Raw genomic sequence first — 144,179 nt, 5'->3', positions numbered from 1 at the left:
TATGCACTAACACAGAGAGTTTTAAGTTAAGGAGCTACAGAATACACAAGTAAAGGTGTGCACGGCATCATCAGCCGGAGACATACAACACCATAAACAGTTCTGGGACTGGCATCTGGATCCACGGTTGGTGGCATTGTTCCTACATGACTCATATGCACATTTCACAAGACTCATATGCTCTACTGTCATGTTTTTGTGACATTGTTTTTCTTTACTTACCGAGTTGAGCAAAGATCTCTCCGCTCTCGTATCCTCCGATTATACCAAAGCCTCGGTTGTCCACCAGAGTGATGGCCTTTGTTAGGGGGTATGACCTCCTCTCCAGTGTGTGGCCTCCATCGGTATCCATAGAATATGCAAAGTTCTTGTACTCTTCATTCTCCCATACGTACACACAACTGTTAATGAAGGCCGATTTACCATGACCGGCAAAGCCAAAGAATTGGATGAGAATCCGGGTAAAGCCTTGACTGCCGTGAGTGCAATGATCGAAGCTAAAATGACTGATAGTGTGTCTTATTCTGTCAGAGTCTATGGCCATGACTGAAGACTCTTCCTTCAGAACGACACACATAGGAGGAGTACAAGGTCCTCTCGGGTAAGGAAGTAATTGACTTTATTGCCCCATCATTTGCATATTACTTGTAGAAGCCTCGGGTCCTTGGGTTATGGAGCAGAAAATACTGAGATTATAGTATGACTTGCAAGTCTCATCTGTGACCAGCAAACCTACAGGTACGGGCGGTGGAATACGGCGCCTCTACTGGGTGACCATGTGGCATAAGGCTGGTACCAATCCTGACCCTCAGCTCATGGCGGCAGTAGTTCATGCTGTGATCAGTCATTTCTTCCAAGGCTTTACTGCAAGTAGCATGTCTCTCTGCTGCAGGCACATAGTACGAGAGACCCTACGATCAGCCGACATCGCCCGGGAAGGCTGCATGGGAAATGTTGGCTCATAATTGATTGTGGGTCCAATAATTCTTGCTCATGCTGAGTTGACATTTCATCAATGTTGTTTTTTGTTTTGGCTAATAGAGGGGCTTCATAGCAAGGGTCCTTCCCAGCGATGTCCATGTGCCGCAATAGGGGCCGTGCTCTATGGTGCCATGATTGGATTGATGACAGATTGGATGGTATAAGTCAGAAACATACCCACTGTGGATATCTGAAAAAAGCTGCTGGATGGATGCAAAGCAAAAGTTATGTCTATAGATAACGGGGAACAGATCGAGGGGTCACACAGATACCCTGATAGGTCAGCATTGCTCCATTCTAGCAGATTACCATAAAACCTACTTGATTTGCCCCGTTGTATAACCTCTGCTCAAAGTGGAGACCCCGAAACGTTACAGAGCGGGGCCGAGTTCTGAGGAGCAGAGGGCAGAAGAGCCACCAAGGGAAATTTTAATGTTTCAGCACAAGACATTGTGGACAATTGAAGCTTCAGCTTTGTGAGAACAGTTTGGGGAAGACCCTTGTCTGCCCCCATGACTGTGCCCAGATCACGAGGGCCATACAGACATGGAGGGGAGAACATGAGCGGCCGCACAGACCAGGACATCGGCCCTATCTAACGTCTGTGGGATGAACCAAAATGGAGATCATGAGCCCAACATCTCCCCAACATCAGCATCTGACCTCACAAATGTTCTGAATGAAGGTGGAAACAATCCCACACATGCCTCCAAAATCTTATAAAACTCCTTCCTTGCCAGAAGAGAGGGAGCTGTAATATCTGTAGAGGAAATAAAGAGTAAATAAATAGGGGAGGTTCAGCTTGAAAAAGGCTGCCATGGAGGAACCCCGAAAAATTTTTGATTTTAAAATATAACTTTTAATTAATTGCAGTTAAAAGGGACAAACAACAAATACAGAAATAAACACCATACTAAAAAGTGCACACTGCGTTCACCCTATGAGTAGTCCCTGACCTGTACACCTGCCTACCTGCGGAGGTTGGCACCCCGAGCAGTCCCTGACCTGTAGACCTGCCTACCTGTGGAGGTTGGTGACTATGAGTAGTCCCTGACCTGTACAGCTGCCTACCTGCGGAGGTTGGTGACTATGAGCAGTCCCTGACCAGTAGACCTGCCTACCTGCGCAGGTTGGCACCCTATGAGTAGTCCCTGACCTGTACACCTGCCTACCTGCGGAGGTTGGCGCTCTATGAGCAGTCCCTGACCTGTACAGCTGCCTACCTGCGGAGGTTGGCGCTCTATGAGCAGTCCCTGACCTGTACAGCTGCCTACCTGCAGAGGTTGGCACCCTATGAGTAGTCCCTGACCTGTACACCTGCCTACCTGCGGAGGTTGGCACCCTATGAGTAGTCCCTGACCTGTACAGCTGCCTACCTACGGAGGTTGGCGCCCTATGAGTAGTCCCTGACCTGTACAGCTGCCTACCTGCGGAGGTTGGCGCTCTATGAGCAGTCCCTGACCTGTACACCTGCCTACCTGCGCAGGTTGGCGCCCTATGAGTAGTCCCTGACCTGCACACCTGCCTAGCTGCAGAGGTTGGCACCCTATGAGTAGTCCCTGACCTGTACACCTGCCTATCTGTGGAGGCTCACACCCTATGAGCAGTCCCTGACCTGTACACCTGCCTACCTGCGGAGGTTGGCACCCTATGAGTAGTCCCTGACCTGTACACCTGCCTACCTACGGAGGTTGGCGCCCTATGAGTAGTCCATGACCGGTACACCTGCCTAGCTGCGAAGGTTGGCGCCCTATGAGTAGTCCCTGACCTGCACACCTGCCTATCTGCGGAGGTTGACACCCTATGAGTAGTCCCTGACCTGTACACCTGCCTACCTGCAGAGATTGGCACCCTACGAGTAGTCCCTGACCTGTACACCTGCCTATCTGTGGAGGCTCACACCCTATGAGCAGTCCCTGACCTGTACACCTGCCTACTTGCGGAGGTTGGCACCCTATGAGTAGTCCCTGACCTGTACACCTGCCTACCTACGGAGGTTGGCGCCCTATGAGTAGTCCCTGACCTGTACAGCTGCCTACCTGCAGAGGCTGACACCCTATGAGCAGTCCCTGACCTGTTCCCCTGCCTACCTGCAGAGGTTGGCGCACTGAGTAGTCCCTGACCTGTAGACCTGCCTATCTGCGGAGGTTGGTGCCCTATGAGTAGTCCCTGACCTGTACAGCTGCCTACCTGCGGAGGTTGGCGCCCTATGAGCAGTCCCTGACCAGTAGACCTGCCTATCTGCGCAGGTTGGCGCCCTATGAGTAGTCCCTGACCTGTACAGCTGCCTACCTGCGGAGGTTGGCGCCCTATGAGCAGTCCCTGACCAGTAGACCTGCCTATCTGCGCAGGTTGGCGCCCTATGAGTAGTCCCTGACCTGTACAACTGCCTACCTGTGAAGGTTGGTGCCCTATGAGCAGTCCCTGACCTGTACACCTGCCTACCTGCGAAGGTTGGCACCCTATGAGTAGTCCCTGACCTGTACACCTGCATACCTGCAGAGGTTGGCACCCTATGAGTAGTCCCTGACCTGTACACCTGCCTATCTGCGGAGGCTCACACCCTATGAGCAGTCCCTGACCTGTTCCTCTGCCTACCTGCAGAGGTTGGCGCAATGAGTAGTCCCTGACCTGTAGACCTGCCTATCTGCGGAGGTTGGCGCCCTATTAGTAGTCCCTGACCTGTACAGCTGCCTATCTGCGGAGGTTGGCGCCCTATGAGCAGTCCCTGACCAGTACACCTGCCTACCTGCGAAGGTTGGCACCCTATGAGTAGTCCCTGACTTGTACACCTGTCTATCTGCGGAGGCTCAAACCCTATGAGCAGTCCCTGACCTGTAGACATGCCTACCTGTGGAGGTTGGCGCCCTATGAGCAGTCCTTGACCAGTAGACCTGCCTACCTGCACAGGCTGGCTCCCTATGAGTAGTCCCTGACCTGTACACCTGCCTACCTGCGAAGGTTGGCGCCCTATGAGTAGTCCCTGACTTGTACACCTGCCTATCTGTGGAGGCTCACACCCTATGAGTAGTCCCTGACCTGTACACCTGCCTACCTGCGAAGGGTATCGCCCTATGAGTAGTCCCTGACCTGTACACCTGTCTATCTGCGGAGGCTCACACCCTATGAGCAGTCCCTGACCTGTACACCTGCCTACCTGCGGAGGTTGGCGCCCTATGAGTAGTCCCTGACCTGTAGACCTGCCTATCTGCAGAGGTTGGCGCCCTATGAGTAGTCCCTGACCTGCACAGCTGCCTACCTGCGAAGGCTGACACCCTATGAGTAGTTCCTGACCTGTACAACTCCCTACCTGCGGAGGTTGGCGCCCTATGAGTAGTCCCTGACCTGTAGACCTGCCTACCTGCGGAGGTTGGCACTCTATGAGCAGTCTCTGACCTGTAGACCTGCCTACCTGTGGAGGTTGGCGACTATGAGCAGTCCCTGACCAGTAGACCTGCCTACCTGCGCAGGTTGGCGCCCTATGAGTAGTCCCTGACCTGTACACCTGCCTACCTGCGAAGGTTGGCGCACTGAGTAGTCCCTGACCTGTAGACCTGCCTATCTGCGGAGGTTGGTGCCCTATGAGTAGTCCCTGACCTGTTCCCCTGCCTACCTGCAGAGGTTGGCGCACTGAGTAGTCCCTGACCTGTAGACCTGCCTATCTGCGGAGGTTGGCGCCCTATGAGTAGTCCCTGACCTGTTCCCCTGCCTACCTGCAGAGGTTGGCGCACTGAGTAGTCCCTGACTTGTACACCTGTCTATCTGCGGAGGTTGGTGCCCTATGAGTAGTCCCTGACCTGTACAGCTGCCTACCTGCGGAAGTTGGCGCCCTATGAGCAGTCCCTGACCAGTAGACCTGCCTATCTGCGCAGGTTGGCGCCCTATGAGTAGTCCCTGACCTGTACAACTGCCTACCTGCGAAGGTTGGTGCCCTATGAGCAGTCCCTGACCTGTACACCTGCCTACCTGCGGAGGTTGACACCCTATGAGCAGTCCCTGACCTGTAGACATGCCTACCTGCGAAGGTTGGCACCCTATGAGTAGTCCCTGACCTGTACACCTGCATACCTGCAGAGGTTGGCACCCTATGAGTAGTCCCTGACCTGTACACCTGCCTATCTGCGGAGGCTCACACCCTAAGAACAGTCCCTGACCTGTTCCTCTGCCTACCTGCAGAGGTTGGCGCACTGAGTAGTCCCTGACCTGTAGACCTGCCTATCTGCGGAGGTTGGCGCCCTATGAGTAGTCCCTGACCTGTACAGCTGCCTATCTGCGGAGGTTGGCGCCCTATGAGCAGTCCCTGACCAGTAGACCTGCCTACCTGCGAAGGTTGGCACCCTATGAGTAGTCCCTGACTTGTACACCTGTCTATCTGCGGAGGCTCAAACCCTATGAGCAGTCCCTGACCTGTAGACATGCCTACCTGTGGAGGTTGGCGCCCTATGAGCAGTCCTTGACCAGTAGACCTGCCTACCTGCACAGGTTGGCGCCCTATGAGTAGTCCCTGACCTGTACACCTGCCTATCTGCAGAGGTTGGCGCCCTATGAGTAGTCCCTGACCTGTACACCTGCCTACCTGCGAAGGTTGGCGCCCTATGAGTAGTCCCTGACCTGTACACCTGCCTATCTGCAGAGGTTGGCGCCCTATGAGTAGTCCCTGACCTGTACACCTGCCTACCTGCGAAGGTTGGCGCCCTATGAGTAGTCCCTGACTTGTACACCTGCCTATCTGTGGAGGCTCACACCCTATGAGTAGTCCCTGACCTGTACACCTGCCTACCTGCGGAGGTTGGCGCCCTATGAGTAGTCCCTGACCTGTACACCTGCCTACCTGCGAAGGTTGGCGCACTGAGTAGTCCCTGACCTGTAGACCTGCCTATCTGCGGAGGTTGGTGCCCTATGAGTAGTCCCTGACCTGTTCCCCTGCCTACCTGCAGAGGTTGGCGCACTGAGTAGTCCCTGACCTGTAGACCTGCCTATCTGCGGAGGTTGGTGCCCTATGAGTAGTCCCTGACCTGTACAGCTGCCTACCTGCGGAGGTTGGCGCCCTATGAGCAGTCCCTGACCAGTAGACCTGCCTATCTGCGCAGGTTGGCGCCCTATGAGTAGTCCCTGACCTGTACAACTGCCTACCTGCAAAGGTTGGTGCCCTATGAGCAGTCCCTGACCTGTACACCTGCCTACCTGCGGAGGTTGACCCCCTATGAGCAGTCCCTGACCTGTAGACATGCCTACCTGCGAAGGTTGGCACCCTATGAGTAGTCCCTGACCTGTACACCTGCATACCTGCAGAGGTTGGCACCCTATGAGTAGTCCCTGACCTGTACACCTGCCTATGTGCGGAGGCTCACACTCTATGAGCAGTCCCTGACCTGTTCCTCTGCCTACCTGCAGAGGTTGGCGCACTGAGTAGTCCCTGACCTGTAGACCTGCCTATCTGCGGAGGTTGGCGCCCTATGAGTAGTCCCTGACCTGTACAGCTGCCTATCTGCGGAGGTTGGCGCCCTATGAGCAGTCCCTGACCAGTAGACCTGCCTACCTGTGAAGGTTGGCACCCTATGAGTAGTCCCTGACTTGTACACCTGTCTATCTGCGGCGGCTCAAACCCTATGAGCAGTCCCTGACCTGTAGACATGCCTACCTGTGGAGGTTGGCGCCCTATGAGCAGTCCTTGACCAGTAGACCTGCCTACCTGCACAGGTTGGCTCCCTATGAGTAGTCCCTGACCTGTACACCTGCCTACCTGCGAAGGTTGGCGCCCTATGAGTAGTCCCTGACCTGTACACCTGCCTATCTGCAGAGGTTGGCGCCCTATGAGTAGTCCCTGACCTGTACAGCTGCCTACCTGCGGAGGTTGGCACCCTATGAGCAGTCCCTGACCAGTACACCTGCCTACCTGCGCAGGTTGGCGCCCTATGAGTAGTCCCTGACCTGTACACCTGCCTACCTGCGAAGGTTGGCGCCCTATGAGTAGTCCCTGACTTGTACACCTGCCTATCTGTGGAGGCTCACACCCTATGAGTAGTCCCTGACCTGTACACCTGCCTACCTGCGAAGGGTGGCGCCCTATGAGTAGTCCCTGACCTGTACACCTGCCTACCTGCGGAGGTTGGCGCCCTATGAGTAGTCCCTGACTTGTACACCTGCCTACCTACTGAGGTTGGCGCCCTATGAGTAGTCCCTGACCTGTAGACCTGCCTATCTGCAGAGGTTGGCGCCATATGAGTAGTCCCTGACCTGCACAGCTGCCTACCTGCGAAGGCTGACACCCTATGAGTAGTTCCTGACCTGTACACCTCCCTACCTGCGGAGGTTGGCGCCCTATGAGTAGTCCCTGACCTGTAGACCTGCCTACCTGCGGAGGTTGGCGCCCTATGAGCAGTCCCTGACCTGTAGACATGCCTATCTGCGCAGGTTGGCGCCCTATGAGTAGTCCCTGACCTGTACACCTGCCTACATGCGAAGGTTGGTGCCCTATGAGTAGTCCCTGACCTGTACACCTGCCTACCTGTGAAGGTTGGCACCCTATGAGTAGTCCCTGACTTGTACACCTGTCTATCTGCGGAGGCTCAAACCCTATGAGAAGTCCCTGACCTGTACAGCTGCCTACCTGTGGAGGTTGGCGCCCTATGAGCAGTCCTTGACCAGTAGACCTGCCTACCTGCACAGGTTGGCTCCCTATGAGTAGTGCCTGACCTGTACACCTGCCTACCTGCGAAGGTTGGCGCCCTATGAGTAGTCCCTGACCTGTACACCTGCCTATCTGCAGAGGTTGGCGCCCTATGAGTAGTCCCTGACCTGTACAGCTGCCTACCTGCGGAGGTTGGCACCCTATGAGTAGTCCCTGACCTGTACACCTGCCTATCTGCAGAGGTTGGCGCCCTATGAGTAGTCCCTGACCTGTACAGCTGCCTACCTGCGCAGGTTGGCGCCCTATGAGTAGTCCCTGACCTGTACACCTGCCTACCTGCGGAGGTTGGCACCCTATGAGTAGTCCCTGACCTGTACACCTGCCTATCTGCAGAGGTTGGCGCCCTATGAGTAGTCCCTGACCTGTACAGCTGCCTACCTGCGCAGGTTGGCGCCCTATGAGTAGTCCCTGACTTGTACACCTGCCTATCTGTGGAGGCTCACACCCTATGAGTAGTCCCTGACCTGTACAACTGCCTACCTGCGAAGGGTGGCGCCCTATGAGTAGTCCCTGACCTGTACACCTGCCTATCTGCGGAGGCTCACACCCTATGAGCAGTCCCTGACCTGTACACCTGCCTATCTGCGGAGGCTCACACCCTATGAGCAGTCCCTGACCTGTACACCTGCCTACCTGCGGAGGTTGGCGCCCTATGAGTAGTCCCTGACTTGTACACCTGCCTACCTACTGAGGTTGGCGCCCTATGATTAGTCCCTGACCTGTACACCTGCCTACCTGCGGAGGTTGGCGCCCTATGAGTAGTCCCTGACCTGTACACCTGCCTACCTGCGAAGGGTGGCGCCCTATGAGTAGTCCCTGACCTGTACACCTGCCTATCTGCGGAGGCTCACACCCTATGAGCAGTCCCTGACCTGTAGACCTGCCTATCTGCAGAGGTTGGCGCCATATGAGTAGTCCCTGACCTGCACAGCTGCCTACCTGCGAAGGCTGACACCCTATGAGTAGTTCCTGACCTGTACACCTCCCTACCTGCGGAGGTTGGTGCTCTATGAGTAGTCCCTGACCTGTAGACCTGCCTACCTGCGGAGGTTGGCACTCTATGAGCAGTCTCTGACCTGTAGACCTGCCTACCTGTGGAGGTAGGCGACTATGAGCAGTCCCTGACCAGTAGACCTGCCTACCTGCGCAGGTTGGCGCCCTATGAGTAGTCCCTGAACTGTACACCTGCCTACCTGTGAAGGTTGGCGCTCTATGAGTAGTCCCTGACCTGTACACCTGTCTATCTGCGGAGGCTCACACCCTATGAGTAGTCCCTGACCTGTACACCTGCCTACCTACGGAGGTTGGCGCCTTATGAGTAGTCCCTGACCTGTACAGCTGCCTACCTGCGGAGGTTGGCGCTCTATGAGCAGTCCCTGACCTGTAGACATGCCTATCTGCGCAGGTTGGCGCCCTATGAGTAGTCCCTGACCTGTACACCTGCCTATCTGCGGAGGTTGGCACCCTATGAGTAGTCCCTGACCTGTACACCTGCCTACCTGCAGAGATTGGCACCCTATGAGTAGTCCCTGACCTGTACACCTGCCTATCTGCGGAGGCTCACAACCTATGAGCAGTCCCTGACCTGTACACCTGCCTACCTGCGGAGGTTGGTGCCTTATGAGTAGTCCCTGACCTGTACACCTGCCTACCTACGGAGGTTTGCGCCCTATTAGTAGTCCCTGACTTGTAGACCTGCCTACCTGCGCAGGTTGGCGCCCTATGAGTAGTCCCTGACCTGTACACCTGCCTACCTGCGAAGGTTGGCGCTCTATGAGTAGTCCCTGACCTGTACACCTGTCTATCTGCGGAGGCTCACACCCTATGAGTAGTCCCTGACCTCTACACCTGCCTACCTACGGAGGTTGGCGCCTTATGAGTAGTCCCTGACCTGTACAGCTGCCTACCTGCGGAGGTTGGCGCACTATGAGCAGTCCCTGACCTGTAGACATGCCTATCTGCGCAGGTTGGCGCCCTATGAGTAGTCCCTGACCTGTACACCTGCCTACCTGCGAAGGTTGGTGCCCTATGAGTAGTCCCTGACCTGTACACCTCCCTACCTGCAGAGATTGGCACCCTATGAGTAGTCCCTGACCTGTACACCTGCCTATCTGCGGAGGCTCACAACCTATGAGCAGTCCCTGACCTGTACACCTGCCTACCTGCGGAGGTTGGTGCCTTATGAGTAGTCCCTGACCTGTACACCTGCCTACCTACGGAGGTTTGCGCCCTATGAGTAGTCCCTGACTTGTAGACCTGCCTATATGCGGAGGTTGGCGCCCTATGAGTAGTCCCTGACCTGTACACCTGCCTACCTGCAGAGATTGGCACCCTATGAGTAGTCCCTGACCTGTACACCTGCCTATCTGCGGAGGTTGGCACCCTATGAGTAGTCCCTGACCTGTACACCTGCCTACCTGCAGAGATTGGCACCCTATGAGTAGTCCCTGACCTGTACACCTGCCTATCTGCGGAGGCTCACAACCTATGAGCAGTCCCTGACCTGTACACCTGCCTACCTGCGGAGGTTGGTGCCTTATGAGTAGTCCCTGACCTGTACACCTGCCTACCTACGGAGGTTTGCGCCCTATGAGTAGTCCCTGACTTGTAGACCTGCCTATATGCGGAGGTTGGCGCCCTATGAGTAGTCCCTGACCTGTACAGCTGCCTACCTGCGGAGGCTGACACCCTATGAGCAGTCCCTGACCAGTTCCCCTGCCTACCTGCAGAGGTTGGTGCACTGAGTAGGCCCTGACCTGTACACCTGCCTACCTGCAGAGATTGGCACCCTATGAGTAGTCCCTGACCTGTACACCTGCCTATCTGCAGAGGTTGGCGCCCTATGAGTAGTCCCTGACCTGTACACCTGCCTATCTGCAGAGGTTGGCGCCCTATGAGTAGTCCCTGACCTGTACAGCTGCCTACCTGCGCAGGTTGGCGCCCTATGAGTAGTCCCTGACCTGTACACCTGCCTACCTGCGGAGGTTGGCACCCTATGAGTAGTCCCTGACCTGTACACCTGCCTATCTGCAGAGGTTGGCGCCCTATGAGTAGTCCCTGACCTGTACAGCTGCCTACCTGCGCAGGTTGGCGCCCTATGAGTAGTCCCTGACTTGTACACCTGCCTATCTGTGGAGGCTCACACCCTATGAGTAGTCCCTGACCTGTACACCTGCCTACCTGCGAAGGGTGGCGCCCTATGAGTAGTCCCTGACCTGTACACCTGCCTATCTGCGGAGGCTCACACCCTATGAGCAGTCCCTGACCTGTACACCTGCCTACCTGCGGAGGTTGGCGCCCTATGAGTAGTCCCTGACTTGTACACCTGCCTACCTACTGAGGTTGGCGCCCTATGAGTAGTCCCTGACCTGTACACCTGCCTACCTGCGGAGGTTGGCGCCCTATGAGTAGTCCCTGACCTGTACACCTGCCTACCTGCGAAGGGTGGCGCCCTATGAGTAGTCCCTGACCTGTACACCTGCCTATCTGCGGAGGCTCACACCCTATGAGCAGTCCCTGACCTGTAGACCTGCCTATCTGCAGAGGTTGGCGCCATATGAGTAGTCCCTGACCTGCACAGCTGCCTACCTGCGAAGGCTGACACCCTATGAGTAGTTCCTGACCTGTACACCTCCCTACCTGCGGAGGTTGGTGCTCTATGAGTAGTCCCTGACCTGTAGACCTGCCTACCTGCGGAGGTTGGCACTCTATGAGCAGTCTCTGACCTGTAGACCTGCCTACCTGTGGAGGTAGGCGACTATGAGCAGTCCCTGACCAGTAGACCTGCCTACCTGCGCAGGTTGGCGCCCTATGAGTAGTCCCTGACCTGTACACCTGCCTACCTGCGAAGGTTGGCGCTCTATGAGTAGTCCCTGACCTGTACACCTGTCTATCTGCGGAGGCTCACACCCTATGAGTAGTCCCTGACCTGTACACCTGCCTACCTACGGAGGTTGGCGCCTTATGAGTAGTCCCTGACCTGTACAGCTGCCTACCTGCGGAGGTTGGCGCTCTATGAGCAGTCCCTGACCTGTAGACATGCCTATCTGCGCAGGTTGGCGCCCTATGAGTAGTCCCTGACCTGTACACCTGCCTACCTGCGAAGGTTGGTGCCCTATGAGTAGTCCCTGACCTGTACACCTGCCTATCTGCGGAGGTTGGCACCCTATGAGTAGTCCCTGACCTGTACACCTGCCTACCTGCAGAGATTGGCACCCTATGAGTAGTCCCTGACCTGTACACCTGCCTATCTGCGGAGGCTCACAACCTATGAGCAGTCCCTGACCTGTACACCTGCCTACCTGCGGAGGTTGGTGCCTTATGAGTAGTCCCTGACCTGTACACCTGCCTACCTACGGAGGTTTGCGCCCTATTAGTAGTCCCTGACTTGTAGACCTGCCTACCTGCGCAGGTTGGCGCCCTATGAGTAGTCCCTGACCTGTACACCTGCCTACCTGCGAAGGTTGGCGCTCTATGAGTAGTCCCTGACCTGTACACCTGTCTATCTGCGGAGGCTCACACCCTATGAGTAGTCCCTGACCTGTACACCTGCCTACCTACGGAGGTTGGCGCCTTATGAGTAGTCCCTGACCTGTACAGCTGCCTACCTGCGGAGGTTGGCGCACTATGAGCAGTCCCTGACCTGTAGACATGCCTATCTGCGCAGGTTGGCGCCCTATGAGTAGTCCCTGACCTGTACAGCTGCCTACCTGCGGAGGCTGACACCCTATGAGCAGTCCCTGACCAGTTCCCCTGCCTACCTGCAGAGGTTGGTGCACTGAGTAGGCCCTGACCTGTACACCTGCCTACCTGCAGAGATTGGCACCCTATGAGTAGTCCCTGACCTGTACACCTGCCTATCTGCGGAGGCTCACAACCTATGAGCAGTCCCTGACCTGTACACCTGCCTACCTGCGGAGGTTGGTGCCTTATGAGTAGTCCCTGACCTGTACACCTGCCTACCTACGGAGGTTTGCGCCCTATTAGTAGTCCCTGACTTGTAGACCTGCCTATCTGCGGAGGTTGGCGCCCTATGAGTAGTCCCTGACCTGTACAGCTGCCTACCTGCGGAGGCTGACACCCTATGAGCAGTCCCTGACCAGTTCCCCTGCCTACCTGCAGAGGTTGGTGCACTGAGTAGTCCCTGAGCTGTACACCTGCCTATCTGCGGAGGTTGACACCCTATGAGCAGTCCCTGACCTGTAGACATGCCTACCTGCGGAGGTTGGCACCCTATGAGCAGTCCTTGACCAGTAGACCTGCCTACCTGCACAGGTTGGCACCCTATGAGTAGTCCCTGACCTGTACACCTGCCTACCTGCGAAGGTTGGCACCCTATGAGTAGTCCTTGACCTGTACACCTGCCTATCTGCGGAGGCTCACACCCTATGAGCAGTCCCTGACCTGTACACCTGCCTACCTGCGGAGGTTGACACCCTATGAGCAGTCCCTGACCTGTACACCTGCCTATCTGCGGATGCTCACACCCTATGAGCAGTCCCTGACCTGTAGACATGCCTACCTTCGGAGGTTGGCGCCCTATGAGTAGTCCCTGACCTGTACACCTGCCTACCTACTGAGGTTGGCGCCCTATGAGTAGTCCTTGACCTGTACAGCTGCCTACCTGCGGAGGCTGACACCCTATGAGCAGTCCCTGACCTGTTCACCTGCCTACCTGCAGAGGTTGGCGCAGTATGAGTAGTCCCTGACCTGTAGACCTGCCTGAAGACAACGGTTTCCTCCCACCAGCCCAGGAACAGATTGACATTCAATGGGGCACAGGGACTCTCCATCACCGTGCCCCTGAGCTGGTGGAGGTACTTCCTGTCAAAAATGAAAAAGTTGTGAGTGAGTGTGAACTTGAGAAGGTGGTTATGATTCTCACATACGACTGATCTAGACCTAAGGAAATGTCTAACCACTTGAAGACCATGCTCATGTGGGATGTTACTATAAAGGGCTTCGACGTCTATAGAGGCCAAGAAACAACCCTCAACGACATGGATGCCCTCAAGTTTAGGAGGCCAGAGGTGTCTCTGATGTAAAAGAGGACAGCGAGCACAAAGGGGGGAAGAATCCTGTCAACATATACACCTCAATTCTGGATAAGGGAATCAGTTCCTGATATAATGGGGTGTCATTTTAAACGATTTAACCCCTTGTGCACTTTTGTCAGGGTATAAAATGTTGCCAACAACGGATGCATTGGAAACAAGAATCTGTACTCGTTCTTAGATATCCATGCACCCTCTCTTGGCCCATCTAAAGGACTCTTAAATAGATCTTTATACCCTTCTGTGGGGTCAGATTTTAGAATCTCATATGTGTCCCTATCTCGTAAAATAGCATAGCACATGTTCAGATAATTTTCCTCCTCCATAATGACAAGATTCCCGCCCTTGTCAGAGGACTTGCTGATCAGTCTGTCGTTCTTAGACATGTCATGTAGGGCCCGTTCCTCCCCTTGCGACGGATCGCAATCTGAGATAAATGGCATAGATGGATTTTTTTTGAAGGTCCCTTTCCATTAGCCTCAGGAAAGTATCCACACTGTTGGGTCCCCTCACGGTGGTCTTTTGGTACATTTATTACTGAGGTCAGTGAATGGCCCAGTGGTCCCATCCCTCTCATTTTCTTCCAGTAGTCCGACAAAGGCTCCCTCATGGGTTGGTTTGACTGTCCACCTCTGAACAATCCCTTATGTGCAAATCTTCCTCCACCTCTCCGTCCCTGTCAATGTCGTTTCCCCCTAGGTGAAAAGCCTGTATTGGAGCGTTCTGTGTGAGAAGTCTCAATATCTGGAGAAGAGGTGTCAGGTAGATTTGACTTCTGAAAATTGTAGGCCTGATTGTCCCCAAAGGCCTTTAAATCCCTCTGGGACGGAATGTGATTCCTTTCTTTAATAAGGGACTGATCCTTCTCCAACAGATTCTGTAACAGACCTTCCCGTCTACGGAAGTCTGGGTCGGCCTTATGTTTGAGAATGTTCTCAATTCATTTATTGAGTTGATTTGTTGATTTTTCAAATAATGTTTCCTCTTCCTTTAATAATAATTTCATAAATTATTATTTAATAATTCTGTTTCGTGTCATAACAATCACACATGAGCCCCGGGAACGCGAGTGCCGACACCTCTAGAACGGTGCCACCACTTGGGGTGAGTATAGGCTTTTCTATTTTATCGGGCCAAACATTTACATCGAAAAGGGAATGTCCTGGTAGTGGACAGCTGCTTTCATTTTCCCATCCAGACCCCTTCCAGTAACATATGTCCGTCCCCATCCTGAGCCCCTACCATAATGTCCCACATCTTGGACTCCTTTGTGGTCTAATGTATCCCATCCTGGGCTCCTTATAGTAATAATGTTACCCCATCCTGGTACCCTAATATGATATGATATAATGTACCTCATACCCGGCCCCTTCCTGGTATAATGTCCCCATACTAGGCCCAACTTGGTATATTTTCCCCATCCCTGGCCCCTTCCTAGTATAATGTTCCCCATCCTGGGCCCCATCCTGATATAATGTCCCCATACTAGGCCTAAACTAGGTATATTGTCCCCCAACCTAGGCCCCTTTCTGGTATAATATTCGCCATCCTGATATAATGTCCCCATACAAGGCCCCAGCTTGGTATATTGTCCCCTACCCTAGGCCCCTTTCTGGTATAATATTCCCCATCCTGGGCCCCATCCTGATATAATGTCCCCATACTAGGCCTCAGCTTGGTGTATTGTCCACATCCCTGGCCCCTTCCTGGTATAATATTCCCCGTCCTGGGCCCCATCCTGATATAATGTCCCCATACTAGGCCTGAACTTGATATATTGTCCCCCATCCTAGGCCACTTTCTGGTATAATATTCCCCATCCTGGGCCCCATCCTGATATAGTGTCCCCATACTAGGACTCAGCTTGGTATATTGTCCCCCATCCTGGGCCCCTTCCTGACATAACATTCCCCATCCTGGGCCCCATCCTGATATAGTGTCCACATACTAGGCCTCAGCTTGGTATATTGTCCCCTATCCTAGGCCCCTTCCTTGTATAATATTCCCCATCCTGAAATAATGTCCCCATACTAGGCCTCAGCTTGGTATATTGTCCTTTATCATAAGCCCCTTCCTGGTATAATATTCCCCATCCTGATATAATGTCCCCATACTAGGCCTCAGCTTGGTATGTTGTCCCCCATCCTGGGCCCCTTCCTGATATAATGTCCCCATACTAGGCCTCAGCTTGGTATATTGTCCTTTATCCTAAGCCCCTTCCTGGTATAATATTCCCCATCCTGATATAATGTCCCCATACTAGGCCTCAGCTTGGTATGTTGTCCCCCATCCTGGGCGCCTTCCTGATATAATGTCCCCATACTAGGCCTCAGCTTGGTATATTGTCCTTTATCCTAAGCCCCTTCCTGGTATAATATTGCCCATCCTGATATAATGTCCCCATACTAGGCCTCAGCTTGGTATATTGTCCCCATCCCTGGCTCCTTCCTGATATGATGTTCCCTGTTCTTCTCCAGCACCTTTATAATACCGGACCAATTCTTCTTACCTTCCCCCACCTCCGCGATGCGCAGCATCCTATCCTGTGATGAGCGTGGAGGCCTGCAGCTGACTTTGGCGTGCTGCTCTATGTCATCATCACTACATGACATCACTGCTATGCGCTTCCTGTGATTGGCAGATTGATATCAGCTGCCGGCCCCTGATTTACCACCGTCGCGCAGTATGGCGGGTGTCTGGTAGAGATGAGTGAACATCATCGGCTCCCTCCTTATCCGAATAGCGATAGCGCTTATGGAGGAAACGCGAATACCTGGAGCGTTCCCGACAATCAGGTGTCCGATGCCGCAGCTGCGGCTGTGTGACAACACACAGGATCTCCATGCATGTGCTGTGACTGTCACATGTGGCGAGTCTGGCGACACATGCAGCCGCGGAGTGGAACATCTGATGATCGGGAGCGCTCCAGGTATCCGTGTTCCCTCGGCAAGCGCTATAGCTCGCCGCATAAGGAGGGAGCTGACGATGTTCGCTCATCTCTAGTCTCTGGTCCTCAGTACATTTCTGCTGAATTGGTGGCTGATATCGGCAGGTTGCGATTCATCATTTACATCTTTTTTGTCTTTTTGTCTTGTAGCATTCATTGCCATTTTCTTTGGAAAATTTTAAAAAACTGCCAAACGTGGATTATTCCTCTTTTTTTGTGTTTCACCTTTTTACACCTTTTTAGAGCAAAAAGTTGCACGATGCTTTAGAACATTACACATTAGTTTCCATTGAATTGAGAACTAAATATTGCAACATTTCTAAAAATCACACATGATGAATTTGTCTAAAACATCTGAATAACCAAGCAAAACAACAACAACAACCGAACAAAACAAGAAAACCAACGAACGAACAAAACAACAAAAACAACAACGACAACCGAACATAACAACAAAAACAACAATGCCAACCAAACAAAACAACAGAAACAACAACGACAACCAAACATAACAATAAAAACCAACAACGACAACCGAACAAAACAAGAAAACCAACAAATGAACAAAACAACAAAACACAACAACTGAATAAAACAACAAAAACAACCAAATAAAACAACAAAAACAACTGAATAAAACAACAAAAACAACCAAATAAAACAACAACGACAACCGAACATAACAATAAAAACCAACAACAACAACCGAACAAAACAAGAAAACCAACAAACGAACAAAACAACAAAACAACAACTGAATAAAACAACAAAAATAACCAAATAAAACAACAAAAACAACTGAATAAAACAACAAAAACAACCAAATAAAACAACAACGACAACCGAACATAACAATAAAAACCAACAACAACAACCGAACAAAACAAGAAAACCAACAAACGAAGAAAAAAAAACAAACGAACAAAACAACAACAGCAACTGAACAAAGCAACAAAAACAACCAAATAAAACAACAAAAACAACCGAATAAAACAACAAAAACAACAACCGAATAAAACAAGAAAAACAACCAAATAAAACAACAAAAACAACCGAATAAAACAACAAAAACAACCAAATAAAACAACAACGACAACCGAACATAACAATAAAAACCAACAACAACAACCGAACAAAACAAGAAAACCAACAAACGAACAAAACAAAACAACAAACGAACAAAACAACAACAGCAACTGAACAAAGCAACAAAAACAACCAAATAAAACAGCAAAAACAACCGAATAAAACAACAAAAACAACAACAACTGAATAAAACAACAACTGAATAAAACAACAACAACAACAAACAAGTAACTTACAGATATGTGCAGATTAAATAATTGATAAAGTACAAATATAAAAGTTATTGTGCTGGACATGTAGCTTTATAGTGCTGATTTATTTGAGTCATACGAAATCCAAAGGTGAATTTGCTGAGTTTATGGCCAATAAAGCTGGAGCGCCGGCAACTTTACAGCCCCATTATTTACAAGGCGCGATTCCTTCATACACAGGGAGAGAGCGTCAAATCTCGGCTGCCGCCACCACACAAGACTGACGTGTCCGGCATTGCCCGACTACTGAACAACAGAGATCAGCAAATGGACTTGACAAATATTAGGCATTATGAACCAGAACAATATGTGACTCACCTAAAATCGTTGCCACCATTTTACATTTTCCAAAAGATTGTCACATCGGCCACATAGGTTGAGCTTCCCAATAATCACATCACATCTAATTCACAGCCTGTATGAAAGCCGAGGCACGGAATGCAGCAGCCAATGTGCAAGGAAGCTGGATCGAGAGAGAACGTCACAGAGATATAGAGAGAAAAAGCCAAGAAACACTGAAGGACACTGTACAGGCAGCGAGTGAAAGAGAAGAAAATGAGTCAAGAAATCTAGCTGATGTCACTATGACATTAATAAGACTGTTTGCATTTAAGACATGAAACGTTGCTGAACACAATCCTGGAGGCCTCAGAGAGACTGACACAAATGTTCGGGCAATTACCGGCTTTGTGGGACCTTTGACTCTTTACAAATTGATTCACTGCAAACTCAATTTTTTGGGAGAATTCAGCAAAGTTGGCAAACGGGAATATTTCCAAAACTTAGGTCACAGATTAATGCAGGAAGAGTTGAGATCTCGGCAGTTATCGGAGTAGTCAGGGCAGGTAAGGTCAGGGCCTAAGGGATATGAAGGGAAACGATAGATAGAGCTGATCGAAATGGATCTCATGTTTCTGGGAAAATATGTTTTAAACTGTTGGCCAAGGACCATGGCCCGAGACGAGACGAGTCCAGGGCCACCGCTCTTCCAAGAACTTCAGAGAATGATATACTTGGCTGCAATTCACACTGCGATTGGTTCATGTGACAGTTTCCCTTTAAGGGTTATGTTTACTTTAAGGAAATAGTAAGAGGAGCGCAGTTTACATCCCGTGTGGTAGAGCAGTTAGATACTTTATGAGTAAAACGTGAGAAATGCGTTGGCGGATGGACTGCGCTCCCATTTATTTATTTGCACAAGGATTTAAAAGAATATAAATGAATCTTGGTCCTGATCCATAGACTGGTGTACTGTATTCTGTAAGGGATCCTAGAATCAGACATGCGTGATGTGTGCGCCATAAGGTATCCTGGGGTCAGAGACGGGTCACGTGCGCCATAAGGGACCCTGGTGTAAGGCACGTGTCATGTACGCCGTAAGGGATCCTGGAGTCAGACTTGTATCATGTACACGGTAAAGGATTCTGGAGTCAAAGATGGGTCACGTGTGCCATAAGGGATCCTGGAGTCAGACTTGTGTCATGTATATGGTAAGGGATCCTGGAGTTAGACTGGTGTCATGTATGTGGTAATGGATCCTGGAGTCGAAGACGGGTCACGTGTGCCATAAGGGACCCTGGTGTAAGACACGTGTCATGTACATGGTAAGGGATCCTGGAGTCAGACGTGCGTCATGTATACGGTAAGGGATCCTGGAGTCAGACTGGTGTCATGTACACGGTAAAGGATCCTGGAGTCAAAGACGGGTCACGTGTGCCATAAGGGATCCTGGAATCAGACTTGTGTCATGTACACGGTAAAGGATCCTGGAGTCAAAGATGGGTCACGTGTGCCATAAGGGATCCTGGAGTCAGACTTGTGTCATGTATACGGTAAGGGATCCTGGACTCAGACTTGTGTCATGTACTTCGTAAGGGATCCTGGAGTCAGACTGGTGTCATGTATGTGGTAATGGATCCTGGAGTCGAAGACGGGTCACGTGTGCCATAAGGGACCCTGGTGTAAGACTTGTGTCATGTACATGGTAAGGGATCCTGGAGTCAGACGTGGGTCATGTATACGGTAAAGGATCCTGGAGTCAAAGATGGGTCACGTGTGCCATAAGGGATCCTGGAGTCAGACTTGTGTCATGTACACGGTAAGGTATCCTGGAGTCAGACTTGTGTCATGTACGTGGTAATGGATCCTGGAGTCAGACTTGTGTCATGTATACGGTAATGGATCCTGGAGTCAGACTTGTGTCATGTATACGGTAAGGGATCCTGGAGTCAGACTTGTGTCATGTACGTGGTAAGAAATCCTGGAGTCAGACTGGTGTCATGTACGTGGTAAGGGATCCTGGAGTCAGACTTGTGTCATGTACGTGGTAAGGGATCCTGGAGTCAGACTGGTGTCATGTAGGTGGTAAGAAATCCTGGAGTCAGACTTGTGTCATGTATACGGTAAGGGATCCTGGAGTCAGACTTGTGTCATGTACGTGGTAAGGGATCCTGGAGTCAGACTGGTGTCATGTACGTGGTAGGGGATCCTGGAGTCAGACTGGTGTCATGTACGTGGTAAGGGATCCTGGAGTCAGACTGGTGTCATGTACATGGTAAGGGATCCTGGAGTCAGACGTGTGTCATGGACGTGGTAAGAGATCCTGGAGTCAGTCTTGTGTCATGTACGTGGTAAGGGATCCTGGAGTCAGACTTGTGTCATGGACGTGGTAAGAGATCCTGGAGTCAGTCTTGTGTCATGTACGTGGTAAGGGATCCTGGAGTCAGACTTGTGTCATGGACGTGGTAAGGGATCCTGGAGTCAGACTTGTGTCATGTACGTGGTAAGGGATCCTGGAGTCAGACTGGTGTCATGTACGTGGTAAGGGATCCTGGAGTCAGACTGGTGTCATGTACGTGGTAAGGGATCCTGGAGTCAGACTGGTGTCATGTACGTGGTAAGGGATCCTGGAGTCAGACTGGTGTCATGTACGTGGTAAGGGATCCTGGAGTCAGACTTGTGTCATGTACGTGGTAAGGGATCCTGGAGTCAGACTGGTGTCATGTATACGGTAAGGGATCCTGGAGTCAGACGTTTGTCATGTATGTGGTAATGGATCCTGGAGTCAGACTTGTGTCATGTACGTGGTAAGGGATCCTGGAGTCAGACTTGTGTCATGTATGTGGTAAGAGATCCTGGAGTCAGACTGGTGTCATGTACGTGGTAAGGGATCCTGGAGTCAGACTTGTGTCATGTATACAGAAAGGGATCCTGGAGTCAGACGTTTGTCATGTACGTGGTAATGGATCCTGGAGTCAGACTTGTGTCATGTACGTGGTAATGGGTCCTGGAGTCAGACTTGTGTCATGTATGTGGTAAGAGATCCTGGAGTCAGACTTGTGTCATGTACGTGGTAAGGGATCCTGGAGTCAGACTTGTGTCATGTACGTGGTAAGGGATCCTGGAGTCAGACTGGTGTCATGTACGTGGTAAGAAATCCTGGAGTCAGACTTGTGTCATGTACGTGGTAAGAGATCCTGGAGTCAGACTTGTGTCATGTACGTGGTAAGGGATCCTGGAGTCAGACTTGTGTCATGTACGTGGTAAGGGATCCTGGAGTCAGACTTGTGTCATGTATGTGGTAAGAGATCCTGGAGTCAGACTGGTGTCATGTACGTGGTAAGGGATCCTGGAGTCAGTCTTGTGTCATGTACGTGGTAAGAAATCCTGGAGTCAGACTTGTGTCATGTACGTGGTAATGGATCCTGGAGTCAGACTGGTGTCATGTACGTGGTAAGAAATCCTGGAGTCAGACTTGTGTCATGTACGTGGTAAGAGATCCTGGAGTCAGTCTTGTGTCATGTACGTGGTAAGAAATCCTGGAGTCAGACTTGTGTCATGTACGTGGTAAGAGATCCTGGAGTCAGACTTGTGTCATGTACGTGGTAAAAGATCCTGGAGTCAGACTTGTGTCATGTATACGGTAATGGATCCTGGAGTCAGACTTGTGTGATGTACGTGGTAAGAAATCCTGGAGTCAGACTTGTGTCATGTATACGGTAAGAGATCCTGGAGTCAGACTTGTGTCATGTACGTGGTAAGGGATCCTGGAGTCAGACTTGTGTCATGTACGTGGTAAGAAATCCTGGAGTCAGACTTGTGTCATGTATACGGTAAGGGATCCTGGAGTCAGACTTGTGTCATGTATACGGTAAGGGATCCTGGAGTCAGACGTTTGTCATGTACGTGGTAAGGGATCCTGGAGTCAGACGTGTGTCATGTACGTGGTAATGGATCCTGGAGTCAGACTTGTGTCATGTACGTGGTAAGGGATCCTGGAGTCAGACTTGTGTCATGTATACGGTAATGGATCCTGGAGTCAGACTTGTGTCATGTATACGGTAAGGGATCCTGGAGTCAGACTTGTGTCATGTACGTGGTAAGGGATCCTGGAGTCAGACTTGTGTCATGTACGTGGTAAGGGATCCTGGAGTCAGACTTGTGTCATGTACGTGGTAAGGGATCCTGGAGTCAGACTTGTGTCATGTATACGGTAATGGATCCTGGAGTCAGACTTGTGTCATGTATACGGTAAGGGATCCTGGAGTCAGACTTGTGTCATGTACGTGGTAAGGGATCCTGGAGTCAGACTTGTGTCATGTACGTGGTAAGGGATCCTGGAGTCAGACTGGTGTCATGTACGTGGTAAGGGATCCTGGAGTCAGACTGGTGTCATGTACGTGGTAAGGGATCCTGGAGTCAGACTGGTGTCATGTACGTGGTAAGGGATCCTGGAGTCAGACTTGTGTCATGTACGTGGTAAGGGATCCTGGAGTCAGACTTGTGTCATGTACGTGGTAAGGGATCCTGGAGTCAGACTTGTGTCATGTACGTGGTAAGGGATCCTGGAGTCAGACTGGTGTCATGTACGTGGTAAGAGATCCTGGAGTCAGACTTGTGTCATGTATGTGGTAATGGATCCTGGAGTCAGACTTGTGTCATGTACGTGGTAAGGGATCCTGGAGTCAGACTGGTGTCATGTACGTGGTAAGAGATCCTGGAGTCAGTCTTGTGTCATGTACGTGGTAAGGGATCCTGGAGTCAGACTTGTGTCATGTACGTGGTAAGGGATCCTGGAGTCAGACTGGTGTCATGTACGTGGTAAGAGATCCTGGAGTCAGACTTGTGTCATGTACGTGGTAAGGGATCCTGGAGTCAGACTTGTGTCATGTACGTGGTAAGGGATCCTGGAGTCAGACTGGTGTCATGTACGTGGTAAGAGATCCTGGAGTCAGTCTTGTGTCATGTACGTGGTAAGGGATCCTGGAGTCAGACTTGTGTCATGTACGTGGTAAGGGATCCTGGAGTCAGACTGGTGTCATGTACGTGGTAAGAGATCCTGGAGTCAGACTTGTGTCATGGACGTGGTAAGAGATCCTGGAGTCAGTCTTGTGTCATGTACGTGGTAAGGGATCCTGGAGTCAGACTTGTGTCATGGACGTGGTAAGAGATCCTGGAGTCAGTCTTGTGTCATGTACGTGGTAAGGGATCCTGGAGTCAGACTTGTGTCATGTACGTGGTAAGGGATCCTGGAGTCAGACTTGTGTCATGTATACGGTAAGGGATCCTGGAGTCAGACTTGTGTCATGGACGTGGTAAGAGATCCTGGAGTCAGACTGGTGTCATGTACGTGGTAAGGGATCCTGGAGTCAGACTTGTGTCATGTATGCCATAAGGGATCTCGGATTTGTGGTGATTGAATCGGCCCATGGGGAGATCGCGGCTTTCTTTTTAAATAAAAAATCATAACATTTCACTGTGAAACAAGATACCACAAGGAGTAAATGCGGTGTAACCTGTGGACACCGTGTGTCATCACTGCATGAATGGCAACCACTGCTGTGCTTGGCCCTGTTTACACCAATGTCTTATGCAGTGTCTTTTAGTTTATGTTTTTCTTCATTCACACACAAAAAAAAGTCAATGTCTCTGAGCTCAAAGAAAAGGTCAAAGAGTTCTGCTGGGATCAATCAAAAATAAAAAAATGAAAGGAAGAGATGGAGTCTGGTGTCTGTGGTCAGAGCTTGATGAGAAGGTCACTAGTGGAATAGGCGACCATACCACTTCTTTTTCTTGTCTTTGCTCGCCCTCTGAGCCCTGATTTCCGCCTCTCGTCTGGCCTGGTCTACCAGATTCATCCGCTCCATCTCCTCCTGTTTCCTCCGCACTTCTTCCTCCATCTCCATCTCTTCCCTCTTCCTCAGCTTCTCCATTGTCTCCTCTTCTTTCCTTAGTTGGGTCACTTTGATGGCCTTCTCCTGCACCTTGTGTCTCTCCACCTTGTCCTCCTGCAGCTTCTTCTCTCGCTCATGCACATAATTTAGTACAAATTGCTTCCGCTCCTTCATTTCTCTCTCTGGATCCCGGGAATGGTCAATTTGGAATATCGCCTCCTCAATGACCTCCGATAAGAACTTCAGGACTTCTTCGTGCCTTCCCCTTGTCTTATCACAGTCTTCAAGGGTATAGTTTTCGAATGCAAATATCTTCTCGGCCCCCATGTCCCTGAATGCTGCGATGGTGTCAGTCAGGCTCCCGCTCGTCTTGTAGGTAAGAACGACAATTGGGTAAATCCCTGTGAAGGAAGCAGAGAGGAAAAACTCTGAAATCGGCATTGAGAATACGGTCATGGCTCTACCAGCTCCACCATCTTCTCGAAACATTTCTACTGGTTACTGAGTATTTGTAAGACAAGGATGCAACGGTCCAGATATGAGATGCTTGTTCCAAGTTGCATCAAGTAGGAAATACAAATTTAGAGTACATGTGACTATAAGGAATTTTGTAATATATCTTACCATCAGCTTACAAGTCACCTCTCCCCCCATCCTGCCCCATCCACGGAAAAAAACAGCTCAACCCCGTCTTGCTAAAGATGAGAAGGACTGTTCTTATTATACTGCATGAAGATGGATGAGGAGCAGAGGGAGAAAACAAGCAGAGACAGACACAGAAAGAACATGCTGAGCTTTCTAACAAGTATTTTTCCACTCTAGGTATGGATGCACATCTGCACCGCTCAGTACTACAGCATAATACTTTTCTATGTTTCTTCTGCTTCTGTCTGTGGGATAGGTAAGGAATAAAGAGCAGGAATTGATCATGTCTGTGCGCTACATATCGGAGACATGATAGCGGCTAGTCTCCACCCAACTCAGAGGCAATTGTATGTTAAAGGGATGCGGTCATGTCGTCTCTTGAGCGGCTAAGAGCCGTTCAGTTTCCTTACCTCATAGTTTCTAGTAGGATGGGTCCTCCTCCTTCAGTTGCAGATATAGTGAAGAGTACAACTACAGTATTAGTAGAACTATAAATCATATTGATAACGAGGCACACAGCTTCCAAGCAGAGGCCGTCTGAGAATGGACTGGTCTGTACATTTAATCACTTGGCATCTTAGGAAGCCCAAAGCGGTTAAAAGAAGTAACTTCTAACTCTTCATACGGCTTCTTCTGGGAAGCTGCCCACGCTCTGCGCCAAGAGTATAAGGTGAAAGACACCGACAGTGGAGCCGCTGCAAGAAAAACGCAATTGCCTCCTCAGGAAACCACCTGCCAGAGTTTTCAGGAAGAGTTTTCACCTGGTCAACCTCTGAGGCTGTGCTGGTGCCTATAAAACACTGTGTGCACATGTGCCAAGGCTGCAAAAAACACGTTAGCAGAAAGACCACCGACTTCTTCCAGAAGTGGCTTCATCTAGGAAAACCTCGGCTGGTCCGCTGGCATCTTAAAGATGACATGTGGACATATCCTTAAAGTGCTTCAAAAACTCTTCTAAAACCTCCACTCAAATGAAAAACTCCTCCAAAAACTCCGCAAGGAAGAAGCGTTTCCTGACATGGTGTGCATTGGAAAAGTCATCACTCAAAATAAAAGCTCTCTGCACACAGCCTAAGGATATGTTCACACTACGTCTGTTTCCAGGGTTCAAAACCGTCCATTATTCATGCAGAAGACGCTTCAGGGATCGTTCCTTCCCTTTGTGATCCTGAGTGTTTTTTAATCGTATTTTCAGTTGTTTTTGAAGCTGTTGTCAGTGTTCTTTTCCGCCTGCAAATTTTCGAGCATTTTGCCATCTTTTCATTTGTATTTCTGGATATTTTAGTAAATCTAGTAAGCAATGAAGAAACCGCAGAAAAAATGCTCAAAAAGACCGTGGGGAGTTTCCGCCATTTTTTAGCCCTTCCATCGACTTCTATTGTGTAGTGTGTCGTCTTATTGGAAATGGTCTGGTGTCTTCTCTTAGACGCTCGGCGGTTCTGAAAGCCTGAATCATGTAACAGACGCTCCACGGCCCGGAACACGGGCACAGAACAATGGGTTTTCATAGAAGTTAATTAATGGTCTATCGAGCGCTTATTAAACACTATTCTCTCTTTTCTCAGAGTGAATCTGCTCAAAAAACACTGGAAAAAGTCAGGTGTGAATATCCCTCGAGCCTTTGGCCGCTGTCACATGAACGTAGTAGCTGACTGGATTCTTACCAGTGAGTTTGGCCGCAGTATGTAGCAGATGTTTGATCTCGTCGGCCTCGGTGGGGTGGACGCCGGTCTTCACACTATGAATCAAGAAATCCGCCTGATCAATATCCGGGTGATAACCGGCGTCTGTAGATTGTTAGAGGGAACCTGTCACCAGGCTGATATGGGATATGGCCGGCACCTTTCAGTGCCAAAATACTATACAGGATTCTGTATATCTGCCCCCGATCCGGCCTGTAAGAGAAGAAAAATAACTTTCATTATACTCCCCTGCGGCGCGGTCTGGTCCGAGGGGTGCCGCTCTTTTTGGTCCAGCGCCTCCCATCTTCCTGTGATGCGTCCTCCTTCTTGCTTCCTGTGAATGACGCGTCCTACATCATCCACTCAGTCTCCCCGGCATCGCGCTCCTCTGCAGGCGGACTACTATGCCCTGTTGAGGGTAGAGCAAAGTACTGCAGTGCGCAGGTTCCGGGAAAGGTCAGAGATCCCCAACGCATGTGGTTTGTGGTACTGTACTCTGCCTTCGTCAGGGCAAAGAAGGACGCCTGCGCAGGAGCGCAATGCCGGGGAGACGGTGTGGAAGACGTAGGGATGCATCATCCACACTAAGCAAGAAGGAGGGCGGCAATTGTAAGATGATGACCAAAACCAGCAACCCCTCTGTGACCGGACCACCTCCCAGGGGAGTATAATAAAAGGGGCTTTTCTTCTCTTACAGGTCGGGTTATTTTTTAGTCCCCTTAGTGCATTTGAGGTCGTTTCATCACTTACACAAATCATGGCCACATATGTCACTGAGCATCATAGGAGAGCTAATAATGGCAGCTGCGGGTCCTCCTCATTGTGAGCCAGTGATCCCCCATAATCAGGTTACAGGGCCAATGGGAGCACGAGTAACCTATTCATATAATCACCACTGTTGGAGATTCACAGCAGCATCTAAATGGTTAACAGCAGCGATCAGCACTCAGCTCTGGCAGCTGTATAATGAAGCCACCGTCTTCCCTGTAAGGAGGGAGTTCAGCTCCTGAGCCCTCTCTACATGGTGATCTGCTCTGTGGACTTACTGGGGATGACTTCTTGGGGGCCATATTTTGCCACCGCCTGAACTTAAATGCTTCAAACTTTTTGATCATGGCCGACTGACCATTTTACCACATACTGGAAAACGGAAAAAAATCTAACTGCCGTGAAAGGATGAAATGAAAAACAAATCCACAATTCTGCCTTTTTTGGGGAAAGTTTGTTTACGTCGTCCAGTGTGTGGCCAAAATGACCTGGTAAAATGATTAATCTGGGTCAATATGATTGAGGCGATAGCAAATTTGTACAGTTAATTTTGTTTTGCTTTACTATTATTTAAGGGCTAAAAAAATAAATAATAATAATAATAATAATCTTTATTTTTATATAGCGCTAACATATTCCGCAGCGCTTTACATCACATTATCATCACTGTCCCCGATTGGGCTCACAATCTAGAATTCCTATCAGTATGTCTTTGGAATCATTAAAGAGGTTTCCACTCCTAGGACAGCCCCTTATGAAACTAAATATTATGCCCTGATAACATAATAAAGCTTATACTCCCCTCCGGTGCCGGCGTCGTTCCTGCGGTGTCAGCACTCGCGGTCCTGGGGCTTCGATGCGATGTTGTGACATGTGACTCCAGCGTCCAATCAGCTGTGGCGTCACTGTCTCCGCCTTCAGACAAATCGATCATGAAGAGGAAGTCAGCTGATCTCTGACTTCCTCTTCCTGTTCAGTTTGTCTGAAGGCGGAGACAGTGACGCTGACGCTGATTGGACGCTGGAGTCACATGTCACAACATCGCATCGAAGCCCCAGGGCCGTGAGTGCCGACACCACAGGAACGACGCCGGCACCGGAGGGGAGTGTAAGCTTTATTATTTTATGGGGGCTGAACATTTTGCTTAAGAAGCCGTTGTCCTACGAGTGTAAAACTACTTTAATTTGCAAAAATAAATTGTCATTTGTGTCACCATCTTCTGAGGCCCGCAACATTTATATTTTTCTGTCCATGACCTTTGTGGCGGTTTTGTTCAGCTGATGTTGTTACTGGGACCGTTTTCGGGTTCATGTAACATTATTTATGATCACTTTTTATTGCAATTTATATAGAAAATTCTGCTATAAAAAAAATTTAATTTTTCCTTTTTTTCCTGTTTTCTTTATGGAAAAAGCGGTGCAGGATAGAAGCAATTAAATGTTTAATCAAATATATCAATATTATTAGGTGACATTAAAAAACAGAAGAAACGCCAAACAAACGTATGGGAGACTGTCGGCTGAGCCTCAGAAAATGGCTGCAGCAAGGTCCTGAGAATGTCCCGTGGACCCTCAGCACTTTCCTGTGGACCCAATTTGATTTCTTCTTTGTGTTTTACGCTCAGACTTGCCCCTTTGGATCTGTTTCATGCTTTGGGTCATCGCCCTTCGCTTTGTCTTATAACTGTATATTTCTGTAGGTCGGACGCTGATGGGTGCAGCAATATCGAACATTCTTATTGATACATTTCTTTATTTTTGGATAGTGGAGGACTATTGTTTTTATTGCTATAATGACATTTTACGTTTTCGCCTCCCATCGCCGCTCCCGTAGAGGACTTGTCATACAGCGAGCCTTCAGTAAGGAGTGGGCTTCACAGCAAACACAAGATGGCATCAACGGGCCCCGGCTGCTATGGCAAACAATTGGCGCCTCGTGACAACATCAGGCAATGTGTTGGGGGCTTTCTGATAGGTCCCCCCTCCAGGCTCACGCCAATTACATGATGGGAGCGAGCGCTGACCCCAGCAGGCAGAGGCGGATGCTTTATAATACAGCCTGCACTCCGCGGAGCGAGCTCCTGATATAATAGTGTGTGATGGTTCGGGAAGGGGTTAAATGGTTATATCAGACCTACTGATGACTTATCATTAGGATAGGTGATCCAAAACGAGGTAATTGGGGAAAGTGGTCAGTTATACAACACCTCCATAGATACACTGTCATCAGCTGTGCTCTGTGTAGTGGCCAATCTCGGGACTGCAGCTTAGTTCCTATTGAAGTGGATGTTATTTGGGCAGTAAAATCATTCACTACACGGTGTATGGAGCTGTGAGGAGCTGCAGTACTGAGAACGGCCACTACATGGTGTACAGAGCTGTGAGGAGCTGCAGTACTGAGAACGGCCACTACACGGTGTACAGAGCTGCAGTACTGAGAACGGCCACTACACGGTGTATGGAGCTGTGAGGAGCTGCAGTACTGAGAACGGCCACTACACGGTGTACAGAGCTGCAGTACTGAGAACGGCCACTACACGGTGTACAGAGCTGTGAGGAGCTGCAGTACTGAGAACGGCCACTACACTGTGTATGGAGCTGTGAGGAGCTGCAGTGCTGAGAACGGCCACTACATGGTGTACAGAGCTGTGAGGAGCTGCAGTACTGAGAACGGCCACTACACGGTGTATGGAGCTGTGAGGAGCTGCAGTACTGAGAACGGCCACTACATGGTGTACAGAGCTGTGAGGAGCTGCAGTACTGAGAACGGCCACTACATGGTGTACGGAGCTGTGAGGAGCTGCAGTACTGAGAACGGCCACTACACGGTGTATGGAGCTGTGAGGAGCTGCAGTACTGAGAACGGCCACTACATGGTGTACAGAGCTATGAGGAGCTGCAGTACTGAGAACGGCCACTACATGGTGTACAGAGCTGTGAGGAGCTGCAGTACTGAGAACGGCCACTACATGGTGTACAGAGCTGTGAGGAGCTGCAGTACTGAGAACGGCCACTACACGGTGTACAGAGCTGTGAGGAGCTGCGGTACTGAGAAGGCCACTACACGGTGTACAGAGCTGTGAGGAGCTGCAGTACTGAGAACGGCCACTACACGGTGTATGGAGCTGTGAGGAGCTGCAGTACTGAGAACGGCCACTACATGGTGTACAGAGCTGTGAGGAGCTGCAGTACTGAGAACGGCCACTACATGGTGTACAGAGCAGTGAGGAGCTGCAGTACTGAGAACGGCCACTACACGGTGTACAGAGCTGTGAGGAGCTGCAGTACTGAGAACGGCCACTACATGGTGTACAGAGCTGTGAGGAGCTGCAGTACTGAGAACGGCCACTACACGGTGTACAGAGCTGTGAGGAGCTGCGGTACTGAGAACGGCCACTACACGGTGTACAGAGCTGTGAGGAGCTGCAGTACTGAGAACGGCCACTACACGGTGTATGGAGCTGTGAGGAGCTGCAGTACTGAGAACGGCCACTACATGGTGTACAGAGCTGTGAGGAGCTGCAGTACTGAGAACGGCCACTACATGGTGTACAGAGCTGTGAGGAGCTGCAGTACTGAGAACGGCCACTACATGGTGTATGGAGCTGTGAGGAGCTGCAGTACTGAGAACGGCCACTACACGGTGTATGGAGCTGTGAGGAGCTGCAGTACTGAGAACGGCCACTACATGGTGTACAGAGCAGTGAGGAGCTGCAGTACTGAGAACGGCCACTACACGGTGTACAGAGTTGCAGTACTGAGAACGGCCACTACACGGTGTACAGAGCTGTGAGGAGCTGCAGTACTGAGAACGGCCACTACATGGTGTACAGAGCTGTGAGGAGCTGCAGTACTGAGAACGGCCACTACACGGTGTACAGAGCTGTGAGGAGCTGCAGTACTGAGAACGGCCACTACACGGTGTATGGAGCTGTGAGGAGCTGCAGTACTGAGAACGGCCACTACATGGTGTACAGAGCTGTGAGGAGCTGCAGTACTGAGAACGGCCACTACACGGTGTATGGAGCTGTGAGGAGCTGCAGTACTGAGAACGGCCACTACACGGTGTATGGAGCTGTGAGGAGCTGCAGTACTGAGAACGGCCACTACACAGAGTGAGGCACTGTGCTGACCCAGGACTGTTCACTTTGCTGCCAGAACTGATGAATATGGGCGTGAACGATGCTGAATCCCGACCCATCTTAAGAATAACTCACTGACATATAAGTGCGGACAACCCCTGTAATATTGAAGCCTATCAGTGACTCAGGTAGGTCCGCTCCCCATGCCCCGATCCAGTGACATGAAATGTAAAGTGCTGATATCATTTGTAACTCGCCTGTAAATGAACACCGGGACGATGAAATCCGAGGTCTCTATTATTTTTTCCGCTCGGACGATTCTCTCTACGAGTCCAAATCCTTTACTCCACTCAACTGCGCTGCCGAGAGGAAGCAAATGACCTGAAAACCAAAAAGCCAGAGATAATAATGAGCATGCCAAGAGCAGCGGAGGGCCGATACCCCAAACCCTGTGCCCCCTGTGTAGGGATGCGGACTGATTTACCCTGTTCCTCCCCTGAAGACAACAAGCGCACTGTGTGTACAGCGTCATGCGGTTTTATATGTGACTAGCTGAAGAGTTCGGCGTTGCCCGGGCATAGTAACTAACTGTGGTTAGTTATAACAAATTATAATAATAATAATCTTTATTTTTATATAGCGCTAACATATTCCGCAGCGCTTTACAGTTTTGCACACATTATCAATTATTATCAATTATAATGATTATTCTCCATCCCATAGTCCCATGCCCATATACCCATCATACATATCCTCCATCCCATAGTCCCGTGCCCATATACCCATCACACATCCTCCATCCCAGAGTCCTGTGCCCATATACCCATCACACATCCTCCATCCCAGAGTCCTGTGCCCATATACCTGTGCCCATATACCATCATACATCCTCCATCCCATAGTCCCGTGCCCATATACCCATCATACATATCCTCCATCCCATAGTCCCGTGCCCATGTACCCATCATACACATCCTCCATCCCAGAGTCACGTGCCCATATACCCATCACACATCCTCCATCCCATAGTCCCATGCCCATATACCCATCATACATATCCTCCATCCCATAGTCCCGTGTGTTGTGAATTCTGTGGCAGAGCTCCCTCCTGTGGTCACAAGTGGTACTTCGGCTGATTCTCTCTGTGAGCTTCCGTTGGTGGAGGAAAGTGGTACTGCGGCTTCTGAGTTTCCTTCCTCAGGTGATGTGGTGAAGTCGTTAGGTGCTGCTCTATTTAACTCCACCTAGTGCTTTGATCCTGGCCTCCAGGCAATGTTCTAGTATTGGACTTGTTTCCTCCTGGATCATTCCTGTGGCCTGCTGCTCTGCATAGCTAAGTTCCGCTTTTGTTATTTTGTTTGCTGTTTTTTTCTGTCCAGCTTGCGTATTTGGTTTTTCTTGCTTGCTGGAAGCTCTGGGACGCAGAGGGTGTACCTCCGTGCCGTTAGTCGGTACGGAGGGTCTTTTTGCCCCCTTTGCGTGGTTGTTTGTAGGGTTTTGTGTTGACCGCAAAGTTACCTTTCCTATCCTCGCTCTGTTCAGAAAGTCGGGCCTCACTTTGCTAAATCTATTTCATCTCTACGTTTGTCTTTTCATCTTAACTCACAGTCATTATATGTGGGGGGCTGCCTTTTCCTTTGGGGTATTTCTCTGAGGCAAGGTAGGCTTATTTTCTATCTTCAGGCTAGCTAGTTTCTCAGGCTGTGCCGAGTTGCATAGGGAGCGTTAGGCGCAATCCATGGCTGCCTCTAGTGTGGTTGGAGAGGATTAGGGATTGCGGTCAGCAGAGTTCCCACGTCTCAGAGCTCGTTCTATGTTTTTGGGTTATTGTCAGGTCACTGTATGTACTCTGACTTCTATGTCCATTGTGGTACTGAATTACCTAATCATAACACCCGTGCCCATATACACATCACACATCCTCCATCCCAGAGTCCTGTGCCCATATACCCATCACACATCCTCCATCCCAGAGTCCTGTGCCCATATACCATCATACATCCTCCATCCCATAGTCCCGTGCCCATATACACATCATACATCCTCCATCCCATAGTCCCGTGCCCATATACCCATCATACATATCCTCCATCCCAGAGTCACGTGCCCATATACCCATCATACATAACCTCGATCTCATAGTCCTGTGCCCATATACCCATCATACAAAACCTCCATCCCATAGCCCCTGCCCATATCCCCATCATACATCCTCCATCCCATAGTCCCGTGCCCATACACCCATCATACATATCCTCCATCCCAGAGTCAAGTGCCCATATACCCATCATACATAACCTCGATCTCATAGTCCTGTGCCCATATACCCATCATACAAAACCTCCATCCCATAGCCCCTGCCCATATCCCATCACACATCCTCCATCCCATAGTCCCGCGCCCATATACCCATCATACATATCCTCTTTCCCAGAGTCATGTGCCCATATACCCATCACACATCCTCCATCCCATAGTCCCGTGCCCATATACTCATCATACACCCCCTCCATCCCATAGTCCCGTGCCAATATACCCATCATACATATCCTCCATCCCAGAGTCCCGTGCCAATATACCCATCATACATAACCTCAATCCCATAGTCCCGTGCCCATATACCCATCATACAAAACCTCCATCCCATAGCCCCTGCCCATATCCCCATCACACATCCTCCATCCCATAGTCCCGTGCCCACATACCCATCATACATATCCTCCATCCCAGAGTCACGTGCCCATATACCCATCACACATCCTCCATCACATAGTCCCGTGCCCATATACTCATCATACACCCCCTCCATCCCATAGCCCCGTGCCAATATACCCATCATACATATCCTCCATCCCAGAGTCCCGTGCCAATATACCCATCATACATAACCTCAATCCCATAGTCCCGTGCCCATATACCCATCATACAAAACCTCCATCCCATAGCCCCTGCCCATATCCCCATCACACATCCTCCATCCCATAGTCCCGTGCCCATATACCCATCATACATATCCTCCATCCCAGAGTCACGTGCCCATATACCCATCACACATCCTCCATCCCATAGTCCCGTGCCCACATACCCATCATACATATCCTCCATCCCAGAGTCACGTGCCCATATACCCATCACACATCCTCCATCACATAGTCCCGTGCCCATATACTCATCATACACCCCCTCCATCCCATAGTCCCGTGCCAATATACCCATTATGACATTATCTTCGCCATGGCAACCTTTATGATATCATTGTCGCCATGGCACCCATTATGACATCATCATCGATACATACACACATACACTCGTGTTTGTATATGTAGATAGTGACGTGCGTCTGATGTAATCTACTCTGACGATTTACAGGAAGTTGGGTCAAAAATTAAGGCATGAAATCAAAATAAGCAAGATCCAATGTGTCACAAATACTAATAAATGACATATACAGTGGGGCAAAAAAGTATTTAGTCAGTCAGCAATAGTGCAAGTTCCACCACTTAAAAAGATGAGAGGCGTCTGTAATTTACATCATAGGTAGACCTCAACTATGGGAGACAAACTGAGAAAAAAAAATCCAGAAAATCACATTGTCTGTTTTTTTATCATTTTATTTGCATATTATGGTGGAAAATAAGTATTTGGTCAGAAACAAAATTTCATCTCAATACTTTGTAATATATCCTTTGTTGGCAATGACAGAGGTCAAACGTTTTCTGTAAGTCTTCACAAGGTTGCCACACACTGTTGTTGGTATGTTGGCCCATTCCTCCATGCAGATCTCCTCTAGAGCAGTGATGTTTTTGGCTTTTCGCTTGGCAACACGGACTTTCAACTCCCTCCAAAGGTTTTCTATAGGGTTGAGATCTGGAGACTGGCTAGGCCACTCCAGGACCTTGAAATGCTTCTTACGAAGCCACTCCTTCGTTGCCCTGGCGGTGTGCTTTGGATCATTGTCATGTTGAAAGACCCAGCCACGTTTCATCTTCAATGCACTTGCTGATGGAAGGAGGTTTGCACTCAAAATCTCATGATACATGGCCCCATTCATTCTTTCATGTACCCGGATCAGTCGTCCTGGCCCCTTTGCAGAGAAACAGCCCCAAAGCATGATGTTTCCACCACCATGCTTTACAGTAGGTATGGTGTTTGATGGATGCAACTCAGTATTCTTTTTCCTCCAAACACGACAAGTTGTGTTTCTACCAAACAGTTCCAGTTTGGTTTCATCAGACCATAGGACATTCTCCCAAAACTCATCTGGATCATCCAAATGCTCTCTAGCAAACTTCAGACGGGTCCGGACATGTACTGGCTTAAGCAGTGGGACACGTCTGGCACTGCAGGATCTGAGTCCATGGTGGCGTAGTGTGTTACTTATGGTAGGCCTTGTTACATTGGTCCCAGCTCTCTGCAGTTCATTCACTAGGTCCCCCCGCGTGGTTCTGGGATTTTTGCTCACCGTTCTTGTGATCATTCTGACCCCACGGGGTGGGATTTTGCGTGGAGCCCCAGATCGAGGGAGATTATCAGTGGTCTTGTATGTCTTCCATTTTCTAATTATTGCTCCCACTGTTGATTTCTTCACTCCAAGCTGGTTGGCTATTGCAGATTCAGTCTTCCCAGCCTGGTGCAGGGCTACAATTTTGTTTCTGGTGTCCTTTGACAGCTCTTTGGTCTTCACCATAGTGGAGTTTGGAGTCAGACTGTTTGAGGGTGTGCACAGGTGTCTTTTTATACTGATAACAAGTTTAAACAGGTGCCATTACTACAGGTAATGAGTGGAGGAAAGAGGAGACTCTTAAAGAAGAAGTTACAGGTCTGTGAGAGCCAGAAATCTTGATTGTTTGTTTCTGACCAAATACTTATTTTCCACCATAATATGCAAATAAAATGTTAAAAAAACAGACAATGTGATTTTCTGGATTTTTTTTTCTCAGTTTGTCTCCCATAGTTGAGGTCTACCTATGATGTAAATTACAGACGCCTCTCATCTTTTTAAGTGGTGGAACTTGCACTATTGCTGACTGACTAAATACTTTTTTGCCCCACTGTATAAGGTTCAGTACTATATAATAGAATCAGAAAAAACTCAAGTACTCAAGAGCCAATAATAATGAAAAGTACAACATTTTATTTACCGAAAAACAACACAAAACAGACAAAGTTACTAAAAAGTGTGAAACAAAAAAAAATGGCACCACCTCCCCACCACACGGTATAGAGAGGTTGTACATAAGAACTGATGGGATGACATAGTTCACAAGGGAATACATGCAAGAATAAAACAATCCTAGTGGAAAACGTTCTCCTGAAGGAACGTGAAGAGCTGTCAAAGGAGGTCACGATGGTGCCAACATCTCTGGAGGGTGACGGTGTCGGCCCTACGCACGCTCCCGCCACTGCCTACTTCTCCGTGGCAGTTCCTACTTTTTAATAACTTTGTCTGTTTTTTTGTTTTTTTGGTAAATAAAATGTTGTACTTGTTATTATTATTAGTTTTTGTACACATTTTTTTCTTTCTGATTGTCTTCTGGTGATGTGCAGTATAGGAGACGAGTGACGAGCTGGGGTGTAATGTCAGGAGTGAGCAGCTGAAGGTGGAAGTGCGGTGCACGGGATGGGGAGACAGAATAAGGACACGAGGTTCAGTCTATAGGACGGATGACGGAAGGATTCTCAGAGTGATCCCTCTATTATGTCCTAGGAGTGATCCCTTTATTATGTCCTAGGAGTGATCCCTCTATTATGTCCTAGGAGTGATCCCTCTATTATGTCCTAGGAGTGATCCCTCTATTATGTCCTAGGAGTGATCCCTTTATTATGTCCTAGGAGTGATCCCTCTATTATGTCCTAGCAGTGATCCCTCTATTATGTCCTAGGAGTGATCCCTTTATTATGTCCTAGGAGTGATCCCTTTATTATGTCCTAGGAGTGATCCCTTTATTATATCCTAGGAGTGATCCCTTTATTATGTTCTAGAAGTGATCCCTCTATTATGTCCTAGCAGTGATCCCTCTATTATGTCCTAGGAGTGATCCCTTTATTATGTTCTAGGAGTGATCCCTTTATTATGTCCTAGGAGTGATCCCTTTATTATGTCCTAGGAGTGATCCCTTTATTATGTCCTAGGAGTGATCCCTCTATTATGTCCTAGAAGTGATCCCTCTATTATGTCCTAGGAGTGATCCCTCTATTATGTCCTAGGAGTGATCCCTTTATTATGTCCTAGGAGTGATCCCTTTATTATGTCCTAGGAGTGATCCCTTTATTATGTCCTAGAAGTGATCCCTCTATTATGTCCTAGGAGTGTCCCCCTCTATTATGTCCTAGAAGTGATCCCTCTATTATGACCTAGGAGTGATCCCTCTATTATGTCCTAGGAGTGATCCCTCTATTATGTCCTAGGAGTGATCCCTCTATTATGTCCTAGGAGTGATCCCTTTATTATGTCCTAGGAGTGATCCCTCTATTATGTCCTAGAAGTGATCCCTTTATTATGTCCTAGGAGTGATCCCTTTATTATGTCCTAGGAGTGATCCCTTTATTATGTCCTAGGAGTGATCCCTTTATTATGTCCTAGGAGTGATCCCTTTATTATGTCCTAGGAGTGATCCCTTTATTGCTAAACAGAAGAAATATAGTTGCAGCTTTCAGAGAACAGTGGCGCCTTCTTCAGGCAGGTAAACAAATGAATGTGAGTGGATGATAAGTGTGAGTGGATGCTGAGTGTGAGTGGATGATGGCAGTGTGAGTGGATGATGGCAGTATGAGTGGATGATGGCAGTGTGAGTGGATGATGGCTGTGTGAGTGGATGATGGCTGTGTGAGTGGATGATGAGTGTGAGTGGATGATGGCTGTGTGAGTGGATGATGAGTGTGAGTGAATAATGGCAGTATGAGTAGATGATGGCTGTGTGAGTGGATGATGGCTGTGTGAGTGGATGATGGCAGTATGAGTGGATGATGGCTGTGTGAGTGGATGATGGCTGTGTGAGTGGATGATGGCTGTGTGAGTGGATGATGAGTGTGAGTGGATGATGGCAGTATGAGTGGATGATGGCTGTGTGAGTGGATGATGGCTGTGTGAGTGGATGATGGCTGTGTGAGTGGATGATGGCTGTGTGAGTGGATGATGAGTCTGTGAGTGGATGATGGTAGTGTGAGTGGATGATGGGAGTGTGAGTGGATGATGAGTGTGAGTGGATGATGGCTGTGTGAGTGGATAATGGCAGTATGAGTGGATGATGAGTGTGAGTGGATGATGGCTGTGTGAGTGGATGATGAGTGTAAGTGGATGATGGCAGTATGAGTGGATGATAAGTGTGAGTGGATGATGAGTGTGAGTGGATGATGGCTGTGTGAGTGGATGATGGCTGTGTGAGTGGATGATGAGTGTGAGTGGATGATGGCAGTATGAGTGGATGATGGCTGTGTGAGTGGATGATGGCTGGGTGAGTGGATGATGGCTGTGTGAGTGGATGATGGCTGTGTGAGTGGATGATGAGTCTGTGAGTGGATGATGGTAGTGTGAGTGGATGATGGGAGTGTGAGTGGATGATGAGTGTGAGTGGATGATGGCTGTGTGAGTGGATAATGGCAGTATGAGTGGATGATGAGTGTGAGTGGATGATGGCTGTGTGAGTGGATGATGAGTGTAAGTGGATGATGGCAGTATGAGCGGATGATAAGTGTGAGTGGATGATGAGTGTGAGTGGATGATGGCTGTGTGAGTGGATGATGAGTGTGAGTGGATGATGGCAGTATGAGTGGATGATGGCTGTGTGAGTGGATGATGGCTGGGTGAGTGGATGATGGCTGTGTGAGTGGATGATGGCTGTGTGAGTGGATGATGGCTGTGTGAGTGGATGATGAGTCTGTGAGTGGATGATGGTAGTGTGAGTGGATGATGGTAGTGTGAGTGGATGATGAGTGTGAGTGGATGATGGCTGTGTGAGTGGATAATGGCAGTATGAGTGGATGATGAGTGTGAGTGGATGATGGCTGTGTGAGTGGATGATGAGTGTAAGTGGATGATGGCAGTATGAGTGGATGATGGCAGTATGAGTGGATGATGGCTGTGTGAGTGGATGATGGCTGTGTGAGTGGATGATGGCTGTGTGAGTGGATGATGGCTGTGTGAGTGGATAATGGCAGTATGAGTGGATGATGAGTGTGAGTGGATGATGGCTGTGTGAGTGGATGATGAGTGTAAGTGGATGATGGCAGTATGAGTGGATGATGGCAGTATGAGTGGATGATGGCTGTGTGAGTGGATGATGGCTGTGTGAGTGGATGATGGCTGTGTGAGTGGATGATGGCTGTGTGAGTGGATGATGAGTGTGAGTGGATGATGAGTGTGAGTGGATGATGGCAGTATGAGTGGATGATGAGTGTGAGTGGATGATGGCAGTATGAGTGGATGATGGCTGTGTGAGTGGATGATGGCTGTGTGAGTGGATGATGGCTGTGTGAGTGGATGATGAGTCTGTGAGTGGATGATGGTAGTGTGAGTGGATGATGGGAGTGTGAGTGGATGATGAGTGTGAGTGGATGATGGCTGTGTGAGTGGATGATGAGTGTAAGGGGATGATGGCAGTATGAGTGGATGATGGCAGTATGAGTGGATGATGGCTGTGTGAGTGGATGATGGCTGTGTGAGTGGATGATGGCTGTGTGAGTGGATGATGGCTGTGTGAGTGGATGATGAGTGTGAGTGGATGATGAGTGTGAGTGGATGATGGCAGTATGGGTGGATGATGAGTGTGAGTGGATGAAGGCTGTGTGAGTGGATGATGAATGTGAGTGGATAATGGCAGTGTGAGTGGATGATGAGTGTGAGTGGATGATGGCTGTGTGAGTGGATGATGAGTGTGAGTGGATGATGGCAGTATGAGTGGATGATGGCAGTATGAGTGGATGATGGCTGTGTGAGTGGATGATGGCAGTATGAGTGGATGATGGCTGTGTGAGTGGATGATGGCTGTGTGAGTGGATGATGGCTGTGTGAGTGGATGATGGTAGTGTGAGTGGATGATGGGAGTGTGAGTGGATGTTGGGAATGTGAGTGGATGATGGCAGTATGAGTGGATGATGGCAGTGTGAGTGTATGATGGCTGTGTGAGTGGATGATGGCTGTGTGAGTGGATGATGAGTGTGAGTGGATGATGGCAGTATGAGTGGATGATGGCAGTGTGAGTGGATGATGGCAGTATGAGTGGATGATGGCTGTGTGAGTGGATGATGGCTGTGTGAGTGGATGATGGCAGTATGAGTGGATGATGGCTGTGTGAGTGGATGATGGCTGTGTGAGTGGATGATGGCTGTGTGAGTGGATGATGAGTGTGAGTGGATGATGGCAGTATGAGTGGATGATGGCTGTGTGAGTGGATGATGGCTGTGTGAGTGGATGATGGCTGTGTGAGTGGATGATGAGTCTGTGAGTGGATGATGGTAGTGTGAGTGGATGATGGGAGTGTGAGTGGATGATGAGTGTGAGTGGATGATGGCTGTGTGAGTGGATGATGAGTGTAAGTGGATGATGGCAGTATGAGTGGATGATAAGTGTGAGTGGATGATGGCTGTGTGAGTGGATGATGGCTGTGTGAGTGGATGATGAGTGTGAGTGGATGATGGCTGTGTGAGTGGATGATGGCTGGGTGAGTGGATGATGGCTGTGTGAGTGGATGATGGCTGTGTGAGTGGATGATGGCTGTGTGAGTGGATGATGAGTCTGTGAGTGGATGATGGTAGTGTGAGTGGATGATGGGAGTGTGAGTGGATGATGAGTGTGAGTGGATGATGGCTGTGTGAGTGGATAATGGCAGTATGAGTGGATGATGAGTGTGAGTGGATGATGGCTGTGTGAGTGGATGATGAGTGTAAGTGGATGATGGCAGTATGAGTGGATGATAAGTGTGAGTGGATGATGAGTGTGAGTGGATGATGGCTGTGTGAGTGGATGATGAGTGTGAGTGGATGATGGCAGTATGAGTGGATGATGGCTGTGTGAGTGGATGATGGCTGGGTGAGTGGATGATGGCTGTGTGAGTGGATGATGGCTGTGTGAGTGGATGATGGCTGTGTGAGTGGATGATGAGTCTGTGAGTGGATGATGGTAGTGTGAGTGGATGATGGTAGTGTGAGTGGATGATGAGTGTGAGTGGATGATGGCTGTGTGAGTGGATAATGGCAGTATGAGTGGATGATGAGTGTGAGTGGATGATGGCTGTGTGAGTGGATGATGAGTGTAAGTGGATGATGGCAGTATGAGTGGATGATGGCAGTATGAGTGGATGATGGCTGTGTGAGTGGATGATGGCTGTGTGAGTGGATGATGGCTGTGTGAGTGGATGATGGCTGTGTGAGTGGATAATGGCAGTATGAGTGGATGATGAGTGTGAGTGGATGATGGCTGTGTGAGTGGATGATGAGTGTAAGTGGATGATGGCAGTATGAGTGGATGATGGCTGTGTGAGTGGATGATGGCTGTGTGAGTGGATGATGGCTGTGTGAGTGGATGATGGCTGTGTGAGTGGATGATGAGTGTGAGTGGATGATGAGTGTGAGTGGATGATGGCAGTATGAGTGGATGATGAGTGTGAGTGGATGATGGCAGTATGAGTGGATGATGGCTGTGTGAGTGGATGATGGCTGTGTGAGTGGATGATGAGTCTGTGAGTGGATGATGGTAGTGTGAGTGGATGATGGGAGTGTGAGTGGATGATGAGTGTGAGTGGATGATGGCTGTGTGAGTGGATGATGAGTGTAAGGGGATGATGGCAGTATGAGTGGATGATGGCAGTATGAGTGGATGATGGCTGTGTGAGTGGATGATGGCTGTGTGAGTGGATGATGGCTGTGTGAGTGGATGATGGCTGTGTGAGTGGATGATGAGTGTGAGTGGATGATGAGTGTGAGTGGATAATGGCAGTGTGAGTGGATGATGAGTGTGAGTGGATGATGGCTGTGTGAGTGGATGATGAGTGTGAGTGGATGATGGCAGTATGAGTGGATGATGGCTGTGTGAGTGGATGATGGCAGTATGAGTGGATGATGGCTGTGTGAGTGGATGATGGCTGTGTGAGTGGATGATGGCTGTGTGAGTGGATGATGGTAGTGTGAGTGGATGATGGGAGTGTGAGTGGATGTTGGGAATGTGAGTGGATGATGGCAGTATGAGTGGATGATGGCAGTTTGAGTGTATGATGGCTGTGTGAGTGGATGATGGCTGTGTGAGTGGATGATGAGTGTTTGAGTGGACGATGGCTGTGTGAGTGGATGATGAGTGTGTGAGTGGATGATGGCAGTGTGAGTGGATGATGGGAGTGTGAGTGGATGATGAGTGTGTGAGTGGATGATGGCAGTGTGAGTGGATGATGGGAGTGTGAGTGGATGTTGGGAATGTGAGTGGATGATGGGAGTGTGAGTGGATGTTGGGAATGTGAGTGGATGATGGTTGTATGAGTGGATGAGGAGTGTGTGAGTGGATGATGAGTGTGTGAGTGGATGATGGCTGTGTGAGTAGATGATGGCAGTGTGAGTGGATGATGAGTGTGTGAGTGGATGATGGGAGTGTGAGTGGATGTTGGGAATGTGAGTGGATGATGGTTGTATGAGTGGATGATGGCAGTATGAGTGGATGATGAGTGTGTGAGTGGATGATGGCAGTGTGAGTGGATGATGGCAGTGTGAGTGGATGATGAGTGTGTGAGTGGACGATGGCTGTGTGAGTGGATGATGGGAATGTGTGTGGATGATGGGAGTGTGAGTGGATGATAGGAGTGTGAGTGGATGATGGGTGTATGAGTGGCTGTTCGTCTGTATTTGCACCCATGGTACCCACCACATGTGAGAAGCTCCAGTTCTTGTAATGAAGACCAGCTGCTGATAGTTTTTACGACCCATCATCTTATGGACGGACAAGGCTTTCTCCACTTGGTCAATATGGCAGGCAGTGGTGGAGGACGTGACTCCTCATCATGGCTGCTATCACTTACCCAGCTGAGCAAATATCTCTCCAGACTCGTAGCTCCCCAGTTTGGCGTATCCTCGGTTGTCCACCAGGGTGAGGTGACTGGTGAGCGGGTATGCCAGCCTGTTCATAGTGCAGCCCTCATTGCTGGCAGCCGACTCTGCCCAGTTCTTGTAGTCGCCATCTTCCCAGACGTACAGGCAGCTGTTGATGAAGGAGGACTTCCCGTGACCCAGGAGGCCGAAGAGCTGAATGAGAACCCTGCTAAATCCCTGCCGGCCATTCTCACCGGGGCTCAAGGTAAAGCTTTTTATTTTGCTCCTCAGTTTATCCATATCCATGGCTGCCTCCAGAGTCAGGGATTTTCTCAAGTCACAAGGACTAAAGTCCTCTTACTGAACTTTATTAGACAAGTTACTGATTACATATTCGGCAGTGGGAATATCCCCAGCGGGTCCAGGGTTCATTTTAGAAGGAACTGTCACTTCTGGTCACTCAGGCCCCATATGATGACGTAGCTTGTCATCTATGACATGATGGGTGAGGAGGTAGACTGCTCAGTAGTGATGAGCGAGTATACTCGTTACTCGGGTTTCTCCGAGCATGCTCTGGTGGTCTCCAAGTACTGTATTTTTCGGGCTATGAGACGCACCGGATCATAAGACTCACCCCAAAATTTGGGGTGAAAATAGCAGAAAAAAAGATTTTTATAGGATGAGGGTCCATCTTATTGTCCGAATATAAGGTATCTTACCTGAGGGCTGGCGGTGGTACAGTGGGGTCACACGAGGCATGGTCCCTTCCTCAGCATAAGTCCGGTGTCCGGTGACGGCGGTGCTGATGTTCAGTGTGGGCTGTGGGGAGTGCACCTTGGCAGGGTCCCTTCCTGCTAAGGTGGGCAAGCCATGACCTGGTTTCCACAGGGGGTTGAGGCAGTGGTGTGGCGACGGCAGAGGTACGGTGATGCTGAGGCGCCGTGAGCGGTACGGCGTGCACCTGAGCAGGGTCCTTTTCTCAGGTGAAGTGATGCCGCAGCCCGGTGTCCAAGGTGAACAGCAGAGGCGGGTTACTCACGGGTTTCTCGGTGGCCATCTTCCTGAGGCCGCGCATGCGCAGATTGAGTACACTGCTTTCCAGGGCTTCAGTAAAATGGCCATGGGAGGCAGCAAGTGCGCAGAGGGAGATCGCGTTGGCCATTTTCCTGAAGCCTCGGGAAGCAGAGAACTCAATCTGCGCACGCACGGACTCTGAAAGATGGCCGCCGCCACCGAGAAACTCTGCCGGATCTCAAACAAACCTGAGTTGCCTGTGACTGGTAAAATGCCTCCCAACCACCACTTTGCTTTTTTCCTATGTCTTGGGAAGGAGATAACAAAAATGATACCTTGCAGCTTACATGTGCCACCAAAGTGGATCCCTACCTGCTCAGCAGATCTCTCCCTGCTGCTCTGATGATCTACAACCTCCCCCTGATTTTCAATTTTCACCAACTAGCTATATAGCAATATTCATTGTGACTCCATGACATGCACCACCCAATGCCTAGTCAAATAAAGGAATGATCACTGAGAAACTGTGTAATCCAGCAGATCCAATGCTTTATTAGAAAATTCCTATCATATACGCACATGTGGTCCAAATAGAATATCATATACGCACATATGGTCCAAAGTCCTTAGGTGAAAATGAAGTTCAAAAGTCCTATGCAGTTCAACCCTTATAGGGTTTTTACCCAAAGTAAAATCATTAGGACTGACTGACAACCCGACATTTATTCTTAATTATTCCATATTATTTCAGTATGCTCAGGGACATTAGCTATTGTTCATATGACCCTGTTCGTTGACTCTTTTTGTAGGTTGAATTGATGTATGTTGATTTGTTGAATGTTAATTATCTATTGCATCAGCCCCTACAGCTTATTGTTCAACTATCCTTTGGGAACAAAGTCACAGGTTAATTGAACAATCGATCATTGTTATTTTGGTGAATTCCTGCTGACTGCTTATTGAATGCAACTTGTTGTTTTTCAAACATTGAAAGACAAACTACCCAGGATATTTGAGTGCACAAACAATGAGAGAAGACCTCCTCCCACCTTCCCCCAAACCTGTGCACAAATGCCTGAATAGGAGCTGTGAACTATAAATGGGCACTCTGCCTCTGTTTCCAGACAGACCATAGAAGACAGCAACTGGAAAAATACAGATTTGATCCACTGCCCATCACAGAATCTATGGAGATGCTTGGAGAACCCAGGTTGAGACAATCAGGTCACCTGGACACATACCTAAATGTACTCTGTCAGCTTCCTAAGCTTGATGCTACCTCATCTCTCTGGGTGTCCACCAAAAGCAAGGTGCTACTGGTTGGGACAGTCAGCCCTGGAAGCCCCGAAGTCACAAATGTTCTAATACCCGGCGAGCAATCAGAAGGATAATACTCTGTCCTTTGCACTTGTGTATTTTGCTGGGACTGTACTTAATGTTATTGACTGTTGGAGATCCAATAAAGTATCACCCCATTGTGTTTCCCTGTGTTGTCTGAGTAGTGTTCTGCCCATGGGGAAGCAAAACGGCCTTCAGTTTGATGATTCGTGGTCCGTGTGGTCTTTTTAAAGACAGTCAGGCCATCGGATGAGAGCACCTACTGACCCTGGAAGTCTGGATCTTTCCCTAACCTGCTGTGCCTGTCCCTATTCCTTAAACCTGCAGTGTCAGAACCTGTTTCTATCTCTAAAGATCTGCAGCGTCTGCACCAATACTTATCTAAAAAGCCTGCAGTATCTGAACCAGTATACACCTCTATTCTGCTGTCTCTGTACGTTAGTGATCTTGGGTACACTTGCTACTTCATTGTAAGTACCTGTGTAAATCTAGTCCTGGCTGTCCTGCTTGTACCTGTCCTTGTATTGGTCTAGTGTGAACTTGATCCTGTCTGTCATGTGTGTACTTGTCTTTGTAATTGTCCTATGCTTGACTGCGCCTGTGGTTTCCTGCCTGACCAAGTCTATGCTTTCCTGCCTGACCGCACCTGCGGTTTCCTGCTTGATGACACTTGCGTTTCCCTGCCTGACTATGCATGTGGTGTCCTGACTGTCCGCGCCTGCAGCTTACTGCTTGACCGTGCCTGAACTGGGTCCTACCCGTTCCTGTATTCCAATCATACCTGCCAGTGACCCAGTCCTTCCTGAAACTGTTCCCGTCCGTCCAGTCTGAACTGGGTCCTACCCGTTCCTGTAGTCAAGTCATACCTGCCAGTGGCCCAGTTCTTCCTGAAACTGTTCCCGTCCGTCCAGTCTGAACTGGGTCCTACCCGTTCCTGTAGTCAAGTCATACCTGCCAGTGGCCCAGTTCTTCCTGAAACTGTTCCCGTCCGTCCAGTCTGAACTGGGTCCTACCCGTTCCTGTAGTCAAGTCATACCTGCCAGTGGCCCAGTTCTTCCTGAAACTGTTCCTGCCCCTGAACTGGCTCCTACATCTGCTGTGGATCTGCCTTGCCTACCAGTGTATCTGTTGTGCCCGCCTGCACCGATCGGCCTGCATTCCAGTTGTGTTTGCCAGTACTTGCCTGTTTATGTATTAGCTGAGCCAGACAGAGTATCGCCAGTATTTGCCTGCACCTGTCGTTACAGTGTCCTGTCCCCTTGGGGGTCAGCCCCTACTGCCAGATGTCACCCTGGAGTGGTACCTGGCAGCTAACTGCGAACACCAACGTAGCAGTTCGGTCACGCCCCTCAGGGGTAAGCCTGGTTTGTGGCACAGTGGAACCATAATCCTCGCTCGCGCCAACCAGTCCAGACGTGAGCATTACAAATACTATGAGGATAATATACACAAATGTGTATTGCAGACACAGATCATGGAAAAGATGGAGAAATGAAGTTCTCCACCTTTTCCACACCTGTGCTTCAACTCTCTCACATAAGAGAATCAGGTCAAACTAAGGTCAGATCAAACTGTGCCAGAATTTGCTCCAAGTGTCATTAGCATAATCATCCAGATTCCCTCGCATAAGACAATTGACGGCTGCGTGATCCTGACCTTAGAGCGTGTGTAACACCCCAGGGTCCTGGTTGTTACAGTGGCATTGCTTTCCTCACGGGGAGAGTGATGTCAAGCTGGGAAGCAAGCGAAGATCTCTTCTATCAGGTACCACAAGCATACAACATGTTCATACTCCAGGCCAGAAGGGGGAGCTCTGATCCAGCTTGTGGATGGCTACCCTATATATATATGTTCTGGAGGGAAACTTAGACGCTGAGTGCCAGACAGCAGACTGGAGCAGTCTGAGGCAGAAAGACGTGTGAGGGGCCGTGCAACCAGAGGTGCTGCAGCTCCTGGATAGTGATACACAGAAAGAAGAACAGATTTGTAGTATAAAAAAATAAATAAATAACATAAAAAAAATTTGTAGTGAGCGTGCAGGAGAGTGAAGCACAGGTGAGTGACAACTGGGGAGGACAGCTGCAATTGGTCTACCTCCCTGCAAAGCGCAGATACTGGTAGCTGGAAGACCGAGGTTGTGAGGGACTCCAAGACTTACAGCAGAAACCGGCAGGACAGCTGGACTACACGTAACCTGTCTGCCCTAATACCCAGGAGACACAGAGCCCGGGACATGATAGAGACCCTGTAAAAAGGTTCGAGCCACCTGTCATATGGCGTGTTCCACCTTTAAGGAGGACAGAGAGAACTGTGAGGACCTTGATAGAAGCCATAGGCAGCTAGGGACTACACCAAAACGCTGGTAGGAAGGCTTCTAACTCCACCTGGTAAAGGGGACTCTGAATTTGCTTCCAAGCCGGCCGGACCCTGCCTGCCCTGTGATCTGGTGCCCTGGACTGTGGCTGCCTGAAGTCTTCAGTAAACCAGGTAAAGAGACTGCAAACCTGTGTCCTCCATTTCTTACCACACCACCTACCATCTTCACCTACACACCGGGAGCCCTGGGGATCCAACTTCACCTGTGGGAAGTTATACCATCATGGCTGCTAAAACATCACCCCAGAGAAACCCTTTAAGCAGCTTCGATCCCCAATGACCGAATACCACAGGTGATGTCACGAACACAAACTTTATTCCAAACCCCTTTAAGGACATTCCCTTTAACACGGGCGCCCAGGGCCACGGACCGGATTGCAGCCACCGTGACATCCCCTCTTTAAGTACCGGACCCGGTACAGAGTACCCCAGAGTCCTGGGGGGCGTTCCACCTGTATTTCAGGGGGTGAGGAAGGTTTAGAAAGACAAAATTAATTGAAGAACTCAGGAAAAGATGTCGATAATTATCTTTGGCTGTGGTGAGGGTTTCAGGGAATAAGATGTTTTTTTAGCTGAATCCTTATAATCTTGTTACTTCTCTCCACTTTTATTTATAAGGTAGGAGATATAAGGGCACCAATTCATTAGCTTTTATTCAGTGTCAATGACCCCATGTTTCTTTTAACAACCACTTAACGGATCTCTTCTGGGTGTTACAATGTCAAAGATATGAACCTGTTTGTAGTATGTATTTGTAGAAGACCAACTAAAGAGCGAAACAGTCATTGTCTGTCATGTCTTTCGATTGACAGCTAAGTCATCCAGTCTGGTACAGGGGCGTGCTTAGCTGTCACTATGTTGCTTGACAGCTCTACTGTCCAATCTGAGACTAGTGCTGGCTGTCTCCAGGTGTTCATTGTCTCCAGGTGATTGCCAGGCTACTTAACTGAGCTGTTTCTCCCAGACCTCTTCCTGACGTACATTCAGCTTGTGAGGTTTGTCTCTCTGTGCCTTGCATTCTGTATGTTGATCTTTCATTGCCTGACTTTGGACCTCATTCTGACCATCCATCTGTTTAACCCCTTCTGCTCTGATCCCCTATCCTCCTGGTATTGTGACCTTGGAATGTTACCTGACAACGCTTTTGTCTCTTCCTTCTGTCTATGATGTACACTCCTGGCTTCTGACCTTGGACTCCTTGACTATCCTGACTCAAGGCTTGTCCATGAGAACTGACTAGCTTTACAGTTTAGAGTGACATTGCCTATCTGGGATCCTTTTGATCTACATGTTTGTTGCGACATTTGTTATTGCGTTAATCTGAAGTCACAGATTCCCTGGTTTTCACCCATACGGAGAGGTCAGCGTTCCTCCAGAAAATCCCTAGGTTGAGTAAAATGTAAAATAATCTCTGAGCTATTAAAGCTTTTATACATTTGTCTGGTTAACCAATAAAGATATCTCTTACACTGTAGAATTCTTTTTACTTTTCTGACATGACAAAGTATTTACCATCATAATGAAGGAACAAAACAGATTTGGGCTGTTGAACGTCACCTTGCATTCTGGACTTAGCAGAAAGATTCAAACTCTCAAAAAGTTTTCATGTTTTCTTGCAACAAAATACAAATTTGTGAGCAGATGATTTTATGGAAATATTTTGCTGAACAATGGTTCATTTTTAAGCCGATTTGGTCGAACCTTAATATTGTGTTTTCGCCGTCCAATAAGCTGGTAATGAGATACTTGGATCCTTATGTTCTGCTCATCCAACAGGACCCTCATATGTTCATTCTCCCCATATTCAGCCATTCTGGACTAATCTGTGTTTAGTGAGATGAAGTCAAGAAGTCGTTCACTTTGATGAGACTCGGATCCTTTTATTTTATGTGTTTCTATTCATTCACCTGGTTTATATACAGTGAATCGTTTGTGTTGTGATCGGAGATTTATCGGAGATTTTCCTGCCTTTCGTTGCCACGTGAGCAGGGACTTGTCATTAGGACTACATTAATCATAGAGTAAAGATCAGTCATCATTGTGCAGACAGACGCGGCTCTGGACCATCTCTGCCGCCTCCTATATTGGGGGCAATGGTTTACAGTCAAATACGCTGAACGAGCAGCAAATACCCAGAAATGTCGGTTCTGAATCGGAGGACAGACAGATGTCCATCTTCTGGTCCGGATATTTCCTGCCTGGATCATGGATATAATGTTTGGGGTAAAGAAATCCAAAGATGCTGCTTTTGTTTTTCTTCCTCTTCTTCTTTGTCTTCTTTTCCTATCTTTTTTTTGTTTGTTGCATTTTAGAAGTGAAATAAACAAGCAGGAGATGCTGAGACCTGTTGGCTCTGAATCTTGGAGAATTGTGGGAACTGGTACAGGTCTCCACCTTCTGCTCTTGATTCTTCATTTCTGGATCATGAATTTTTTTCCTTTTTAAAACAATCCAAGGAATTTTTTTTTCTTTTTCTTTTCCTGCCTTTCTTTCTGGGCCCTCATTTCCTCCTCTTGTCTCGCTCGATCACGGTCCCTCTCCCATTGGAGCTCTTGCTGGTGCCTCCTGAATTCCTCCTCCTGTTCTCTCTGTTCTTTCTGCCTCTGTTTCTTCATCTCCTCTTCTTGCTGCTTATGTCTCTTCTCCTGTAGAGATTGGTCTAAGGCCTTTTTGCTTTCCACTTTTCTCTGCTGTTCCTTGATATCACACTCATGGATGTATTTAAGCACAAATTTCCTCCTTGTCTTCATCTCCTCCGAAGGATCTCGAGGTTGTTCCACCCGAAACTGAACGTCTTTAATGACTTCACACAAGAATTTCAGGACTTCTTCATGTTTCCCTCTGGTTTTCATGTGATCTTCACTGGTGTAATTCTCAAATGAAAAGATCCTTTCCACACCGAGGTCCCTGAATATTCCTTCTGTTTCCGTTAGAGACCCCGCTGTCTTATGAGTGAGAACGACTATTGGGACGACTCCTGGAAGACAAGAGACACAAGGTAAGATGAGATCCAGATTTGCCCTGAACTTCCTACTGCATTGCCAGTGGTGACACGCTGAACATTTCACCCCTGGATGTGGCGTCACATTTATTTCCAATACATTTGGAGCGCATCCAGAGTGCATGTGTTGCCCCCCAGGAGTCTGGTTGCCACAGTGGCATTGCCTCCCTCACAGGGGGTGATGTCATGCCTGGGAGCAAAGAGGGGTCCCCTTACCAGGTAACTTCAGCATACAACACGTTTCCAGACTCCAGAGCTATAACACTTGTTTTAGGGGAGCTTCCCTATAGATTCTGGCCTGGAGGCAGGGTTAGAAGAGTCAGAGTCAGTGTGAGTCTGGGGAGCAGATAGTGAAGAAGGAAGAGGCAAGTGAGGAGAACCCGAGTGATTGGAGCTGCGATTGAGCTCACCCCACGACTGAGTGCCAAAGACCGGACACAGGAGTCCGTGGTTGTGTGGGAACTGCAGGCACAGCAACTAAACCCGGAGGGCAGGATATTTCAGGTCTCCTGGCCCCAGCTGACACCCTGAGGCACAGCAGTATATTAGAGCCCAGAGTCACCACGAGGGAGTGACAACTGGAATAGGCTCAAGCTGCCTGCCATGTGGGGAAATGTTCTATTTCATGGACAGACTGTAGCAGTGACTTGTGGGGAGCTTACGGCACCAAGGACCTAGGGAGCAGCGCAGAGGGAAGGCCTCCAAATCCACCTGGCTAGGTGGACCCCGAAATGCTTCCAGGCTGCCTGGATCTCCATGACCATCTGTCACTGCATCTGCCATTAAAGGTAAAAGAAACTACAGTCTTTGTGTCCTCCGGTCCTTTTCCCACACCCTCAGTCCTGCACCCCAACGTCCACGAACCTTGATAGACTGTACTCATAGCCCTGGGGCCTTGCTCCACCTGTGGGGAGCAGAACCTTCTCACCTACGACACCATCGGCCCCAGCAGTCTACCTATTGCCGAGTACCACAGGTGGTGTCATGCGAAATCCCCTACAAACATTCCCTCATCATGTTTATTGCGCACCTAGGGCCACGGACTGGGTTACTGCTGTCGTCACCACCCCTTTAAGAATTGCCCGACCTGGTTCCAAGTACCCCACGGCCCTAGCCGGTGTTGCACATGTTCACAACCTGTAACATGACCATTGGGCAGAGCGCAGCACATGAATTGTCCGTGAGTCCTACTGCGTTCTTTAGACACTATAATTGGCGTTCAGCGATTACGGTGCACAGTACGGACTGTCCCATCACCTATCATTTTCTATCGGATAACTATGCTCGGTGAGAGGAGGAGCCGGCATGAAATCAGCTTTATAATGGAGGTTTAACTCTTTATTGTCACCCTCTCGTCTTATTATGAAGTTAATCCTGACACCCGTCTTACGACTGCAGACAAGTGACCCGTGCAGGGCAGAAAGTGTCAGTTACATTATCAGACTACGACATAATCGATATTTCTTTGAGAAATCGTCATGAAAGTTTGGAAAATGGAAGTGTCGCCACTATTCTATGCCTCGTGCTCATGCCTGCCAGTGCCCATGTTGTAGCAGCGTCCATGGAGATGTCTGAGCTCCTGCTGATCCTTCTGTGGATCAGGACTTTGGGCCTCACTCATCATTTCTGGGGGTTTTAAGTCGCTTTTCTTTTTTCGGTCTTGTGATATTCACTGACGTTTTTATGCCAAATTCATCAATGTGGTTCATGAAATAGACACCATAATCCATCTTGTCTTCCTACCCCTCTTTGTGACGTCTTACTGCCAAAAGTCAAACGTTTCACAAAATGGAGTGAAAAATTTTCTGACCTGCATAAAATCATTACAGGATAGAACTGGAGAACATTTACCACAAATTGTGGGATTTATGTTTAAAAGTCGCAAATGATGAATCAGGGAAGAACCTGTGGAAACCATAAACCACCCACATCCACCGACACACAGAAATACAGCTGTGCTCAAGAGTTTACACACCCCGGCAGGATGTCTGCTTTCTTGGCTTTTTTTTTGGCGCAGACACTGTGCACACTGGTTAGATTTTACATCCGGACACAACAACAATACAGCGTCGTCCTGCAGGGGCCGGCTTTTTGTATGGGCACCAACCGGGCATTTCTTATTATATTACTTACTAGCTGAAGAGCCCGGCGTTGCCTGGACATAGTAAATATCTGTGGTTAGTTATAGCACCTCACGTCTCTTATTTTCCCATCACGCCTCTCATTTTCCCAATCACATCTTTCATTTTCTCCCTCACTCCTCTCATTCCCCCCCTAACACTTGTCATTTCGACCTCACATCTGCCATTTTCCGATCACTCCACTATTTTCCCTCACTCCTCTCATTTTGCACTCACACCTTTCATTTTCACCTCAGTATGTACATGTTTGTCATCTCCCTTACATATAGTATACACCTGTATGTCATCTCCTGTATATAGTATATACCTGTATGTCATCTCCCCTGTATATAGTATATACCTGTATGTCATCTCCTCCTATATATAGTATATACCTGTATGTCATCTCTCCTGTATATAGTATATACCTGTATGTCATCTCCTCCTATATATAGTATATACCTGCTGTGTGTCATCTCCCCTGTATATAGTATATACCTGTATGTCTTCTCCTTCTATATATAGTATATACCTGTATGTCATCTCCTCCTGTATAAAGTATATATCTGTGTGTCATCTCCTCCTGTATATAGTATATACCTGTATGTCATCTCCTCCTCTATATAGTATACACCTGTATGTCATCTCCTGTATATAGTATATACCTGTATGTCATCTCCCCTGTATATAGTATATACCTGTATGTCATCTCCTCCTATATATAGTATATACCTGTATGTCTTCTCCTTCTATATATAGTATATACCTGTATGTCATCTCCTCCTGTATAAAGTATATATCTGTGTGTCATCTCCTCCTGTATATAGTATATACCTGTATGTCATCTCCTCCTATATATAGTATATACCTGTATGTCATCTCCTCCTCTATATAGTATATACCTGTGTGTCATCTCTCCTGTATATAGTATATACCTGTGTCATCTCCTCCTGTATATAGTATATACATGTTTGTCATCTCCCTTACATATAGTATACACCTGTATGTCATCTCCTGTATATAGTATATACCTGTATGTCATCTCCCCTGTATATAGTATATACCTGTATGTCATCTCCTCCTATATATAGTATATACCTGTATGTCTTCTCCTTCTATATATAGTATATACCTGTATGTCATGTCCTCCTGTATAAAGTATATATCTGTGTGTCATCTCCTCCTGTATATAGTATATACCTGTATGTCATCTCCTCCTATATATAGTATATACCTGTATGTCATCTCCTCCTCTATATAGTATATACCTGTGTGTCATCTCTCCTGTATATAGTATATACCTGTGTCATCTCCTCCTCTATATAGTATATACCTGTGTGTCATCTCCTCCTGTATATAGTATATACCTGTATGTCATCTCCTCCTCTATATAGTATATACCTGTGTGTCATCTCCTCCTGTATGTAGTATATACCTGTATGTCATCTCCTCCTCTATATAGCATATACCTGTATGTCATCTCCTCCTGTATATAGTATATACCTGTGTGTCATCTCCCCTGTATATAGTATGTACCTGTATGTCATCTCCTCCTCTATATAGTATATACCTGTGTGTCATCTCTCCTGTATATAGTATATATCTGCGTCATCTCCCCTGTATATAGTATATACCTGTGTGTCCTCTCCTCCTGTATTAGACCTCGTTCACACATTATTTGGTCAGTATTTTTACCTCAGTATTTGTAAGCTAAATTGGCAGCCTGATAAATCCCCAGCCAACAGGAAGCCCTCCCCCTGGCAGTATATATTAGCTCACACATACACATAATAGACAGGTCATGTGACTGACAGCTGCCGTATTTCCTATATGGTACATTTATTGGTCTTGTAGTTTGTCTGCCTATTAATCAGATTTTTATTTTTGAAGGATAATACCAGACTTGTGTGTGTTTTAGGGCGAGTTTCGTTTGTCAAGTTGTGTGTGTTGAGTTGCATGTGGCGACATGCATGTAGCGACTTTTGTGAGATAAGTTTTGTGTGGCAACATGCGTGTAGCAACTTTTTGTGTGTCGAGTTGCATGTGACAGGTTAGTGTAGCAAGTTGTGTGCAGCAAGTTTTGCGCATGGCGAGTTTTGCGCGTGGTGAGCTTTATGTGTAGTACCTTTTGAGTATGTGCAAGTTTTGTGTGAGGCAACTTTTGCATGTGGCAATTTTTCCGCGTGTGCAAGTTTTGCGTGTGGCGAGTTTTCCATGAGGTGAGTTTTGCACTTGTGGTGAGTTTTGCGTGAGCCTAGTTTTTGCATGTGGCGAGTTTTGCGCGTGGCGAGTTTTGAGCGACGACTTTTGTGTTTCGACTTTTATGTGGCGAGGTTGGTGTATGTGTGGTGAAATGTGTGCTGAGGGTGGTATATGTGTTCAAGCACGTGGTAGTGTGTGGCGCATTTTGTGTGTGTGTTCATATCCCCGTGTGTGGTGAGTATCTCATGTCGGGGCCCCACCTTAGCAGCTGTACGGTATATACTCTTTGACGCCATCGCTCTCATTCTTTAAGTCCCCCTTGTTCACATCTGGCAGCTGTCAATTTGCCTCCAACACTTTTCCTTTCACTTTTCCCCATTATGTAGATAGGGGCAAAATTGTTTGGTGAATTGGAAAGCGCGGGGTTAAAATTTCACCTCACAACATAGCCTATGACGCTCTCGGGGTCCAGATGTGTGACTGTGAAAAATTTTGTGGCTGTAGCTGCGACGGTGCAGATGCCAATCCCGGACATACATACATACATACTGTACATACATACATACATACACGCACACACACAAACACATTCAGCTTTATATAGTAGATGAACAGGGCGGCATTTTGTTAAAGAAAATAGAAAAAAAGGGAAAAAACAAAGTAGACATTGTAGGAAAGCAGGTGAGGTCAGGGTTGAATCAGCAGCTCTGCAGGGTGTGATTAGAGGCGCCTGCCTAGTTTATCTAGAACCAGGGAATAGTGTCAGTGTGCTGGGAATGCGGAGCAGCAATGCGGCTCGCATCTGGGAGGAAGAAACGTCCTCTGGTGGTGGCAGAAGCTGAGAGCGTGGACTGTAATCTGGTGATCTGGTGATCTGGTCAGGTGAGCCGCACGGACGTTTGTGCTGCTAGATGATCTGGTTCTGTGACCTTTGTGCCCAGGAGAGGATATTTTGTTTCTGATCCCTTATGACATCAATTCAACTGCAGGTTTGGACCAAGCGGCATTAACCGTGTGAGCGCTGCCTACTGCTGAGGGTGAATCCCTTCATTATTTAATCCCACACGTCTACTTTTATGTAGCTCTGCGACCAATCTGACAACACAACATGCCACCCCTCTGCAGCTCCCTATTGCCACATTTTTCTTTCTGCACTTGTAACTCCCTACGTAGCATTTCTTGTTACGTCTCCTTTGGAATGGCTTGAATAGTAAGGTTCAATGAGATTGTGAAAAGTTAATGGTAGGGTGTGCAAAATGTGTAGCAAAAGAAAAGATTGTAATGGGTGGGGAAGGGTTAAAGAAAACATTACAATTAATGATGCGGTGCTGCTGGCAGCAGAACCACCACCATGATACCCGTCACAAGCAGGAGGCAGTGGATAGAACTAGACATACACCTGCATAAGGGAATAAGGTCCTGGAGATTGTTACATTGTACGGAAATTACACAAAAATATTCAGATGTATAATACCTGTCAGCTTCATTGCAGAGTTTAGTAAGGCTTCTAGTTCTCCCCTTTCTTCTTTTGTGATTCCTTTTCTTACGCTAAAAATAATAAAACAATATAAAAAAAAGAAAATTAACAAAAAAAAGGAGAAAAGGGCGAGTATCAAAGTAACAACAACCTGGTGATTCCACAATAAAAGAAAGAAAGGAAGAAAAACATGAAATTATTGTACATTTACCCAATAAACCATTGACCAGGAAAAATAATACAGTAGTTACCATCACTAATCCAAATATAGCAAGGTATCTAATATCCTCTAAGCACAGAAATTACTGCCCATATGTTCAAGAATATAACTACTATAATACTGCCCCCTATGTACAAGAATATAACTACTATAATACTACCCCTATGTACAAGAATATAACTACTATAATACTGCACCCTATGTACAAGAATATAACTACTATAATACTGCTCCTATGTACAAGAATATAACTACTATAATACTGCCCCTATGTACAAGAATTTAAGTACTATAATACTGCCCCTATGTACAAGAATATAACTACTATAATACTGCTCCTATGTACAAGAATATAACTACTATAGTACTGCTCCTATGTACAAGAATATAACTACTATAATACTGCCCCTATATACAAGAATATAACTACTATAATACTGCTCCTATGTACAAGAATATAACTACTATAGTACTGCTCCTATGTACAAGAATATAACTACTATAATACTGCCCCTATATACAAGAATATAACTACTATAATACTGCTCCTATGTACAAGAATATAACTACTATAATACTGCCCCTATGTACAAGAATTTAAGTACTATAATACTGCCCCTATGTACAAGAATATAACTACTATAATACTGCTGTTATGTACAAGAATATAACTACTATAATACTGCCCCTATGTACAAGAATATAACTACTATAATACTGCCCCTATGTACAAGAATATAACTACTATAATACTGCTCCTATGTACAAGAATATAACTACTATAATACTGCTCCTATGTACAGGAATATAACTACTATAATACTGCTCCTATGTACAAGAATATAACTACTATAATACTGCCCCTATGTACAAGAATATAACTACTATAATGCTGCCCCCTATGTACAGAATATAACTACTATAATACTGCCCCTATGTACAAGAATATAACTACTATAATACTGCTCCTATGTACAAGAATATAACTACTATAATACTGCCTCTATGTACAAGAATATAACTACTATAATACAGCTCCTATGTACAAGAATATAACTACTATAATACTGCTCCCTATGTACAAGAATATAACTACTATAATACTGCTCCTATGTACAGGAATATAACTACTATAATACTGCTCCTATGTACAAGAATATAACTACTATAATACTGCTCCTATGTACAAGAATATAACTACTATAATACTGCTCCTATGTACAAGAATATAAGTACTATAATACTGCCCCTATGTACAAGAATATAAGTACTATAATACTGCCCCTATGTACAAGAATATAACTGCTATAATACTGCCCCTATGTACAGGAATATAACTACTATAATACTGCTCCTATGTACAAGAATATAAGTACTATAATACTGCCCCTATGTACAAGAATATAACTACTATAATACTGCCCCTATGTACAGGAATATAACTACTATAATACTGCTCCTATGTACAAGAATATAAGTACTATAATACTGCCCCTATGTACAAGAATATAACTACTATAATACTGCCCCCTATGTACAAGAATATAACTACTATAATACTGCTCCTATGTACAAGAATATAACTACTATAATACTGCTCCTATGTACAAGAATATAACTACTATAATACTGCTCCTATGTACAAGAATATAACTACTATAATACTGCCCCTATGTACAAGAATATAAGTACTATAATACTGCCCCTATGTACAAGAATATAAGTACTATAATACTGCCCCTATGTACAAGAATATAACTACTATAATACTGCCCCTATGTACAGGAATATAACTACTATAATACTGCTCCTATGTACAAGAATATAAGTACTATAATACTGCCCCTATGTACAGGAATATAACTACTATAATACTGCTCCTATGTACAAGAATATAAGTACTATAATACTGCCCCTATGTACAGGAATATAACTACTATAATACTGCTCCTATGTACAAGAATATAAGTACTATAATACTGCCCCTATGTACAAGAATATAACTACTATAATACTGCCCCTATGTACAGGAATATAACTACTATAATACTGCTCCTATGTACAAGAATATAAGTACTATAATACTGCCCCTATGTACAAGAATATAACTACTATAACATCACCCCAGCGGACCCCTAAGCAGCGTTGGTCACCCTGACCGAATACCACAGGTGGCGTCACGAACTTTCCCTTTAAAGAATTTTCCCCCAATTTATCATTAGACGTCCCTTAGGGCCACGGACCGGGTCAGCCACTGTGACATCCCCCCTTGAGAACCGAAGGGCCCGGATCCGAGTACCCCACTGCCCTACTGGGGGGCGATCCAACACCTCGGTAACAGCGGGGGGTATCTGTGGGATCCCCTGGCTGCTTACTGTGACAGTATTGAGCCCGTGTGTTGGTGTCTGGTCTCTTACTCACCTGTTCACAAATACAGGGAAGACGAAATCTGAGGTTTTGACCAGTTTCTCAGCTCTGACCATTTTTTCTGTAAGTCCGAATCCCTCTCCCCATTCCACTCTTGTATCAATAGGCAGCAGGTTACCTGGAGGAGATATATATATATATATTGTAAGTCTGAAGACATAGCCATCATCTGCATTCCGCAGACAGTCAAACTGGGAGGTGGTAGGAAGATGGGGATCATGGGAACATTGTTTTTCTTGTACTGAATTTGCTGAACTTTTCCAATAAGCAAATTACATTCCTGCCACGTTCAGTGGTCCCATCGAGGCTTGCGTCCAAACACCTGAAAAACGGGGTTTGGCATATACACCAACAATAGACTATAATGATGCCGACATAGTCAGTGTGTGCTCTGTTCATCATTTTCAGGCACATGTCCCTACTGGAGGCGGACACTCAGACGGCGTAGACTGCCTCCAGTAGGCGTACACGCCCATAATGATGCCGACATAGTCAGCGTGTGCTCTGTTCATCATTTTCAGGCGTATGTACCTACTGGAGGCGGACACTCAGACGGCGTAGACTGCCTCCAGTAGGCGTACACGCCCATAATGATGCCGACATAGTCAGCGTGTGTTCTGTTCATCATTTTCAGGCTCATGTCCCTACTGGAGGCGGACACTCAGACATGGTAGACTGCCTCCAGTAGGCGCACACGCCCATAATGATGCCAACATAATCAGCGTGTGCTCTGTTCATCATTTTCAGGCTCATGTCCCTACTGGAGGTAGTGGAGGAGGACACTCAGATATCGTAGACTGCCTCCAGTAGGCGCACATGCCCATAATGATGCCGACATAGTCAGTGTGTGCTCTGTTCATCATTTTCAGGCTCATGTCCCTACTGGAGGCGGACACTCAGACGTCGTAGACTGCCTCCAGTAGGCGCACACGCCCATAATGATGCCAACATAGTCAGCGTGTGCTCTGTTCATAATTTTCAGGCGTATGTCCCTACTGGAGACGGACACTCAGACGTCGTAGACTGCCTCCAGTAGGCGCACACGCCCATAATGATGCCGACATAGTCAGCATGTGCTCTGTTCATCATTTTCAGGCGTATGTCCCTACTGGAGGCGGACTGTCACAATATGGTATGAAATATCATATAAGTAGTTTCTCTTGTTAGCAGGCTGCGGGCTTAAAAGCCCCCCTTCCCTTGCACTCAGCCAAGAGCTTTCATTTCCAAGGGATGGGGGAAGAAGAGTTTATTACCTCTAGCTCGGAGAGCAGAAGTATTTACGACCGGCATTCCTGCATTGGAAAGTGACAGGCTAGAACTGGATTCTAAGTTTCCAGAAATCCATGGAAGTTCTTTGTTCTGTTTTTGTAAGATATTATGCCGACCGTTTACGTTAAGAACACGAAAATATATATTCTTAATCTCACTGGGTGGATCTACCCATCCCTCGAAACACGGGTTTCTAACTCCATCTGTGAAAGAAGTAGGGATTTCTCTGTAAATATGTATCCCAGATAGGACATATTTGATCTCATTAGAATGCCCACGTTAATCTGAGATGAATGCTGGGTTTGTTATGACTATGACATGTTTTGTAGCGAAGTTATAGAAATTAGAGAAAATAGTTTAAAGTTTAGTTAGACTGAAGAGGTAGGAGGGACGAGGTGATCCAACCCCTTTCTGGGATGTCACAGGCTGAAGCTATAACTGTCTGCCAAGATCCCCAGCTCAGTCTTCTTGATTTCTTGTCTTCTCTTGGAGGGCCCTGAGCACGTCCAATGAACTGGGACGTATGATTGCCTGCAATGCAATGAACTGAGAACATGTGAGTGTTATCTTTTCTCCTTTAATCCCCTTTATGTTATAATTACCTTGTACATATTTGCAATTGTCTCATTTGTAACATCCTTTAATATAAACACTGCCTGAAACTTTTGATGGGGTATATTATTTAATACTAGTTCGTTCTCCTGTTCTAAACCGTACCCTAAGTCTCCTGAAGGGAATTACACTACTGTTGTTTTTGGGTTAGCTTCGGACCCGTTTAATCGAAGCTGGTGGCAGCGATACCGTGCAGGCTTTTGGGGTTATGTTGTAGCGACTGCGGCGTTGATAATTATTGTTCCTGCCTGAGTGGGAGTAGTTTATCGTGTCGCTGCAGCGTGCCCAATAGCCAGTACATAGCAGGCAGCCTTTCTGGCGACTAATTACCCCAGGTGCAGTACCTCATCTGACCTGAGAGTAAGGGGGGCGCCAGAGAGCTGCAAGTTTTAAGTGGAACTGTAAGCGGGATATACATAAATCCCTGCAGTTCGTGGTATATTGCAGAGCAGTGGGATACCTAGAATAAGCCCCTGCTGTAAGCTAAGAGGTCAATAGCCTTGTGTGTGTTTTTTCATCACATTGTTAGCAGTGGAGGGATAACTAAGATAAGCCCCCCTGCACATGTGATAGCCGTCTGTTGGCCTAAAGTCACCCCGATCTGTGACGTAGGGGTGACGGTCACGGTGTGAATCATGACAAATCGGTGGCAGCGGTCAGGGATTCCTGACACGGACACTCAGACGTCGTAGACTGCCTCCAGTAGTCGCACACGCCCATAATGATGCCAACATAGTCAGCGTGTGCTCTGTTCATCATTTTCAGGCGTATGTCCCTACTGGAGGCGGACACTCAGACATCGTAGACTGCCTCCAGTAGTCGCACACACCCATAATGATGCGGACATAGTCAGCGTGTGCTCTGTTCATCATTTTAAGGCTCATGTCCCTACTGGAGGTAGTGGAGGAGGACACTCAGACATCGTAGACTGCCTCCAGTAGGCGCACACGTCCATAATGATGCCGACATAGTCAGCGTGTGCTCTGTTCATCATTTTCAGGCGTATGTCCCTACTGGAGGCACACACTCAGACGGCGTAGACTGCCTCCAGTAGTCGCACACACCCATAATGATGCGGACATAGTCAGCGTGTGCTCTGTTCATCATTTTAAGGCTCATGTCCCTACTGGAGGTAGTGGAGGAGGACACTCAGACATCGTAGACTGCCTCCAGTAGGCGCACACGTCCATAATGATGCCGACATAGTCAGCGTGTGCTCTGTTCATCATTTTCAGGCGTATGTCCCTACTGGAGGCGGACACTCAGACGGCGTAGACTGCCTGCAGTAGTCGCACACGCCCATAATGATGCCGACATAGTCAGCGTGTGCTCTGTTCATCATTTTCAGGCGTATGTCCCTACTGGAGGCGGACACTCAGACGGCGTAGACTGCCTCCAGTAGGCGTACACGCCCATAATGATGCCGACATAGTCAGCGTGTGCTCTGTTCATCATTTTCAGGCGTATGTACCTACTGGAGGCGGACACTCAGACGGCGTAGACTGCCTCCAGTAGGCGTACACGCCCATAATGATGCCGACATAGTCAGCGTGTGCTCTGTTCATCATTTTCAGGCGTATGTACCTACTGGAGGCGGACACTCAGACGGCGTAGACTGCCTCCAGTAGGCGTACACGCCCATAATGATGCCGACATAGTCAGCGTGTGTTCTGTTCATCATTTTCAGGCTCATGTCCCTACTGGATGTGGACACTCAGATGTCGTAGACTGCCTCCAGTAGGTGCACACGCCCATAATGATGCCGACATAGTCAGCGTGTGCTCTGTTCATCATTTTCAGGCGTATGTCTCACCTGGAGGTAGACACTCAGACGGCGTAGACTGCCTGCAGTAGTCGCACACGCCCATAATGATGCCGACATAGTCAGCGTGTGTTCTGTTCATCATTTTCAGGCTCATGTCTCTACTGGAGGTGGACACTCAGACATCGTAGACTGCCTGCAGTAGGCGCACACGCCCATAATTATGTCCGACAGAGCACACGTTGGCACCATTAGAGAACGCACCCTAAAAGTAATCAGCTCACTACAGGGGGTGTGAGAATGGTGACATCAGGGAAATGACAACATCAATAAAATATCATTAGATTAAGTCTGCCATTCACAGGACTCTACACGTAGGGCCGGAACACCTACGTTCCCTTATTACAGGAACTCACAACCAAGGAGGTATCACAGGGACTACAGAAGGGTCATTCCATACACCTCGGCCTGGTGATCCAGAACTTCAATGCTTGGGCAGATGGCCTTTGTGGGCAGGATGGACATCACCTATTTACCACGACGAGGGGGGATTTGAAGAAACAAGGTATTTCATATGCAATGTACTCGCCTCCTTATCAGCCCACGGTCCAGTGACCGACCTGCAATTTCATTAATATAATATATTCCATCCTGGAACCTTGAGCCCAGGACCCGTATATATTTCAGGGACTCATCGCCCCGTGGTGGCAGTGTGTTGTGTATCTGGGGTGTGTGGACGGTTCAGGGTGTGATTTATGCTCTTCTTGGAGGTTGGGTACAAGGGTACAACGTCACGGGCTGAGGAGTGCGTAAGGGACAATTTATATAAGCAGATAATTCCGATAACGCATTCGTTCATAACTCGCGACTAGCAAACCATGTCAGACAAGTGTTTGTATAGGAGGAGAATCATGAATGAACGGTTGAGTACATTGCGCACTGTGTTCCCACAGACATGAATCTGAGGTGGGCGACCTCCTAAACCCGAAGGTGACACTATTTATTTTGACTCCTTGACTTCACATATTGTACAAAGCTAATGGAATCAAATCACCAACAAAATGGGTTTTTTTTTCCATTAATTTCACAGTTTATACAAACATTTCCATTTGCAATAATAACAATGAACAATAAGACACAGATTAGATATTAGAACAAACTTTTTGACAGTTAGGGTGAGCGGAACAGGCGGCCACGAGAGGTGGTGAGTTCTACAATGGAAGTCTTCACACAGAGGCTGGACAGATATCTGTCTGGGATGATTTAGTGACTCCTGCATTGAGCAGAGGGTTGGACACGAGGGCTGTGGAGGTGCCTTTTAACGCTAACATTCTAGGATTCTATAATTCTAAGGGTTTTGGAACTACAGCTCTTAAATATGGAACTGCTTTTTTCAAGGGACCAAAAGTACTTGGACAATTATCTCAGAAACTATTATCTCAGAATTTGCTTTTTCCTCATTAATCATCATCAGTTAAGCAGGTAAAATGTCTGGAGCTGATTCCAGGTGCGGCATTTGCATTTGGAAGCTGTTGAGGTGAAACCACAACATGCTGTCAGAAGAGCTCTCAATGGAAGAGAAACCGACCATCAATAGGCTGAAAGAAGAAGTCGATTAGAGAGACCAGAAATGTTAGGAGCAACCAATTCAACAGTTTGGCACATTCTGCAAAAAAAGAGCGCAATGGTGAGCTTGGGAACTCAAAAAGGCCTGGATGTCCATGGAAAACAACAGTTGGATAATCACAGAATCCTTCCCATGGTGAAAAAAAAAAGCCTGTACCAGGATGATTGCAAAATTCTTCACAGACACACTTAAGAGCTGAGTAAAACACAGATCTGTACAACCTCATTGTATAACATTGGTCCGAGTGCTGGTCCTCTGGGAATATAAGATGGCTGGTCCGGCCCGGGTTCACGAGCTGCTGACCTCTTGCAGTAAACCAGACCATCCTGTGAAATAACGCTTTGCATCCATGTGGCATGATGTAAGTGTAATGCAGCGCCCCAGAGACCTGGTCGTTGCAGTATGGCACTCTGCCTCTAAGGAGAGTGGCGGTACGTCTGATGGCACTAAGGAGTTCTCCTGACCAGGTATCACCAGAACACATTACACTTCACACTCCGGCCACTAGGGGGAGAAAAAGGCTTTATTTATTGGGCCACTCCTCACACTGGTAAAACTAGGGGTTGGATAGGAAGTTAGATCAGAAGCTGACTGGGTTGGATTCAGGCAACATCCCGTGGCAGGGGGTGTTGCAGGGAGAAGGCACAGGGGAGTCCCTGTCAGGCGTGGGAACCTGGCAGGAGCCTAGCAAACAGAGCAGAAAGTAACGGAACCGCGCCTGCACACCCTGCGGCGGTATCCTAAGAAAGAGACACGAAGGGAAGGATATTGTGGAACCGTGTAAACGAGATCAAGCACAAAGGAGAGCCAGTAAGAGTCGTGCCGTGAGACTGAGGCAACATCCTACTGAGGCGCGTAGCCGGTGGCTGGATCACTGTAGGAGTAACTGACTTCAGGCCTTACTTCAAATTCCGCAGGACAGTTAATTATAGGTTGGCTGTCTACCTTCTACACCTACGAAGACATAGGGGGCAACATTGGGAGAGGGACGTCTCTAGGGTCCCAGAAGAGCTCCGAGCCTTCCCGTCATATGGGTGGCATCCTAGCCATAACATACCTGGGGGACGTTAGAAACTAGTAACATCTGGAACCAAAGAAAGAGAGAGAGAGAGAGAGCTGTAGAGAACGAACGAACGAGAACAGCAGTTGTGAGGACTATTCCGAATGCTCAGCAGGGTAGGACTACAACACACAGGCGCTATTGGTAGGCAACGATTTCCATCTGTGAAGGAAACTCTGGATGTGCCCTCGGACCGGCCGGTCTCAGATAGCCCTGTTACACGTACTCTGGATTGAGGATCCTAAAGTCTTCAGTAAAGAGGTAAAGAGACTGCAACCCTGTGTCCTCGTTATTAACTGCGCCTCACACCATCACCATCCATCTTACTGGGAAGCCCTGGGGACATACTTCACCTGTGGGAAGGTTTACCATCCAGCTGCCATCACATCACCCCAGTGGACCCCAAGCAGCGTCGGTCACCCTGAACGAACACCACAGGTGGCATCACGAACTCCTGACAGACTGATTTGCTGCTTCCATTGGACGCCCCTTAGCAGGGTCGCGGACCAGGTCTAGCCACCGTGACAGCCTTAGAACCGAACCAGAGAGGCCCGGTACCGAAACGCGTGGCCCTTTTTTTGGGGGCGATCCATGTAACACCCCAGGTAACCAGTTGTTACAGTGATGTTGCCTTCCTTTCGGGGAGGGCGATATCATGCTTGGAGGCAAGGAGGATTCTCTTTACCAGGTAAGCACCTACATTCAACACATTCTGAATCCAGGCCAGAAGGGGGAGCTCTGAACCTGGGTTTAGGGGAGCTTCCCCAGCTTTATGTATTCGGGTCTAGAGGAGTTAGGACAGTTGGTCCAGGGAGTCCAAGAGAGAAGGAAGTCTGGAACAGAGAGAGCAGAGAGTGGGGCCATGCAGCCAGGACTGTGCTGTAGCTCTAGGAACGGAAGATTACCCGAGCATCAGAGGAAAGAAGCACAGGCGAAGGAAGGAGCTTGGAGGGGAACTGTGACCGGGCACCTTCTGAGCCTAGTGCAGGAACCGGGTGCCAGGAGCTCGAGGTTGTGTTGCACTCAAAGTCGCACAGCAGAACCGGAGGACAAAGGACTTTACGTATTTTGCCCACACCCACACCTGGAGGTGAAGCAGTACACGAAGTGCCTGGGTCGTGATAAAGACCCTATAAAAAGGCTTGCACTGCCCACCATACCGGTCTCTGTCCCAGGACAGAAGATAGAGGACTTTGCCAGAAAGCCACAGGCAGCAAGGACCTTGCATATAAGCGCGAGTAGGCAGGCTTACGTACCTCACCTGGGAGAGGGATCCACTATTGCCTCCTGTTCCTGGTAGCCTGGACTGTGGTCCGCTACCATCAGTAAACCAGATAAAGATGTTACAACTTTGTGCCCTCCAATTATTTGCCGGCATCCACTACACCACCTTTGCCATACACCTTGGGAGCCCTTGAGACCTCACTTCACCATGTTTGCTGCAGTAACATCACCCCAGTGGACCCCTTTAAGCAGCGTCAGTCCCCTCTGACCGAGAACCACAGGTGGCGTCACAAACACAAACTTTATTTAAAAAAACCCTTTGAAGACCTTTCCCCTTTTACTTGGGCGCCCAGAGCCATGGACCGGATCGTAGCATACCACCCCTTTAATTGTGACCGGATCCGGTACCAAGTAACCCACTGCCCAGGTGGGCGACTCATAAGACGTACGCCGGACGAGCCGAGGCAGCAGTTTGGGAGGCGATGAGTCCGCGCGCCATGCACGGAGTAAGGTGTGGACCTCCTGTGATCGTTTTCACAGTGCAGAGTGCTGCTATATGTAGCTGTATCAGGGCAGGGTGAAATCAGAATGGCTGTCTGCTCAATGACCATGGCAGCCAGGGGCAAACAAAGGTCTCCAGCTTTGCCGTGAGTTTCTGCCTATTACTCTACATTGGCATGACCAGATAGTTTGCTTGTCCAAGGCGACATTATGGAAGTGATCAAGCTATTGTTGGTTTCCCAAGAGAAGGCGGGAGGCAAAACAATAGCTTTATTAAAGCTTAAACACTTACCATTGACAGGAGCTTATTTTTTTTCTTCCTCCACTAAATTATACACCCCAAAATAATATCGATAAAAGCTTCAAGCCATCCCACAAAAGCCGGTAATCCCTCATACTGCCGTAGACGAAAAGGTAAAAGTTACAGCTCTGAGAATGGGGCATCACAAATCTGACTTTTATTAGCCATAAAATGTGTTCTGTTGTGTAAGAGTACTGGCATGTTAGAACATAGACTCCATATTACCGATGTGAAGACTTGATTACACCTAGTCAGTGTTGCTCACCGGTCCTGTCACTGAGGCAGGGACAGATGATTTACATCCACTCTTCTTTTCCGCAGTCCTGCATGCTGCCTGATTGCTTACTCATCTCTGCTGTTCCTGTGTGCTATCGCACTACTGCATCGAGGTCCTGACGGCACATTTGGCCCTGGTTCACCTAGCACCGCTCGACCTGCCCTCCTCCATATCCAATTCTACTGGATTTCACTGTTCTACGCAGCATCCGGTTGTCCTGCTCTGCTGCATCATTGCCTCCAGTCCGTGCTGCTCACCCTGCCCTATGAATTAGCAAATTCACATCAAAAGTTGAGCCTAGGCTTCATGTGATGTCACAAGGCCGAGATGCCAAAGTCATGACCGGACTCATGGCATGAAGATGACAGGTGGCCTGTGGGCAGTTTGGAATATTGGAGTGACCATGTGGGGACCTGCCTGGACAAGTTTAGGGCTCAAAAGAGACAAGTTTTCATTTTTGATACATTTTATACCCTTCCCAGCACTTTTGAATGCACCGAAATTGCAGCCATTTTGCTTGACTTAGGATTCGCAATAAAGTGTGATTCTGAGTAATTCAAATTTCTGGTGATATTTCTGGCAAATGTTATTAACTTCCAAGCGATTTACTCCACTCTATCAGAATTAGTTTCATACTCCCTATACCACTGACCCTGAGCCCTCAGTACTCACCGAGCTGAGCAAAGATGACTCCTGATTCTTTGTCTTCCAATGTGCGGCAGCCTCTGTTGTCCACCAGGGTGAGGTTCTCGGTCAGCTCATATGGGATTCTGTCTGTAGTCGATCCTCCATCTTCGCCCCTTGCCTTCGCCCAGTTCTCGAACTCACAATCTTTCCAGACGTAGATGCAGGTGTTAATGAACGACGACTTCCCATTACCTAAGAGGCCAAAGAGTTGGATGAGGATGCGGTTGAAGCCTTGGTTTCCCTTCTTGCATTTATCAAAACTGAAGTTCTTAGTAAAATGTCTCATCTCATCGCTGTCCATGTCTTCTCCTTAGGTCGCTCTTTTCTTTGTGACATTCCCAGAAGTTATGTTCCTGCTTCTTCAGCGTGGACTCTAGTCACAAGCACAATAAATGTCAAGACTTCCTCATACCTCATATCTTCACAACTTCTTCTCCAATCTGTGGTCTGGATTGTAAACTCATAAGGACAAGGGCAAACACTGTAAATATGAATTCCCCCATTATAAAGCACTGCAGAACAAGAACATTACTGTGAAGAAACCTTCCTACCATAAAGTGCCTGCCTGCAGTGAAGACACCGGGCAGATTTACTAATCCAGACGGTGGAAGCTGAGACCAGGCGTCCCGTAGATGACTCTGCTGGACGATGACTATGCCGCATCTCGTTAGATATCTTAGACCCCTCATCTCACCACTTATTCATTTATTTACTTTGAAACAGTATATTGGGGCACAACAGTTATTTAATCAAGAAATATTATTGAAAAACAATAACAAACGATAAGATTATCTCACAATAACAATATCGACCTGTGCTCATCCATGTTCTTTGCCTCCATACAAAGGATCTGAATCTCATCATCCTGATTATCCATCGTTGGCGCAGAGCGGAGGCCCAATGATAACAACCCTGAAGTCATCTTACAAATTAAAAATATCATTTTACTCTCATGAGCGTTTAGCCCACTGTATATCACATGGTCCAATGCAGCTAATCAGGGGGACAATCACATCAGGGCACACAATGTCCCACTGCTCACACCAGCACTTGTCCAGGCCTGTCTGAAGTTCACCAATGACCATCTGGATGATCCAGAGAAGGCATGGGAGAAGGTCATGTGGTCACATGAGACCAAAATGCAACTTTTGACATCCAATCCACTTCCTGTGTTTGAAGGAAGAAGGAGGAGTAGAACCTCAAGAACACTGTCCCAAATGTGAAGCATCTTGGGGGAAACATCGTACTTTGGGGCTGCTTTTCTGCAAAGGGGACAGGACTGCACCGTAATGAAGGGAGGATGGATGGGGTCGTGTTTCCTGAAATTTTAGCTAAGAACCACCTGCCCTCAGTAAGGGTACGTTCCCACGGTCAGAAACCGCTGTGGGTTGGACACTGCATACATCAGCAGCATCCAACCCACAGCGGCCAGGTGTTATAGCATAGGGGATGGAGACGCACATGCGGCACGTCTTTCCAGACAGCAGCATGTCTATCTTGCAGAGACGTGAGCCTCCGCAAGATAAATAGCACCAGTGCAATGGATTGGATGCAGTGAATCCGCACGGTGCAGTGACCACTTGTGGAATCACCTGCGTTCAATAGCCGGCAGCGGACATGTGCTGCATCCAAAGCGCTGCCTGTTCCTGAACCTCTATAACGATGAACTCCGGCACTCAAAGAAATAATTCATATAATTCTTTTATTTGAAAAACAAAATTTTTCCAAAATCAGCAAACTTCATACGATGCCATTGAAAATGTAGACATATTGATTTGGTTTCACAGACTATATATATACAACGTTTCGGCTATTTGCCTTTATCAAGTTAAGTCTGTATTTCCTGAACCTCTGCACGTACCCTTAGAGCATGGAAGATGGGTCCTGGCTGGGTCTTCCAGCATGACAATGACCTGAAACACACAGCCAGGACAACTAAGGCTCTGTAAGAAGCATTTCAAGGTCCTGGAGTTGATAGGATGGATCAGATAATCTTCCACTGCAACAGAATGATGCATTTTAGCAAACAGATGCACGGACTGAACCGCAGATTCAATTGTACCTGGACTTTGTTGTTTCTCAGCCATGATCCCATGGATTTTTCTTCATCAGAATGGACCAGTAACAGTAAGTGGCCCAATGTATTCTCAGAGATGGTGTTCAGTGTGGCCAATGGCTTTGTCACATCCAAGCGGACCAGGATATCTGCTTGAATGATGCAGTCCTTTATTCAAAACAATTAAGAAAGTCCCCAACGTACGTTTGCATGTTTTTCACTTGCTTTCTCAAGGGGATTCGGGGACTTTCTTGGTAAGAATCCTGGCTTCTTTGACAGCTGCATTATAATGGAACGAGCACCGGTGTCCGCACACATCGGCTCCCATTGGCTTTGTGACAGCCAGGTTCTGCTTCAGGCCCCATCACCGCCATCTTGGTCCTCCTCTGAAGCCCATCTGTATGTTGGGCTCCACAGAAGACAGATTTTTCCTATAAACTCTGCAATACTCTGGCGCTGCTGCATGTAGTATGAATGATCGAGTGATCGCAGGTTCACGTCAGCTAAGAGACTAAGAAATGATGTAAAAAATATAGAAAAAAACATAGCAGTAGAGAATGTAGAACACGGGGAGAAAAGCTGAACTTGACAGGCCGGAGTCTTTTATTCAACTTATGTAACTATGTAAAACTATATAAAAGTTCAAATCACCCTCCTTTGTCCTCATTAAAAATAAAAGTCTGATCTATTAAAATATGGAATTAATAAACCTGATCGGAAAATGACATGAAGAGAAAAAAAAAATGAGAATGTTGAATTTTGTTTTTTGTATCGTCATCGCCCTAAAAAATGTAATAATAAGGAATGAAGCCTGATATATACACAAACATGGTATCAATAAAACATCATGTCACCGCACAAAAAACAAGCCCTCAATCAGCGCAACAATAGAAAAATCTAAATGTTACGGGTTGTGGAAAAGGGCGAAACAAAGCAAAAACATTTATTTTCAATCTTGAATTATTTTCACCCCTTAAATAGAAAAAATATCGCTGCCCGCTTGGTTGGCCGCGACCGGACTGACGTGGACAATCAGGTTTCCAGATGATTTTTACTGCACAATGGACAAATCAGCCTCCTCTCAAAATGACAGAATTACATTTTTTTCAATATTTCATAACAATTAGAATGTTGTTTTTTTTTTCTGTATCTGGCCTCCTTCAGTTCCTCTGCTTACAGTATTGAAGCGTGCACGGTCCAGGCTATCGGCACAACATGCGCCCTACTTACACCTACCAAGCCAATCGGAGGCAGAGGAGCGGTGCACTCCGGAATACAGAACATGAGAGCCCGTCTCAGGAGATCAAGTTCTCCTCAATACCTGGGCACCAAAAAATTCAGCATTTCATCAATATTCCTCATCGTTGTCCTGAAGATGGATCCTGGGTATGAGTAGATGAGTCGGATCGGTAATGGGTGAGACCTCTCTATCTCTGTGTCACATTCCCCAGCTCAGTCCGCCAAGTGCTAAAGTGTAGAGTAGCAGAGGATGAGCTCCCATTGTCACAGTATTGTCACACAGACATCACTAAAGTAGCATCAATTTCCACAGAGTAGAAATAGGCCTCTGACACATCTTCTACTACATGAGACACACCAGATGGAGACCCAACTTGGAGTCTCCACAATTCAAAAAATTGTTTGTAACATCAGCACCAGTGGCGTCATAGAGACAGCCAACTTCTTCTGTACATGAAATCTACAGAGAAACCATCCACTCAGAAGCCACAGCAGAGCGGCCTCTTCACCCGGCCTCCATCCTATAAATGGTCCAAAATGTCGGCACTAAAATATAAAGAAGCTTCCAGCAGACCTGAAATACAGCGGATGCTCCACCCGTTCTACAACCTCGAGTACATGCCAAACCCAGAGGGAGTGAGCCAAGCCGCAAAGGACCTCAACAATATATTCTACGCAATGGCCAGACTGTCAGACCTTAAAAAAGTCGACTACAAGAGACCAAAAGAAACACAGGTCAATGGCTGGTTTGACAGAGAATGTAAAGCTGTACGGAAGACCCTGAGAACAGCCTCCAACAAGAAACACAGAGACCCCAACCACCTGGGTCTGAGGGAAGCCTATGACTCCATACAAAAGCAGTACAAAACCATCCTCAGGAGGAAGAAGCAGAGTTACATCTCTACCAAGCTTAACCAACTCCAAGACGCCCTCCAAGACAACTCCTTCTGGGAACTATGGAACCACATGGGCACCAAAGACAAGAAAAACAACAACCATATCCAAAATGGCAACCTCTGGCTCCAATACTTCAGAGACCTCTATAAAGACATTCCAAAGGAAGGACTAAGCCAAGAACAGGAAAACATAATGGCGAAACTAAAAGCAATGGAGGAAAAAATCAAAAACTTCCAAAACCCGGTGGATACACCTATAACACTACAGGAAGTAACCGAGAGACTCTCCTCCATAAGATGTAGAAAAGCCGGTGGCCTGGATGGAATCCTACCAGAAATGCTGAAGTACAGCCCACCAGAAATACAGGCTGCAATGGTTAAACTCTTCAATATTGTGCTGAGTGCCGGCTACTTCCCTCGTACCTGGAACCAAGGCCTCATCACACCCATCCACAAGAGTGGGGACAGGTATGACCCAGCCAACTACAGAGGCATATGCGTCAGCAGCAACCTGGGAAAACTGTTCAACAGTATCCTGAACAAGAGGATCCTCACCTTCTTCACCGAGCACAACGTCCTCAGCAAGAGCCAAGCAGGGTTCATGCCGAACCATCGCACCACTGACCACATCTATACTCTGCACAGCCTCATTCAGAGACACGTCTACAATACAAAGAATGGGAAGATATATGCCTGCTTTGTGGACTTTAAAAAGGCCTTTGATTCAGTGTGGCACCCGGGCTTATTCCTGAATCTGCTGGAGAGTGGAATAGGAGGAAAGACCTACGATGTCATCAAAAGCTCCTACACCGAGAACCACTGCAGCGTGAGTGTGAACGGCAGAAGAACGGCTTATTTCCAGCAGAGCCGCGGAGTCAGACAAGGCTGCAGCCTAAGTCCAACGCTCTTCAACATCTACATTAACGAGCTGGCTACCGCCCTGGAATCCTCCTCAGCACCAGGACTCACCCTCCACGACGCTCAGGTGAAATTCCTGCTGTATGCAGATGACCTGCTGCTGCTGTCACCAACCGAGAAAGGCCTCCAGGACAACCTGAAAATCCTAGAGAAATTCAGCTCCACCTGGGCCCTACTGGTCAACCTAAAGAAAACCAACACCATGGTGTTCCAGAGGAGAAAGAGAAGATCAGACCAACACCCATCATTTATCCTCAACAACTGCGACCTCACAGGAACGGACAAATATACCTACCTGGGCCTAGAGATTCACCGGTCAGGGAACTTCAAACAAGCCATAGAGACCCTGAAAGACAAGGCCTGCAAAACCTTCTATGCCATCCGAAGGAAACTCTACCATCTGAAGCCACCAGTGAGGGTCTGGCTAAAAATCTTCGACTCCATCATCGCCCCAATCCTCCTGTATGGCAGCGAAGTCTGGGGTCCTCACACCTACCCAGACTGGTCAAAGTGGGATTCCAGCCCAACAGAAATATCCCACCTGGAATTCTGCAAGCATCTTCTCCAGATCCATCGGAGCACCTCCAACAGTGCTTGTCGGGCCGAGCTGGGCAGATTCCCTCTACACCTAACAGTTCTAAAGAGGGCGCTGTCATTCCGGGCTCACCTGCATAGGAGCAATCCAAGCTCCCATCACCATAAAGCCCTGATACATGAAGGTGAAACAGAAAAACCAGAACCCCCGGAACAGCCCAGCCAAACCCAACCGGACCAGAACACCAATCACAACAACCTGACAAAAGCCGGAATTAGGAAGATGGCAGACGAAGGCCAGGAGAGGTATGTCAGTGACTGGAAGAATGATATCATCAGCTCACAGAAACTGACCATGTACCGGAGCCTACAGAGAGACTACAGACTGGCCCCATATCTGGAGAAACTCCCGGACCCCAAAGACCGCCAGATCCTGAGCCGATATAGACTCAGCGCCCACAGTCTGGCCATCGAATGTGGCCGACACAGGCAGAGCTACAAGCCCAGGGAGGAAAGACTGTGCCAACACTGTGATCAGGAGGCCATAGAGGACGAAACCCACTTCCTGCTACACTGCTCCAAATACTCAGCAGTGAGGGACACTCACTTCAGGAGACTCTCACATCTCTTTCCAGACTTCATCACCATGAAGGAGGAAGAGAAAACATATATCCTGCTGGGAGAAGAAGAGAGATAGCAGCGCGGTATGTGAGCGAATGCCATAGACTGCGAGAAAGAGAACTATGATGCCATGGACTATAGCCCCCACAATGGATCTGCCCCATCCACCTCCCCTATGCCATGGACTATAGCCCCCAACCTGGACCTGCCCCATCCACCTCCCCTATGCCATGGACTAGAGCCCCCACCCTTGATCTGCCCCCATCCACCTCCCCTATGCCATGGACTATAGCCCCCACAATGGATCTGCCCCATCCACCTCCCCTATGCCATGGACTAGAGCCCCCACCCTCGATCTGCCCCCATCCACCTCCCCTATGCCATGGACTATAGCCCCCACCCTGGATCTGCCCCATCCACCTCCCCTATGCCATGGACTATAGCCCCCACAATGGATCTGCCCCATCCACCTCCCCGATGCCATGGACTATAGCCCCCACAATGGATCTGCCCCCATCCACCTCCCCTATGCCATGGACTATAGCCCCCACAATGGATCTGCCCCATCCACCTCCCCTATGCCATGGACTATAGCCCCCACAATGGATCTGCCCCATCCACCTCCCCTATGCCATGGACTATAGCCCCCACCCTGGATCTGCCTCATCCACCTCCCCTATGCCATGGACTATAGCCCTCACAATGGATCTGCCCCATCCACCTCCCCTATGCTATGGACTATAGCCCCCACCCTGGATCTGCCCCATCCATCTCCCCTATGCCATGGACTATAGCCCCAGGGTATCTTCCCCATCCACCTTCCCTACAGCTCCTACCCAACATCCCCACAGTCCCTATCCCTATTGCCTTTATACACTTGCTTTGGCAAAACTGATGTGTATTTGGTCCTGCCAATAAAGCTTCTTTGAATCTTGAATCTTGAGACATCACCAGCAGTGGCTCCACCGGCACGTGTAATGGATGATGGAACCACGTGATGAGCTCTACAGTTATCATCACTGGAGGAACACAACAATACTGGAAGGTTCATAGAGTTCACTGACATTGATACGTTTTATATCAACCAGTGAGAAAACAAATAAAAGGAAAGAAACTGGAAACTCAGGAAGCTCTGAGCTTGTGCTGATACATATGCAAATAGTAGTATCTTCAGTGATAAAGTACAAGAGCAAAGTATCAGGTAAATCCCGGATGCATCACACACGGCACAAGATATGGGAGAGAATGTATCCAGTACTGAACGGCAGGAGATGTCTTAATTAGTCCCAAGATCCAGTACTGGACAGCAGGAAACATCTTTATTGGTCCTGGGATCCAGTGCTGGACGGCACTAGACATTTTCATTAATCCCAGGATCCAGTACTGGACAGCAGGAGACATCTTCATTAATCCCAGGATCCAGTACTGAACAACAGCAGACGACTTCATTAGTCCCAAGATCCAGTACTGGACAGCAGGAAACATCTTTATTAATCCCAGGATCCAGTACTGGACAGCAGGAAACATCTTTATTAGTCCTGGGATCCAGTGCTGGATGGCACTAGACATCTTCATTAATCCCAGGATCCAGTACTGGACAGCAGGAGATGTCTTCATAAATCCCAGGATCCAGTACTGGACAGCAGGAGATGTCTTCATTAATCCCAGGATCCAGTACTGGACAGCAGGAGACATCTTCATTAATCCCAGGATCCAGTACTGAACGGCAGGAGACGTCTTCATTAGTCCCAAGATCCAGTACTGGACAGCAGGAAACATCTTTATTAATCCCAGGATCCAGTACTGGACAGCAGGAAACATCTTTATTAGTCCTGGGATCCAGTGCTGGACGGCACTAGACATCTTCATTAATCCCAGGATCCAGTACTGGACAGCTGAAGATGTCTTCATTAATCCCAGGATCCAGTACTGGACAGCAGGAGATGTCTTCATTAATCCCAGGATCCAGTACTGGACAGCAGGAGGCACCTTCATTAATCCCAGGATCCAGTACTGGACAGCAGGAGACATCTTTATTAGTCCCGGGATCCAGTACTGGACAGCAGGAGACATCTTTATTTGTCTTGGGATCCAGTGCTGGACAGCACTAGACATCTTCATTAATCCCAGGATCCAGTACTGGACAGCAGGAGACATTATCATTAATCCCAGGATCCAGTACTGAACGGCAGGAGACGCCTTCATTAGTCCCAAGATCCAGTACTGGACAGCAGGAAACATCTTTATTAATCCCAGGATCCAGTACTGGACAGCAGGAAACATCTTTATTAGTCCTGGGATCCAGTGCTGGACGGCACTAGACATCTTCATTAATCCCAGGATCCAGTACTGGACAGCAGGAGATGTCTTCATTAATCCCAGGATCCAGTACTGGACAGCAGGAGATGTCTTCATTAATCCCAGGATCCAGTACTGGACAGCAGGAGACATCTTCATTAATCCCAGGATCCAGTACTGGACAGTAGGAGATGTCTTCATTAATCCCAGGATCCAGTACTGGACAGCAGGAGACGTCTTCATTAATCCCAGGATCAAGTACTGGACAGCAGGAGACATCTTCATTAATCCCAGGATCCAGTACTGGACAGCAGGAGACATCTTCATTAATCCCAGGATCCAGTACTGGACAGCAGGAGACATCTTTATTAGTCCCGGGATCCAGTACTGGACAGCAGGAGACATCTTTATTTGTCCTGGGATCCAGTACAGGACGGCAGGAGATGTCTTCATTAATCCCGGGATCCAGTACTGGACAGCAGGAGACATCTTCATTAGTCCTGGGATCCAGTATTGGACGGCAGGAGACATCTTTATTAGTCCCGGGATCCAGTATTGTATGGCAGGAGACATCTTTATTAGACCCAGGATCTAGTACTGGATGGCAGGAGACATCTTTATTTGTCCTGGGATCCAGTACAAGTTGTCAGGAGACGTCTTTATTAGAGATAAACAACACCTTAAGGGGTGACAAAAACGTTCCCAAAAAGCTTAAATTACGGGCAGACACTATGAAAAGTTGCATCAATTGACCCACAGTAGACATTTGCAGCAGTCAGTCATGGGCTATGCATTTACTCAAGTGGTTAAGGGAGCGGTGTAAGCCTTCTTATCTGGAAACCCTGATGCCTCATGCTACACCTCCAACTTTTTATTTATTTTATTGCAGCCACACTCAGATGGCACAATCTTATAGATATATACATCTCAGTAACAGTACGGGGCGTCATATATATACATGCACAATTGTAAACTGAAGAAGGCACAGAGATTAAGAGAGAATCCCACAACCCTCCTACACTGACACAGGACAGTGGCTGGCACAAAGTGAAAGCAGCACATTGCCTGGTGAGAGGTAAAGGCAATGTAGTGCCTGGCACAGTGTAGAGGGCAAGGCTGAGACTAACAAAGGGTGGAGACAGTGCAGTGACTGGTATATGATGGAGGCAGTGCAGTGACTGGTATATGGTGGAGGCAATACAGTGATTGGTATATGGTGGACGCAGTGATGTGACTTGCAGCATGCCCAATAGTCAGTACATGAGCAGGCAGCCTTTCTGGCGAATAATTATCCTAGGTGCAGTTCCCTGACTAACATGAGGGTAAGGGGGCACCAGAGAGCTGCAAGCTCCAAACCAGAACTTGGAAGTGGGATATAAATAAATCCCTGAAGAAAGAACTGGGCCAACCAAACACCCCCGGTTCATGACATAGAGGTAGGACAGTGACTGGTATATGGTGGAGGCAGTGCAGTGATTTGCACAATTGAAGTATAGCAATAATTGGCAAAGGCCAGAGGCAGTGCAGTGTAGTAACCGGGTCAGAGCAGATGTTCTGCAGTGATAGGCAGACAGTGTAGTGATCAGTAAGTGGCGTAGGTATTGCAGTGCCTGGCACAGTGGCTCGGAGGATTCAGATAGAGTCAGTGTCTATCACATCATAGATAACGGGTGTCCCTGTAATACTCACCATCGGCATCAGGTAACGTGCATGGTTCACTGCAGCCATTGTGTTCTCTTGGACTACCTATTGATTATATGTAATGGCCATATTGCCCTATATCCATATGTGAGGCCACCGCTAGTATATTGTAATTGTGCACGCAAGTAATCACCTGTATGCTATTATTTTGTTTTGGGGATACACCCTACCTTGGGCTTTGCATGGTGCTGGTGACATCCCTTGTCATCTTTTTTAGCCCTGTTGTGTACTGTTTGGCTTTTTATCACGTCTATTATAATAAAATGATTGTTTTTTGGACTTTATGACTGCTTGGTGCTTCTTTCTTGATTGGTCTAATCATATGTTGCAATTGTCCATACGCCCATGCATAGGTGGTGGTGTGATACATGGGGATGTAATAGTAGGGATATATATATACAGTAAACTCTGTTGATGCCTTTGTCCAAAAAGCTCTACTTTTGTCCAGAGAACATTCTTCCAAAACGTTTTAGGCTTTTTCAGGTAAGTTTTGGCAAACTCCAGCCTGACTTTTTTATGTCTCGGGGTAAGATTGAGTTTACAGGAGAAAAAAAAAGAGGCATTCAAAGAAAAGAACACGGTCCCTACAGTCAAACATGGCGGAGGTTCCCTGCTGTTTTGGGGTTGCTTTGCTGCCTCTGGCAGTGGACTGCTTGACCGTGTGCATGGCATTATGAAGTCTGAAGACTACCAACAAATTTTGCAGCATAATGTAGAGCCCAGTGTGAGAAAGCTGGGTCTCCCTCAGAGGTCATGGGTCTTCCAGCAGGACAATGACCCAAAACACACTTCAAAAGGTTTGAGAGAAAGCACTGGAGACTTCTAAGGTGGCCAGCAATGAGTCCAGACCTGAATCCCATAGATCACCTGTGGAGAGATCTAAAAATGGCAGTTTGGAGAAGGCGCCCTTCAAATATCAGGGACCTGGAGCAGTTTGCCAAAGAAGAATGGTCTAAAATTCCAGCAGAGCATTGTAAGAAACTCATTGATGGTTACCGGAAGCGGTTGGTCGCAGTTATTTTGGCTAAAGGTTGTGCAACCAAGTATTAGGCTGAGGGTGCCAATACTTTTGTCTGGCCCATTTTTGGAGTTTTGTGTGAAATGATCAATGTTTTGCTTCATTCTCTTTTGTGTTTTTTCATTTAAGACAAATTAAATGAAGATAATAATACCAAAGAATTTGTGATTGCAATCATTTTCAGGAAGAAACTGAGTATTATCTGACAGAATTGCAGGGGTGTCAATACTTTTGGCCATGACTGTATACACACATATGTTCAGTGTTTTATACAGTTGATCTCCACCATCGTTAATGCTTATTGGAATTTTGATACACATCATAGATAAGCCTGTATTATGCATAATGACACAGTTCGGTAGATAATCGCGTTTCCACTAAAGCTTTTGTTATTACTTTGGCTAGGATAGTGGTGCTGTATGATGAGCGGGGGGACGTGTTTGATGAAGGGAGGGGTTAGAGGAGTGGCGCATGTTTTTTTTTCCTTTTTTATCTCTTAATTTTATGTGTGTTGATTCCACAGCAAAATCTGTGCACAGTCCGAGCTTTTCACACGTGTATTTTGCAACAGATTTTGTTGAAAATTTGCCACCAAATTAACCCTATAAAAATGCATGAAATCCACACGTAATTCCGCAGAATTCTGTCTGTTGTAGATCTCAATAGAATCATTCACTATTTTATTTTATTGAAAACTGAACAGTATTTTGGGGGGAACTTTCTGCAGCCAGTGTTACCTAAAATACAACACCAACTGAAATTTGCTACAACTAGTCCCTTCTGCATAAGCCTGCAGCTGTTATATGCTCCAGCACGGTTTCCATGTAGAACTATGTGGTTGGGATCATATATAGGTTGTCTCTGGTAAGGCCGCTGACGGCCTTCTTACAACCTACAGGAAGAGTCATGCGGCCGTATAACTTGGACTTGGACTTGCTTGGACTGACCATCATCTCTCCCGACCCAAGCAGGACAGCTACATAGAAATAAATGCTGCCACGTTGGGAGAGTCAATGGCCATTGTGAGCATTGCGATCCTCGTCAGAGCTACCCGGCCGTCTGACTCTTCCCTAGTAGCTGGAGTCCATCTTCCTTTAGCTCTTGCTTCCTTCCTGTTGGGGGTGTACTTTATTTCTGCATTCCGATTAGCTGTGACTGCATTTTCTACTTATTCTTGCTGTGGCCACTTCATCTTTGTTTTGCCTTTATTCTGGGGCTACACAGCCACATTGGCCACGACTCAGGATATTTAGCCAAAGTTTTCTGTGCTGCTGCTACATTGCAGAGTTATAGAAGTGAATAGGGTCATATTGCGGCTCTAGGGTAAGACAACCGCGACAAAAGTCGAAAACAATTCGACATGGTACCCAGAAAAATACAATGTGACCCCGTTCACTTGTATTGTGCTGCAACGTAGCCGTGAGATATAGCCAATATTGGCCTCATGACCCGTGTCGCAGCCAAAGTCACCGTGTAGCCCCAGCCTCACCCTTTCTCTACCTTTCTTCTAACTTTGGGCTGTGACTGCTCTGACTTTGTTTCTCTGCTGCCTTTTTTTACCTCTAATCAGTGGCCACCCTGCTTCCTTCTCTCTTCCTCAGCTCCATTGAGCTCCTGGGTTTTACCGATTAGCCGCCAACTAAGTTTTGTAAAATTCACTTTGCCTTGAACAGATTCTCGTCTTCAGTTTGCAGGCTTTTCTGCTTCTTCATTTCTTTATTTCTCACTCTGATCTCAGGTTTATGGCTTTCCCGGCCCAATCTCCTTCTTCCCATCGCTTCCCGGGCAATCAGTCATCGTCAGAAAACACTTATAATTCTCATGGTTTAAAAAACAAACTTTCTGTCCACACACTAATAACTTTCTACTGTCTTGGACATAGAGGAAAACATTTTATAAGTCATAAGAATGTTGATTGGTGGAAAGATTTTTATTCTTACAATGTATCTTAGAAGTAAAACACTGAAGCAGCAGCAGATGGGGAGACGTCAGCTTGGAACCCGGAATACTGGTAACTGGGACGAGGGTCCACCGTCTGCTTTTGATTCTTCTTTTAGGAATCTTTTTTTTTTGTTTTAAACATGTTTTCAAAGTAACTTGTTTTCTTCGTCTTCTTTTCTGCCGATTTCTTCTTCGGGTCTTCTCTCAATGCCTTGATTTCCTCCTCTTGTCTAGCTCGATCACATTCCCTCTCCCATTGGTACTGTTGCTGGTGTCTCTTGTATCCCTCCTCCTGTTGCCTCTCTTCTTCCTCCCTCCGTTTCTTCATCTCCTCTTCTTGTTGCTTGAGCTTTTGCACTTCCTGAACTTGTTCTAAGGCCTTCATATTTTCCACTTTTCTCTGCTGTTCCTTGATATCACACTCATGGATGTAGTTAAGCACTAATTTCCTCCTCATCTTCATCTCCTCCGAAGGATCTCGAGGTTGATCCACCCGAAACTGAACATCTCTAACGACTTCACAGAAGAATTTCAGGACTTCTTCATGTTTTCCTCTGGTTTTCATGTGATCTTCTCTGGTGTAATTCTCAAATGAAAAGATTCTGTCAATCCCGAGGTCCCTGAATATTCCTTCTGTTTTAGTTAGAGACCCCGCTGTCTTATGAGTGAGAACGACTATTGGGATGACTCCTGGAAGACAAGAGACACAAGGTAAGAAGAGATCAATAGATTCCACCATTTGTCACACGAGATACTCCAAAGAACCTGGTGTGACATCAGCTAATTCCAAGGTCCCACAACCTGTCCCCAAAATCCCCTAAAATAATTTTGGTTCAGGTACCAGAACAGTATCCGAAATCGAACTTGAACTCGAACCCCGTTCATCTGAATGGGGGGCACAAACATCCATTGTTTGCCATGCTGTCATCTACATGATAGTACGGCAAACATGGGCTCTGATCGGAGATAAGATCGTTACCACCAGTCAGAGAGCTGCAGTTCCCACGGTGTCTGATGGCAGCATGTGAGCCAGCAGTGTACTACTGTCATCCGCATATGCCTGCTGTCGTAGATAGCATCAAGAACAGGTGCCACTGATGGGAGTATTCATCAGCCGGCGCCTGTGCTATAAATAAAGTGGTAATTGATAACCTCAAGCACTCAAATATTGCAATCCATAATAAATTAAATAAAGTATATAAACTTTATTTTGGGAATCCACGTAATGAAAAACAGAAAAAAGTAGCACCAACGTTTCGGCCTTTATGGCCTTTCAAGGGTTTTCTGTAGGTGGGAGATTCGGTGTGTGCGGCGTGTACCCTTCAGGTGTGCTGAGATGTGACACACTTCACCACGCCACACACACCGAATCTCCTACCTACAGAAAACCTTTGATGAAGGCCATAAAGGCACAAACGTTGGGATTACTTTTTTCTGTTTTTCAATGTCGGCTGTGAATTCCCAAAATAAAATGCATATACTTTATTTCATCTATTACGGATTGCAATATTTGAGTGCTTGAGGTTACTGATTACCACTGGACTTATATTTTTTTCTTTGAAGTACCGACCATTATTTTAGGAGTGCAATATAAAACTCTGCCCAAAATATTATGTGCTATAAATAAATAAAAAAAAAAATGATGTGGGCTCCCTCTCTATTTTTGATAACCAGTGCAGGCAAAACCAACAGCTGCAGGCTGCAGTCCCCAGCTGTCAGTTTTATCATTGCTGGTTATAAAGAAAAGTGTGGTCCTATGTCAGTTTTTAAAATTATTTAAATAAAAATTAACCAAACAGCATGGGGTCCACCCCATTTTTCACAACCAGCCAAGCTAAATGAGACAGCCAGGGGCTGGTAATCTCAGACTGGGAAGGGGCCATGGATATTGGTTCTCTCGGCTTAAAAATAGCACCTGCAGTTGCCCCAGAAAAGGTACATCTGTTAGATGCACCAATTCTGGGTCTTTGTCTGACTCTTACCACTTGCCCTGGTGCGGTGGTGTCATGAATATGCACGCCTACACAGCTCTGCTACAGCTCTTTGGCTTTGTACTAGCAGGCTCCAGCCCTGATCCCCCTTGCAGCTTCCCCCCTTCGCAGCAGCATATGTGTGTAAGTCCACTTCTCCCTCTCCCCTGCTGTACAGCTGTAATGTGAAACCAGTGTGCTAGCAGCCTCGCTGGTTAGTTTTATGGCTCTGAACTGGTTGAAAGCAGCCTACAGCCTCATGGTCATCTCTTTGTCTACAACATTGTTCATTTTAAGACCAAATATAATGGCATCGATTAAGTGAGATAGGGGGAATCTTACATTTTTGGAATGTTCATCAGTAGAGCTACACACCAGTGCATTTTCTAATTTCCCGTACCAGCAGAATCCAAGAAATGGATTACTACTTAACCGGGTCATACAGATACTTCATGTTTGGGCTCAAGTTAACACCCAGCTCATGCTTGGAAGAATGGTAGTTCAGTCATCACTATATGAGGTTCAATTCCTGAGCGACGACGGTTATGAGTTTTCAGTGAGCTTGAGTCCCTCTAAGAAAAGAGGAGTGCATTTCATAACTCAGACCACTCAGTGATGTCATGAGCAGAGGGTATAAAATATGGAACCTCATTTTAGGAGGAGTCTTTTTCCCAGGAAGTCAGCAAACAGAAGTTCTGCAATCTGCTCTGATGCATTGGGATGTGTCGCCCTTCCCCCGAAACATGGCCTGCCATTATTTGAGAGGACTGAAAGTGCTTTTCATCTTTAATCCCTTTTATTTTGTATCTCTCTACTCCGGGAGAGTGTAGAGAGCATGCTCAGTGACTTGTGCAGATGTCACTGTCCAGAAGTGGAGCTGTCTGTATCTCCCTAGTCTGGGAGAGTGTAGGGGGCATGCTCAGTGACGTGTGCAGATGTCACTGTCCAGAAGTGGAGCTGTCTGTATCTCCCTACTCTGGGAGAGTGTAGGGGGCATGCTCAGTGACTTGTGCAGATGTCACTGTCCAGAAGTGGAGCTGTCTGTATCTCCCTACTCTGGGAGAGTGTAGGGGGCATGCTCAGTGACTTGTGCAGATGTCACTGTCCAGAAGTGGAGCTGTCTGTATCTCCCTACTCTGGGAGAGTGTAGGGGGCATGCTCAGTGACTTGTGCAGATGTCACTGTCCAGAAGTGGAGCTGTCTGTATCTCACTACTCCGGGAGAGTGTAGAGAGCATGCTCAGTGACTTGTGCAGATGTCACTGTCCAGAAGTGGAGCTGTCTGTATCTCACTACTCCAGGAGAGTGTAGGGGGCATGCTCAGTGACTTGTGCAGATGTCACTGTCCAGAAGTGGAGCTGTCTGTATCTCTCTACTCCAGGAGTGTGTAGGGGGCATGCTCAGTTACGTGTGCAGATGTCACTGTCCAGAAGTGGAGCTGTCTGTATCTCCCTACTCTGGGAGAGTGTAGAGAGCATGCTCAGTGACTCGTGCAGATGTCTCTGTCCAGAAGTGGAGCTGTCTGTATCTCACTACTCCAGGAGAGTGTAGAGAGCATGCTCAGTGACTTGTGCAGATGTCACTGTCCAGAAGTGGAGCTGTCTGTATCTCACTACTCCGGGAGAGTGTAGGGGGCATGCTCAGTGAATTGTGCAGATGTCACTGTCCAGAAGTGGAGCTGTCTATATCTCCCTACTCCGGGAGAGTGTAGGGGGCATGCTCAGTGACTTGTGCAGATGTCACTGTCCAGAAGTGGAGCTGTCTGTATCTCACTACTCCAGGAGAGTGTAGGGGGCATGCTCAGTGACTTGTGCAGATGTCACTGTCCAGAAGTGGAGCTGTCTGTATCTCTCTACTCCGGGAGAGTGTAGGGGGTATGCTCAGTGACTTGTGCAGATGTCACTGTCCAGAAGTGGAGCTGTCTGTATCTCACTACTCCGGGAGAGTGTAGGGGGCATGCTCAGTGACTTGTGCAGATGTCTCTGTCCAGAAGTGGAGCTGTCTGTATCTCACTACTCCAGGAGAGTGTAGAGAGCATGCTCAGTGACTTGTGCAGATGTCACTGTCCAGAAGTGGAGCTGTCTGTATCTCACTACTCCGGGAGAGTGTAGAGAGCATGCTCAGTGACTTGTGCAGATGTCACTGTCCAGAAGTGGAACTGTCTGTATCTCACTACTCCGGGAGAGTGTAGGGGGCATGCTCAGTGACTTGTGCAGATGTCACTGTCCAGAAGTGGAGCTGTCTGTATCTCACTACTCCAGGAGAGTGTAGGGGGCATGCTCAGTGACCTGTGCAGATGTCACTGTCCAGAAGTGGAGCTGTCTGTATCTCACTACTCCGGGAGAGAGTAGGGGGCATGCTCAGTGACTTGTGCAGATGTCACTGTCCAGAAGTGGAGCTGTCTGTATCTCTCTACTCCGGGAGAGTGTAGGGGGCATGCTCAGTGACTTGTGCAGATGTCACTGTCCAGAAGTGGAGCTGTCTGTATCTCACTACTCCGGGAGAGTGTAGGGGGCATGCTCAGTTACTTGTGCAGATGTCACTGTCCAGAAGTGGAGCTGTCTGTATCTCACTACTCCGGGAGAGTGTAGGGGGCATGCTCAGTGAATTGTGCAGATGTCACTGTCCAGAAGTGGAGCTGTCTATATCTCCTTACTCCGGGAGAGTGTAGGGGGCATGCTCAGTGACTTGTGCAGATGTCACTGTCCAGAAGTGGAGCTGTCTGTATCTGACTACTCCAGGAGAGTGTAGAGAGCATGCTCAGTGACTTGTGCAGATGTCACTGTCCAGAAGTGGAGCTGTCTGTATCTCTCTACTCCGGGAGAGTGTAGGGGGCATGCTCAGTGACTTGTGCAGATGTCACTGTCCAGAAGTGGAGCTGTATGTATCTCACTACTCCAGGAGAGTGTAGGGGGCATGCTCAGTGACTTGTGCAGATGTCACTGTCCAGAAGTGGAGCTGTCTGTATCTCACTACTCCAGGAGAGTGTAGGGGGCATGCTCAGTGACTTGTGCAGATGTCACTGTCCAGAAGTGGAGCTGTCTGTATCTCACTACTCCAGGAGAGTGTAGAGAGCATGCTCAGTGACTTGTGCAGATGTCACTGTCCAGAAGTGGAGCTGTCTGTATCTCACTACTCCGGGAGAGTGTAGAGAGCATGCTCAGTGACTTGTGCAGATGTCACTGTCCAGAAGTGGAACTGTCTGTATCTCACTACTCCGGGAGAGTGTAGGGGGCATGCTCAGTGACTTGTGCAGATGTCACTGTCCAGAAGTGGAGCTGTCTGTATCTCTCTACTCCGGGAGAGTGTAGAGAGCATGCTCAGTGACTTGTGCAGATGTCACTGTCCAGAAGTGGAGCTGTCTGTATCTCACTACTCCAGGAGAGTGTAGGGGGCATGCTCAGTGACTTGTGCAGATGTCACTGTCCAGAAGTGGAGCTGTCTGTATCTCACTACTCCAGGAGAGTGTGGGGGGCATGCTCAGTGACTTGTGCAGATGTCTCTGTCCAGAAGTGGAGCTGTCTGTATCTCACTACTCCAGGAGAGTGTAGAGGGCATGCTCAGTGACTTGTGCAGATGTCACTGTCCAGAAGTGGAGCTGTCTGTATCTCACTACTCCAGGAGAGTGTAGAGAGCATGCTCAGTGACTTGTGCAGATGTCACTGTCCAGAAGTGGAGCTGTCTGTATCTCACTACTCCAGGAGAGTGTGGGGGGCATGCTCAGTGACTTGTGCAGATGTCTCTGTCCAGAAGTGGAGCTGTCTGTATCTCACTACTCCAGGAGAGTGTAGGGGGCATGCTCAGTGACTTGTGCAGATGACACTGTCCAGAAGTGGAGCTGTCTGTATCTCACTACTCCGGGAGAGTGTAGGGGGCATGCTCAGTGACTTGTGCAGATGTGACTGTCCAGAAGTGGAGCTGTCTGTATCTCTCTACTCCGGGAGAGTGTAGAGAGCATGCTCAGTGACTTGTGCAGATGTCACTGTCCAGACGTGGAGCTGTCTGTATCTCCCTACTCCGGGAGAGTGTAGGGGGCATGCTCAGTGGCTTGTGCAGATGTCACTGTCCAGAAGTGGAGCTGTCTGTATCTCACTACTCCAGGAGAGTGTAGAGAGCATGCTCAGTGACTTGTGCAGATGTGACTGTCCAGAAGTGGAGCTGTCTGTATCTCACTACTTTGGGAGAGTGTAGGGAGCATGCTCAGTGACTTGTGCAGATGTCACTGTCCAGAAGTGGAACTGTCTGTATCTCACTACTCCGGGAGAATGTAGGGGGCATGCTCAGTGACCTGTGCAGATGTCACTGTCCAGAAGTGGAGCTGTCTGTATCTCACTACTCCAGGAGAGTGTAGGGGGCATGCTCAGTGACCTGTGCAGATGTCACTGTCCAGAAGTGGAGCTGTCTGTATCTCTCTACTCCGGGAGAGTGTAGAGAGCATGCTCAGTGACTTGTGCAGATGTCACTGTCCAGACGTGGAGCTGTCTGTATCTCCCTACTCCGGGAGAGTGTAGGGGGCATGCTCAGTGACTTGTGCAGATGTCACTGTCCAGAAGTGGAGCTGTCTGTATCTCACTACTCCAGGAGAGTGTAGAGAGCATGCTCAGTGACTTGTGCAGATGTCACTGTCCAGAAGTGGAGCTGTCTGTATCTCACTACTCCGGGAGAGTGTAGAGAGCATGCTCAGTGACTTGTGCAGATGTCACTGTCCAGAAGTGGAGCTGTCTGTATCTCACTACTCCAGGAGAGTGTAGGGGGCATGCTCAGTGACTTGTGCAGATGTCACTGTCCAGAAGTGGAACTGTCTGTATCTCACTACTCTGGGAGAGTGTAGGGGGCATGCTCAGTGACTTGTGCAGATGTCACTGTCCAGAAGTGGAGCTGTCTGTATCTCCCTACTCTGGGAGAGTGTAGGGGGCATGCTCAGTGACGTGTGCAGATGTCACTGTCCAGAAGTGGAGCTGTCTGTATCTCCCTACTCTGGGAGAGTGTAGGGGGCATGCTCAGTGACGTGTGCAGCTGTCACTGTCCAGAAGTGGAGCTGTCTGTATCTCCCTACTCCGGGAGAGTGTAGAGGGCATGCTCAGTGACTTGTGCAGATTTCACTGTCCAGAAGTGGAGCTGTCTGTATCTCACTACTCCGGGAGAGTGTAGGGGGCATGCTCAGTGACTTGTACAGATGTCACTGTCCAGAAGTGGAGCTGTCTGTATCTCTCTACTCCGGGAGAGTGTAGAGAGCATGCTCAGTGACTTGTGCAGATGTCACTGTCCAGACGTGGAGCTGTCTGTATCTCACTACTCCGGGAGAGTGTAGAGAGCATGCTCAGTGACTTGTGCAGATGTCACTGTCCAGACGTGGAGCTGTCTGTATCTCAGTACTCCGGGAGAGTGTAGGGGGCATGCTCAGTGACCTGTGCAGATGTCACTGTCCAGACGTGGAGCTGTCTGTATCTCAGTACTCCGGGAGAGTGTAGGGGGCATGCTCAGTGACTTGTGCAGATGTCACTGTCCAGAAGTGGAGCTGTCTGTATCTCACTACTCCGGGAGAGTGTAGGGGGCATGCTCAGTGACGTGTGCAGATGTCTCTGTCCAGAAGTGGAGCTGTCTGTATCTCAATACTCCGGGAGAGTGTAGGGGGCATGCTCAGTGACTTATGCACATGTCACTGTCCAGAAGTGAAGCTGTCTGTATCTCACTACTCCAGGAGAGTGTAGGGGGCATGCTCAGTGACTTGTGCAGATGTCACTGTCCAGAAGTGGAGCTGTCTGTATCTCACTACTCCAGGAGAGTGTAGGGGGCATGCTCAGTGACTTGTGCAGATGTCACTGTCCAGAAGTGGAGCTGTCTGTATCTCACTACTCCGGGAGAGTGTAGGGGGCATGCTCAGTGACTTGTGCAGATGTCACTGTCCAGAAGTGGAGCTGTCTGTATCTGACTACTCCAGGAGAGTGTAGGGGGCATGCTCAGTGACTTGTGCAGATGTCACTGTCCAGAAGTGGAGCTGTCTGTATCTCACTACTCCAGGAGAGTGTAGGGGGCATGCTCAGTGACTTGTGCAGATGTCACTGTCCAGAAGTGGAGCTGTCTGTATCTCACTACTCCGGGAGAGTGTAGGGGGCATGCTCAGTGACTTGTGCAGATGTCTCTGTCCAGAAGTGGAGCTGTCTGTATCTCACAACTCCGGGAGAGTGTAGGGGGCATGCTCAGTGACTTGTGCAGATGTCACTGTCCAGAAGTGGAGCTGTCTGTATCTCACTACTCCAGGAGAGTGTAGGGGGCATGCTCAGTGACTTGTGCAGATGTCACTGTCCAGAAATGGAGCTGTCTGTATCTGACTACTCTGGGAGAGTGTAGGGGGCATGCTCAGTGACTTGTGCAGATGTCACTGTCCAGAAGTGGAGCTGTCTGTATCTGACTACTCCGGGAGAGTGTAGGGGGCATGCTCAGTGACTTGTGCAGATGTCACTGTCCAGAAGTGGAGCTGTCTGTATCTCACTACTCTGGGAGAGTGTAGAGAGCATGCTCAGTGACTTGTGCAGATGTCACTGTCCAGAAGTGGAGCTGTCTGTATCTCACTACTCCGGGAAAGTGTAGGGGGCATGCTCAGTGACTTGTGCAGATGTCTCTGTCCAGAAGTGGAGCTGTCTGTATCTCACTACTCCGGGAGAGTGTAGAGGGCATGCTCAGTGACTTGTGCAGATGTCTCTGTCCAGAAGTGGAGCTGTCTGTATCTCACTACTCCGGGAGAGTGTAGGGGGCATGCTCAGTGACCTGTGCAGATGTCACTGTCCAGAAGTGGAGCTGTCTGTATCTCACTACTCCAGGAGAGTGTAGGGGGCATGCTCAGTGACTTGTGCAGATGTCACTGTCCAGAAGTGGAGCTGTCTGTATCTCACTACTCCGGGAAAGTGTAGGGGGCATGCTCAGTGACTTGTGCAGATGTCTCTGTCCAGAAGTGGAGCTGTCTGTATCTCACTACTCCGGGAGAGTGTAGAGGGCATGCTCAGTGACTTGTGCAGATGTCACTGTCCAGAAGTGGAGCTGTCTGTATCTCACTACTCCAGGAGAGTGTAGGGGGCATGCTCAGTGACTTGTGCAGATGTCACTGTCCAGAAGTGGAGCTGTCTGTATCTCACTACTCCGGGAGAGTGTAGGGGGCATGCTCAGTGACTTGTGCAGATGTCTCTGTCCAGAAGTGGAGCTGTCTGTATCTCACAACTCCGGGAGAGTGTAGGGGGCATGCTCAGTGACTTGTGCAGATGTCACTGTCCAGAAGTGGAGCTGTCTGTATCTCACTACTCCAGGAGAGTGTAGGGGGCATGCTCAGTGACTTGTGCAGATGTCCCTGTCCAGAAATGGAGCTGTCTGTATCTGACTACTCTGGGAGAGTGTAGGGGACATGCTCAGTGACTTGTGCAGATGTCACTGTCCAGAAGTGGAGCTGTCTGTATCTGACTACTCCGGGAGAGTGTAGGGGGCATGCTCAGTGACTTGTGCAGATGTCACTGTCCAGAAGTGGAGCTGTCTGTATCTCACTACTCTGGGAGAGTGTAGAGAGCATGCTCAGTGACTTGTGCAGATGTCACTGTCCAGAAGTGGAGCTGTCTGTATGTCACTACTCCGGGAAAGTGTAGGGGGCATGCTCAGTGACTTGTGCAGATGTCTCTGTCCAGAAGTGGAGCTGTCTGTATCTCACTACTCCGGGAGAGTGTAGAGGGCATGCTCAGTGACTTGTGCAGATGTCTCTGTCCAGAAGTGGAGCTGTCTGTATCTCACTACTCCGGGAGAGTGTAGGGGGCATGCTCAGTGACTTGTGCAGATGTCACTGTCCAGAAGTGGAGCTGTCTGTATCTCACTACTCCAGGAGAGTGTAGGGGGCATGCTCAGTGACTTGTGCAGATGTCAATGTCCAGAAGTGGAGCTGTCTGTATCTCACTACTCCAGGAGAGTGTAGAGAGCATGCTCAGTGACTTGTGCAGATGTCACTGTCCAGAAGTGGAGCTGTCTGTATCTCACTACTCCGGGAAAGTGTAGGGGGCATGCTCAGTGACTTGTGCAGATGTCACTGTCCAGAAGTGGAGCTGTCTGTATCTCACTACTCCGGGAAAGTGTAGGGGGCATGCTCAGTGACTTGTGCAGATGTCTCTGTCCAGAAGTGGAGCTGTCTGTATCTCACTACTCCGGGAGAGTGTAGAGGGCATGCTCAGTGACTTGTGCAGATGTCTCTGTCCAGAAGTGGAGCTGTCTGTATCTCACTACGCCGGGAGAGTGTAGGGGGCATGCTCAGTGACTTGTGCAGATGTCACTGTCCAGAAGTGGAGCTGTCTGTATCTCACTACTCCGGGAGAGTGTAGAGAGCATGCTCAGTGACTTGTGCAGATGTCACTGTCCAGAAGTGGAGCTGTCTGTATCTCACTACTCTGGGAGAGTGTAGGGGGCATGCTCAGTGACTTGTGCAGATGTCACTGTCCAGAAGTGGAGCTGTCTGTATCTCACTACTCCAGGAGAGTGTAGGGGGCATGCTCAGTGACTTGTGCAGATGTCACTGTCCAGAAGTGGAGCTGTCTGTATCTCACTACTCCGGGAGAGTGTAGAGAGCATGCTCAGTGACTTGTGCAGATGTCACTGTCCAGAAGTGGAGCTGTCTGTATCTCACAACTCCGGGAGAGTGTAGGGGGCATGCTCAGTGACTTGTGCAGATGTCACTGTCCAGAAGTGGAGCTGTCTGTATCTCACTACTCCAGGAGAGTGTAGGGGGCATGCTCAGTGACTTGTGCAGATGTCCCTGTCCAGAAATGGAGCTGTCTGTATCTGACTACTCTGGGAGAGTGTAGGGGACATGCTCAGTGACTTGTGCAGATGTCACTGTCCAGAAGTGGAGCTGTCTGTATCTGACTACTCCGGGAGAGTGTAGGGGGCATGCTCAGTGACTTGTGCAGATGTCACTGTCCAGAAGTGGAGCTGTCTGTATCTCACTACTCTGGGAGAGTGTAGAGAGCATGCTCAGTGACTTGTGCAGATGTCACTGTCCAGAAGTGGAGCTGTCTGTATGTCACTACTCCGGGAAAGTGTAGGGGGCATGCTCAGTGACTTGTGCAGATGTCTCTGTCCAGAAGTGGAGCTGTCTGTATCTCACTACTCCGGGAGAGTGTAGAGGGCATGCTCAGTGACTTGTGCAGATGTCTCTGTCCAGAAGTGGAGCTGTCTGTATCTCACTACTCCGGGAGAGTGTAGGGGGCATGCTCAGTGACTTGTGCAGATGTCACTGTCCAGAAGTGGAGCTGTCTGTATCTCACTACTCCAGGAGAGTGTAGGGGGCATGCTCAGTGACTTGTGCAGATGTCAATGTCCAGAAGTGGAGCTGTCTGTATCTCACTACTCCAGGAGAGTGTAGAGAGCATGCTCAGTGACTTGTGCAGATGTCACTGTCCAGAAGTGGAGCTGTCTGTATCTCACTACTCCGGGAAAGTGTAGGGGGCATGCTCAGTGACTTGTGCAGATGTCACTGTCCAGAAGTGGAGCTGTCTGTATCTCACTACTCCGGGAAAGTGTAGGGGGCATGCTCAGTGACTTGTGCAGATGTCTCTGTCCAGAAGTGGAGCTGTCTGTATCTCACTACTCCGGGAGAGTGTAGAGGGCATGCTCAGTGACTTGTGCAGATGTCTCTGTCCAGAAGTGGAGCTGTCTGTATCTCACTACGCCGGGAGAGTGTAGGGGGCATGCTCAGTGACTTGTGCAGATGTCACTGTCCAGAAGTGGAGCTGTCTGTATCTCACTACTCCGGGAGAGTGTAGAGAGCATGCTCAGTGACTTGTGCAGATGTCACTGTCCAGAAGTGGAGCTGTCTGTATCTCACTACTCTGGGAGAGTGTAGGGGGCATGCTCAGTGACTTGTGCAGATGTCACTGTCCAGAAGTGGAGCTGTCTGTATCTCACTACTCCAGGAGAGTGTAGGGGGCATGCTCAGTGACTTGTGCAGATGTCACTGTCCAGAAGTGGAGCTGTCTGTATCTCACTACTCCGGGAGAGTGTAGAGAGCATGCTCAGTGACTTGTGCAGATGTCACTGTCCAGAAGTGGAGCTGTCTGTATCTCACTACTCCGGGAGAGTGTAGAGAGCATGCTCAGTGACTTGTGCAGATGTCTCTGTCCAGAAGTGGAGCTGTCTGTATCTCACTACTCCGGGAGAGTGTAGAGAGCATGCTCAGTGACTTGTGCAGATGTCACTGTCCAGAAGTGGAGCTGTCTGTATCTCACTACTCCGGGAGAGTGTAGAGAACATGCTCAGTGACTTGTGCAGATGTCACTGTCCAGAAGTGGAGCTGTCTGTATCTCACTACTCCAGGAGAGTGTAGAGAGCATGCTCAGTGACTTGTGCAGATGTCACTGTCCAGAAGTGAAGCTGTCTGTATCTCACTACTCCGGGAGAGTGTAGGGGGCATGCTCAGTGACTTGTGCAGATGTCACTGTCCAGAAGTGGAGCTGTCTGTATCTCACTACTCCAGGAGAGTGTAGGGGGCATGCTCAGTGACTTGTGCAGATGTCACTGTCCAGAAGTGGAGCTGTCTGTATCTCCCTACTCCGGGAGAGTGTAGAAGGCATGCTCAGTGACCTGTGCAGATGTCACTGTCCAGAAGTGGAGCTGTCTGTATCTCACTACTCCAGGAGAGTGTAGAGAGCATGCTCAGTGACTTGTGCAGATTTCACTGTCCAGAAGTGGAGCTGTCTGTATCTCACTACTCCGGGAGAGTGTAGGGGCATGCTCAGTGACTTGTGCAGATGTCACTGTCCAGAAGTGGAGCTGTCTGTATCTCTCTACTCCGGGAGAGTGTAGAGAGCATGCTCAGTGATTTGTGCAGATGTCACTGTCCAGACGTGGAGCTGTCTGTATCTCACTACTCCGGGAGAGTGTAGAGAGCATGCTCAGTGACTTGTGCAGATGTCACTGTCCAGACGTGGAGCTGTCTGTATCTCAGTACTCCGGGAGAGTGTAGGGGGCATGCTCAGTGACCTGTGCAGATGTCACTGTCCAGACGTGGAGCTGTCTGTATCTCACTACTCCAGGAGAGTGTAGGGGGCATGCTCAGTGACTTGTGCAGATGTCACTGTCCAGAAGTGGAGCTGTCTGTATCTCACTACTCCGGGAGAGTGTAGGGGGCATGCTCAGTGACGTGTGCAGATGTCTCTGTCCAGAAGTGGAGCTGTCTGTATCTCAATACTCCGGGAGAGTGTAGGGGGCATGCTCAGTGACTTATGCACATGTCACTGTCTAGAAGTGAAGCTGTCTGTATCTCACTACTCCGGGAGAGTGTAGGGGGCATGCTCAGTGACTTGTGCAGATGTCACTGTCCAGAAGTGGAGCTGTCTGTATCTCACTACTCCGGGAGAGTGTAGGGGGCATGCTCAGTGACGTGTGCAGATGTCTCTGTCCAGAAGTGGAGCTGTCTGTATCTCAATACTCCGGGAGAGTGTAGGGGGCATGCTCAGTGACTTATGCACATGTCACTGTCCAGAAGTGAAGCTGTCTGTATCTCACTACTCCAGGAGAGTGTAGGGGGCATGCTCAGTGACTTGTGCAGATGTCACTGTCCAGAAGTGGAGCTGTCTGTATCTCACTACTCCAGGAGAGTGTAGGGGGCATGCTCAGTGACTTGTGCAGATGTCACTGTCCAGAAGTGGAGCTGTCTGTATCTCACTACTCCGGGAGAGTGTAGGGGGCATGCTCAGTGACTTGTGCAGATGTCACTGTCCAGAAGTGGAGCTGTCTGTATCTGACTACTCCAGGAGAGTGTAGGGGGCATGCTCAGTGACTTGTGCAGATGTCTCTGTCCAGAAGTGGAGCTGTCTGTATCTCACAACTCCGGGAGAGTGTAGGGGGCATGCTCAGTGACTTGTGCAGAGGTCACTGTCCAGAAGTGGAGCTGTCTGTATCTCACTACTCCAGGAGAGTGTAGGGGGCATGCTCAGAGACTTGTGCAGATGTCACTGTCCAGAAATGGAGCTGTCTGTATCTGACTACTCTGGGAGAGTGTAGGGGGCATGCTCAGTGACTTGTGCAGATGTCACTGTCCAGAAGTGGAGCTGTCTGTATCTGACTACTCCGGGAGAGTGTAGGGGGCATGCTCAGTGACTTGTGCAGATGTCACTGTCCAGAAGTGGAGCTGTCTGTATCTCACTACTCTGGGAGAGTGTAGAGAGCATGCTCAGTGACTTGTGCAGATGTCACTGTCCAGAAGTGGAGCTGTCTGTATCTCACTACTCCGGGAAAGTGTAGGGGGCATGCTCAGTGACTTGTGCAGATGTCTCTGTCCAGAAGTGGAGCTGTCTGTATCTCACTACTCCGGGAGAGTGTAGAGGGCATGCTCAGTGACTTGTGCAGATGTCTCTGTCCAGAAGTGGAGCTGTCTGTATCTCACTACTCCGGGAGAGTGTAGGGGGCATGCTCAGTGACTTGTGCAGATGTCACTGTCCAGAAGTGGAGCTGTCTGTATCTCACTACTCCAGGAGAGTGTAGGGGGCATGCTCAGTGACTTGTGCAGATGTCACTGTCCAGAAGTGGAGCTGTCTGTATCTCACTACTCCGGGAAAGTGTAGGGGGCATGCTCAGTGACTTGTGCAGATGTCTCTGTCCAGAAGTGGAGCTGTCTGTATCTCACTACTCCGGGAGAGTGTAGAGGGCATGCTCAGTGACTTGTGCAGATGTCACTGTCCAGAAGTGGAGCTGTCTGTATCTCACTACTCCAGGAGAGTGTAGGGGGCATGCTCAGTGACTTGTGCAGATGTCACTGTCCAGAAGTGGAGCTGTCTGTATCTCACTACTCCGGGAGAGTGTAGAGAACATGCTCAGTGACTTGTGCAGATGTCTCTGTCCAGAAGTGGAGCTGTCTGTATCTCACAACTCCGGGAGAGTGTAGGGGGCATGCTCAGTGACTTGTGCAGATGTCTCTGTCCAGAAGTGGAGCTGTCTGTATCTCACAACTCCGGGAGAGTGTAGGGGGCATGCTCAGTGACTTGTGCAGATGTCACTGTCCAGAAGTGGAGCTGTCTGTATCTCACTACTCCAGGAGAGTGTAGAGAGCATGCTCAGTGACTTGTGCAGATGTCACTGTCCAGAAGTGGAGCTGTCTGTATCTCACTACTCCGGGAAAGTGTAGGGGGCATGCTCAGTGACTTGTGCAGATGTCACTGTCCAGAAGTGGAGCTGTCTGTATCTCACTACTCCGGGAAAGTGTAGGGGGCATGCTCAGTGACTTGTGCAGATGTCTCTGTCCAGAAGTGGAGCTGTCTGTATCTCACTACTCCGGGAGAGTGTAGAGGGCATGCTCAGTGACTTGTGCAGATGTCTCTGTCCAGAAGTGGAGCTGTCTGTATCTCACTACTCCGGGAGAGTGTAGGGGGCATGCTCAGTGACTTGTGCAGATGTCACTGTCCAGAAGTGGAGCTGTCTGTATCTCACTACTCCGGGAGAGTGTAGGGGGCATGCTCAGTGACTTGTGCAGATGTCTCTGTCCAGAAGTGGAGCTGTCTGTATCTCACTACTCCAGGAGAGTGTAGTGGGCATGCTCAGTGACTTGTGCAGATGTCACTGTCCAGAAGTGGAGCTGTCTGTATCTCACTACTCCAGGAGAGTGTAGGGGGCATGCTCAGTGACTTGTGCAGATGTCACTGTCCAGAAGTGGAGCTGTCTGTATCTCACTACTCCAGGAGAGTGTAGAGAGCATGCTCAGTGACTTGTGCAGATGTCACTGTCCAGAAGTGGAGCTGTCTGTATCTCACTACTCCGGGAGAGTGTAGAGAGCATGCTCAGTGACTTGTGCAGATGTCACTGTCCAGAAGTGGAACTGTCTGTATCTCACTACTCTGGGAGAGTGTAGGGGGCATGCTCAGTGACTTGTGCAGATGTCACTGTCCAGAAGTGGAGCTGTCTGTATCTCACTACTCCAGGAGAGTGTAGAGAGCATGCTCAGTGACTTGTGCAGATGTCACTGTCCAGAAGTGGAGCTGTCTGTATCTCACTACTCCGGGAGAGTGTAGAGAGCATGCTCAGTGACTTGTGCAGATGTCACTGTCCAGAAGTGGAGCTGTCTGTATCTCACTACTCTGGGAGAGTGTGGGGGCATGCTCAGTGACTTGTGCAGATGTCACTGTCCAGAAGTGGAGCTGTCTGTATCTCACTACTCCAGGAGAGTGTAGGGGGCATGCTCAGTGACTTGTGCAGATGTCACTGTCCAGAAGTGGAGCTGTATGTATCTCACTACTCCGGGAGAGTGTAGAGAGCATGCTCAGTGACTTGTGCAGATGTCACTGTCCAGAAGTGGAGCTGTCTGTATCTCACTACTCCGGGAGAGTGTAGAGAGCATGCTCAGTGACTTGTGCAGATGTCTCTGTCCAGAAGTGGAGCTGTCTGTATCTCACTACTCCGGGAGAGTGTAGAGAGCATGCTCAGTGACTTGTGCAGATGTCACTGTCCAGAAGTGGAGCTGTCTGTATCTCACTACTTCGGGAAAGTGTAGGGGGCATGCTCAGTGACTTGTGCAGATGTCACTGTCCAGAAGTGGAGCTGTCTGTATCTCACTACTCCGGGAAAGTGTAGGGGGCATGCTCAGTGACTTGTGCAGATGTCTCTGTCCAGAAGTGGAGCTGTCTGTATCTCACTACTCCGGGAGAGTGTAGAGGGCATGCTCAGTGACTTGTGCAGATGTCTCTGTCCAGAAGTGGAGCTGTCTGTATCTCACTACTCCGGGAGAGTGTAGGGGGCATGCTCAGTGACTTGTGCAGATGTCACTGTCCAGAAGTGGAGCTGTCTGTATCTCACTACTCCGGGAGAGTGTAGGGGGCATGCTCAGTGACTTGTGCAGATGTCTCTGTCCAGAAGTGGAGCTGTCTGTATCTCACTACTCCAGGAGAGTGTAGTGGGCATGCTCAGTGACTTGTGCAGATGTCACTGTCCAGAAGTGGAGCTGTCTGTATCTCACTACTCCAGGAGAGTGTAGGGGGCATGCTCAGTGACTTGTGCAGATGTCACTGTCCAGAAGTGGAGCTGTCTGTATCTCACTACTCCAGGAGAGTGTAGAGAGCATGCTCAGTGACTTGTGCAGATGTCACTGTCCAGAAGTGGAGCTGTCTGTATCTCACTACTCCGGGAGAGTGTAGAGAGCATGCTCAGTGACTTGTGCAGATGTCACTGTCCAGAAGTGGAACTGTCTGTATCTCACTACTCTGGGAGAGTGTAGGGGGCATGCTCAGTGACTTGTGCAGATGTCACTGTCCAGAAGTGGAGCTGTCTGTATCTCACTACTCCAGGAGAGTGTAGAGAGCATGCTCAGTGACTTGTGCAGATGTCACTGTCCAGAAGTGGAGCTGTCTGTATCTCACTACTCCGGGAGAGTGTAGAGAGCATGCTCAGTGACTTGTGCAGATGTCACTGTCCAGAAGTGGAGCTGTCTGTATCTCACTACTCTGGGAGAGTGTGGGGGCATGCTCAGTGACTTGTGCAGATGTCACTGTCCAGAAGTGGAGCTGTCTGTATCTCACTACTCCAGGAGAGTGTAGGGGGCATGCTCAGTGACTTGTGCAGATGTCACTGTCCAGAAGTGGAGCTGTATGTATCTCACTACTCCGGGAGAGTGTAGAGAGCATGCTCAGTGACTTGTGCAGATGTCACTGTCCAGAAGTGGAGCTGTCTGTATCTCACTACTCCGGGAGAGTGTAGAGAGCATGCTCAGTGACTTGTGCAGATGTCTCTGTCCAGAAGTGGAGCTGTCTGTATCTCACTACTCCGGGAGAGTGTAGAGAGCATGCTCAGTGACTTGTGCAGATGTCACTGTCCAGAAGTGGAGCTGTCTGTATCTCACTACTCCAGGAGAGTGTAGGGGGCATGCTCAGTGACTTGTGCAGATGTCACTGTCCAGAAGTGGAGCTGTCTGTATCTCACTACTCCGGGAAAGTGTAGGGGGCATGCTCAGTGACTTGTGCAGATGTCTCTGTCCAGAAGTGGAGCTGTCTGTATCTCACTACTCCGGGAGAGTGTAGAGGGCATGCTCAGTGACTTGTGCAGATGTCACTGTCCAGAAGTGGAGCTGTCTGTATCTCACTACTCCAGGAGAGTGTAGGGGCATGCTCAGTGACTTGTGCAGATGTCACTGTCCAGAAGTGGAGCTGTCTGTATCTCACTACTCCGGGAGAGTGTAGAGAACATGCTCAGTGACTTGTGCAGATGTCTCTGTCCAGAAGTGGAGCTGTCTGTATCTCACAACTCCGGGAGAGTGTAGGGGGCATGCTCAGTGACTTGTGCAGATGTCTCTGTCCAGAAGTGGAGCTGTCTGTATCTCACAACTCCGGGAGAGTGTAGGGGGCATGCTCAGTGACTTGTGCAGATGTCACTGTCCAGAAGTGGAGCTGTCTGTATCTCACTACTCCAGGAGAGTGTAGAGAGCATGCTCAGTGACTTGTGCAGATGTCACTGTCCAGAAGTGGAGCTGTCTGTATCTCACTACTCCGGGAAAGTGTAGGGGGCATGCTCAGTGACTTGTGCAGATGTCACTGTCCAGAAGTGGAGCTGTCTGTATCTCACTACTCCGGGAAAGTGTAGGGGGCATGCTCAGTGACTTGTGCAGATGTCTCTGTCCAGAAGTGGAGCTGTCTGTATCTCACTACTCCGGGAGAGTGTAGAGGGCATGCTCAGTGACTTGTGCAGATGTCTCTGTCCAGAAGTGGAGCTGTCTGTATCTCACTACTCCGGGAGAGTGTAGGGGGCATGCTCAGTGACTTGTGCAGATGTCACTGTCCAGAAGTGGAGCTGTCTGTATCTCACTACTCCGGGAGAGTGTAGGGGGCATGCTCAGTGACTTGTGCAGATGTCTCTGTCCAGAAGTGGAGCTGTCTGTATCTCACTACTCCAGGAGAGTGTAGTGGGCATGCTCAGTGACTTGTGCAGATGTCACTGTCCAGAAGTGGAGCTGTCTGTATCTCACTACTCCAGGAGAGTGTAGGGGGCATGCTCAGTGACTTGTGCAGATGTCACTGTCCAGAAGTGGAGCTGTCTGTATCTCACTACTCCAGGAGAGTGTAGAGAGCATGCTCAGTGACTTGTGCAGATGTCACTGTCCAGAAGTGGAGCTGTCTGTATCTCACTACTCTGGGAGAGTGTAGAGAGCATGCTCAGTGACTTGTGCAGATGTCACTGTCCAGAAGTGGAACTGTCTGTATCTCACTACTCTGGGAGAGTGTAGGGGGCATGCTCAGTGACTTGTGCAGATGTCACTGTCCAGAAGTGGAGCTGTCTGTATCTCACTACTCCAGGAGAGTGTAGAGAGCATGCTCAGTGACTTGTGCAGATGTCACTGTCCAGAAGTGGAGCTGTCTGTATCTCACTACTCCGGGAGAGTGTAGGGAGCATGCTCAGTGACTTGTGCAGATGTCACTGTCCAGAAGTGGAGCTGTCTGTATCTCACTACTCTGGGAGAGTGTGGGGGCATGCTCAGTGACTTGTGCAGATGTCACTGTCCAGAAGTGGAGCTGTCTGTATCTCACTACTCCAGGAGAGTGTAGGGGGCATGCTCAGTGACTTGTGCAGATGTCACTGTCCAGAAGTGGAGCTGTATGTATCTCACTACTCCGGGAGAGTGTAGAGAGCATGCTCAGTGACTTGTGCAGATGTCACTGTCCAGAAGTGGAGCTGTCTGTATCTCACTACTCCGGGAGAGTGTAGAGAGCATGCTCAGTGACTTGTGCAGATGTCTCTGTCCAGAAGTGGAGCTGTCTGTATCTCACTACTCCGGGAGAGTGTAGAGAGCATGCTCAGTGACTTGTGCAGATGTCACTGTCCAGAAGTGGAGCTGTCTGTATCTCACTACTCCAGGAGAGTGTAGGGGGCATGCTCAGTGACTTGTGCAGATGTCACTGTCCAGAAGTGGAGCTGTCTGTATCTCACTACTCCGGGAGAGTGTAGAGAACATGCTCAGTGACTTGTGCAGATGTCACTGTCCAGAAGTGGAGCTGTCTGTATCTCACTACTCCAGGAGAGTGTAGAGAGCATGCTCAGTGACTTGTGCAGATGTCACTGTCCAGAAGTGAAGCTGTCTGTATCTCACTACTCCGGGAGAGTGTAGGGGGCATGCTCAGTGACTTGTGCAGATGTCACTGTCCAGAAGTGGAGCTGTCTGTATCTCACTACTCCAGGAGAGTGTAGGGGGCATGCTCAGTGACTTGTGCAGATGTCACTGTCCAGAAGTGGAGCTGTCTGTATCTCACTACTCTGGGAGAGTGTAGGGGGCATGCTCAGTGACTTGTGCAGATGTCACTGTCCAAAAGTGAAGCTGTCTGTATCTCACTACTCCGGGAGAGTGTAGGGGGCATGCTCAGTGACTTGTGCAGATGTCACTGTCCAGAAGTGGAGCTGTCTGTATCTCACTACTCCGGGAGAGTGTAGGGGGCATGCTCAGTGACTTGTGCAGATGTCTCTGTCCAGAAGTGGAGCTGTCTGTATCTCACTACTCCGGGAGAGTGTAGGGGGCATGCTCAGTGACTTGTGCAGATGTCACTGTCCAGAAGTGGAGCTGTCTGTATCTCACTACTCCGGGAGAGTGTAGAGAGCATGCTCAGTGACTTGTGCAGATGTCACTGTCCAGAAGTGGAACTGTCTGTATCTCACTACTCTGGGAGAGTGTAGGGGGCATGCTCAGTGACTTGTGCAGATGTCACTGTCCAGAAGTGGAGCTGTCTGTATCTCACTACTCCAGGAGAGTGTAGAGAGCATGCTCAGTGACTTGTGCAGATGTCACTGTCCAGAAGTGGAGCTGTCTGTATCTCACTACTCCGGGAGAGTGTAGAGAGCATGCTCAGTGACTTGTGCAGATGTCACTGTCCAGAAGTGGAGCTGTCTGTATCTCACTACTCTGGGAGAGTGTAGGGGGCATGCTCAGTGACTTGTGCAGATGTCACTGTCCAGAAGTGGAGCTGTCTGTATCTCACTACTCCAGGAGAGTGTAGGGGGCATGCTCAGTGACTTGTGCAGATGTCACTGTCCAGAAGTGGAGCTGTCTGTATCTCACTACTCCGGGAGAGTGTAGGGGGCATGCTCAGTGACTTGTGCAGATGTCACTGTCCAGAAGTGGAGCTGTCTGTATCTCACTACTCCAGGAGAGTGTAGGGGGCATGCTCAGTGACTTGTGCAGATGTCACTGTCCAGAAGTGAAGCTGTCTGTATCTCACTACTCCGGGAGAGTGTAGGGGGCATGCTCAGTGACTTGTGCAGATGTCACTGTCCAGAAGTGAAGCTGTCTGTATCTCACTACTCCGGGAGAGTGTAGGGGGCATGCTCAGTGACTTGTGCAGATGTCACTGTCCAGAAGTGAAGCTGTCTGTATCTCACTACTCCGGGAGAGTGTAGGGGGCATGCTCAGTGACTTGTGCAGATGTCACTGTCCAGAAGTGGAGCTGTCTGTATCTCACTACTCCGGGAGAGTGTAGGGGGCATGCTCAGTGACTTGTGCAGATGTCACTGTCCAGAAGTGAAGCTGTCTGTATCTCACTACTCCGGGAGAGTGTAGGGGGCATGCTCAGTGACTTGTGCAGATGTCACTGTCCAGAAGTGGAGCTGTCTGTATCTCACTACTCCAGGAGAGTGTAGGGGGCATGCTCAGTGACTTGTGCAGATGTCACTGTCCAGAAGTGAAGCTGTCTGTATCTCACTACTCCGGGAGAGTGTAGGGGGCATGCTTAGTGACTTGTGCAGATGTCACTGTCCAGAAGTGGAGCTGTCTGTATCTCACTACTCCAGGAGAGTGTAGAGAGCATGCTCAGTGACTTGTGCAGATGTCACTGTCCAGAAGTGAAGCTGTCTGTATCTCACTACTCCGGGAGAGTGTAGGGGGCATGCTCAGTGACTCGTGCAGATGTCTCTGTCCAGAAGTGGAGCTGTCTGTATCTCACTACTCCGGGAGAGTGTAGGGGGCATGCTCAGTGACTCGTGCAGATGTCTCTGTCCAGAAGTGAAGCTGTCTGTATCTCACTACTCCGGGAGAGTGTAGGGGGCATGCTCAGTGACTCGTGCAGATGTCTCTGTCCAGAAGTGGAGCTGTCTGTATCTCACTACTCCGGGAGAGTGTAGAGAGCATGCTCAGTGGCTTGTGCAGATGTCACTGTCCAGAAGTGGAGCTGTCTGTATCTCACTACTCCGGGAGAGTGTAGGGGGCATGCTCAGTGACTTGTGCAGATGTCACTGTCCAGAAGTGAAGCTGTCTGTATCTCACTACTCCGGGAGAGTGTAGGGGGCATGCTCAGTGACTTGTGCAGATGTCACTGTCCAGAAGTGGAGCTGTCTGTATCTCACTACTCCGGTAGAGTGTAGGGGGCATGCTCAGTGACTTGTGCAGATGTCACTGTCCAGAAGTGGAGCTGTCTGTATCTCACTACTCCAGGAGAGTGTAGGGGGCATGCTCAGTGACTTGTGCAGATGTCACTGTCCAGAAGTGGAGCTGTCTGTATCTCACTACTCCAGGAGAGTGTAGAGAGCATGCTCAGTGACTTGTGCAGATGTCACTGTCCAGAAGTGAAGCTGTCTGTATCTCACTACTCCGGGAGAGTGTAGGGGGCATGCTCAGTGACTTGTGCAGATTTCACTGTCCAGAAGTGGAGCTGTCTGTATCTCACTACTCCGGGAGAGTGTAGGGGGCATGCTCAGTGACTTGTGCAGATGTCACTGTCCAGAAGTGGAGCTGTCTGTATCTCACTACTCCAGGAGAGTGTAGAGAGCATGCTCAGTGACTTGTGCAGATGTCACTGTCCAGAAGTGGAGCTGTCTGTATCTCACTACTCTGGGAGAGTGTAGGGGGCATGCTCAGTGACTCGTGCAATGATTGCTCTGCAGAGTTGGAGCTGAGTTGTCTCCAACAACTACTAATGTCTATAAACAGTGAAATGATCGCTATAGAACAGGAGGTATCAGTTTATGGCTACTTTCACACTAGCGTCGTGCACTGCACGTCGCAGTGCATCGTTTAGGGGAAAAAACGCATCCTGCAAAATTGCTTTCAGGATGTGTTTTTTCTCCATTGACTAACATTAGCGACGCATTGCAACGCTTTGCCACATGTCGCAACCGTTGTGCGACGGTTGCATCGTGTTGTGGCGGGCCGTCGGCAGCAAAAAACGTTACATGTAATGTTTTTTGCTGCGTTGTGTCTGCCATTTCCGATTGCGCATGCGCGGCCGGAACTCCACCCCCACCTCCCCGCAACTCACAATGGGGCAGCGGATGCGCTGGAAAAATGCATCTGCTGCCCCCGTTGTGCGGCGCTTGCACAGTATGCGTCGGTACGTCGGGGCAACGCAGCGCGATGGCCCCACACCGACGCTAGTGTGAAAGTAGCCTATTCTGAAACTCAGCTGTCCAAGGAAAAACAGCCAGATCTCTGCATCAGATTTACTTATCTGGATCAGCTTAGGTAGAACTGTGAGGAATCGGCCTTATGACGGATGCACACGTGCCGCCACTTAGTCACTTACCTTATGACATTAGCTTCAGGTGACCACAATATCGAATGTGAGAAAAATCAATGTTTTGCTGAGATATTGGTGGGAGGGAGATACGCAGACCACCCCATGGATGAAAAGATGCAGACCCTCAATATAGAAAGCATCTTACCGGTCAGCTTCTGTGCCGTCTGGAATAAGAGCTTCAGATCTTCTTTTTCTGGATTTGTGATTTCTTTTTTTACACTGAAAATAATTACATCAAAAAGAAAACAACCTGAGAACGATGAGTAAATGGGGGAATAAGACACAAATCAACAGCCCATAACTCAATAACTCCACACACTCCGCAGCCCTGAAGATACAACACCAAGAAGGAAGAGTGGAGAATGTTGGAAATTACAGGATGGAGACGTCGCTAATCTGCAAATGAGGAAAAATGACACAACATGAGCAAATCTGGATTATGATGTACAATAAAAAATTATATTGTGGTACCGTGCTAGCCAGAGAAATTTATGTAAATACTTTTATGACCAAAAATGACAAAAAATATTCAAGGAGTGATCCCTTTATTGACTATCCAGAAAAGGCTATATTTGCAGCTTTCAGAGCACAGCGGCGCCTTCTTCAGGCAGGATTGTAATTTCTTTGTTGAGGCGTGTATCGCCTATAATACCGCCCCTATGTACAGAACTTCTGCTCTATATCACACTGTTGTGGATTCTTGGTTGTAGCACTGAGCCGACGTGTTGGTGTCTGGTCTCTTACCCACCTGTACACAAATACTGGGAAGATGAAATCGGAGGTTTTTACTTCTTTCTCGGCTTTGACCATTCTTTCTACAAGTCCGAATCCCTCTCCCCATTGTACTTCTTTACCCAGTGGCAGCAGATTCCCTGGAGATGTAACAGAAATCAGTGTTAGACACAAGTGTCACCTCCAGTCGTCTTCTCGGAGATCAGTATTGGGAGGTGGTAAGTGGCGTAACCAGACTCTTATGGGCCTCACGGCAATAACCCGGCATGTTATTATTATTATTTATTTATATAGCACCATTGATTCCATGGTCTGTACATGAGAAGGGTTACATACAAGTTACAGATATCACTTACAGTAAACTAACAATGATGGACTGATACAGAGGGGCGAGGACCCTGCCCTTGCGGGCTTACATTCTACAGGATGGTGGGGAAGGAGACAGTTGGTTGAGGATTGTAGGAGCTCCGGTGTTGGTGAGACGGTAGCTCCGGTGTTGGTGAGGCGGTAGCTCTGGTGTAGGTGAGGCGGTAGCTCCAGTGTTGGTGAGGCGGTAGCTCTGGTGTAGGTGAGGCGGTAGCTCCGGTGTTGGTGAGGCGGTAGCTCCGGTGTTGGTGAGGCGGTAGCTCCGGTGTTGGTGAGGCGGTAGCTCCGGTGTTGGTGAGGCTGTAGCTCTGGTGTTGGTGAGGCGGTAGCTCCGGTGTCGGTGAGGCGGTAGCTCCGGTGTCGGTGAGGCGGTGGCTCCGGTGTTGGTGAGGCGGTAGCTCCGGTGTTGGTGAGGCGGTAGCTCCGGTGTTGGTGAGGCGGTAGCTCCGGTGTTGGTGAGGCGGTAGCTCCGGTGTTGGTGAGGCTGTAGCTCTGGTGTTGGTGAGGCGGTAACTCCGGTGTCGGTGAGGCGGTAGCTCCGGTGTCGGTGAGGCGGTGGCTCCGGTGTCGGTGAGGCGGTAGCTCCGGTGTTGGTGAGACGGTAGCTCCGGTGTTGGTGAGGCGGTAGCTCCGGTGTTGGTGAGGCGGTAGCTCCGGTGTTGGTGAGGCGGTAGCTCCGGTGTTGGTGAGGCGGTAACTCCGGTGTCGGTGAGGCGGTAGCTCCGGTGTCGGTGAGACGGTAGCTCCGGTGTCGGTGAGGCGGTAGCTCCGGTGTTGGTTAGGCGGTAGCTCCGGTGTTGGTGAGGCGGTAGCTCCGGTGTTGGTGAGGCGGTAGCTCCGGTGTTGGTGAGGCGGTAGCTCCGGTAGTGGGGAGGAGGCAGCGGGGTCAGTGCAGGCTGTAGGCTTTCCTGCCCCTTTTCACATGTAAAGCACCATGGAATAAATGGCGCTATAAAAATATGTTATAATATTAATAATAATTTATAAAATGAATCAAATGGGTGAGGGGGACATGGAGGGGGATTGCAAGTAATGAAGTGGGGGAGGGGGACTGCACATTATAAAGTGAGGGGCAGTGAGACTGCCAAGTGATGAACTGAGGGGTGGAGCAGAACAGCACATGATGAAGTGAGTGGGGGAGGGGGACTGCAAATGATAAAGTGGGTGGGGGATGGGACAACCATCACCGTATTGGAGGGGCTGATGTAGCATGATTAGTACACGAGCATCGACCCTACTAATGAATATGGGACATGGATATTAATGTCTCTTTTGACACCCCCATACACTGAAAACATCGCTTTGGCCCAGTGTTCCTGCAAATGATGAATTGAAGGTGGGGGGAGAATAAGAGCAAATGATGACTTGGTGAGAGCAAATAATGATGGATTTTGAGGGTGGGGGAGTAAATGATGATGAACTGGGGTGGGGCAGCAAATAATGATACACTGAGGGTGAAGGAGACTAAATGATGTATTGAACGTGGGGGAGAGCAATGGATAATGAATAGAGGGTGGGAGAGAGAGAAATAATAAATTGTGGCAGAAGTGTTATGTAATTATGAATCGAGGGGGCAGGAGGTGCATAGTGGGGGCTGTTAAACTTGTAGTTACTGATATTGAATTGAGGAAAGAGTACAGGGGCTAATTAATTTATATATTTGGTGGGAAAATGGCTATTTATGGTTGGGGGCACAGTGGTGGATTATAATTTATATTTGGAATGGTGGGTTGCAATAATAACTAATTATTAGTGATGAGCGAGTATACTTGTTGCTCGGGTCTCCCCGCGGATGCTCGGGTGATCTCCGAGTATTTGGATGTGCTCGGAGATTTAGTTTTCGTCACCCAAGCTGCTTGATTTACGGCTGCTGGACAGCCTGAGTACATGTGAGGAATGCCTGTTTGTTAGGGAATCCCCACATGTATTCAGCCTGTCCAGAAGCCGCAAATCATGCAGCTGAGGCAAGGAAAACAAAATCTCCGAGCACATCCAAATACTCGGGGATCACCCAAGCAACGAGTACACTCGCTCATCACTACTAATTATGTATTAATGATGGGTGCACATCTGTATTCATCTGTATAGTGTAGAAGATAGGGAAAAAGTGGGGAATGTGCTCTGGAAGTGGTGCTCTAGGTAACTGTGTTATTTTATGCAGAGACGAGTCCTGGCTGAAAGAAGTGATGGCGGTCTGCTCTGGATGAAGAAATAAAAGAAAGACGAAGGCCTTCAACTAGAGATGTCACTGGTGTGTCAGTGTGTCTTCTGTACACTGACACTGTATACTATATACAGAGCTCCTGTGTATAATGTCACTGGTGATCACTGTATTAGCTACACACTATACAATAAAAGGTTGCACTCTATCATGCTAAGTCATATCAATGTGAAATATATGAACTATGAATAGCAATATGGCTTTTGAATATTAGGAAAACAATTTGAGACTCGTAGCATAAAATTTGGCCAAATTATATCTGCCCATCAACCATCGTCAAGGTGGCCTCAAAAACTGATGGGTCCCTGACCTGTCTGAATACCTCTCTTAGGCTGATGTCTGAATTCCTTTGTGGAAACCAACAAAGAAATCATCATCAAACCTGCTGACAAGGGAGGTGCAGTAGTCATGATGAACACATCAGACTATATGAAGGAAGCAAACAGACAACTTATGGACACACGCTACTACAAAAAATTGGAGTTGGATCCTACACAGGATTATTACAAGGAACTAAACAAGTTGGTATCTTGTCTGCCCAACAAATCCATAAGAGCCGATGACCTGACACTAGAAAGTCCAAGAACAGGGACATTCTACATGCTTCCCAAAATCCACAAATCTGGAAACCCAGGAAGACCAATTATCTCATGTGTGGGCACCTTACTGAGCAGGTATCTGGATGGGTAGAGGGTATTCTTAAACCCCTGGTAAAGGATACACCCAGCTTCATTCAGGACACAACTGACCTATTGAATAAACTATCAGCAATAGGTCCTCTACCAGAAGGAACCATCCTGGCCACCATGGATGTGGAATCTCTGTACTCCAATATCCCACACCAGGATGGATTAAATGGCTGCAAATTCTTCCTGGAAAATGCAGGGACTGATGCGGATTCTGTGGTGAAACTTATAAAGTTCATCCTCACCCACAATTGCTTTGAGTTTGACAAGAAGATCTATCTACAGGAGACTGGGACAGCAATGGGAAGTAAAATGGCCCCACAGTATGCAAATCTTATCATGGCCAAGCTTGAAAGCGACTTTTTGTCTTCCTGTCCCATCAGGCCTCTGGCGTACCACCGCTACATTGATGACATTTTAATCATCTGGACGGAGTCTGAGCCGCAGCTGAAGACGTTCCATGATCAGTTTAATCAATTTCATCCCACCATCAACTTGACACTCAACTACTCCTGCACTGAAATTAACTTTTTGGACACCATCATTAAGCTGCTAAGCTGCAGAACAATAACATAGAGACATCCCTGTATCAGAAGCCAATCGACCGTCCAACATACAGTGGGGCAAAAAAGTATTTAGTCAGTCAGCAATAGTGCAAGTTCCACCACTTAAAAAGATGAGAGGCGTCTGTAATTTACATCATAGGTAGACCTCAACTATGGGAGACAAACTGAGAAAAAAAAAATCCAGAAAATCACATTGTCTGTTTTTTTATCATTTTTTTGCATATTATGGTGGAAAATAAGTATTTGGTCAGAAACAAACAATCAAGATTTCTGGCTCTCACAGACCTGTAACTTCTTCTTTAAGAGTCTCCTCTTTCCTCCACTCATTACCTGTAGTAATGGCACCTGTTTAAACTTGTTATCAGTATAAATAGACACCTGTGCACACCCTCAAACAGTCTGACTCCAAACTCCACTATGGTGAAGACCAAAGAGCTGTCAAAGGACACCAGAAACAAAATTGTAGCCCTGCACCAGGCTGGGAAGACTGAATATGCAATAGCCAACCAGCTTGGAGTGAAGAAATCAACAGTGGGAGCAATAATTAGAAAATGGAAGACATACAAGACCACTGATAATCTCCCTCGATCTGGGGCTCCACGCAAAATCCCACCCCGTGGGGTCAGAATGATCACAAGAACGGTGAGCAAAAATCCCAGAACCACGCGGGGGGACCTAGTGAATGAACTGCAGAGAGCTGGGACCAATGTAACAAGGCCTACCATAAGTAACACACTACGCCACCATGGACTTAGATCCTGCAGTGCCAGACATGTCCCACTGCTTAAGCCAGTACATGTCCGGGCCCGTCTGAAGTTTGCTAGAGAGCATTTGGATGATCCAGAGGAGTTTTGGGAGAATGTCCTATGGTCTGATGAAACCAAACTGGAACTGTTTGGTAGAAACACAACTTGTCGTGTTTGGAGGAAAAAGAATACTGAGTTGCATCCATCAAACACCATACCTACTGTAAAGCTTGGTGGTGGAAACATCATGCTTTGGGGCTGTTTCTCTGCAAAGGGGCCAGGACGACTGATCCGGGTACATGAAAGAATGAATGGGGCCATGTATCGTGAGATTTTGAGTGCAAACCTCCTTCCATCAGCAAGGGCATTGAAGATGAAACGTGGCTGGGTCTTTCAACATGACAATGATCCAAAGCACACCGCCAGGGCAACGAAGGAGTGGCTTCGTAAGAAGCATTTCAAGGTCCTGGAGTGGCCTAGCCAGTCTCCAGATTTCAACCCTATAGAAAACCTTTGGAGGGAGTTGAAAGTCTGTGTTGCCAAGTGAAAAGCCAAAAACATCACTGCTCTAGAGGAGATCTGCATAGAGGAATGGGCCAACATACCAACAACAGTGTGTGGCAACCTTGTGAAGACTTACAGAAAACGTTTGACCTCTGTCATTGCCAACAAAGGATATATTACAAAGTATTGAGATGAAATTTTGTTTCTGACCAAATACTTATTTTCCACTATAATATGCAAATAAATTGTTAAAAAAACAGACAATGTGATTTTCTGGATTTTTTTTTCTCAGTTTGTCTCCCATAGTTGAGGTCTACCTATGATGTAAATTACAGACGCCTCTCATCTTTTTAAGTGGTGGAACTTGCACTATTGCTGACTGACTAAATACTTTTTTGCCCCACTGTACCTTAAATGGGACATTTTCCATTCAAAACACATAAAACCTCTATTGTCTACAGCCAAGCCATCAGATACAATCGTATATGTTCCAACCCCATGGATAGGGATGAACACCTTGGTCGCCTCAGAAAGACCTTTTTGAATCAGGGCGACCATCCAAGAACAATTGAAAACCAGATTACAAGAACCACCGGAATATCAAGGAATCACCTGCTACATTACAAAGCTAAAGAAGAAAATAACCGGGTACCTCTAGTAGTTACCTACAATCCAAATCTGGAGGTGCTGAGGGGAGCTGCACGGAAATTACAACCTTTACTACAAAAAGATGCCCGAATACAATCCTCCAGACCCCCACTACTGTGTTTTAGGCAGCCCCCAAATCTAAGAAGCATCATTGTCAGAAGCTCCCCGTCCTGTCCATCAGCTGCAGGTACCTCTCCTTGCAATCAGAAAAAATGTAAAACCCGTCCATTTATAATGACCACAGACAAGATAAAGATCACAACTCACATCAGGACTACAAGATCCCAGGTACTTTCAGCTGCGTCACATCTAATGTGGTGTACCTAATTATTTGTACTAAATGTCCAACTGGGGGTCTGTATGTGGGGGAGACAGGGCAGAAGCTGAGAACAAGGATGAACTCTCATCACCACACAATAAGAGAAAAAAGAACGGATCTACCTGTGGCCAAACATTTCTGTCTCCCAAATCATAACATTATGGACATGAAATTACTTGTGATAAAAGATAGCTTCAAGTCTCAGAGAGACAGAAGAGTCTGGGAATATAAGCTGATGACCATTGACACTCTCAGTGCAGGAATGAATGTGTCGCATGGATTTATGTCTTTTTGCATCAACTAAGGAACTTGCCCCTCAGACTATGAGGGGTCATCACAACAGAACTAGACCCCAATCAGAGGACAATAAAACATTCCTTATCTAAGAACTGGTCCAATATTTGTGGACATAACTGTTTATCACTCATGGTAAGGCTAGTTTCACATTTGCGTTAAAAAACGCAACGTTTTTAACGCAAACGCAGGTGGTGCAAAAAACGTATGTAAACGCGTGCAAATGCTGCGTTTTTTAGATGCATGCGTTTTTGCATGTGGTAAAAAAAACATTTACATACGTTTTTTCCTGCGTTTACGTTTTTGAAACGCATGATGAGAAGTGTGTGACAGCTGCCAATCATCAAAATCAACTAGAAAACCCACTATAAAAAGAAATAGCTAGGGTTAGGGTTAGGATCCCTAAGGGTTAGGCTTAGGATCCCTAAGGGTTAGGGTTAGGATCCCTAGGGTTAGGCTTAGGATCCCTAAGGGTTAGGGTTAGGATCCCTAGGGTTAGGGTTAGGATCCCTATGGGTTAGGGTTAGGATCCCTAGGGTTAGGGTTAGGATCCCTAGGGTTAGGGTTAGGATCCCTCGTAACCCTAGGGATCCTAACCCTAATCCTAATCCTAACCCTAGGGTTAGGATCCCTAGTAACCCTAGGGATCCTAACCCTAACCCTAGGGATCCTAACCCTAACCCTAGTGTTAGGATCCTAACCCTAAATGAAGCACCCCAAATGTGCTTTACGGCCGGCCGGCGCTGACAGTCAGTGCGGGAAGCTGACTGCGAGGGACGCGACAGACACCGGAATGTAAGTATGTAGTGTTTGTATTTTTTAGGTAACCAGGGTAAATATCGGGTTAATAAGTGCGGCCCTGCGCTTAGTAACCCGATATTTACCCTGGTTACAAGTAAAGACATCGCTGAATCGGCGTCACACACACCGATTCAGCGATGTCAGCGGGAGATCCAGCGACGAAATAAAGTTCTGGCCTTCTAGCTCCGACCAGCGATGTCACAGCAGAATCCTGATCGCTGCTGCGTGTCAAACACAACGATATCGCTATCCAGGACGCTGCAATGTCACGGATCGCTATCGTTCTAAAGTAGCTCAGTGTGAAGGTACCTTTAGTCTATTGAATAAATAACTACAAGATCAATCTTTGCAGAACCTTCTAAAGGAATCTCCATTCCACTCTGTCAAACATTTTAGAGGCATCCAAAGACTGGATGTAGAGGACAACTGCTTAACCCAACTACAAAGCAGCAAACCTTCTCCTAGGATTCTGTCTACTTCCCCTTTTAGCAGTAAAGCCACATTGATCTCCTTGTATTAATGGATGGAGAACTTTCTTAAGCCTGATCACATCAATTTTGGATAATATTTTCACATCACTGACAGGTTAATGGGCCTCTGTGATGTCTTCTCCAGAAGATCCTTAGCTTATTTCAGTGATAATGTAATTATTCCCTCTGTCACCCTAATTGGCCACTGACCTGTATCCTACAGACCCTGTCAAATGTCTGAGACAATATGGGGTAAATAACAGTCCCATGGTTTCTGTAGACCTCGAATGGGAACCGGTCACTGCACAAACATCAGCTCCTAAGGCATCATAAGAAGAGCGATACGTCTCATAGAAAAGATTGTAACTCAAACTCGAATATTCCCCCTTCCAAGAACCGATGGCCTCTATGGTGCGATGCTCTTGCTGAGCTTTGTGTCATCCTGCCCAGGCCTCCATGTCTAACACGAATGTTTCTATCCTGCAAAAGATGACTCTTGTTGTTCTTTAGTGATCAGAAACTCCTACAATCCATTCTGAGCATCCTGCATTTTTTATTGTTTTCCTTACATTTCTTTCCCATTTCTGCAATGTTCTTAATTAAAAATACCCTGAAAAAAAGGCCTTAAAGTTATCCCAAAGGTAATCAACAACTAAAACCCCAGCAACTGTGACTTGAGGGTATCGTGACTCTATAAAATGGATTTCCAGTGGTTCAAAAGCCCCAATCGAGGCTGTTCTTACCAGATACACTTATACCACCTGTGAAATTGGTCTGAAACATCCCTGGACTCGAAGGCTAATTTGTCTAAATAATGAAGACTAATATCAATGGCGAGTGTGAGATCTATCCTGGACATTGAGCTGTGGGAGTGACTGCCGCATGAAAATATTCCCTTCGGTGGATTTTTTATTCTCCATAGATCAAACAGGACAGTTCCTAAATAAAATTTCTCCAAGGGGAAATGGAAATGGAGTTTCCCAACAATAGGGGGAGCGGGACGAGCTCTAATTCTGTCTATGGCTTTTTCATGATAAAACAATCCCAGTTAGACCTGGCTGATGGAGCCGGACGTCTTGTCATGTAAATAAACAGAACCCTAATTCTAGCTGTAACCATCTCCCTGATGTTTTTGAGCTGGAAAAGTTCTAGGAAAAATCATTACAATTTCCTTAATTCTCTCCTGAAACTCTTGGCCCCTAATAATACAGACCCCTCAGTACTCACCGAGCTGAGCGAAGATGACTCCTGATTCTTTGTCATCCATTTTACCACAACCTCTGTTGTCCACCAGGGTGATGTTCTCGGTCAGCTCATATGGGATTCTCTCTGTTGTGTGTCCTCCATCGTTATCCATTGATTTTGACCAGTTCTCGAACTCACAATCTTTCCAGACGTAGATGCAGGTATTGATGAAGGACGACTTCCCGTGACCTAAGAGGCCAAAGAGTTGGATGAGGACGCGGTTGAAGCCTTGGTTTCCTTTCTTACATTTATCAAAACTGAAGTTCTCAATAAAACGTCTCATCTCATCGCTGTCCATGTCTTCTCCTCAGGTCGCTCTTTTCTTTGTGACTGGAAGGACTGAAGTGAGACAAAGTCTTTCTGATATTAGATTCCCAAGAGCTTTTATCTTCCTTTTTATTCATTGTGAACTATCTCTACAGCCAGGACTGTCCCTAACGTTTCCTCATAGCTGGAAGGCTCGGAGGTTACGGATCACCTTCTGCTAATCTAATCTTATTAATGTAGCTCATATTTCATAGATTTAATATTGAAGGTTGACCTAAGTCCATCCAGTTCAACCTGCAACCTCACAGGATGAGCAAAAACCCAGTGGGGCAGACATTAATATAGCTCAATATTAGGGGAAAAATTATTTCCTGACTCCACATACGGCAATCAGACGAGATCCCTAAATCATCGTCCATCACAGAATCTAGTGCCCATAACCTGTAATATTACATGAATCAAGAAGGACACCCAGCCCTCCTGATACTAGTGCCTCAATCATTACATCATCATGTGGCAGAGATCGATAGTCTCACTGCTCTTACCGTAAAGAATCTGCAATTGTGATTACGATTAAACCTTCTTTCCTCTAGATGTAGATGATGCTCCTTTTCCCCATCGCAGACCTAGGTATAAAAAGATCATTTTACACATCCCTGTACTGTCCCCTCAAATGTTTGCACATTGTAATAAGATCGCCCCTCAGCCTCAGTTTTTCCAACCTATATAACCCCAAGTGTAATAACGTGTCTTGGCATTGCAGTCCACCCATTCCCTTAACCCTCCGTCAGGCGCAGCTGATCTGATAGGCACTGCTCGATTAGTTTAGTGTCTCCTCTCCAAATTATCAGAAAACCTCTCTCTCTCCGTTATTTCCGGTCTTTACAGGCTCTTTGATACCTGATCTCACAGGGTTCCAGCAGACCTTCTGTGGAGCAGATCTGACCTTTGTGGCTTCTCGGGCTCACTGCGTCTGAACTCATCTCACATTTGAAGGTTAATATTTCCTCTTTTTATTCATCACAATTGTTTATTTAGCTTGTTTTATGAATGAATAATGCGAAGTTTGTGGGAAGAAGTAGGGTTCTCTTAGAAAATGAGGGCGACCTCTGAGCACACTGCGCCCCAACACGTTCTCTCTCTCTCTCTTGCTTCAGATTCTCTGCTGAAATGACCAGTAACATGTCTGATTTATCTAACCCCCTTCAAGTGGAAGAAATGAAGAGTCTGCTGGTAATGATGAGGGAGACCCCACACCGGGTGAAGATTTAGGGGCAGAGAGGGACATTTCATCTCAAGATGAGGAGGAAGAATGTAAAATGGTCCAGGAACAGAGCAGGATGATACGGAGACTGATACAGATGAAGAAGATACTTATAAGTACTTGGGCAAACATAAAAAGACCAAGTGAAGAAAGAAGCCGCCAAGAGCAAACATCGTGGGGAATCACACAACATTCCAGAATTATTGGAAGCGCTAAGAATGCGGAAACGGTACTTGAAGGGTGGAATCACTTACTGATGACATTCCGGAAACTATTGTTAGATGCACCAACCAATATATTGGCACCATCAAAGACAAATTCTCCGGAGAGAGAGACATCAGACCTATAGATGAAATTGAAGTCACGGCTTTCATTGGCTTGTTGTACCTAGTTGGTGCATACAGAGCGAATCGTCAAAGTTTGGAGGAACTTTGGGGGAGAGAAGGCGATGGTCTTGAAAAATGTAGCCTTGTAATGTATCTGGAACAATTCAAGAGCCTGATCCATGGCCTTCGTTTTGATGTCCGAACTACCCGGACCCAAAGAGAAGATTCTGAACGGCGTATGCAATTCGTGATGTGTTTAAAAAATGTGTTATAAATTGTCAGAATAGCGATTGCCCTGGGGAGAAAGCCACTATCGACAAAATGCTTCCTGGTGTCAGTGGAAGATGTGCTCTTCAGCAATACTTACCATCAAAGCCAAACAGGAAAAATAACACACAGTTGTCGCCAGATTTTCTAAATGGAAAATGGGAAAAACAATACAGTAGTATGTTTGGCTTCAATAATGGGAAGGTTTTGGTTTCATACATCCCACGGGAGAAGAAAAAGGTGATTCTGGTCTCTTCGCTTCATGATGACGACGCCATTGAACCGGAGTCTGGGGAGGAAAAGAAGCGAGAGGTGATCACTTGTAATAATTTAACTACAGCGGTGTTGATACCGCAGATCAAGTGAGCGCCACGTACAGCAATAGCCGAAACACCAAGCGCCGGCCAATGGTCATCTTCACGATGTTCAATGTGGATGGCATCAGTTCACAAGTGATCTACCTCGGCAATCAACCGGAACCACTGCGTAGAAGAAGTTGCCTGAAAACATTGTCTAATGAACTGGTGAGTGGAGAGCTATGCCGAAGAAGTCTGAGGACGAGTGGAATCCTCTCTGTCCTGCCAGTCTGGCCGAAAAGATTTCATTGCAAAGGTAATAGGGAAAAATCACCAGCTCTCCCACCTCCCAAAAAACGTATATGCACCATTGAAACTGGTGGCAGAAGGATGTCAAATTCTGAATGCAAAAAATGTCCCAACGCGATCTGCCTGTCCCAACGCAAATCCTATCTGCCAGCCCGGCTTCTCTAAGTGTAAATGTGTTTCTTCTGCTGAACATGTAACCTCTGAAGCTCGGCTACGTGTAGCACAAACAATCAGATGGTTGCAGCTTCCAGTCTCCTATTAAAGCAAGTAAAAAGTATAAAACATGGTTTAAAAAAAAACACATATTTGGTATTGCTGCTTTCAGAATCGCCCGATCTCTGTAAATAGAAAAATAATTAATCCGATTGGTAAACAGCGTAACGAGAAAAAATAAAAACACCACAATTATGTTTTTCTGATCGCCGCAACATTGCAAAAAAGAGGCAATAACAGGGGATCAAAGAATTGTATCTACACCGAAATGGTATCATTAAAAATGGCAGCTTGGCACACAAAAAATAAGCCCTCATCCAGCCCCAGATCCTTAAAAACTAAGACACTACGGGTCTCGGAAAATGACGCTTTTGTTTTTTTTTTTAGCAAACTTTGGATTTTTTTCACAGATTAAATAAAAAAGAACCTAGACATGTTTGGTGTCTACAAACTCGTAACGACCTGGAGAATCATAATGGAAGCTCAATTTTAGTATTTAGTGAACCTGGTAAAAAAAAATTGTGGAATTGCACTATATTTGCAATTTTATCGCAATTAGAATTTTTTTTCCCGGTTTTCTATAACTCGACCGGATATCGCAGTAACAATTGTAATTTTTTACATATATGTGGAAAAACCACAAGGACTGAAATGCCATTAAGAGAGTTCTTCAATATTTCAAAGAGACTCAAGACATACTCTTAAGGATATCTGTAACAGGAGATCTAAAACTCACAAGCTATGTGGATGCAGACTGGGCTGGTGACTTAAGTGATCGTAAATCGACAAGCCACTATTTGTTCAAGCTTGGAGAAAGTTCAATTTCTTGGTCTAGTAGAAAGCAGGTGTCTGTAGCCTTGTCATCTACAGAAGCAGAGTATGTGTCTGCAGCCCACACAAGACAAGAGGTCATTTGGTTAAACCAATTGTTAGGCGATTTTGGTAAGCCATCAACTCAACTGACAGTGATTTATGAAGAGAACCAAAGATGCATTAGACTTGCATTAAGTGAGAAGATCAATGAGAGAACCAAACACAATGATATTAACCATCATAAACTGCGTAATTTAAGAGAACATGACATAATGGATGATAGCTGATGTTAAGACAAAGCCACTTCCAAGAGCCAAGGATAAGTAGTTGTTGAGTTTCGGAATAATGCTTATTATTGTATATTGCATTAATTACTGTTTACATGGTTTTATAGTGCATGACTTTCTGTCTCCAGCAATTGTGTTAGATTGCCAGTAATGCACTGTTAAAAAACACACAAAACATATAGGAAGTTCCTGCTCACTGTGTGTAGATGAAGCACAGTTTTACTTTCACTTTACAAGCTGACAGACAAAATGCTAAGATCCTAAGCTATAAGAAATACCAGTTGTAAGCTGTTAACTTTCTTCCTGAATAAATATATATCTGCTGTTGAAGGGCTGGACAGTACATAGATAAATCCACTGAAAACACATACATATATATGTGTCAATAACCAAAACAATTAGAATCAGCAGCTGTTTTCCACAAAAATAAGAGTCAAGATACAAAGTATACAATTCAGATATAAAGAACATCTAATCTTCTTATTGGGGTCTTCTCATCTTCTGAGATGTGTACAATTGAAAAGTTTTAGAGGAAGCTAACAACTTTACAATTCACCTCTCTGCAAGGACCGAGGGATTTATTATTCTGTCGTTTAGTACATGAAAGCTCTGTATCTGGCCTCCTTCAGTTCCCCTGCTTTCCTCTGCTTACAGTATTGAAGAGTGCACGGTCCAGGCTATCGGCACAACATGCGCCCTACTTACACCCACCGAGCCAATCGGAGGCAGAGGAGCGGTGCACTCCGGAATATAGAACATGAGAGCCCGTCTCAGGAGAGCGCGTTCTCCTCAATACCTGGGCACCAAAGAAATTCAGCATTTCATCAATATTCCTCATCGTTGTCCTGAAGATGGATCCTGGGCATGAGTAGATGGGTGAGATCGGTAATGGTGAGACATCTTGTAAAATATTAATGTTTTAATGATATAAAATATACATCTAACTTAAACATGGGGTCTAACGAGAAAATACGTTGGTTAGTGAAGTGACTGAAGTTTATTCTGGGACGTTTGGCTGATACATCTGATTTTGTTTGTCAGAATTATAGGACTCAAATGTCAACATGGCTATTTGAGAATTACTAAAGGTACTGAAAAGTCACAGCTATAGGTTTACGTGTCCCGGAATGAGGTCAAATAACTAGAATGCGAATTCCACAAGGTGCTAGTGTTCTTCTAATATGGCACAAGCTACTAGGACAACAATAAAGTTACCATGTGAGGCAGCTGAACAGAAAAAAATAGTATCCAATGTACGACCATGGGTCGAAATAGTATTCAAGTCAATCTGAATCTCATGGAGAGATCTCTCCTTCCCTGAGAATCTCCAACATAGACCTCTCCTGCCTCATGACCATGTCCAAGAACCTATGAATGCTGGTTTTCTCTTTTATAGCCTATTACTTATTTGTGTGTGATGAACTTATTTTTCTTTATTTTTGTAACCACTTTTTGAATGAACAAGATTTGTTTTATCCTCAGAATTCAATATTGTTTTCCTTCCTATCCTCACCGTGCTCTTACGTAAGAAAGTGCTGTTTTTCTCTAACACGTCTCTATCTCCATGTGACATTCCCCAGCTCAGTCCGCCAAGTGCTGAAGTGTAGAGTAGCAGAAGACGAGCTCCATGTTCCCAGCCGGCAGCACCAGTGGCACCATAGAGTCATCGCCAGCAGTGGCTCCACCGGCACGTGTAATGGATGATGGAACCACGTTATGAGCTCTACAGTTATCATCACTGGAGGAACACAACAATACTGGAAGGTTCATGGAGTTCACTGACATTGATATGTTTTATATCAACCAGTGAGAAAACAAATACAAGGAAAGAAACTGGAAACTCAGGAAGCTCTGAGCTTGTGCTGATACATATGCAAATACTAGTATCTTCAGTGATAAAGTACAAGAGCAAAGTATCAGGTGAAGTGAACACATGGCACATGCTGCAACCCTCAGTTGTTATCGTTAGTAATGCTAGTTATCAATAATAGAGGGGTCCCCACTACGATATTTAAAATAATTAAGTAAATAATTTAAAAAAGCAGTGTTGGGTCCCCCCATTTTTGACACCCAGCCAAGTTAAAGCAGACAGATGGAGGCTGGTATTCTCTGGCTGGTAGGGGGACATTGATGTTGGCCCCTCCAGCATAAAAATAGCAGCTTGAAGCTGCCCAGAAAAGGCACATCTATTCAACTTTTTCTCACTGTGCTAGCGGTGATGTCACCGGAGATCACCACAATTCAGGGGCCTGGCTGGGAGCGCAGCCTCAGTGACTGGCTGTAACCCCGATGATGTCGCCACCAGTCACTGAGGCTGCGCTTTCAGCAGCTCTTCCATCAATGGTTCTCAATGAGGACAGACACACCTCGGCACCGTCCAGCTTGAATACTATTTATCCCAGACATGTATTACTGTGTGGGACATAAACACAGGTAAGGGATAGGGTGGTTTTTTATTTTTGATTTTTTTACAGGAGTCCATGGATTAAATGGAGCGGGCATTAGGTGAGTATAGCTGTGTTTGTTGTTTATAAACAAAATGGAAAACTGTGTTTTTTTATTTCTAATAAAGGACTTTATTCTGGCTGTGCCTTTATTTACCATACAACTATAGGATTAGTAATGAATAGGTTCTTATAGACGCCACTCCATTACTAATCTGTGGGCTTGATGTCACCTGACAATACAAAGGTGACATCAACCCCACAAATATGAACCCCACTTGCCACTGCCATAGAGCAAGTGCGAGGAGCCAGGCAAAGCGCCAGAACTGTGCCAGGCTATGGGCTGCTATTTTTAGGCTGAGGGTTCAATATCTATGGCCCTTTACAAGCCTGAGAATACCAGCCCCCCTTATCTGCTTTTGCTTGGCTGGTTGACAAAAGTGTTGGGGACCTCAGCCATTTTTTTAAATTATTTATTTAAATCATTTGAAAAAACTGCATGGGGTCCCCTATATTCTTGATAACCAGCCTTGCTAAAGCAGACAGCTGAGGATTGCAGCTGTGAGTTTTGCCTGACTGGTTTACAAAAATGCAGGGGAACCCTCCCTTTTTTTAAAAATTATTTATTTAGATAAACTCTTCCATCATCCGCCGCCTGCTCTCTCTGTTATTAGCAGCAGCAGGCATCGACTAGAGGGAGCAGTAGTCCCATCAGCCAACGCCAGTGACCGGACTTTTTTCCATCCGATCACAGCTGCAGGCTTATGCTGTTATTTGACAGTGTGAGAACCGTAGCTCTCTGTCCAGCAGTAATTATCTTAGCGCCGATCAGAGGCAGTGTTTGCCGCACTGTCATGCACAAGACAGCGTGGCAAACACTCAATGTTCTGTCCCTGAACCAGAACTTTTTTAACTGTTCGGCTGAACCCACCATACCCGTACATCCCGGGATCCATCCATATCTAATCTTGACTGTGACATCAAATCTTTAAAGTATGGGAGGTAGATATCATCCACCCAGGTATACAGGGAGGAGATAAAGGGAAACATTTAGCATAATGTAAAGCGAGATGGATATTAATTTTGAGCATGTTGACCCCCATTGGTCTCAATGAAACACTGAGCTTTTCATCCTTTTTATAATAGACAATTGTTACCACTTCCATATGCATGTTTGTGTTTTTTTTTGTTATACTATTGATTTTATTTTTCGTGTAGAAATTTTGAAACACTTTCTGTTCATCTGCAATTCCATTTTTGACATAATAAATCTGCAGTTTCCCATTTTAGGACTGGAACTGGCTATCATGCATCTATAACAAATGAACTGGTCACCTGTCACGCTGTACTACTGAGGGTTACTGAAGAGTAACACAAACTCCACTAGATGGCAGCAGAGTGGAGAATGAGCTGAATATCCTGCAATGAAGCAGACCAGCAGAAATACAGCAAAGCAACCACTAGGTGGCAGCGGAATAGTCAGAGAGCCGAGTCAATGCCAGAGAGTAACGCAGTACAAAGGGGAAATCCAAAACACAGAGTCAGAAGGGAGCAAAAGGTCAGTGCCGGTCAATAGATGAGCTAACAGATGGGAGAGACAGGATCAGGTCAGGGACGAGCTGTAAAGTCAAATACCAGGGAATCCAAGCACATAGGGAAATAACAAGCAGTGTTGGTTAGGAGGAGGGTCACCAGACACGGTTAGGGTCAGATGAACGCAGCAGGACCGATCAGGAACTCAATAGAGCCAGCTAAACATGCCGAAGGTAAGCTGTATAACTATCACTGCACTCAGGATGCAGCACAGAGATATAGCAGACCGGACACAGGGAAAATGAACCCCTGACATGACCAGACTGGGAAAGGAGACACAAGACAGAAACCGGGCCTGGATTATGACATCACCAATTGGCATTTATTGTGCACTGTACACTAATAACAAATATGTCTAATTGTACTATGTGACCATTTCTCTCTTCACCCCTTCCTTTCGTTGGCTTTCCCTCTTTTCTTATTCATGACCTGATTAAGGTTAGTTCAATATGGCGTCAGATACATACGCAGTATACAGTTCTATATATAATTCTGAGGTGTGTGATCCTCCCCTAGGATTGTCGCTCTTTGTGCCCTCCCATATCCTGGCATCTGTGTGCCCCTCCGCACATATCCAGGAGCCTCTGCAGTTTTGCCCTCGCTCCCGGACATAGGCATTGCTAGCCAGAAGGCTGGGGTGGGCTTGGTGCGCGCCTGGCAAACCTGTGCATGCACTGAGAGATCCCATTCGTGGGCCGGTGACCGTGTAACATGGTCGCATGTTCAAAAGGTTCTGCAGTGAAAATGATTTCCCCTGGAGAAAGCGAGGTATGAACACATGAAACCTGCACTTGCAGGTGTACTGGGGGATACCTTTGGCAGCATGGGCTGGAATTGTTCTTTATACTGATGATATTACTGACATTTGGTGGGGACTAGTTGCGGAGGACCTTTTTTTGGCCATAATGGCATATTTGGATATGTTGTTTAAACTTTTCTTCTGACTCCCCTGACCTGTATACCTACCTGCACAGAGTATAGCCTTTCAGTGCTAATTACCATTTGTTTGCTCCTTTTTTAATCCCCTGAGGGCGATTTTTATGTGATTTTGGTATGAATAAATTTGATGTTTTAAGCTCAAAACACTACAGTCTTCTCGTTCATTAATTTAGATTCTGTAAGGAGTGGCTTCTAATATCATTAGATGCATTTAAGGTCTACGATGACTTGATACATATTTATTTAAAATGTTTGTTTCATTATTTTTGATAGCCACACAGGCAGAACCGACAGCTGCGGGCTGCAGCCCCCAGCAGTCAGCTTTAACATTGGTGGTTATCCAGAATAGATGGGTCCCACAATGTGTTTTTTTAAATTATTTAAATAAATAATAACCAAAACTGCATGGGGTCCCCCCATTTTTGACAACCAGCCAAGCTAAAGCAGACAGTTGGTGGTGTGGATACCAGTCGCATGTGAAATCATCCCAATCTTTGTGGGACAGATATGGATTATATTCTCATTGGTCTGATGAGGAATATAATTATTATTATTTGTTGTCTTTTACAGGGGCTTCAGTGGATTAGGCGTAAAGGTGAATATAACTTTGCTTTTTTATTTTTATTTCAGTAAAGGAGTCGGTGTCATTATTTCAATTAGAGGATTGTACTCTGGCTGTGTTTTACAATTTAACTATAGGACTAGTAATGAGGGTGCCTTATAGACACCTCTCCTTTATTAACCCCTGGGCTTGATGTCAGCTGACAATAGCAAGCTGACATCAACCCCACAATTATTACCCCACTTGCACCACACCAGGGCAAGTGGGAAGAGCGAGGCTCAACACCAGAATTGGTACATCTAATGGATGCGCCATTTCTGGGGCGGCTGAGAGCTGATGTTTTTAGTCTGGGGGGAGGCGATAACCATGGCCCTTTCCTAAGCTATTAATGTCAGCCCAGCCATTTTCTGGTTAGTGAATATAGGGGGTACCGCATGTCATTTTTTGGGGAGTCTCTCGTATATCAACCAGGATAGGATAATCAAATAGTTGTGAGCTTATATTAATAGACTGGGAGTCTTTATGGCTATTGGCTCCTTCCCTGAATATTATTATCAGCTCCCAGTCATCGGCTTTCCCTCTGCTGTCTATGAAAATTACGCGGGATCCCCACACATTTTTTTTTTCATTTTTTCTTTATTTATGAACAGGAACAGTAGGATCGCATGATAGCAATGGTTTCTCTTGCTTTGCAAGTGGCAAAACTGGAAGGATGAGTGCCCGCGAGTCTGGCACTCAGCACTCTGGTATTCAACAGTCCGGCCCTTTGGTTACCAAAGCTCACAGCCACCGGGTCTCCCAGCAGCAGTGCGGCCTGGAAACTTCATTAGAAACTTCGAGGGACATTATAAGGTTACTGAAGATCCCAGCTGCTGGAACACCTGGAAGCTGTGAACTAAGGTTGTGTATTTTATTATATTTGGTAATAAATTTTAAAATATGGAAAAACGACTTTGGATCCCACATAATTTTCATAACCAGCAGAGGGAAAGACGGAAGCCGAAAGACCTCTGTAGCGACACAAGTCGATTACCTGCGGGTTCCGATCTTCGGAAGTGAGCACACAGCGACTGTGCTTTCTGCAGCAGCGCGTCCAGGTCGGGATAGTGACAAAGAAATTGCTGTACCACCAGGTTGAGGACATGAGCCATACAAGGCACGTGTGTGAGGTTGTCACGGCGTAGAGCCGCCACCAGATTTGCACCGTTACCGCACACAGCCTTCCCTGGCTCCAGGTTTAGTGGAGACAGCTAGTGCTCTAACTCGGCCTGGAGAGCTGTCCACAACTCTTGAACTGTGTGACTGCGATCTCCAAGGCATATTAATTTAAACACTACCTGATTGTGGTGAGCCATGGCTGCGCAGTACAGAGGTGGAGGGGATTCTATCTGCACAATTGGAATGCGTGTCTGATTAAGGGAGAGGCTAAGGGTGCACTTGAAAGCACTAGAGGAGATGGAGGAGGCAGAAGCAGTGGAGGAACTGTGAGATACAGAGGTTTGTCCCAAAAGCCTTGGGGATTCAAAGACTTGTTTAGCAGCTCCTTGACTGCCTGCCTCCACAGCCACCTTAGTCACCCAGTGCCCAGTTAGAGAGCTGTAAAGCCCCTGCTCATGTTTGCTCATCCAGGTGTCAGTGGTGAACTGTACCCTGGCAGACATGGATTTGTTCAGGGAATGGGTGATTTTGTCGGCGACATGCTGGTGGAGTGCATGCACAGCTTTCTTTGAGAAGTAATGGCAACTGGGCAACTAGTGCTGGGGGACTGCAACGGCCATCAACTTTCAGAAACCATCTGCATCCACCAGGCGAAAAGGCAGCATTTATGTGGCCAACAGATTGGAGATGGTGGAGTTCAAGCTCTTAGCTTTGCCATGTGTAGGAGGAAGCATTCTTTTACATTACCACAACTGGCAGACCGAGAGTTGGATGTTGTGCTGAGAAATGGCGGAGTACGGAGAACAGGACAAACTGCTGGACTGTGAGTGAGGTACAGGAGGAAATGTTATGGTGGTTTGAGAAAGATGTGTTGTGCTAGGTGATAAAAGCAGCAGTCAAGTCTACTTCCATAACTGCTGACCGGCTGTCCCTCACCCTGACTGTGGTGGGTAAATAATTGTAGTTTCTGAGGCTGGAAACCTGTGTATGAACACTTGGTATGATGATGGAGGAGGAAGAAGCAGCAGGTGGGTTTGATGGGCGTCCAGTGGTTGCACTAGTCAGCATTTTAGCACAGTGAGATTCCTGCACTAAGGCATGTCGATCAAGCATGTGCTGGTTCATACATGTAGTTGTCAAATTATTGCAATCTTTGCCTCTACTGAGATTTTTTTGCAAATCTGACAGGTAACGTGTGTTGGGTCATTCTTTGCGGTCTCAAAAAATTCCCAGGCTAGGTAACCCTTGCTGCACCTGCAAGCTGCACACTCGCGACCAGTGCTGGCCACTGGCAGCGTTGAGGCTGAAGATTCAGTGCTTGTCATGGTTGCGTCATTTCATGTCTGTGTGGGAAGTCGCAACGTAACATACTCATCTTCCTCCTCCTCCACCTTCTCTGCTGAGCTACTCAGCTGCATACCTGTGGGTTCACACCAATTGATATCTACAACCTCATCTTCATCCTCTCTGTTCTAACACTCCTCACCCTGAGAGTTACCCTCCACTTCTTCCGACCCTGACTCCACAATACTGTCCAGGCGCGCCTCTTGTATCTGAGTTTCATCAGGATCACCTCCAGCCTTGGTGGTTAATGTCTGGTGACAAGGGTCTGGATTCTGCTCAGACTCTGCTTCATCCTGCCCGGATCCAACATGAAAAAATTTTGGGCATCAGTGCAGATGCTTTCCTCCTCTGGATTCTGTGATTCTTCAGAGCAGACCTCTGATGCTCATGGATCGCGGCCTCAGGGATCACGTGGGGCAATGGGGTGGGTCCTCCTGGTAACGACCAATGCGGTTGTGTGTCGCTCCATACCCACCCCTGCTCATTGGTTGCTCCTTCATAGATACCTTACTTGATCTGAACGACACCACCCCCCTGACGAAGGCAGATGCCGAAACACAAGTCGAGGCAGGGCGCATCCTAGGGACGTCTTACATATGGGCATAAGGTAAAAAATGGGTGCTATTGAGCTGACTTACTTAAGTCTACAATACCTGTATGTATATACTGTATATGTTTCATTATTTACCCTAATTTCAGGTTGCTGCTCTTTTTTTGATTGACAATTTTTCATTTGCACTTTACATTTATCTGCCTTATGCCTGTACATATCTACACATCAGCACTTTTTCTATTGCATTTTATTCTCATATTTATTCTTATTTTTGTGAGATAAATATTGTTATATTGATCATTGCTATATTATACTTTAATAACAACAACACTATGTTATAATATCAATTGGCCACATTAATTCTTGCAATCATTGTCCCCTGTGTTGCCCTCTTTTTGTGGTATTTTGTTTCCCACCTCTCCTTATGGTTTGTGTATCGTACAATAAATATTTTCATTATTTGAACATTGGACATTTCTTCGGGTTCTTTTTCGTCATTGGTTATTTTATTTCCGATTTGTCTTTTTGCATTGTCCATTGGTGCACTCATGATGGTCATAGTTAGGATTTAACGTTTATTTAATCATTTATGTATTCATGTGCACTTTGTCTTAGAATTCTTGTAAGTAATTGCATATACCGTGTTTTGCACAGATTTCTCCTTAAGGCCATGGACCGTAAAGCCAAGGAACAATCCTGGCTAGGCCGAGTAAATCAACTGTTCAGTAGTGGTGGGTCTGATACCAATGACTGGTGGTCAGGGAGCTGTTGATTTTAATTTTAACATTAAAAATCTTCTACATAAACGGTTTGGGGGCCATGTCATCTGCTGGTGTAGGTCCACTGTGTTTTATCAAGACCAAAGTCAGCGCAGCCGTCTACCAGGACATTGTAGAGCACTTCATGCTTCCCTCTGCCGACAAGCTTTATGGAGATGGAAATGTCATTCTCCAGCAGGACTTGGCCCCTGTCCACACTGCCAAAAGTACCAATACCTGGTGTAAAAACAACAGTATCACTGGGCTTGATTGGCAGCAAACTCACCTGACCTTATCCCCATAGAGAATCAATGGAGTATTGTCAAGAGGAAGATGAGACACCAGACCCAACAATACAGACGAGCTGAAGGCTGCTATCAAAGCATCCTGGGCTTCCATAACCCCTCAGCAATGCCACAGACTGATCACCTCCATGCCACGCCGCATTGATGCAGTAATTGATGCACAAGGAGCCCTGACCAAGTACTGAGGGCATTTACTGATCATACATTTCAGTAGGGAACATTTCAGATTTTACAATAATTTTTCCAGCTGGTGTTATAAAGTATTCTAATTTACTGAGATAATGCCTTTGTAGTTTTCATTGGCTGTAAGCCATAATCATCAACAATAACAGAAATAAACACGTGAAGTAGATCACACTGTGTGTAATGACTCTATAGAATATAGGAGATTCACTTTTTGTATTGAAGAACTGAAATAAATTCACTTTTAGATGATATTCTAATTTTGTGAGATGCACCTGTACAAGTTCTATGTGAGGCTTTCATGTGACGAGCTGATCTTTTCTCCACAGTAAGTGTAGATATAGAAGATGCCAGAAGGGATCCTCTTCTCAGTGACGTCAAGTCTCTGCAGACCCTCCAGGTCACTCTCCGCTCTATGCGTGAGCCGGATGTCTCTTTTACAATAAAACACTTTGGAGCGTGGTTCTGAGCCTCGTTTTTTTGCTTCATACACTTATATGGTAAGACACTTCCATTTAACGCTGAGCGAAGTGTGATGTGGTGCCCCTGAGGGTTCAGTCACCACAGAGGTACTGGACCGCATCTAGAGGTGTGGTATCCCACTCTCAAGTAAGGAGGGGGCACTACCCAGGACTCTAATACCAGCATCCAACACCTCACCACTCCAGTTAGGGCACCTGGGCATACCCTATGGGAGGATACCTCATCACAGTCTGGAGATGGTTAATAGGTAGAGGATGTGGGTGGAGAGAGTAGAGATGTCATGGAAACAGTAGGAGGAGTCAGGAAAGGTCTGAAAAGGCAGTCAGTCTGATCAGGAGAACAGTGCAGACATGCAGAAAGGAGCTCCCAGAGAGAGGGAGCCAGACAAAGGTGAAGCTACAGAAAGAAGAGAGACAAGGGGTTCTAGGGGCACGGGTAGTGAGAAATCCTCCCGTGGGGCCCGCATCCACGCTGACCATCACCAGATGGAGGGACCAGGTCGCAGTGGGGAACCGGCCCCCAAGACTAGTGGCGAACTACAAGGCTCCGCTAGCCAGCCGGAGGCTGTGGTACCTGTATTTGTCACAGCCACATCCACACACATTCGCTGAAAAGCCATATAGGAGCAAGGGGACTAGAGAGACATTGCCCGACAACATCCAGGGCTGCTGTCTTGGGACACTGTGTGTGAAGGCACAGGGCAGGAGAGGTGAGAACCAGCAAGGTGAGATGGCCAGGAAAGGAACATAAGAGAGGAGTTCTGGAGAAGTGTACCCCAAATCATCTGGGGGTTGGCTGGACCACAGACCTGGAGGACACAGCACACGGCTGGAGACAGTAATCTGCAGAACTGGGAGTAAAGCGTTGAAAACTGCACCCAGCTGTGTCCTCTGAATTATTTCTGCATCACTTACCCTGCACTACAACTACAACCACCATCATCACAATTAACACCTATATCTGCCCCTTTTCAGTTTTTGAATTTCCACAAAAATGTAAAATAACTCATAAATTTCGTTCAACTTCACAATTGTGTTTCACTTGTTGTTGATTCTTCACCAAAAATTTACATTTGGTATCTTTATGTTTGAAGCCTGATATGTGGGAAAAGGTTGAAAAGTTCCAGGGGGCCGAATACTTTCACAAGGCACTGTAGAATAGATGTGTTGAAAGCTCCTTTTTTTAGCTTGTGTTGTATTATGCTGCAGATTTTCTACCTCCAAGCTTGGTTAGGCCATCTTCCTTTTCATTCTTGCTTCCTATTGGTGGGCAGACTTTGCTTCTCTATTCCTATTACCTGGGACTCTGCATTGTCCAGTTTGTGTTAACTGTTGCAGATCTGCCACAGAGGTACTGCACCTCGGTTTGAGGTGTGGTGCTCCGCTCTCAGGTAAGGAGGCATAATCCAGAACCCACACACTTACATCCAACACCAGACCTCTCAGGGCCCAGAAGGAGCTAGTTAGAGGGTGTGGGTGGAGAGAGTGACGGTGACCAGAAAAATGCACACAGGAAAATTGCCCACAGGAAAAATGCCCATAGGAAAAATGCCCACAGGAAAATTCCCCACACGGAAAATTCCCCACACAGAAAATTGCCAATTGCATCATCACAAAGTTTCAGATCTATGATATTTCAGGTGCAAGGTTCACATGATATGTGATAAGTGCCCACAGACATGAATACCCACAGGAAAACAGTAGAGACTTATAGGTGAGATGCTCTGCAGAACAGAGAATAGCATAGAGCTATAGGCTAAATGCTCTGCAGGACAGGGGGATAGTATGCAGGTATAGGTGAGATGCTCTGCAGGGCAGGAGAATAATATAGAATTATAGGTGAGATGCTCTGCAGATCAGGAGAACAATATAGAATTATAGGTGAGATGCTCTGCAGATCAGGAGAATAATCAATTATAGGTGAGATGCTCTGCAGAGCAGGCGAATAATATAGAATTATAGGTGAGATGCTCTGCAGAGCAGGCGAATAATATAGAATTATAGGTAAGATGCTCTGCAGATCAGGAGAATAATATAGAATTATAGGTGAGATGCTCTGCAGGGCAGGCGAATAATATAGAATTATAGGTGAGATGCTCTGCAGGGCAGGCGAATAATATAGAATTATAGGTGAGATGCTCTGCCGATCAGGAGAGTAATAGAGAATTATAGGTGAGATGCTCTGCAGATCAGGAGAACAATATAGAATTATAGGTGAGATGCTCTGCAGATCAGGAGAACAATATAGAATTATTCTCCTGCCCTGCAGAGCATCTCACCTATAATTCTATATTATTCGCCTGCCCTGCAGAGCATCTCACCTATAATTCTATATTATTCGCCTGCCCTGCAGAGCATCTCACCTATAATTCTATATTATTCTCCTGTCCTGCAGAGCATTTAACCTATAGCTCTATGCCATTCTCTGTTCTGCAGAGCATCTCACCTATAAGTCTCTACTGTTTTCCTGTGGGTATTCATGTCTGTGGGCACTTATCACATATCATGTGAACCTTGCACCTGAAATATCATAGATCTGAAACTTTGTGATGATGCAATTGGCAATTTTCCGTGTGGGGAATTTTCCGTGTGGGGAATTTTCCATATGGGGAATTTTCTGTGTGGGGAATTTTCCTGTGGGCATTTTTCCTGTGGGCATTTTTCCTGTGGGCAATTTTCCTGTGTGCATTTTTCAGGGAACCGAGAGTGACAGCTAGAGGGGTTGTTATGGAAACAAGAGGGAGGAGTCAGGAAGATACTGGAAAGGCAATGAGTGGGAAGGAGTGGAGCAGAGCAGACGTGAGAGACTGAAGCTCCTGACAGGAAGAAGAGAGAGAACGGGGCCTAGGGGCACAGGTAGCGAGGAATCCACCCGTGGGGCCCAATTCTACACCGGCTGTAGTTGGGTGGAGGGACCAGGTCGCGGTGGGGAACCGGCTCCCAGACTAGTGGAGAACTATAAGGCTCAGCTAGCCAGTCGGTGGCTGTGGTATCTGTACGTGCCACAACCACACACACTCGCTGAAATAGCAGCCACATAGCATCAAGAGGACCAGAAGGACGTCGAGGCTGCTGGCTTGAGACACTGTGTGTGAAGGCGCAGGGCAGGAGAGGCGAGAGCCAGAGCAGTGGGACGGCCAGTAAAGGAACATAAGAAGGGGGTACTGGCAAAGTGTACCCTGAATTACCTGAGAGCTGACTGAACCACAGACCCAGAGGACACAGCACCCAGCTGGTGATTGCCTAAAGAACTGTGAGTTAAGTGTGGAAACTGCACCCTGCTGTGTCCTCTGAATTATTACTGTGTCACCTGCCCTGCACTACAACATCGACCATTGACTTCAACACCATAACTGCCCTGGGACCTAGCTTTACCCGTAGAAAGTTGTACCAACGCTGCTGCGTCACCAACTGCCCCAGTGCACCTGAACCGCAGCATTGACCATCCATTGCCAAACACCACAGGTGGCATCACGAACTATCCCCACAAACTTTATTTCCCCCTTTTATTTGACTTTTATTGGATGCCCAAGGCCATGTACCGAGTCACTGCTGCCGTGACATTCCCCTTAAGAACTGACGACCCGGCTCGAGAACCCCATGGCCCTAGCGGGTGCTCCATTGCTGCGACATCATCGTGCAATATAAATGAATGGGGTCACATTGCGAAACTGGAATATTGCAATCACGAAAAACAAGTCACAAAAGACGCAAAATGATACTCTAGGAGTTGCAACGCTTTTATTGGGCTGCAAGTGACACACGCTGAACTATGGCCTCATGACCCATATCATGGCCCAATGTTGGCTTGTAGCCCCATCTTTCGCCTTTCTTGTCACTTTGGTTTATCCTGGCTGTAACTCTGTAGTTCTGCTGCTTTATCTTACCTCTGATCAGCAGGCTCACTGCTTCCTTCTGTTCTCAGCTCATTAAAGGTACCTTCACACATAACGATTTCGTTAACGATATCGTTGCAATGTCACGCTTTTTGTGACGTAGCAACGATCCCGCTAACGATCTCGTTATGTGTGACAGCGACCAACGATCAGGCCCCTTCTGGGAGATCGTTGGTCATGGGGAATGATCAGGACCTTTTTTTGGTCGCTGAACACCCGCTGTCATCGCTGGATCGGCGTGTGTGACACCGATCCAGCGATGTGTTCACTTGTAACCAGGGTAAACATCGGGTTACTAAGTGCAGGGCCGCGCTTAGTAACCCGATATTTACCCTGGTTACCATTGTAAAAGTAAAAAAAAAAAACAGTACATACTCACATTCCGATGTCTGTCACGTCCCCCGCCGTCAGCTTCCCTGCACTGACTGTCAGCGCCGGCCGTAAAGCAGAACACAGCGGTGACGTCACCGCTGTGCTCTGCTTTACGGCCGGCACTGACACAGTCAGTGCGGGAAGTTGACGGCGGGGGACGTGACAGACATCGGAATGTGAGTATGTACAGTTTGTTTTCTTTACTTTTACAATGGTAACCAGGGTAAATATTGGGTTACTAAGCGCGGCCCTGCACTTAGTAACCCGATGTTTACCCTAGTTACCCGGGTGCTGCAGGGGGACTTCGGCATCGTTGAAGACAGTTTCAACGATGCCGAAGTTGTTCCCCTGATCGTTGGTCGCTGGAGAGAGCTGTGTGTGACAGCTCCCCAGCGACCACACAACGACTTACCAATGATCACGGCCAGGTCGTTTAGTGTAACGGTACCTTAAGCTATCTGCCCATGTATACTGGGTGGTATAGATCAGCCACCATCTTCATGAATTCAAGATAAATTAATATAATAAAAATTAAGATTCTGGAGAATATCATATTTTATCAGATTCAGTTTGCCTCCAACAGATATACTAATTTTTAGGTTTTTTATTCTCTTCTTGTATCTCAGATGTAAAGACACTGAACAAGCAGCAGATGGTGAGATTTGTCAGCTCGGAATATAAAATAGTGGTAAGTGGCATGTGTGTCCATTGTCTGCTCTTGATTCTTCATTTACGCTTAATTTTTTGTTCTATATTTCAAACATTTTGGGTTTGTTCTTGTCCTGGTTTTCTCTCTAGTCTATGGCTTCATCTTGTTTAGCTCGTCCACGTTCCCTCTCCTGTTGGAGCTCTTGCTGTTGCCTCTTGAATTCCTCCTCCTGCTCTTTCTGGTCTTTCTACCTCTGTTTCTTCATCTCCTCTTCCTGTTGTTTGAGGTTTTTCTTTTTTCTAAACTTGCTTTAACAACCGACTGCTCTTGAATAGGGTTGAGCGAAACAGGTCGGCCATTTTCAGAAGTCGCCGTCTTTTGGCAAAGTCGGGTTTCATGAAACCCGACCCGACCCCTGTGTGGGGTCGGCCATGAGGTCGGCGATCTTCTGAACTGGAATCGGAATTCCGATACCGAGTTCCGATATGTTTAAGATATCGGGAATCGGTATCGGAATTCATATTTAAGTTAAAATAAAGAATAAAAAAAAAAAAATATTGATATACTTACCCTCGGACGCGCCCTGGTTCTCACCGGCAGCCTTCCTTCCTAAGAATGAGCGCCTGAAGGGCCTTCGATGACGTCACGGCTTGTGATTGGTCGCGTGAGCGGTCACATGGGCGTCACGCGACCAATCACAAGCCGCGACGTCATCTAAGGTCCTTCAGGCGCTAATTCTTAGGAAGGAAGCGTCCGAGGGTGCGTCCGAGGGTGAGTATATTCCTAATAGGTATATACTCACCCTCGGACGCGCCCTGGTTCTAACCCGCAGTCTTCCTTCCTAAGAATCAGCGCCTGAAGGACCTTAGATGATGTCGCGGCTTGTGATTGGTCGCGGGCCGCCCATGTGACGGCTCATGCGACCAATCACAAGCCGCGACGTCATCGAAGGTCCTTCAGGCGCTCATTCGTAGGAAAGAAGGCTGCCGGTGAGAACCAGGGCGCGTCCGAGGGTAAGTATATCAATATTTTTTATTTTGATTCTTTATTTTACACTTAAATATGGATCTCAGGGCCTGAAGGAGAGTTTCCTCTCCTTCAGACTCTGGGAACCATTAGAAACCCAATGCACTGCATTGGGTTTCGTGTTTCGGCCGACCCCGACTTTTCTATAGGATCGGCCGATTTTACTCGACCCGACTTTTGAAAAAGTCGCGTTTCATGAAACCCGACCCAATCCTATAAAAAGAAAAGTCGCTCAACCCTACTCTTGAATCTTTATTTATGATTTTTTTTTTTTGAGAATTTTTTCCCCAAAATTGATTTTTTCTTCTTTTCTTGTCTTTCTCTCTGGTCCCTGATATCCTCCTCTTGTCTAGCTTGTTCATGTTCCTTCTCCCTTCGGAGCTCTTGCTGGTGCCTCTTGAATTCCTCCTCCTGTTGCCTCTCTTCTTCCTCCCTTTGTTTCTTCATCTCCTCTTCCTGTTGCTTATGTCTCTTCTCCTGTAGAGCTTGGTCTATGGCCTTTTTCATTTCCACTTTTCTCTGCTGTTCCTTTATATCACACTCATGGATGTATTTAAGCACAAATATCCTCCTCGTCTTCATCTCCTCCGAAGGATCTCGAGGTTGTTCCACCCGAAACTGAACGTCTTTAATGACTTCACACAAGAATTTCAGGACTTCTTCATGTTTCCCTCTGGTTTTCATGTGATCTTCTCTGGTGTAATTCTCAAATGAAAAGATTCTGTCAATTCCGAGGTCCCTGAATATTCCTTCTGTTTTGGTTAGAGACCCCGCTGTCTTATGAGTGAGAACAACTATTGGGACGACTCCTGGAAGACAAGAGACACAAGGTAAGAAGAGATCAATAGGTTCCATCATTTGTCACACGAGATACACTGATCGCTCAGACTCCAAAGAACCTGGTGTCAGTTCAGCTAATTCCAAGGTCCCCCAACTTGTCCCCATTCTCTTACATGGCACAGGGTTTGGGGTTTTGAGTAATTTTAAGGTTTTCCAACAATAAAGTACTCAGTAGATATGAGAGAATCTTTTCAAGACAAATTGAATTTACTTTGATTATTTTTTATTCACTTTGTATGAATTTAGCAAGATGTCAGCCAGGGGGCTGCAATATTGCTGAATCGTAGGCACAAAATGGTGACAAAAAATGACTCACTTTACCACTTACACATGTCACCGGCAATGAGCACATAGGCCCACAGGTTGTCTGTGACTCCTCGCATATGTTCTTCTGTAGTCTGCACTCGGTGCTGGTCTTCTGGCACTGAGTAGTCATCAGACGTCATGACGCACGCAGCGTCCAATGTGCTGACCAGGCTTACAGCAATGCGCATTGTGGCAAATTCCTGCCACATTCAGGCAATCTCCGGAATCCTGACAGATTCTCTCTATCAGTGTTCATAAGTAATGTAATGGCCAGGTGACGTGGCAATGCTACCAGTGAGTTCTAAGAGGCAGACAGCCTTCTTTTCTGAATAAAGCCGAGGTCACACGACAGTATAAAAAATCTGATATGATAATAATTAGTGACTATTGGGAAAGTGACCATGCTCACCGACGTCACTGTCCAGTGGTGGAGTTGTCTGTATTACTTACTGACTTCTCCGGGACAGTGTAGTGACCATGCTCACCGACGTCACTGTCCAGTGGTGGAGCTGTCTGTATTACTTACTGACTTCTCCGGGATAGTGTAGTGACCATGCTCACCGACGTCACTGTCCAGTGGTGGAGCTGTCTGTATTACTTACTGACTTCTCCGGGACAGTGTAGTGACCATGCTCACCGACGTCATTGTCCAGTGGTGGAGCTGTCTGTATTACTTACTGACTTCTCCGGGACAGTGTAGTGACCATGCTCACCGACGTCACTGTCCAGTGGTGGAGCTGTCTGTATTACTTACTGACTTCTCCGGGACAGTGTAGTGACCATGCTCACCGACGTCACTGTCCAGTGGTGGAGCTGTCTGTATTACTTACTGACTTCTCCGGGATAGTGTAGTGACCATGCTCACCGACGTCACTGTCCAGTGGTGGAGCTGTCTGTATTACTTACTGACTTCTCCGGGACAGTGTAGTGACCATGCTCACCGACGTCATTGTCCAGTGGTGGAGCTGTCTGTATTACTTACTGACTTCTCCGGGACAGTGTAGTGACCATGCTCACCGACGTCACTGTCCAGTGGTGGAGCTGTCTGTATTACTTACTGACTTCTCCGGGACAGTGTAGTGACCATGCTCACCGACGTCACTGTCCAGTGGTGGAGCTGTCTGTATTACTTACTGACTTCTCCGGGACAGTGTAGTGACCATGCTCACCGACGTCACTGTCCAGTGGTGGAGCTGTCTGTATTACTTACTGACTTCTCCGGGACAGTGTAGTGACCATGCTCACCGACGTCATTGTCCAGTGGTGGAGCTGTCTGTATTACTTACTGACTTCTCCGGGACAGTGTAGTGACCATGCTCACCGACGTCACTGTCCAGTGGTGGAGCTGTCTGTATTACTTACTGACTTCTCCGGGACAGTGTAGTGACCATGCTCACCGACGTCACTGTCCAGTGGTGGAGCTGTCTGTATTACTTACTGACTTCTCCGGGACAGTGTAGTGACCATGCTCACCGACGTCATTGTCCAGTGGTGGAGCTGTCTGTATTACTTACTGACTTCTCCGGGACAGTGTAGTGACCATGCTCACCGACGTCACTGTCCAGTGGTGGAGCTGTCTGTATTACTTACTGACTTCTCCGGGACAGTGTAGTGAGCATGCTCTGTGATGTCACTGGGAGAAAAATCAATGTTTTGCTGAGATATTGGTGGGAGGGAGATACGCAGACCACCCCATGGATGAAAAAGATGCCGACCCTTAAATTAGACAATAAGAAAGGATCTTACCTGTCAGCTTCTGTGCAGTCTGGAATAAGAGTTTCAGATCTTCTTTTTCTACATTAATGAATTCTTTTCTTACACTGAAAATAATTACATCAATAAGAAAACAACCTGAGAACGATGAGTAAATGGGAGAATAAGACACAAATCAACAGCCGATAACTCCACACACTCCACAGCCCTGAAGATACAACACCAAGAAGGAAGAGTCGAGAATTATGGAAATGACAGGATGGAGACGTCACTAATCTGCAAATGAGGAAAAATGGACACAAAATTTTCAAAATCTCTCAATTTATTCAGTATGAGCCAGTAGTGTAGAGTCTCCAGACTTGTCTCCATCGAGCACATCGGGGATGTTATGGTCGGTGGTTACACAGGAGCTGCCGGCAGCGTCTCCAGACTTGTCTCTAGTGACCACATCGGGGACATCATTGGTCGGTGATTACACAGGAGCTGCCGGCAGTAGATCCTGATGATTTGTACTTTCAGCCCCAGAACCTTCCTTAGACGACCATTAATAATGTCATTGACAGCAGCTGAGGCTGGAGGAGCTAGGATTTCTGCATGAAGCCGGAGGTGCTGGGGTTTCTGCATGTGGCTTAGTCACCAAACTGAAGAAATTCAGAGGCTTGATAATTTTCCATTCTCCATCATCTGCTAATCAGTGACGTCTCCATCCTGTGATTTCCAGAATTGCGCCTCTTTTCCTTCTTGGTGATGTAATTTCTCTGTTGAGGCGTGTATCGCCTATAATACCGCCCCTATGTACAGGAACAGAAGTTCAGTGCTGCTCTATATCACACTGATGTGGATTCTTGGTTGTAGCACTGAGCTGACGTGTTGGTGTCTGGTCTCTTACTCACCTGTACACAAACACTGGGAAGATGAAATCGGAGGTTTTTACTTCTTTCTCGGCTTTGACCATTCTTTCTACAAGTCCGAATCCCTCTCCCCATTGTACTTCTTTACCCAGCGGCAGCAGATTCCCTGGAGATGTAACAGAAATCAGTGTTAGACACAAGTGTCACCTCCAGTCGTCTTCTCGGAGATCAGTATTGGGGGGTGGTAAGTGACCGGCAGAGACGTAACCAGAGTCTTATGGGTCTCACGACAATAACCAGACAGTTGTGAGGACCCCAGTAGCGCTGATAGACTCTGTGTTAGTGGCTTATAAAAAAAAATTACAGATATAATAAATGTAACAGAAAAACTTAGTAGTAAGATAATTTTCTATGTAATGTAAGTAATACAGTCATATATAAATAATAATACTTTCATGATCCGTTCCAGGGTTTATTAGTGTCTGCTAGTGTTGAGCGATACCGTCCGATACTTGAAAGTATCGGTATCGGATAGTATCGGCCGATACCCGAAAAGTATCGGATATCGCCGATACCGATACCCGATACCAATACAAGTCAATGGGACACCAAGTATCGGAAGGTATCCTGATGGTTCCCAGGGTCTGAAGGAGAGGAAACTCTCCTTCAGGCCCTGGGATCCATATTAATGTGTAAAATAAAGAATTAAAATTAAAAATATTGATATAATTACCTCTCCGGAGGCCCCTGGACATCACTGCTGGTAACCGGCAGGCTTCTTTGTTTAAAATGAGCGCGTTTAGGACCTGAGAATGACGTCGCGGCTTCTGATTGGTCGTGTGCCGCTCATGTGACCGCCACGCGACCAATCAGAAGCCGCGACGTCATTCTCAGGTCCTAAATTCCTAGAATGAGGAGTTTAGGGCCTGAGAATGACGTCGCGGTTTCTGATTGGTCGCGTGGCGGTTACATGAGCGGCACGCGACCAATCAGAAGCCGTGACGTCATGTGTCTGTGGTCTGAGCCTCTTGCACAGAGCACATCGGAGCACAGCTGCAGAGGAGGCGAAGAAATGAATTTCTCCATCTCCTCCATTATAACCGAGTGATGTGCGTTGTCTCATTCGCACCCATAGGCTTATATGGGTGCGAGTGAGCTGAGACTCGGCTGAGTGTCGGTGACAATCGCAGCATGCTGCGATTTCACTTGCTCGTTGAAAACAGCCTAGAAAAAAAATGCTGATGTGAGCTGCCCCATAGAGGAATACTGGTCCGAGTGCTGTGCGATGTTTTATCACATTTTCAGTTTAGGAAAGAGAGGGCCCATAGGGCAATAAGAGTGATAATTTGGATGACAATTTGTGGTAGGTGCAGTCACCTTTACAGGTTGTGAAAGATCACAACCCCTTGCAGCATATGAAAGGAAATAGTGGTCGCTGCAGACTCCCGTGGATACCACTGTCACAAAGAAGGAAGAAGAAGACCGGGTTTCTAGTATCTGCGCTGACCACACAACGATGGAAATGTTAATAAAAGCTTTATTGTGCCGACGCATTTCGTGGCAATCTGCCACTTCCTCAGGGCCCTTCTTTGTGACATGTTTTATCACATAGCACTCATCCGTATTCATCGCTAGCACTTACCTCAGGGTTTCTGTGTAAATCCCACAAAAATTAGATTTAGATGAAACCCTGAGGGAACTACCCACCATGAGGCAAATGCAGACACTTCGTACTCTGTTTGGTGTCTGCACTGGCAGTATCCACTTTCTTAGGCGTGCACAGATCTGACATCGCCCACACTCGTGCGCTAAAAAGACGCCTAAAATGATGGGACACCGCCAGAACACAAACCAGTCCAAAGTGACTCCATCTGCCACAGAAGTGTGAGTTTCAGTTGGGGTTTTTTATTGAGTGCCAAGTTTTTCTACATATTTGACTAAACGGGCTGGAGACCCTACTTGGGCACCTATACCCATATTCTCACAGAGTACCGTGTATTTTCATATTCAGTTGGGGTTTTGTCTGAATCTCAGTTTTGGGGAATTTGCATGGAAACTCTGACATACGCGCTCAGTGGAGAGCACATGAAAAATGTGAGCCAAGCCTTATTCTGATATTTGGGAGGTAGAATGAACAAATAGACAGCAGTACAAGAATAGTTCTTTTTTTTTTTTTTGCACTGTTCATCGTGCGGTATAAGTGATGAGGCGGATGTATTCTTGGGGCCGGTGCGATTACAGTGGTACCAGATTCTTATCTGTCTTTTTTTTTTAGGTCTTGTTGCAATCATGCAATAAAAATGCTTTTTATTAAAAGTGTTTTTTTTTGTCACCATATTCTAAGAGCTGCCAGTTTTATAGAGCGGGTCATTCCGAATGAGGCATATCTCAATCATGTGTACTTTTTTTTTTATTTATTAGGCCAGGTTCACATTGCGTTAATGGCAATCCGCTGACGGCATCCGTTACATAGCGGCACTAACGCTATGTAACGGATCCGTTAGCACACCCATTGACTGCCATTATGTAGCGCATCACTAATGCATGTCATAATCAGCATGCGTTAGCGATGTGCCGTCATTCTGTGACGGACGCGGTCTGCAGCGTTTTCGGGTCCGTCACCACTAGCACAGATGGAGCATCTGCACTAGTGCGATCGCATAACGCGATCGTTAAAAGGCACTTGTGTTGCGCAGTCCGTTTAACGCATGCGTTGAACTGACTGCACTAACGCAATGTGAACCTAGCCTTATGGTTTTATCAGAAATGCTGCATTTTGTGTGGCAAAACGGATTTTAGTGATTTGTGTGTGCTTTTTTTGTGTTTTTTTTTACTCTTTTACATATTTTATTTTACTTATTTTCACTTTTTTACACTTTTTCACTGTGGGATATGTATAATTTTCTGTTTGATCACTGGACTCATACATTGCTTATTGCTGGATCTCACAGGCTACCATACCCTGGGATCATCACATGACCTCAGGGTACCATAGTAACCGATGGTCCGATGGTTACTAAGGAGGTGTTATGACCCACTTGTAACAATGTAAATACCAGTATTGTGATTGACCGCTGTATTTAAGGGGATAGTTGGCCCTAATCAGTCTCAAAACTGGTCAGGTCTGATTCTGCAGGGTATCAGCTGTCATGTACAGCTGACACCCGCAGAAATCGTCGGGTGCTATTCCCTTCTTCCTCAGTGCCATTTAAAAGCCTATCAGCAGTCTTTAAGGGGTTAATACAAACCACAATACTAATGTTACCCTCATACAATGACCGCCTGGTGAAGTCATTCATTGTCACTTTTCTTCTTCATCCGTTGCAGACCGCTATGACTTCTTCCAGTCAGGATTCGTCTCTACAAAGGTCACACCTCCAGTTGAAAGTAGCGATGGTCCCTACAGGCCCTCTGTATTGTCAGGTCCTCTGCAGCCTTATGAGGAGCTATTGGACTGAAAAGAGCCCATATACTCTTCTTGCACACGGACCCTTTTTGTCTGTGTCCAACAATGAATCCCAGACTAAAGCAAAGTCAGTAAAGTATTTATTCTGGCAAAAAATGAAGACAAAAAACATTGTGGTGTCGCAGTCAGGATGAAGACAGGGATGAACATATGTAGAAGAGCAGCAAAGATTTCTTAACAGACAGCAACACAATACAAAATCAATCCTCAGGCTGTAAAGTGCAGCCGAAAATGTTGCTGCTTTGTATAACATTATTATTCTATAAAACAACTACCGTATATACTTGAGTATAAGCCGAGAATTTCAGCCCATTTTTTTAGGCTGAAATTGCCCCTCTCATCTTATACTCGAGTCTGTTGTGAATTCTGCTCTTGGGTTCCCTCCGGTGGTTATGAGTGGTAGTGCTGCTGTCTGTGGATCACAGCATCTATCAGGTGTGTTCACTTTTTGCAATTTGGACTCTTTATTTAGTCCTACTTGATCCTTTAGTCAGTGCCAGTTGTCCATTGTCTTGGAGGATTCACATCCATTTCTGGTCTCTCCTGTCTGCTGTGCTTTTCTTCAAAGATTAGTCCTGGCTTTGTTTTTGCTGTCCACCTGCTGTGGACCTTATAGTTCTGTGCATTTTCATGTATTGTCTTGTCCAGCTTGTCTGTGAAGGATTTTTGCAGCCTAGCTATTTCTCTGGAGATGCAGATATACCCTCCTGTCTTTAGTCAGATGTGGAGTTTTTGTATTTTCTGTGGTGGATTTTTCTAGTGTTTTAATACTGACCGCATAGTACTCTGTTCTATACTTTCTATTTAGCTAGTATGGCCTCCTCTGCTAAATCCTGATTTCATGTCTGCGTATGTCATTTCCCTCTCCTCACAAAGTCAATATTTGTAGGGGGCTGTCTTTCCTTTGGGGATTTTCTCTGAGGCAAGATAGTTTTCCCGTTTCTATCTTTAGGGGTATTTAGTCCTCAGGCTGTGTCGAGGTGTCTAGGGAGCGTTAGGTACATCCCATGGCTACATCTAGTTGTGTTGTTAAATTCAGGGTCTGCGGTCAGTACAGGTACCACTTTCTCCAGAGTACATCTTATGCTTCTCCTAGGCCACCAGATCATAACACGAGTCATTCCCAGGGGAGGGGGAGCGGCAGCTGTCTAATAATACTCACCTGGTTCCCCGGGCGCCTGCAGCTTCTTCCTGTACTGAGTGGTCACATGGTACCGCTCATTACAGTAATGAATATAGACCCGACTCCACTCCCATAGGGGTGGAGCCACATATTCATTACTGTAATGAGCGGTACCATGTGACCACTCAGTACAGGAAGAAGCTGCAGGCGCCCGGAGAACCAGGGACCATGCAGGGACCGTGCCAGGTGCAGGTGAGTATAACGGGGGCATTGTGCGATATTCACCTGTCCGCGGTCCACCGCCGGGTGCCGCTCCTCTTCCACGTCTTCTTCCTGTGACATTCAGGTCATAGGGCGCAATTAGTGTGCGCGTCGCCCTCTGCCTGAATGTCAGTGCAGAGGACGTGGAAGAATGAGCGGCGCACA

At 47.5% G+C, this 144,179-nt stretch overlaps 4 protein-coding genes across 7 annotated transcripts in view; all 4 read right to left on the bottom strand.

Moving 5' to 3' along the window:
• LOC138645695 (uncharacterized) overlaps positions 1-705 on the bottom strand; it is a 7,011-nt gene extending 6,306 nt beyond the window's left edge. The window contains exon 1 of the mRNA XM_069735167.1: positions 223-705. Coding sequence (XP_069591268.1) covers positions 223-577 — 355 coding nt within the window. The 5' untranslated portion in view covers positions 578-705. The remainder of the gene's footprint in view (positions 1-222) is intronic.
• A 22,646-nt stretch (positions 706-23,351) lies between these two features.
• On the bottom strand, positions 23,352-69,352 carry LOC138645694 (golgin subfamily A member 6-like protein 2). 4 transcript variants are annotated; one of them, XM_069735164.1, is made up of 6 exons: positions 68,848-69,352; positions 59,537-59,660; positions 56,893-56,966; positions 31,616-31,739; positions 26,492-26,565; positions 23,372-24,583 (listed from the first exon to the last, which is right to left on the bottom strand). In XM_069735164.1, exons 1-6 carry the CDS (start codon positions 69,161-69,163, stop codon positions 24,048-24,050), a joined length of 1,248 nt encoding a protein of 415 aa, XP_069591265.1. In that variant the 5' UTR covers positions 69,164-69,352; the 3' UTR covers positions 23,372-24,047. The 4 variants fall into 4 exon arrangements, 3 of the variants coding, with proteins under 3 accessions (XP_069591267.1, XP_069591265.1, XP_069591266.1); XR_011314749.1 differs by lacking the exons at positions 23,372-24,583; positions 26,492-26,565; positions 31,616-31,739 and adding exons at positions 44,914-46,500; positions 46,756-51,072 and having other exon boundaries at positions 68,848-69,227; XM_069735166.1 differs by lacking the exons at positions 56,893-56,966; positions 59,537-59,660; positions 68,848-69,352 and adding an exon at positions 43,358-43,851 and having other exon boundaries at positions 23,352-24,583.
• Positions 69,353-82,054: 12,702 nt separating this feature from the next.
• LOC138645692 (histone-lysine N-methyltransferase, H3 lysine-79 specific-like) lies at positions 82,055-115,638 on the bottom strand. The gene is made up of 4 exons (XM_069735163.1): positions 115,131-115,638; positions 106,299-106,422; positions 105,696-105,769; positions 82,055-82,774 (listed from the first exon to the last, which is right to left on the bottom strand). Exons 1-4 carry the CDS (start codon positions 115,444-115,446, stop codon positions 82,197-82,199), a joined length of 1,092 nt encoding a protein of 363 aa, XP_069591264.1. The 5' UTR covers positions 115,447-115,638; the 3' UTR covers positions 82,055-82,196.
• A 20,068-nt stretch (positions 115,639-135,706) lies between these two features.
• Positions 135,707-138,937, bottom strand: LOC138646233 (capping protein inhibiting regulator of actin dynamics-like). The gene is made up of 3 exons (XM_069735699.1): positions 138,790-138,937; positions 138,347-138,451; positions 135,707-136,263 (listed from the first exon to the last, which is right to left on the bottom strand). The coding sequence occupies exons 1-3, from the start codon at positions 138,935-138,937 to the stop codon at positions 135,707-135,709; spliced, it is 810 nt and encodes a 269-aa protein (XP_069591800.1).
• Positions 138,938-144,179: the final 5,242 nt, after the last annotated feature.

Source organism: Ranitomeya imitator, chromosome 7, assembly GCF_032444005.1.
Source record: "Ranitomeya imitator isolate aRanImi1 chromosome 7, aRanImi1.pri, whole genome shotgun sequence".
NCBI classification, from domain to species: Eukaryota; Metazoa; Chordata; class Amphibia; order Anura; family Dendrobatidae; genus Ranitomeya; species Ranitomeya imitator.
This window is presented reverse-complemented; position numbering and strand designations above follow the sequence as displayed.

Coding starts and splice junctions, on each gene's coding strand:
- LOC138645694 (XM_069735164.1), bottom strand. CDS start 69,163: ATGGACAGCGATGAGATGAGACATTTTACTAAGAACTTCAGTTTTGAT. Junction 59,661..68,847: donor AGTCATCTTTGCTCAGCTCG/GTGAGTACTGAG, acceptor TATCTCCTCCAG/GTAACCTGCTGCCTATTGAT. Junction 24,584..26,491: donor TACTGCGGCCAAACTCACTG/GTAAGAATCCAG, acceptor CTTCCTTCACAG/GGATTTACCCAATTGTCGTT.
- LOC138645692 (XM_069735163.1), bottom strand. CDS start 115,446: ATGGACAGCGATGAGATGAGACGTTTTATTGAGAACTTCAGTTTTGAT. Junction 106,423..115,130: donor AGTCATCTTCGCTCAGCTCG/GTGAGTACTGAG, acceptor TTACATCTCCAG/GGAATCTGCTGCCACTGGGT. Junction 82,775..105,695: donor GACGGCACAGAAGCTGACCG/GTAAGATGCTTT, acceptor CTTGTCTTCCAG/GAGTCATCCCAATAGTCGTT.
- LOC138646233 (XM_069735699.1), bottom strand. CDS start 138,937: ATGCAGAAACCCCAGCACCTCCGGCTTCATGCAGAAATCCTAGCTCCT. Junction 138,452..138,789: donor CTACTGCCGGCAGCTCCTGT/GTAATCACCGAC, acceptor CATCGTTCTCAG/GTTGTTTTCTTATTGATGTA. Junction 136,264..138,346: donor GACTGCACAGAAGCTGACAG/GTAAGATCCTTT, acceptor CTTGTCTTCCAG/GAGTCGTCCCAATAGTTGTT.